This window comes from Colossoma macropomum, unplaced genomic scaffold, assembly GCF_904425465.1.
Source record: "Colossoma macropomum unplaced genomic scaffold, Colossoma_macropomum, whole genome shotgun sequence".
Classification (NCBI taxonomy): domain Eukaryota; kingdom Metazoa; phylum Chordata; class Actinopteri; order Characiformes; family Serrasalmidae; genus Colossoma; species Colossoma macropomum.
Window position 1 is genome coordinate 22,040,769 of NW_023494786.1, and position 130,568 is coordinate 22,171,336.

At 38.2% G+C, this 130,568-nt stretch overlaps 7 protein-coding genes across 13 annotated transcripts; 5 read left to right on the forward strand and 2 right to left on the reverse strand.

Annotated features, from left to right (window-relative positions):
- The first annotated feature begins 21,764 nt into the window (after window positions 1-21,764).
- On the forward strand, window positions 21,765-37,735 carry bag6 (BCL2 associated athanogene 6). Of its 2 annotated transcripts, none has more exons than XM_036563873.1 (25): window positions 21,765-21,943; window positions 22,801-22,890; window positions 23,059-23,176; window positions 23,744-23,982; window positions 24,516-24,587; window positions 24,684-24,806; window positions 25,008-25,204; window positions 26,243-26,372; window positions 27,289-27,492; window positions 28,096-28,315; window positions 28,449-28,514; window positions 28,741-29,063; window positions 29,166-29,250; window positions 29,350-29,726; window positions 29,938-30,211; window positions 30,738-30,907; window positions 31,039-31,092; window positions 31,206-31,308; window positions 31,691-31,815; window positions 31,915-32,049; window positions 33,624-33,677; window positions 33,854-34,018; window positions 34,211-34,318; window positions 34,685-34,831; window positions 36,912-37,735. In XM_036563873.1, exons 2-25 carry the CDS (start codon window positions 22,807-22,809, stop codon window positions 37,005-37,007), a joined length of 3,669 nt encoding a protein of 1,222 aa, XP_036419766.1. In that variant the 5' UTR covers window positions 21,765-21,943; window positions 22,801-22,806; the 3' UTR covers window positions 37,008-37,735. The 2 variants fall into 2 exon arrangements, with proteins under 2 accessions (XP_036419766.1, XP_036419773.1); XM_036563880.1 differs by having other exon boundaries at window positions 28,096-28,216; window positions 36,912-37,007.
- A 6,389-nt stretch (window positions 37,736-44,124) lies between these two features.
- On the forward strand, window positions 44,125-52,050 carry LOC118803388 (LINE-1 reverse transcriptase homolog). Of its 3 annotated transcripts, XM_036563888.1 has the most exons (4): window positions 44,125-44,361; window positions 44,596-44,697; window positions 48,093-49,274; window positions 49,360-52,050. In XM_036563888.1, the coding sequence occupies exons 3-4, from the start codon at window positions 48,272-48,274 to the stop codon at window positions 50,514-50,516; spliced, it is 2,160 nt and encodes a 719-aa protein (XP_036419781.1). In that variant the 5' UTR covers window positions 44,125-44,361; window positions 44,596-44,697; window positions 48,093-48,271; the 3' UTR covers window positions 50,517-52,050. The 3 variants fall into 3 exon arrangements, with proteins under 3 accessions (XP_036419781.1, XP_036419788.1, XP_036419794.1); XM_036563895.1 differs by lacking the exon at window positions 44,596-44,697; XM_036563901.1 differs by having other exon boundaries at window positions 44,125-44,697; window positions 48,093-52,050.
- A 3,111-nt stretch (window positions 52,051-55,161) lies between these two features.
- On the reverse strand, window positions 55,162-58,826 carry tspan13a (tetraspanin 13a). The gene is made up of 6 exons (XM_036563912.1): window positions 58,491-58,826; window positions 57,639-57,806; window positions 57,353-57,433; window positions 56,292-56,405; window positions 55,836-55,946; window positions 55,162-55,620 (listed from the first exon to the last, which is right to left on the reverse strand). The coding sequence occupies exons 1-6, from the start codon at window positions 58,551-58,553 to the stop codon at window positions 55,543-55,545; spliced, it is 615 nt and encodes a 204-aa protein (XP_036419805.1). The 5' UTR covers window positions 58,554-58,826; the 3' UTR covers window positions 55,162-55,542.
- Window positions 58,827-59,743: 917 nt separating this feature from the next.
- ankmy2a (ankyrin repeat and MYND domain containing 2a) lies at window positions 59,744-67,836 on the forward strand. Of its 2 annotated transcripts, none has more exons than XM_036563915.1 (10): window positions 59,744-59,914; window positions 60,595-60,659; window positions 61,742-61,880; window positions 62,078-62,176; window positions 62,319-62,479; window positions 62,722-62,936; window positions 64,498-64,633; window positions 64,819-64,947; window positions 66,096-66,225; window positions 66,389-67,836. In XM_036563915.1, exons 1-10 carry the CDS (start codon window positions 59,848-59,850, stop codon window positions 66,526-66,528), a joined length of 1,281 nt encoding a protein of 426 aa, XP_036419808.1. In that variant the 5' UTR covers window positions 59,744-59,847; the 3' UTR covers window positions 66,529-67,836. The 2 variants fall into 2 exon arrangements, with proteins under 2 accessions (XP_036419808.1, XP_036419809.1); XM_036563916.1 differs by having other exon boundaries at window positions 66,392-67,836.
- A 1,036-nt stretch (window positions 67,837-68,872) lies between these two features.
- Window positions 68,873-71,530, reverse strand: LOC118803433 (leucine-rich repeat-containing protein 72). 3 transcript variants are annotated; one of them, XM_036563925.1, is made up of 7 exons: window positions 71,422-71,530; window positions 71,259-71,326; window positions 71,032-71,101; window positions 70,745-70,826; window positions 69,562-69,675; window positions 69,356-69,418; window positions 68,873-69,265 (listed from the first exon to the last, which is right to left on the reverse strand). In XM_036563925.1, exons 1-7 carry the CDS (start codon window positions 71,437-71,439, stop codon window positions 69,081-69,083), a joined length of 600 nt encoding a protein of 199 aa, XP_036419818.1. In that variant the 5' UTR covers window positions 71,440-71,530; the 3' UTR covers window positions 68,873-69,080. The 3 variants fall into 3 exon arrangements, with proteins under 3 accessions (XP_036419818.1, XP_036419815.1, XP_036419824.1); XM_036563922.1 differs by having other exon boundaries at window positions 69,356-69,445; XM_036563931.1 differs by lacking the exon at window positions 69,356-69,418.
- Window positions 71,531-75,680: 4,150 nt separating this feature from the next.
- On the forward strand, window positions 75,681-77,923 carry sostdc1a (sclerostin domain containing 1a). Its single transcript, XM_036563953.1, has 2 exons — window positions 75,681-75,918; window positions 77,490-77,923. Exons 1-2 carry the CDS (start codon window positions 75,681-75,683, stop codon window positions 77,921-77,923), a joined length of 672 nt encoding a protein of 223 aa, XP_036419846.1.
- A 2,493-nt stretch (window positions 77,924-80,416) lies between these two features.
- Window positions 80,417-113,888, forward strand: crppa (CDP-L-ribitol pyrophosphorylase A). The gene is made up of 10 exons (XM_036563943.1): window positions 80,417-80,702; window positions 81,210-81,489; window positions 83,821-83,970; window positions 86,663-86,767; window positions 86,910-86,955; window positions 88,849-88,946; window positions 91,753-91,827; window positions 91,999-92,091; window positions 94,603-94,734; window positions 111,124-113,888. Exons 1-10 carry the CDS (start codon window positions 80,473-80,475, stop codon window positions 111,226-111,228), a joined length of 1,314 nt encoding a protein of 437 aa, XP_036419836.1. The 5' UTR covers window positions 80,417-80,472; the 3' UTR covers window positions 111,229-113,888.
- The last annotated feature ends 16,680 nt before the right edge of the window (window positions 113,889-130,568 follow it).

A 130,568-nucleotide genomic window follows, 5' to 3' on the forward strand; every position in this document is an offset into this window, starting at 1 on the left:
GAGCAGCAAGACTGGTGACTGAAGCCCAATCAATATGACTCACTCCTAGCTCTCACTTTCGCTCTCACTTTCTCCTGTCTACTAATAAAGCTTTGCATCCTAGATTGAGAGAAAGGGAAAAAAGGAAGGAGAAAATAGGAAGAGAGAGAGAAAGAGAGAGAGAGAGAGAGAGAGAGAGAGAGAGAGAGAGAGAGAGAAAGATAGAGAAACAGAACATAAGAAAGAAATGGCGAGAGCTCATCACAATGTTTTGACAATGCAAGTGTAAATTTTGACATGTCAATAAAGCAAATATTGAACTGAATTGAATTATGAGATAGAAAGAGAGAAACAGAGGGGTGGGGAGACAGAGAGAGAGAGAGAGAGAGAGAGATAAAGATAGACAAATAGACACATGTAGGGCTAGTGAGTTTGTTCACAGACTTCAAAGAAACAAAAATGGAGAGAGAAAATTATAAAAATAGAAAAGCACAGAAAAATTAAAACAAATTAAATAGAAAGAAAGAAAGAAATACGCTAATATTTCTTTAATATGCTAAAGTTATTTTATATTAAAGACAAAATATAAAAAAAGGCCATAACTTTTGCACAGGCCACATTTAATGTTTTATTTTTCCCAATGTGTTAAATTCAGCACATAAACAGTGAAATGTGTGGAAGTATGTAATTCAACCAGATGTGTACTTTGACCAAGGGTGCCCAAACTTTTGCATTTGACTGTAGCTTAAAGATTCTCAGTCTGCTCTGAGTGAGGCAGAAAGAGAGGGAAGGAGAAAGAGAGAGCGGGGAAGACTAAAGCTAGTGGGCCGGGGCAAGTGGGCCCCGCTGGGCGATAATCTGATCAGCGTTATGGAAACAATCACAATAATTCCCTTAAATTAGCCTGACGCGGCACCCCGCCAACCAGGAGATTGGAAAGTGATCGCACAGAGACCCATCCTAATAAGAGTGCTAACTACCCAGCCAGGGCAGAAAATTGGGTGCCTAACAGAGGAGGATTCCTTATTGGCAAACACACAATGCTCAAATTAGCCACTGTAAATACAGGGGGTGGTCTAACAGGGCCCCCCTGAAAGAGCTCCAAAAACTCATTGTCTTATTTGGCCTAATTCGAATTGTAGCAGAGATAATTTTGTGTAATGTGACACTTTTCATTCATTATACCCTTAACGAGAAAATTGCAACAAGCGCACTTTCTGAAAATTGTGACAAACGTTTTAAGCGCTCAATTGTACGCTTATGGAGTTAGCAGTAAATGAGTTCAAATCAGAAAAATAAATCACAGAAAAAAGTCCATCATCCGTCGGTAATTGGAGCCTCTCACAGTGATGTGTTGAAGGATTGTTCAAACTGTTCAACTTTAACGTGCCGCAGATTTGAGGCCTACTCCTCACTCATACAGCACAGTTCAAGTCTCAGACTGTTTGACATTTCCTGCTCTATAGTTTTTAATACAGTTTATTGGTGAGCAGACTTGAATTTATTATGGTGATTGCCAGTAAACACAGCTAATCGAGAGGTGAAGGAGAGGCTGATGTTTGATGTGATTATAATTATAAATGATGAGGATGGAGCAGACCGGAAGATTATGAGGATAATCTTGCAGCCCCACCTCTTCTTCTGGTAGCAGGCTAAATGTGCATCTTCACAAAGAAAGCTCCATGCTACCAGCTGGCAGATCAGCAATCGAGCTTAAATGTGTGGGGTATCCTTGTCGCATTTGGACCTAGGCCTCTTAGCCTGATTTGACAGCACCATAGTATCACCACTGTAATTTTCATTAGGCATGTCCAGCCTTAGCTGCACACCATAGCCGGCCAGTAATTTAGTGTTTACAATTCAGCCAAATGTGACGAGACCCGCCGTGTGCCATCAGTACGTGAGCTCTCTCGCTCCTGACTGGCAATGAAGGAGCGGGGGAGTGGGGGAGGAAAAAAAACATAATCCACTTTCTCTCGTCAAAGAGGCACACGCAGCCAGGATCTTTACACGGCCAAAACAAAAACAACTGCATGGGAGAGCGAAGACTAATTTAATAGGATTTAATTCAGAGAGATGGGGTGGCGAGGGGAGGGAGAAGGGAGGCAATTGAAGGCAGCACCTTTTCTATGTATGGCAGGAATACCTCACAATTATAGAAGGAGGGACACAATGACGCTGGTGATTACCTTTGAGGGCCACAAAACAAATCTGCCTTTTCGCAATCAAGGCCATGGTGTGTCTAATCAAATGAAGGCAAAAAGCAGTAATCCTGGCATTACAGAGGGAAAATGAACCGCTGCTGTCACCCATCCAGATCCACACAAGAAGACGAGGGGCATATGGAAAAAGCAGAGCTGCCTTGAGTGCGTATCTGTTTCCTGCCTGCCAAACCCATGCTGTTTTCTATTAACAAAATGTAAATAATGTTAAGTAATTAACATTAACAGTAATCTATAGCTTAGACTTTCACTGTGATCATTACACACTATATTAAAGGATGTAATGATCCTAGTCAATCTAAGATATATTAAAATCTGTAAACTACTACATGGATTCTTATGCTTTTTTTTATAATTTACAGATTATACATTTTGGGGTAATTCTGTGAATTATGTCCACATACTATGCCAAGGTAATTTCAATGACAACGCATAGAAATGTCTGACAGAAATTATCATTTTATAAGAGAATGAAATATTCTTAACTTTAATGTAGCAAATTAATTTTGGCCCATTTTTATTGGTCCATTCAGGTTTTGATATGACAATGGTAAAAAGGCCAACGTCTTGCTTACATTTTTCTTAGATTTTAGATTTTATTTTTTCCCCACTGAGGTCCACTTATGACATTTGTGTGGTTTTATATACCTGAAGTGATCTTAATTCACGTTTACATGACCATTGTTCAACATCTCTTTATCTCTTAGAACAGGGGTGTCCAATCTTATCCGCAAAGGGCCAGTGTAGCTGCAGGTTTTCAGTGCAACACAGCAGGAGCATATATGAACAGTTGTTTAAAGACTGAGACTGACTGATTAAACGAGTGGAATCAGGTGTGCTCTTTTTTGTTTGGCTTGAAAACCTGCACCCACACTGGCCCTTTGCGGACAAGATTGGACACCCCGCCTTAGAATCAACATCTTTCTACAGGCTCCCTAGTGGCAGAATGGAAACTGAGTCAGATATTTTGAATTAATATAATCAAATAAACATGCCCCCCCCGTGAATGTGTTATCAAATTAACTAGGACACTGTTGGCTCTCTGTGTGTGAAATATTGTGACTCTGTGTTGAACTGCTAGTGAGCAATGAGGGATGAAAGGGAAGAGGTGAGAACCCCTTCACACCTCTCCACAAATATCAAAAAATTGTACACAACTTCTACAAAAAAAAAAAAGAATAAAAACAATTTTATAAATGTTCTCTTGCTTGCTCATCTATGGTGAAAATCAAGCTAGCTTTTGGTTCTGTGCACCATACACAACTTGATCGAAACATATTCCTTCAACAGTATTGAAGAAAAAAATGCAAAGCGCAAAAATGGAGGGATCTCCAAGACATGCTTAAATTGCATTTTATGACTACTGTGAAAAAGGGCTAAACATGCTGATTTTGTTAGCGTTACATATGTAAATGATTTTCTGTTCTGATTGGTTGCCTTGTATAGTGCCTCATTCAGAAAGAAGCCTGGGTTGAAACATTCCTTATAGATTCAAAATGCATGGGCGGGGCTTCATTTCTGTAGGCTGAACAGGTGGATAAGCATAAATGCTGTTGTTTGTGATGTCGCAAAAACAATGAATTCCATACCGTAGTAACTATAAAGTTCTTATTTTTAGATGACATGGTCCCTTTAAGTCTCAAGCTGACATAAAACTCACAAGAGTGACTCTACAAGAAGACTTCCCTGCTTCTGGGTGGGCAGATAATGGGGGCTGTTTGGCTGTCTTTTCTTGTTGTGTATCAGCCATGTCTGATTCAGTAGCCTGAGCTGAGCTACAGAGGGCCAGATTAGGTCATCAGTTACCTGCAGTGCAACCATTCTGTCCCGCCACTAGCAGCCTGCTCAGGGAGTCGTTGGGTGTGATACGCAGCTAATATCTAACACGGGAAACACAACAGGCCCTAGCTGCCTCTGCCGGAGCATTTGTCTTTGTATGTGGGCCGCTTTGCGACATGCTCCCCACGCGGCGCGGGAGGAACCTATCCGGCAAATTCATTTTACCGTTATTATATTTTACTTCCTTGCCCACTTTTCATAGTGACACTTGCGTGAGAGAGCACTTTGCTAAGAGTTGGGAGCCTTCTCGCTGCAGTGCTGGACACAGACTTCACACATAGAGCCACCGGAGTGCGCCTCTGCAATGAACAAACAATATAGCACCAGCTCTAGAGGCTCAAAACCCTCTCTTTTTCCCTGCCTGGGAGGGCACATTGCTGTAGAACATGTGAATAATCAGAATCAAAGTGTTGCACAGCAAGATAGTTACTCTTGTAAACTCGTAGGCCTCATGTGCCGAGGATTCAGCAGAGGAAGCCAAGATCACAGCATTTGAATAATGCCAGTTGAAGGCACCTTCTTTTTTTTCATACCAGCGGAAGAGATTAAAATTCTGAAACGTGTAAACGTCTTTAAGAGGCTGGGGCTCAGTGATAAAGCATGACGTGCATCTCTGAGAGAGAGAGAGAGGGGCGTGCGAGGCGAGTGGAGAAGAAGAAACACACAGACTTTGGCAAATGTGGTCTCTTCAGGATCTTCTGGGCTGGGATATACCTTCACTTTGACTGCTCGCCTTTTTTCGGCAGCTGGTAAGCCTTCAATTAAATGACGGCTACCTTTTTCAAGTCGTTAATCCTCTTAGCATGGAGCCTACCCTTTGCCATGTGCAGTTTCAGTGCCTGGCAAGACAGTGTACAAACTCTGTGAGTAAGAGTTATACCACTCCGCCTCTTCTGGGGGGGTCAAAACGGAGCTTGATCCTGGATCCTGCGGCATCAGCCCCCACAAACAAACCCTCTCCTACCTTAGGACTCAATGACCTTGTGGTGACCTGACCAGGCAGTGTCATTATAAATGTCACAGTATATCATGACTACCATGTTATCATCGCAAACAGACTTCTCCTGGTCATTCTGTTCTGTAACAGACTAACAGAAACAGTGTGTCTGTTTTTGTCGTAATGAGGTTTTGTTAGTTCATGTGACGTGACATTCAGCTGCACATTTTCACTTGGTGCCACTCTTACCCTCTCAAAGCCATTTCAATGCCCCTCTGCTTCCACTCTAAAGGAAAAGAGGGCAACTTAAGACTAAATCTCGGCTTGCCTGATTGGGAGGTCCTCTACACTTTGCCTTCCCACCAAATTGCCCTACCAATTTGAACTCCTCTACAATTTAGCAAATCTGAGTGAGGAAAATTGCCATTGTTAAATATTTCATTTCCTTCAGTGTTCCAGTTGAAAATTTGGTTCCATTTCCATCTCAAATTCATTACATCCAAGGAAATGGGTGGGCCCGAGAAATTACATCCAAACTATATATATACATCTTGATGTTCTTGGACGTAATGGGCTTGCATCCATTTTGGTAAAGAGTGCTTGTAAGTACATGGAATAAGAAGAAGGAATTAGAAGTGAGCCCTCACCTTAACCCTTTTCTTTTTGAACTGAACCAAAGATGCCAGCTTTAGCCTGGGTTTTGGGGCAGGAAGGTCAGGGCCTTGTGGATTTGGTCTTGCCATGGTCTGAGTACAGCGCTCATCCATTTAGATATGAACTGCTATAGAGATATCATGAGGTTCATGTCAAAATTGCCTGCTATCCACTGTTATAAGGAGCGATCCAATCTCAAGCAGCAAGTCATTTGCTATGACAGTGGTCAAAGCACTGGACTTTTTTTTTCCTGCAAACTAAAAGGACCACATGTGTGGTCAGTATTCCGGGCATTGCCATCCTGATGCTGTAATAACATTCTGACAACCTCTATTGAAATGGTAGCCTGACTCCTGGTCCTTTGACTTCACAAATAAGCTCTGATTGCTAGCTCGCCCTGCTCCTGTCAAACTGCTGCACGATACTTGGCATGTCGTCCTAATGATTGGCCCTAGCGTTGCGCCGCCAAACAGGGTTGGCAAAAGAGGAGCTATGCAGACTAAATGACTGCAATATCAGTCTGGACAAAATGGGCCAAACTACATGGCAGGAGCGAGGGGAGGGGACAGGGCCGCTGCACGGGACATCTTTGTCACCTCCAGTCACGGAGAATGGAGGAGCTGACACACGCTATAATCAAACAGATTTACCTCCGCACACACACTGGCCGAAGGCTTTCAGCTTGTCGGCAGCTCGGAGCAGAAGGTGAGCGCACATACATACAGCCCGGGAACAATAACACCGGACATACACTGCAAACACTCCCATCTCAATGTCCAGCCTGAAGACAGTGAGAGTTGAAGAGGAGGGGGGAAGTGAACAAATGAGTGTAAATAACAGGGGGCAGTGACCCGTGCTGGGCGTGGGAGTGGACGAACAGGAGATGGAGATCTGGGTTTACTGACACTTTCCCAAACTCCCTTCCTTTCTGCATGGAGAGCCTATTGTTAGGTCATTGTTGGGGAAGTTCTCAGAAAATACAATTTCAGCTTCTTCACACTAACACTTTTGGTGCTTCTTGGATGGATGGTTTTTAAATGAGATGTTCAAGTATAAAGAACTTTTTTGAAGTTAAAAGAACCTCTACATGCAGTATGTGCAAAAGTCAGAGACCACCCTCAATTTCTAGTCAAAACGGATATGAATTGCAAGTCATTTTTCAGTGTCAGGAAAAAACAGAAAACTTATTTTAATAAAATTAGACAGAAGCCTCAAATACTAAATAAATCAACATTTTCAGTATTTAGTGTGTCTGCTCTTTGCCCTTATTACAGCATCCATTCTTTTCGAGAGCTTTCGTTTTTTGTTTTTTTTTTGTTTTTTTCTGAAAAATTTGCAGGGATATTTTTCCACACTTCCAAAGTTCAGTCTTGGAAGTTGGTTGCATTTTTTGCTTCTCACAATCCAAGTAATCCCAGACATAGTCAATAATGTCGAGGTCTGGACTCTGATGTGGACAGTCTATTACTCTGAGAAAACCAGCAGTTTCTTTGTTACTTTGCAGTTTTTTTTCTGTCTTTTTCCTTCTCTCAATACTGGCTTCATGACAGCTACACATCCTTTCAGACCCATAGCGTTGAGTTGTCTTCTCACAGTAGAAAGATGGACAAAAAAATGTGGATTCTGTCAGATCTGAAGCAAAAGTGGAGCTTGATTTTCTCCTCTCTCTCAAAGATCAAAGCTTTAGGTACCGCTTATCTGATGGTGGCAGTTTTGGTGGTCTACCAGATCTTGCACAGTTGTCCCATTTTTTGAACACCAGTTTTGGAAACTCCTGTTTTTCCCCTTATTTTCTTCTGACTTTACCCTTCCTTACGCAAGTGAATTACCTTACATCTAATCTCATTTCTCAGAAATATGTTTTCAGAAATAATAATTTGTTCTTAATGGCTGGTTTTACTAGAAATGAATTAAATGAGCGGTGGTCTCTGACTTTTGCACGGTACTGTAATGTAAAGATTCTATAACAATTATTTTCTTTTTTTTTCCCAGGACTGTACCTCCAATCAAAGAACCATTCACAAACCTACATTTTTAAGAATGCTGCTCTTCAAAGCTTCATCTGCAAAACATGTCATTTTCCTCCACACAAAGAGTTCAGTCATTGTTTTCTGAAAGCCATAGTCTAAGACAGGCTCATTAAAGTGAAAATTAAACATTGAAATTATGCTGGGAACAACATAACAATAATTTAAGAAAACTATGTTTGCTCTCCAGCTATGCAAGGAAGAAAAACAGAATGAAAATTGGTAATGGTGAATCACAGGAATAAAATAAGCCATTATCTGTCGATATCTCTGTTTCTCATTCGTGATGGCGAGTTGAACTAGGATACTCTGATTTAGTGGCCAATTTTATGGCTTCTTGAAAACCTTTTCAATCAAGCACATTATATTAAAACTGGGCAATAATTTCTTCAGCTTTACTGCAGACGCAATCCATATATCACACTCCAAACGAGTGAATGATTCATCCCAGAAACCATATTTTCAATCAAACACATTTTCACAAGGGCAAAGCCACTAATTGAATGACTCACCACCAACAGCTAGTGCCCTGCTAAGCCTGGTCTAAGTAGTTTGAGAGGCGTTTCCTTATTTGTCGTGTAAAATCATTTCTGTCTTCAGACAGGGTTTTAATTTGAAGTCATCATTCAGGTTGAGCAGCAGGAGGCTCGAGAATGACACACATGCAGAGTATCTACATAACCCAGTTACATGCATGAAGCTGCTATGTGCAAAACGTAGAGGACACCAGTTGTGTAGTTGCTACTACACTGTAGCATAATAATTAGGTTCAATTGGTGGTGGGTACTAATCTGTTTAATTGATTACCTGTATCTTATAGAGGTACCACTGCTCAGCTGGTATGTCCCATACTACCATACACACTGTTGAACTCATGAGAAATGCAAGCCTGTGTATAGACAGGGTCAGAAATGTCAAGAGGATAAATTATTAGGAATATTCAGTTGATTTGGTTCAAATGTGCTTGTCAAATGTACTGTGCTTTCAGCAATAGACACTGACACTAATGTAGACCAACAAAATGGTCAGATCTTTCATCTTTGAGAGAAAATCAAGTTCCACTCTTACTTCAGACCTGAAGAAAACACAGGTGTTTCTGTCCACCCTTCCACTGTGAGAAGACAACTCAACACTATGAGTCTGAAAGGATGTGTAGCTGTCAAGAAGCCCTTACCGAGAAAAGGAAACAGACAAACAAACAGAAGATTTGCAAATTAAACAAAGATGATGCTGGTGTTCTCACAACAATGGACTGACCAGACTGAGTCCAGACCTCAACATCATTGAATGTGTTTGGGATGACTTGGATTGTGAGAAGCAGAAAATGCAACCAACTTCTAAGACTGAACTTTGTGGAAAAATATTTCAGCAGATTTCTTTGAAAAACTAAAATCAAGTTTCCTGAAACTTACAACATATGTTTCGTAATAATAAATGACAAAAAATTAAGCAAAAATGTAAAGCATGTTTTTATATTTTTATAAAACAAGACTGTGTGCACAACAATAACCTTTCATCAAATTTAAATCATAATTAATAGCTCCTCTTCCATTTACAAACATTGATACTGTATTTACTGAAAGTTTAGAGTCCACATATAAGCTATGAGTAGTATTAGTAGCTACTAAGTATAAAAACATGCTTTAGTTATCACCAGTGATTACAATAACATATAAGAATTAAGGTTGCTCTACCACAGACTGCTGCAGCTCCTGAGCCAGCCACAATAAAACATGACGCTACTATTTACAATCTGTGCACGGCTGCACCAATTAGCAGCAATTAACACCAGGCATGGAGCACCTGCATCTCGTTTCTCAGTGAGCAGTGGGCCAAAGTCAGTTGGGCCCGTGGTGAGAAAGCCCCCCTCCCCACGTCTCTATGCTTCAGACCAGCAACACAAGGAGCACGAGCTGCAGACATGTTTACGTGTGTTTGAGTCCTTATCTACACACTGATGATCACTCTCCGCTTTGTCTGTAAATGCCACCCAAACCTGTAAGGAGGGGGAAGGTGGGGGACAGCCAGAGAAGAGAGCCAGAAGGAAGGGATGGGGTGAAGGAAAAGTGGAGAAGGGGAGGAGGACAGATGAAAGAAACAGCTGTATACAAATGACGAGCGTGCGTCGCTCGCCAGCACCCGCTGCTAGAGGTCCCAGTGCGGTCATCGAGCAGCTTCAAAGCGCCAGAGCCGGCCGCAATGCACAAAGAGCCTCAAACACTCTTCTCTCTCTCTCTCTAGACACCACCTCCTGCACACTGTGTCTCACTGTACTGTGGAGAGAAAGGAAGCTGTGCCAGAGGAACAGCAATAAGAATCTCACTATTTCTACCTTTCTGCAGGAAAATGCCTGCATAGTATGAGCTTGTGCTGTCATTTTTGGATGGGATGTTTTGGGATATTGAATGAGAATACAAAAAAGTGTCCTTTGCCATTTTGATGCTGGAGGTCTTGCTGAAATATGCCATTCAATTCAGGATAATTATCTCAGAAACCATCTTAGAAAACAAGACAAGGCCAAGGCACCTGTGCTGATTGCTATGATATACATGGGTATCTGTATAGGCTACAGACAAGCACATATAACCCACAAAGAACAGCTAACCTCACAGTCAACAAATGCAACTAGATCATCATTAGACAATGTTTTGAGACTGCATGAGATGCTAACATTTTACGTTATAAAATTTAATGCTGAAAGTTGAAAGATTGAATCGCCAACAGCTTTTTCTCTATTGATTTGCTTATGGAAGAAAACTACTACCATCAAATCACAAGGCTAGTTCAGTCTCTTTAATCTCATCGCAGAACATAAAATATGACCAGTATGTACAATATGTACGACTGAAGAAAGATTAACATGGAATTTAGTTAAATTTTGCTCCAGGTGGGCAAATTTTCTGCACAATTAAATCGTGTAAACAAAGTCAGTTAGAGTATTTTGATGTCGAAAGCTGCATTTTACAGAAACTTACCAACTTAGAATTGATCACAGTGTTCCTGTCACCAACCAGACCAAAGTAACTAATGCCTCCAAAAGCAGCCTCAAAGAAAGTCATGAGGAAATGGCTCCTAATATGCTGCCTTATGTCTGCAACATTGTTAAATGTAGTTTTGAGGTAAGGTTTTGGCTTAAAATTTATTTTTTATCCATTCTTGGTGGAGAGGTACATGCAGGGCAATGTAAGGTACCAAAATAAAACCTTTTTTTCAGATTTACCACATATAGCTTTACTGGTGGTTTTGGATAGTAAATAAAATGGCTATTTTTGGGTTGTAGACATTGTGACCCCTGGTTCCTATCATCAGCACTGTAAATAAATTGAGTCAGTAAGTTACTCTGAAATTAACCATTTCACAAAAAACAATCTGAATCATTTGTTTATATCTTAACCATTATATTACACATTTTGAAAAATCTGTGGAATTCCCATTTAAACTATGGGTTCCAACCCTGGTCCTGAAGCAAATTTTGGTGTTTTCCCCTTTAATACACCTGATACTATTAATTAGCTAACTAGCCAGCCCTTGTTAAGTTGAATCAGGTATGTTACAGCAGGAAAACACTACAAAACCACTGTAGAACCTTTAAAAATAAATGATTATTGGCTTCATTCACAAAATGGTTCTTTAAAGACCTTACATCCATTGGAAGGTTCTTTAGGCAACCAAAAGTGGTTCTTCAATGGCATCATGCTAAAGAACCCTTTTCAGCACCTTTTTATTTTTAAGAGTTTGTGTCCAGGATTGGGAAGCACTGGACTAAAGGCTAAAACAGGGGCTGCTAACCAGGGGAGCACTACCATGACAGGAGGAACTGTAGAGTGCTTGGCATAGACTGTGCCAGCATAAGTGGTTCTGGATCTAATGCCCTTACCTGAGATGAATAAGGGGTTGGGGGGCATTTACTAGGGAGGATGTGGGGTGTGGGTGTTGAGGGGTTGTCTGAGAGCTAAAGGGGGGTGCGGATGGTGCGGGTAAGAAGGGGGTGAGTGTTACCAGGAGAAGGAATCGCACCTTCACGACACCCCATAGTAATTACACACTCGAGTGGCTGGACTGTGGAGGAAATTGAAGGCCTGAGCAGGAGCCCAGCTGCCTCCCTCTCCCTCCCCATCAGCGTGCTCGTGATTGAGCCTGCTCACACACACACACCCCCATACACACACACACTTTCCCTCAATCCTCAGAGGAAATGCCGCTTTGTGTCCTGGTAATGAGATTCTCACACACCCAACCTTATTTACCATCCCAGACAGGAGAGCAGCAAGCAGACGAGAGCAGAGGAGGAGAAGAGAGGGAGTTATACACTGCACAACTTTACCGCTCAATTACAGAGCCACTAATCAAACCAGCAAGAGAAGTGTTCCTCTACAGTCTTATGTACAGTAATAGAAGCGATATATTGAATTCCATGAAACATTACAAAACACCTCATTCAAAATCCCAGTACGGATTTCCTAGTTAATACTGCAACAAAACTACAGTTCTACAACACTTTACAATGTTTTCTGTTAATTCAGGTACTAAGGGAGTCACTATAGGACTGTTTGAGCAAGTAATGATTTTCTAAATGTAGCTTTAATAAATAAGCTGTACTGAGTATTCAGTATTGAATTATTTGTCAAATAATTTCCAAACTGGAATTTCTGCCTATAACTGCAATAACTTTGCTACAATCCTATAACATACATGGAGTTATCAATGGACTGTTTCAGCAAGTCCCAATGTACAATGGGGTCCAAAGGTCTGAGACCACATCAAAAATATTGGGGCTTTTTTCATTTAAACCTAGAAATAAACAACAGAAAGTTTGAGAATTTTGAAGAAAAGTTAATGGACCAGTAAAAGGAAGGGGAAATATTCAAGATTCTGCTCTATTCCTGAGTCACTAGATAAAGTTAAGCAAATCTGACATTGACCATGTTAAGGCCTTTGTACAAAAAGGTGAGATTTATTCCTTCCACTGAGGCTCATGTTCACATGACTCTCAGCCAGCTCGAGCACACGCTGTAATTAAAGTCAGGGGACATATCAAATAATGAATTCTGAAATTCATGTAAACACTTCAAAGATTCTACTTTTCATTCAAATTGTGATGCTGATAATATAATTTGTAAAAAAAAATAAAACTCTCTACTACTTTAGAAAAGAAAGAAAAACAGATGCATTTATACGAGCAGTTGTACCCCACTGTAATGTACCATCCAGAAATGTCTGCCTACTTGAACGTCACTTCACCATGTTTACTGATAGTAAAGCTGATTCAGATGGAAAGAGTGATGAAAATTATTTATAAATGAAACACAGCTCATCTCTCTATAACATGAAGAAGCCTATTATAAGTGTCCTTAAAGCACCAGTGAGGAGTTTTTAGCTATGACTATATTTCTACACCATGCCACACTACAATGTTTTCTGTTAGTGAAGGTAATCGTGGGTTACACTGCCACATTGCACTGTTTCAGCAAGTCTTGATTTCAAATTGTTTATTGCATATTGCAATATTGCTTTAATAAATGAGGAACACCTTATAAGAGCTGTCCTCACTGAATCAGTAGGTTGTTGTTGTGGGTAGCACTATACTTACAGCATTTGCAGAGCATAGCCCGAAAACCTTGGGTCAGTGTTGTTGGGGCTTGCTGGATAGTGATATAAGTGCTAATGGGTAAATATCACCTGTGGTTGTATACGCTAAAGTCCTGGCAACTGAGCTTACCTTCACAGCAATTACTTTCATGTGTTGTAATTTAAATTCTACAATTTTTTCTCCATGTATTTTCCAGTCAAAAGGTATTCATTTTCCAGCATCAGGAAAAAAGAATAAGTTTGACAGACAATTACTGAGAAGCATCAACAACAAAATATACTTTTCAGCATTTAATATGTCCACCCTTATTTTTCTATTTTTCCAGGACACTTACTTTCAGATTTTCAAAGAAATCTAAAATTGGTATTTTTCCACACCTCTAAAATTCAGCTTAAGAAGTTGGTTGCACCTTCTGCTTCTCACAATCCAAAAATTTCCAAATACGTTAAACGAAGATGAGGTCTGGACTCAATTGTTCTGAGATTACCAGCAGCTTCTTTGTTTGATTTTCAAATTTTCTGCCTTTTTAATCCATTTCCTTTTCTTAGTAATGGGCCACTACACATCTTTTCAGACTTTGAGCATTGAGTTCTCTTCTCACAGTGAAAGAGCAAGAGTGGAGCTTGATTTTCTCTCAAAGATAAACACTTTAAGTACTGTTTATCTGATGGTGACAATTTTGGTTGTCTTCCAGGTCTTGCATGGTTGTTAGGGGTCCCACTTTCTCTATTATCATAACATTTAATAATTTTTTGAACAAGAGTTTTGGAAATTCCTGTTTTTTTCACTTATTTTATATTTAGACATTCCCCTGCCTTATGCAAATGGATATATCTAATCTACTCAGACAAATCTCCTGAAAAAATGAATAACTTGTACTCAATGTCCGTTTTGACTGGAAATTATGCAAATGAAGGGAGGTCTCTGACATTTGCACAGTACTGTGTTGTCTACTTTACTATACTGTTTAGCTGTAAAGCATGTCAACAACTGTGATTTCAATGATAGAAGTATGGTAAAATTACTGTAAATATATATTTACACTACTTTACTGGCAACTAAGCTGTTAGTAACTTGCCACAAATTCTACAGCAATTTGTGTGGAAAACAAATCATGTTATTGCTCTTTTAAGGGTAAAATGCATTTGTAATGGATGCATTTCTCTACAGTGGATACTGTAAAACAAAAGCAGAAAGCACAGCTACTTTAACGAGATGCTCTGGAGGCAACTCCACAGGCCTACCTGCCAACACCGGGGTGACCAGCAGGTTCTTTTTGACCACCTGAGTATGTGAGAAGATGTAGTGGGACATGCTGGCCTGGCCACCCTTACTCTCCCGACGCAGCGTGAACACGCACTTGTCACAGCGGCCTGGGAACGCACACAATTAAACACGTCAGCATGGGGTAACTGCCCTAGGCCAGCCGGGACACGGCTCAAAAAGCATCGCCCTCGACACGCTGCCCCTGGACGCCTCCTCACGTGTGGGTGTGTGTGTGTGCACGCACATTCAAGAAGGGCTGATGATTAAGAAGTTAGCCTGAGCAACATACAAAACAAAGCATGGCTGTGACCTCAATTTACACCGCACCACTGTAGCGCCACTCAATGTGCCACAAGCAAAGAGAGAGACTAGAGCCACACGAATCAACTCTGAATCCGCTCTATGCTTTGGATGTACTCCACTGTGTCAATGAATCGCTTCCTAGGCCTACAGAGAGAAGCTGAAACTGTCAGCAAGACTCCCAAGTTTAACCCCATATTTCTGCATTTCTAGACAAGACATTTACATTTATGGTGATATAACTCTGATTAAATGAGCCACAAGTGTGTCTAAGCAATCTAACACAAGTCTGTATGTCTGCTTGGCACCAACGCATGCCGTTATTTTTGTTTGTGACAGGCAGAGACAGAATTACCTCGATTATGTGCAAAAAGTCAATTAAATTAACTGTGAAAGGCTATTTATTTTGACCTGAGGATACATTTATTCCCCGTTCTTAGAAATTATAGGGAAAACATGCACAGCTCATGTGCTGGCAAGAGAACAAAGAAAGAGGCAGCACTTGCAGTTGGGCTTGGATCATACTGCCATCATGTGGTAAAATGAGGTACCACAGTGCTGCACTACTGAGTTGCCAACATCCAATGGGAATATTTAACCACTGAAGACCCCATTCAGACACCAACATAGAGACCCACACTTATATACAGCTAGTTACACACAGTAGTTATTTTATGTTTTTCATACAGTCCTGTGCAAAAGTCAGAGGCCACCTTTCATTTACTCAATTTCGAGTCAAAACTATGGAGCCCCCCGCTGGTGACACCCTGTATGAATAAAAATAATAACTTAGAAAGGCATGGGAACAAGATAATTAAGTTGTGGCCACGACTTTGTAAGGCATGAGAACGAGATCCTAATGCGTTGCCACAGCTTAGTAAAGCGTGGGAACGAGCTCTTAATGCGTGGATCTTTGTGCCCACACCCTACTGAGTCATGGCCACAACTTAATTATCTCATTCCCACACCTTACTAAGTCACTGCCACGCATTAGGATCTCTTTCCACACATTAATAAGGCATGGCCACGCATTATTCTTATTTATATGGGATGTCACCAATGGGGCTCCATACAAAATGGCCATCAAGTACAAGTTATTCTTTTTTCAGTGCCAGGGAAAAAAAGAAAACATACGTTTGATAAACATATATTTGACAGAAAGTTAGATAGACGCATCAACATTTAAACACTAAACTGATTTTCATTTATTTAAGTATTTAGTGTGTCCATGCTTTGTCTTTGTTACAGCTTCCATTCTTTTTGGGAGATTTTTTTTTTTTTAGTGTTTTAGAGGAATCTACAGGGATACACAATCCAAGTTATGCCAAACACATTCAGCAATGCTGAGGTCTGGACTGGTCAGTCTATGGCTCTGAGAACACCAGCAGCTTCTTTAACTGATTTGCAAATTTTCTTTTTTCTCTTTTTTTCAGATGACATCTTCACATCCTTTCAGACCCATAGCGTTGGTCTGAAAGGATGTCTACTCACAGTGGAAGGATGGACAGAAACACGTGTTCTAAAGCAACAGATATTTTCTCTATATCTCTTAATAACTCCAGTTTTGGAAACTCTTGCTTTTTTTACGTTTTTTTCCTTGTGCAGGTGGATTATCTTATATCTAATCTTCTCTGAAGTATCTCTTAAAAATGAATTAGTTAATAAATGAACAGTGGTCTCTGACTTTTGTACAGTGCTGTAGCTCTAATACATATATGTGCTACACATGCGTACAGTTGCTATTTACACCCCTGACAGTTTTGCAAAGTCTGCTGTGTACTCTAAAAATTGCTTTGGTCATATTTGGATAATTTAGTAAGTAATATATGTAATATTTCTCAATATAAGATTACTTTAATAATATTATAAAACGATTCATCCTATTTCTAGCCATTTTACATTTTAAATAATTATCTTATTGCAATTATTGTAATCATTCTGTTTCAAGTAATAATGCAGGAGGAAAATAAAATTATCTGCCAGTGTAGTAAGATAATATTACTTGATTATTTATGTTTAAACGTTTTAAAAAGTAAATACTAAATTATACTAAAGCATTTTCAAAATCATAAGAAACTGGTCAAGGTATGGAACAGCCATATGGTACAAAGGCACAGTACAACATCTGCCATTTACATCAAAAACAGGACTGGTTTCATCCCCAAGGTTGCTCCATTTTGAAGAAAACAGTGTGAAAATTATAGTAACATGGACAACAACAGAACTTCGAAGCTGGCCTTCTCAGTTTTGCTGTTGCCGTGGTTACTACTCTTCACCTTTGTAGGACAGCGTACAGCGCTGCAAAATATTTTCCAGCATAAACAAACAAATCCCACACCATCTAGCTCATTAACATAGAGCATGCAGGCATATAGAGAGTGAAAGTGCCTGGCTTGTAGAGGCTTGTTAACTGTGTACCTGCTGGCTGGAGAACTGGCGGACGATGTAGGTGAAGTTGTTGCCATAGCAGGCTCTCTCTCCTGATGGGCTGCTCTACTCCAGGAGGCAGCCACTCACACACAGGACGTCCTGCAGCTCTAGCATGGTCAACAGTATGTCCCACAGAGCCCTCAACAGCTTCCACATGTCCCTTACCTAAGAGCAAACAACAACAATAGCACACATACACATTCAGTCTGTCCCTTAAGAGTCTTTCAATTTTAATATTGGGACAATTCTAAGGACAAAGTAGTCTGTATTGCTCAGTATAAGAGTACTGTAAATCTGTATGTTATGTGTGGTAGCTGATTAGAAAATTGGCTGAGTGGACCATCAGAACATTTTATGCTTCCTTTATGCCCAAAAAGAGGGTGCATTTTTACTCTTTGCAAAAAGTGTCCTGTACAGAACTAAAAAAAAAAGGTTAGATAACTTGCAATAATAGCAAAACCCTTTTTGGTGCTATATAGAAACATTTTGAAAGGTTCTGTAGCCTCGTTATGCAGACCCGCTAATAGGATGGAAATCGATATTTTTAATCAATATAATCAAATAAAATATATATTTTTTTAAATAATACTGTTATCAGTGTTATCGGTGTCAGTACGACACCGTTGGCTCTCCATGTGTGAAATGTTGTGAATGTGTTGAGCTGCTAGTGAGCAATGAGGGTGCAATAGGGGAGGGGTGTGAACTTCTTGCAGTAAAACAATTCGCACCTCTCCACAAAAACGGCCGTGCCGAGACAAAACAGACAACTGCAGCTTTCTTGATATTTAAACACAATAAAAACACATAAATATTTACTTGCTTGCTGAATCCAGTTAGTTTCTGGGTTTGTAAATCAGACACATTTCCATCGAAATATAGACTCACTGGCAGTTAGGAACACCTCCTTGTTTTACACTCATTGTCCATTTTATCAGCTCCACTCCGACATATAAGTGCACTTTGTAGTTCTTTATTGACAGACTGTAGTCCATCTGTTCCTCTGCATACTTTGTTAGCTGTTCTTCACACCTCAGTGTCTCTGCTGGACTGAGAATCCACCAACTAGAGATATCCAGCCAGCAGTCTCAAAGGGGCAGCGCTCTGTGACCACTGATGAAGGACTAGAGGATGACAAAAACAAACTGAGCAGCAACAGATGAGCTACTGTCTCTGACTTTACATCTACAAAGTGGACCAACAAGGTAGGAGTGTCTAATATAGTGGACAATGAGCGGACAGTGTTTAAAAACTTCAGCAGCACTGCTGTGTCTGATCTACTCGTACCAGCGCAACACACACTAACACACCACCACCACGTCAGGGTCACTGCAGTGCTGAGAATGATCCACCACCTAAATGATACCTGCTCTGAGGTGGCCCTGTGGGTGTCCTGACCACTGAAGAACAGGGTAAAAGGGGGCTAACAAAGTATGCAGAGAAACAGATGGACCACAGTCTGTAACTGTAGAACTACAAAGTGCATCTATATTATGAGTGGAGCTGATAAAATGGACAATGAGTGTAAAACAAGAAGGTGTTTCTAATAAAGTGCTCGATGACTATATATTACATCAAAGTTTAAAGAAAAGTTGATCATTAATATTAATTATAATTAATCATTAGTTAAGTATTAATTAATAATAATTTTAGTTCAGCTGAGGGACCTCCTCCAAAACAGCTAGAGATTCCATTTTATGGTGTGAAAAGGGGTTAAAAAAAACATGTATGATAAATTGTGGAGAACCACACACAAAAACACACACACACACATCTTCCAAACCGCTTATCCTTCTAGGTCATGGGGGGTGCTAGAGCCTATCCCTGTGGTCACTGGGCGGAAGGCATTATGAAGAACCATTTATTCAAATATTTCTTTGAGTTGTCATGGTTGTATATATGACCACTACCTTTACTACAGAGCCCTCAAAGAACTACATTTAGTTTAGATGGCCTTCTAGATGCTTTTAGAGCCGCTCTGCAATCCTACGGATAAAAACCCATTTTTCACATTAGTTCGCTTGAATTTACCATGTTCATAAGAACTCTACTCTGTCCATAATTCACAACACTGCTAAAGTCAGTATTGCCTGTCACTATTCACATTATCTAAAAATAAGTTACCTTAAATGTGTTAAACCTAAAAAAATGTGTTGACATTTTCCGATTGTATTGCACTAATATCATCACTCAGCTCCTGGCAGTGATCGGAACCTAATGGCGCATTGAGACTGCACATAGCCATAAAGCAAACCCTCTTGCTTCTCTCAGGTTCTTCTGCCCAACCCAGCAGAAATGTCACTTATGAAACAGCACTCTGTGATATGGAAATGAGGTTTACTTCGCTCTGAGCATGTTAATGATGCTAATCCTGGGATTACTGGCACATTTTCAAGGTGCAATTACATCACCGAGTGTTGGGGATCACCATAATCAGAGATTCGGCATGGTACTTCAGTTTAATCCTGTCACATTCATTATCAGACCAGGTGGAGAACTGTCATCCAGGCTGCTGCAAAATGATGCTGAATTAGAAGGCTTTGTCTTTTAGAAAATGGATATAGATCAATGCAAAAGCATTTGTGGATTTCAGGAACTGTTTTAAAACTGTGGAGACCTGCATACTGCAGATGTTTTGAGATCCTGTACGTTGTGCTGTTTGTTATACTGCTTGGCGTTACTTGACCTAGGTGACATACTCTCACAGAGGTTTTCACATTGAGTCGTCAATTTACCAAGCACACTGACTATGTTCACAAAAAATCGCACATTTCTACAGGTTATGTCTCACATGGCTGCAGTGTGTATATAAATCAGATAGACCAGCGTTTCTAGCATCAGAATTCTACTAAATGTTGGAATAGCCAAAAATGTGGTGAATCTGAAAGTATCATGATAGTTGCTGCTCGCCATGCCATTTCTAGTGTCTGCCAAATAACCATTCTGAGATTTTCATGCACAACCATTTCTACTGCTTTTTACTCACTGACTGGCCAAATTGTTGATAGGCCTATTCTTGATAAGTGTATGGTTAGTTATGTTATGGTAACTAACCATAAGTGTATGGTTAGTTATGGGTCATCATTTTTTTCAATAATCAATTTGTCTTAGAGCACTTACCAGTGCTCATTTCTAACCAAAATACCACTGTTGGCTGGATATTTTGTTGACTGTAAAACACTTCTGGTTTCTTAACTTAAAAAAAAGTAATGCAATACCTTTGCAGCAATCAAATTTTGGGTTTGTTGAATGTCTATTAGTAAGCTACCAGAAGAAAAATCTGTCTTATGTTCAGCTAACTTATTTGAAGTTAAATGAACACAAAGTGTAATTGCAGCAAGCTGACTTATAAGGTAAGATACTAAAAATGTTTTACTGTACTTTATCATGCAGGTATTACCAGTGGTCAGTAGTAACTACTTCCATATACTCAGTTGCTTGTACTTGTGTAATTTTTGATAGATTTGTACTTTCCTGAGTCATCTTGATATTATTTGTATTGTATACAACTTATACGTATTTTTGAAAGAAAATGAAATGAAGTAAAAAGTAGATTTTAGTCATGTTTAGATATATTTGGTCTCTAATTTCTTTTTTATGTTTTATTTCATTATGACATGTTGATAACAAAATCTATGCTGCTTTGTGACTTCAGCATTTAGATCTTATGAAGAGAAGATGCTGATAGATGCTGAATGTACTAAAAGGTTCCACTGCAGTTCTACTCAGTAATTGTTTTTCGACTTGATACTTTTTGACCTGATATTGTACCTAGGTTTTTGGGTATTTTTATTTATTTATTTTTTGGAACAACACCCAGATAGCAGACACAGTTTTGGGCCAATTCTAGCATTCCTATGTGTTTGTTGGTTGACTACTGGCCAGATATTAGCCATGCGGGCCAGAACAGGGCCAGATGTCAGATAGCTTCAGCTACAGTTTTGCCTCGTTTCTATACTTGTGGGCCAATTCTGGAGTGAATGTTGTGGACCAGCAATGTAGTTGGACCAGATTTGGGCCAAATCCATTACTTCAATTCACTCTATAGAGTGTGGGCAAGATCGTGGGGAGGACCCAGCCATATACTGGGCCAGAAGAAACCCAAGGATGTGGCCCACAAGTGAGCCAAAGAAATGAGTATTTCACCAAACTAACAACAAATTTACGTATTAGGAATTAATTGAGGCAACTACTCGGTCACCTCTCGGTATTACGTTACTGTCGAGGAGAAAATGGTCCACAAACCATAACCTATAATATCTGGTCAGTGGTCCTATGGTGGTCCTCTGATGGATGGGATAGAGGGTGGTTGGCAAACTGTGCATACTGAGAGTAAGTTATAGCAACAGATAGGGTACAGTCAGTAACTGTATACTTACAAAGTGCACCTACACGTAGATGAACCTGATTAAACTGACAATAAGTGTAGAAATACCTTCTCGCAAAAACGGACTCAATGTTTAGCCGGCAAACAGAGAAGTGAGGGTTCCAGGAAATGGGCGTGTCTCCAGTAGAAACGTCAGGAGCCGAGAGTGCAGAACGGCTGTATGGCGTTTTCTATGTTAGCTCGGTAACGTAGCTAACGTTAGCCGGTTGCAGTCTGGTGGCTAACATTGCGGTTGTACCAGATGTTACTGAAGAAATTTGATTAGTTAAAGAGCAGAGGCGACACAACTAATATAAACAGGAATATAGTGTGAAGGTAGGAATCTGTTTGCTAACCATGCTAGCCAAGCGCTTCTTTGCTAGCCTCATGTTTGTTTTCATGCGTTGTTTCGAAAACGAGGCTAGCTAAGTTAGCTTAAGCTAAAGAACCCCGAGGCCATTTAAGTAATGGCAACGTTATTGTTGTTATGGCATGTAGGAGGCACTTCAGCCCATACTGTGTTTCAGTAATTGCGCCATGTAGCTTAGCTAGCTAGCTATACGGAATTGTAGGGTGGAATTGTTGTGGGTTAGCACTAACTCAGCGTTACTGCTTACGTTGCTTATGCGGTGAGATTAACTTAGATGGCTAAAATAGACACTGGGGCTCGCTGGCTTAAACCACTGTTTCTCATGAATGTTCCTGGAGGTCCTCCACACTGCACTTTTTAGTGTTTTACCTACTCCCAACACACCTGATCAAACTAACCAGCTCATTAACAGCCCATTATTGAGTTAAAGTAGCTGTGTCAAAGCATGAAAAGCACGAACATGTGTAGGACAGTGGGCCTCCAGGACCAGGGTTGTGGAACACTGGCTTAAACTGTACATACACAAGGGTTTGCTGGCTAACCTAACCAGCTTTTTAGAAGATAATCAGTGCCCGGCTAAGTGCGTGACTGACATCCAAGAGTGCAGCTGAGTGACTAGTAGGTGAAAACGTCGCGAAGCATCTGGAAATGTGTCAGTATGCATGCGTGGTTTCACTTTCAGAGAAGTGGGAAGTTGTAACCTTAGCTAGCGAACTAGATCGTACTTCTCAAGGAAGCAGTTTCCTTCATGCATGTTCATTATCTGTTTATGCCACTAACAACGGTTTATATGTGGTTCATATAGCTACATAATATCTTACAGGCTACCATGGAGGAGCAAGGAAATAGTGACATAGAAGTAACTGTCAAAACTCTGGACTCCCAGAGCAGAAGTTACACAGTAAGAGCACAGGTGAGTCAGTTCTTTAACCGTCTGTTGTCATAGTTGTGCTTTATTTGTTTTAGCATTTGATTTGGATGTGTATTTCATGTTCTTGTGGCTTCTTTGAAGTCTCCATGTATTTTCCAAGCTTGGCCCCCTTGTAATTTACTAAAATCACCTTCTCATATAACTCATTAGATGACCGTCAAAGAGTTCAAAGAGCATATATCACCATCAGTTGGAATACCTGTTGACAAACAGAGACTAATCTACCAAGGAAGAGTGCTCCAAGATGAGAAAACTCTGACAGAATACAGTGAGTTGGGTTTGATATTTGCATCGAAAGCATGTTTTAGAACTGGTTGTACAAAATGAGCTGTTACTCACTCTTTGAGGCATAGCCTAAAGTTGGAGTGTTAAAGATAGCAACAAGATCTCAGTGCATCTTGTTTTTTTTTTTCTTGTGGTTTTTTTGAGATGTTGCCTTTTAAGGACAAAAGTGTATGGTACAAATTCAATAAGAAATGATTGATTAGATTATATAACAAAATGTTTAAACTCTTTGTAACTCCCAAAATATAGCAGTGGGAAAAAAATGGATTCTGCAAAAAAAAAAGTTTGGTAAAATCTGTATGTACCGTTAATACTGGACTTGTATCTTGTTTTCAGCCAATGTTATGGATATACCAAACCCTTTAAGCAGCTTTCTCAGACATGCATTAATAACATGCACTAAACCTTTGTCAGGACATCTGTTTCATATATAAACATATTCATATAAAATTAGACTTTCTGTTTCCCTTTTGTACATGACTTTTTTTTGGTTCTGTTTTTCTTCCTCATTTTCCTGAATTCTTTTTCATTTCTGCTCTTGTGCTGGCAGATGTGAACGGTAAAGTCATCCACTTGGTGGAGCGAGCCCCACCTCAGACAACCCAGCCAGGATCAGGCTCAGGTGGAGTAGCTGGGACCTCAGGTGGCCCACAGGCAGGAAACACAAACTCCTCCCCAACCTCTCAGGGGATGCCTCATGGACCTACGCATGACCGTAATGCCAACAGCTATGTTATGCTTGGTACCCTTAATCTCCCAGTTAACATCATGGATCCCCAGCAAATTCAGGTGTGGACATTGCCTTCTTTGATAAAGAGTATCTACAATATTTTTGATTGAATAAGGTCATAATATCAGTTGGCATGATGATTTGCATTGTTATCCACCTTGTTGGACATGTACAAATATGAAGGCCCATATTTATCAAATATCTTAGAGTATAACAGGTGCTGATCTGGGGTAATTTTTTGCATATTACATAGCACTGAATGGGACCATATAGACTGATGAGTCCTGACCTTAGATCAGTGTGCTTATTCTGAGATGCTTGATAAATATGAGCCTTGGTGTTAGTTTCACTGTTTGTGACTTATGAATTGACATGCAGCAAATTAAATATTTGATAATATATATGCCAGAGTTTTTGCACATCATACTACGCCCACTAGAAATCACTGTCCTTATACAACCAAAATATGTCCATAGATCCATAGGTTGCTCAGAGACCTCCTGATGGTTTCTGCTTATCTAATCAGACATAATTAAAATGCAATGTCTTTACTGTTGACATTTTAATGGCTCTTGAATATATAATTCCTCAGATGTCTATCCAGCAAATGATGACGGGTCTGGGAGAGGGTGTCAGGAATGCACGAGTTGGCACCAGTACTGGGGTAGGAGTGTGTTCCAGCCGTTAAAAACCATAAGCCATGGACTATCTTTGTTCATATTATTACATGTAACATTATGAATGGTGTATCTTTCTCTAGACCAGTGGCTCGGCAAATGTACATGTTGATTTAGACCAGTCCCTACAGAGTGAGCCCAGACTGCGGCTGCTTTTGGCTGAGAATTTGCTCAGGGACACCATTGCCCTGATTCAGAGACTTGAGGTATTGAGAAGTTCTGAAATAAAATATCATATTGCCTTTAATGGATGCAGCAAAAGTTTATATTTTGTACTTTATTGTATCTGATTATTTGTAGACAATTTATGGGCTGTCCAGGGTTTTTTTTGAAAGAGGCTTGTTGCAGAAAGATGGCTCTCTTGACATCACATGCCCAAACTCACCCACCATCTCTCTCTTTTATAGGGTCAGCCTGCTGATGGCTCCTCACCTCATGAGGATTCTGCACCTCCTCCTTCTTCATCCACATCTACACCTTCTCCCTCTGTTCAGCCCATGGACACCTCCCCCCCTCCATCTAGCTCCCCTCCATCTAGCTCCCCTCCATCATCATCATCTGCCACTCAGACTGAGGGCACACCTCCTCCTCCTTCAGGTCCCAGGTAAGACCAGACACTATAATTACTTAAGCTGCAGTTTTAGCGCAAACTTCGGCTGAAGTGCGCAGTTTTTAGAAGTTATTTGAATGTCTTTTAGGTATAAGACTGATAGGTCTTAGTGTATAAGATTGCTAATTCTTAATTGTCCAAAAAATGTTTTTAGGCACAATTTTTTTTTCCCCTAGACAGTAGACCAGAGTTACACTTTTCATGTAACAAATGACCTTATCAGTTTACTTTGTTTCAGAATGAACTTTAACAGTCTTGCAAAAATAATGATCAAGCCAGAAAAAGAACAGTATATATGGGCAGACAGGGCAACACTGAAAAACAGTGACCAACAATGGTCTTTATGTTAGTGATTCCTGTGACCTGTGTTTAGTGTTTCTTTTATGGTCAGACCTCTTTAGTTATGTTACAGGAGCTTTGGAAAACTATGGTTGCTAATAAGTTAGTGTGAAACTCAATAGAAGCTCAGAATGGGTTACTTTAAAGCCTACAGGGTTACTGTTGTTGCACTAAAAAAATGTAATGTGCTTTTAAAATGTAAGATTCAGTACTGATGCTGCTACAGTAGGATGTGTTTTCTCCTCATCAAAGGTAACCACATAAATATTTAAATAAAGGCTCACTTTAAGATCCCAGTCTATGATGACATTAATGTGCTTTGTTTTATGAGCAATACTATTTGGAAGCTGTGAAGATTTTTTTTTTTTTATCTATGGTTTAAATGTTATGTATCCTGTACTGATGCCATTGTATGTTTTGGATTCATGACTAGCAGACCATGCTGTTATATGCCCATCAGATATAAAATCTGTGGGATGGAGAACCAAAACAAAAACCCTGAGATTGAGATTTCAGATCTTAGTTACACCTAGTCTAGAATTAAGACTCTGCTCACAGTTTAAAAAAAAAAAGATAGAAAAGAAACTCTTGGTCTGCTTTTTCTGTGAAACTTGTTAATTCAATTAAAGTTTTTAACCCAATACAAACCTGTTTATTAAATAATGGTATTTATGTATCCTGTATTTCCACCAGTCACCCCAGCCCTGCGGAGCTGGTAGAGATGTTAGCAGAGCTGAGGAGAGTAGAAGAGAGGCTGCAGCCTTTCATCCAAAGAGCCCACGCCATCCTAGAGGCAGCTACTACTGCTGACTACAACAATAACGTAAGCAGTACACAGATGTATTCTCCGGTTGCAAAGTGAAGTAGTACTGGTTTAAGTGTTTTTTATGTAGTAACACAGTTGAAGGAAAACTCAGCCCATTTTTCAAATTTTCTGCATAGTTCATTCATTGAGATGTAAATAAAGTTGTTCAGAGTGGTTTGAAGTGAATACATTGTAGAGAAACTTGTTGACTCGGATATCTTTTCAGAGGTGGTGATAGGAGGATCACAATGTCTCCAACACAGAAATGGCCATTTTATTTTTTATCCAGAATAACCAGTGAATACATGTCTTGAGTTTTATATGGAATGTTGATGATAAAATAGTGGTAAATCTGAAAAGAATACATTTTGTTTGGGTACAATTTTGTCTTATAGTGCCCTGCATGTACCTCTCTGCTATAAATGGATTTAAAAAAAAATACGTTGTAACCTAAAAGCTCATGTCAAAACTATCATAGGGCACCAGGCAGCATTTTCATAATCTTTTCAAGTTATAACTTTCTGTGATTTCAGAATTTAGCTTTTAGAGGCATTAAAATTTTTCACCGTCACTGTGAACAGTTCTGACTTTGTGAACTGTGAACAATTCTAGAGTTTCTCTAGAATCACTCTGAATAAATATGCTGACAATAACGTTACATTATGGAGAACTTAATTCCTCTTTAACACCCACTGTATGTGGTGTTTTTTTGAAAAAGTTGTATGAGGTAAATTTAGCGTACAATTTATTTATTTATTTTTTTGTCTTTTTGCAATATTCATCAATTCATCCTTTTCTGGGTTTAGTGCTATACTGTACAAACATCAGTTAATTATTTTAGTTCTTCTCCTGATATGTTGGTATTCTTGGTCTGTACCCCATGACTGTCTTACTCATTTCCTTAAGTAATTGGGGAAAAATGTTTTCCCTTCAGACACAGGAGAGAGAGGAGGATCAGCGTGTTTTAAACCTGGTTGGGGAGGCCCTTCGACTCTTAGGGAATGCTCTGGTTGCCCTGAGTGATTTGCGCTGTAACCTCTCAAGTGCTCCTCCCCGTCACTTGCATGTGATCCGGCCCATGTCTCACTACACTTCCTCTGTTCTGGCACCAGGTGGAGTGCATCACATGCCCGTACAGGTAATGAATTGCTTGTAGATTCAGGCAGTAATTTTATAAACAGGACGCATTCACTACTTTCCATTTTAATGCAATTATTGATGGAATATGTAGGTCTGTTTTTACCGAAGTTACTCTTCATTGACACACAGTGCTTGACTTTTTGAATTTCTGCATCTTTGTGATTGAATTTGTTCATTTTGAATGTGCTCATTTCAGTATGCACAATTCATACAAAAATGGAGAACTTACAACAGTTTCAAGTGGAATGCATATTTTTAATTTCCATTGCGCTTTGGAAGTGACTGGTCTCTAGGATCTCACTTGTCTCCTGGCATACAGGTCATGTCAGGTTGTCAGAGATTTCCAGGTTCAAAAGATTATAAATGTCACATTACAAGAGAAGAGGTTCAAAATTCATGTTTAATTATTTTCCAATGTTTAACAATGTTGTAACTGTCTATTAAATAATGTGATTTGGTTGTAAATGGAAAGATTGTCTGGTAAAGCTTGAAAGCTGTGATTTTCTTTTCTTTCTTTATTTCTTTCTTTATTTAGAATTAATTTAATAATTTAAAAATATATAACACTGCATAATCATTGTTTGATTATATGTTCTTACAGGTTAATCTGGGAACCACAGTGACAATGTCAGCCAATGGCAGACCAACAGCTGAGAGTCAGCCTCAACCTACTGGCCAGTCAGAGCAGCAAGGGCAAGGACAAACCCCCGCCCCACAGCCAGGTATGGCCAATCAGCAGATGGGACAGCCAGGGCCCAGGGTGATACGAATAAGCCATCAAACCATGGAGCCAGTGGTCATGATGCAGATTAACATTGATGGTGGGTTTTTGTGTGTGTGGGTTCGTGTGTGTGCATGTGCATGCGTGTGTGCTCACGCTTGCACATCCACGCGTGTGAGCACTTGTTAAGGAACATGTTAATGTTTAGATGTGCATCTCTTAATGCATTTCAGATGCTGGAAGCAATACTCAAAGCACAGCTACTGGACAACAGAATGCTGCTGGTACTGGACAGCCTGGTGAGGGTTAATTATTTTTATTAGCTTTAATATACTTTCTTCCTTAAAAACTCTTACTCTCAGGTGCGTCATTGGTCCTGAAAAGCATACTGTATCATAAGCTAGTATAACCTCCACATTGAGGGTTTGTTTACAAACAACAAAGCAGTTCTATGGTCTTCCTTTGACTCAATATTGCAATAGTGATGTCATTTGGATTGTGCATCATTGTGTTTTTCTCATCTAGGTGCATCTCCTACGGTTCAAATACCTGGTCTACCTCCAGAGTTCATGCAAGCCATTGTAAATCAAGTTACCCAGCAAGCCATGGCCATGGCAAATGCTGCCTCTGCTGGACAACAGGGACAACAGACCCCTAGCCCTGGTACAGGCTCTGCTAGTACAGGTCCTGCTGCCCCTCCAATGCCCCCTAACCCTCATCAGGCTAGGGTAGTATTCACACTGCCTTCTTTCGCCCACCGCATGGCAAACCCTTCCTTTACCACTAGAGGAACCACCATAAATCTGAGAGCTGCTGTTCCCCCAACAATGGGTCAACAGCCAAGCCCGGTTAGTACTTTAACCCTCATGTATGTTAAACATATTAGGAAGTTAGAACTACTCACGGACTGATACTTCAGCTATGTATATTTTTATATGTTTGTGTGAAAGGCTACACCCATGAATCCGGCTGCTCTTAACCAAATGATTAGTGGTCTGGTGGGGCAACTCTTGACAGGAGCATCTGGCCAGATGAGTATGTTTGCCAAATGTACAGTTCCGTTTTTAGGAAGAAATGCGAAAGAGCCACCCTTATTGTGATGAACCTAAACATTCCCTCTTTTTAATTTTACAGCCAGCCAAGCCGCTACCACCACCACCACCACCTCCTCCTCGTCCTCCCCCTCCTCTTATACGTTCTCATTCTCTACTTCATCGTCTTCTTCATCCTCCTCTTCCTCCTCAACCTTCACACCCACATCTGCTGCTGCCACCAGTGCCTCAGGACCTACACACTCCACCAGCACCACTGCGAGCTCTGCTCCCCAGCCTGATGCTGCCCCTACCCCTCCTCAAGGGGCTCCTCTTGGGGGTAACTTGGACCAGATTCTTGGCTCTCTCCTGGGGGGAGGGATTGCTGCTAATGGTCAGGCCTCTGGAGCGAGTCCCTCTGTATCTATGGCCATGCCAGGAATACCTGCCTTCATCCAGGGAGTCACTGACTTCATACAGGTCAGAAAGGAGCTCACTACTGAAGACATTTGCTTATTAGCCTGTTTGCTGGTTTTTGTTTCTTTATTGATTTTGCTAATGTACAAAGTAGCTTAAAATAGGCTGAGCTATATACCTAACCGTAATGTTGTAATGAGGTCATGTAGTGGTGAATGGTTAGATAATGCAGTCTGGCTTGTTTGAGGTAGTAATTGTACACCTCTTTCATCAGGCCTCTCAGCAAGCCCACTTTCAGCCGTCCACAGACCAACCAGCAGCTGCCTCCTCTACTCCACCGACTAATGAACCTCAATCAGACCCTGAGGCGGGCACAGCTGAAGAAGTCATGAACACTGAGCTCTTCACTGGGATAGTACAAGGCGTCCTCTCCACCATGATGGGCTCCTTAGGTGCCCCTCAGAATAATACAGAGAGCATTGCTCAATTTATCCAGAGACTCTCCCAGACCAGCAACATTTTCACCCCCAGCACTGGAGAGGCAATGGGTGAGATTTGATCTAAATTACATAACACATGTCAGGGTTTTTTTTCTTTTTTTTTCATCATTTGAAAATGGAAGTTTACTTTTATGTTGTGGTGATTGGTCCTTTTGTCATAAAATATAAACTTGGAAAAGCAAACTTTTATGTTACATTAGCGGATGTAGCTAAGCTAATGTAGCTACGTTAAGCTAATTCCTTCTCTTGTAAAGTTACCATTTCAATGATACAAAGTTGTCTTATGACAGAGATGCTATAGAATGGTGACTTGGTTATTGGTAATTGGATTTTATGCTACATTTATAGAATGAGGAAAGAGCACCAGCATTAAATGTCCTAATTAATTGCATTAAATTTGTCTTTCTGATGTAGAGGGTCATTTGATAGGACATTCCGTATTATGATCATACAGATCACACAACCGCATTGTATGTTAACTCTCTTGTTTCCTGCATCTTTCTGTTTGGTTCAATTCTATTCTAATTTTAAGTCACCTAGTTAGAAACTGAGTGATCTCTTTTTTTGTACATAGGTTTCTTCGGGGACCTGTTGACTCTTGTCTGTCAAAATTTCTCCATGGTGGACATGGTGCTGCTGCTTCATGGTCAGGCACAGCCACTGAGCCGCATTCAGCCCCAGCTGTCCCAGTTCTTCTCAGAACACTATCTGCAGGGTCGAGAGCCCACAGAGGACAACATCACAGTATGTCTCACAACTTTTTAATCCACACACATATCTTCAGAACAGTATCATAATCATTTCTGGGAAGATTTTAATTCAGTCCTTACTCTCTCCTTTTCTGTTGATCTTTTTCTCCTATTTTACTAAAAAAGGCAGCTGCTAATGACCTGATTGGAGAACTTGATGAATATATCACAGAGAGTTTTGTAAGTAGATCAAGTCATTTTCTCTGTTATTTTTAGTCTATTGTGTGGAATATTTATTGTGTGTTGTACATTATTTTTAATCTTAGTCTGTCTGTCTGTTATGACCTACTCAGTCAACAGTTACAGTTCGGGAAGAGATTGACATCACTCAGACAAACCGATCTTTTCTAAGACAGCAACTTACAGCCATCGCCACACACATTCTACACTGCACAGGTGTGTCCAGGAACATTTAATGTTTCTTTTTAGGCTGACCACTGTACTTTAAGCCATATTTGCTGATTTGCTTTGAAGATTCAAATGTAAAAACACTGAAATGTAAATTTCGCATTTCCTTACTCATATGTTTTAAAAATATATATTACAGGCTTTTTTTAACAGCTGCATAAAAGAAATCTGCAGGGTCATTGTCCTCTATAGACCTCTAAATAGTCTTCCACAGTACACAGCATTTTTAGCCACATCACTCTGAAGAGTTGTCAGTTTAGGTAACAGAGAGTAATAAGAATCTCTTATCAGGGATACTTGCCAAGTATGTATTCATGGATGCATAGTGCAATGTGTGTACTGTGATGGTTACATTTCTCTTTCTTTGTAGACCATACGTTTGGACCACGCTTGCTGCAGTTGTGTAACCGTGCTCTGTTTGAGTGTTTGGCTCTTAATCTTTACTGCCTGAGAGGAGAGCAGAGTGCCCTTACTGCAGTCATCAACAACCGCATAGTCCGTACTAAACCTGTGAAATCTCTCTCACACACTGTATTTCTTTTCTTTTAAAGTCAAGGTGTAATCACCCCTCTTCTGTTAACTCTTTTTCTTCAGAGGACCATGTCGGCAGAGGTGAACCCAAGTGTGGTCAACTGGTTGACCAGTATGATGACTATGCGACTGCAGGTCATTCTGGAGCACATCCCAGTTACAGAGGAACAAATCCTCCATTATGTTGTCCATGCTCGGGTAAGACTTGAATTATGAGATTGGTGCATACATGGATATCTGGATATATGACAGGTATAATAGTGTATATAGTTCTGTGCGAAGGTTTTAGACACCAGAGAAGAAATCTAAAAATAAATTTAATTTGACAATCAGTGTATATTTGCTCAGAAAAGAAACACAAGTATTAGAGTAAATATAAATAACATTAATACAAAAAGTAGTATTTTAATGTATGTCAGTTTTGTTCATTCAACCTAGGAATGTACAACTCTGCTGGAGGGCCAGTGTCCAGCACAGCTTGGTGAATTTTCTCCACTCACACACACCTGATTAAACTTGCCTGTTAATTGCCAGGTTTAGTGTGTGTTTTTGAGTAGGGAAACTTCCAAACTGTACTGGACACTGGCCCCTGCAGGACTGGAGTTGTGCACTGCTGACTTAACCATTTCCAAGCCTCTACTTGTGGCAGCCTGGTATTAATTGTAGTTATCATCCAGTACCTAGTTTGGTCAGTCAGTCTTTCATTAAATTAAATCAGGTGTGCTAATGGTGGAATTTAACAAATCCATGTAATTGCTTGGGACATTGAGAACAATTCTGGAACCAACCCTGTGTTTTTCTTACCAGCTCTATCAACTGCTTTTATGAATGCAAGAAATTTGTACTACTTTTTAATATGTTAATGTTTATTTGTATTTATCTAATTATATATAGTGTTTTTATTAGCAAAAAGACACTTTAGATGATCTACACCTTTCAACAGCACTGTTATTACTTTCACAAAGTCCTGTTGACTTTTTAAACTAGACACATATGCACAAATATGTTAAAATGATCATTTGTAAAAGACATCTCTTTTGAATGTTTCTTGGCTTGATGAGAGCAGAGATTTTTTTTCCTTGTTCAGACATGAAAGCGGTCATACTGATAAAAATACTTTTGGGTAATTTATTACGCTACTTTCTACACTGTTTTAAAACTTTGAATAAGAGCACCTGCGAAAAACCTAAATGTAATGTTTACAGACTCTTCTGTAGTTGTATTTAGTAGGCCCGGGTGATATTGAAAAATAATTATCACAATATTTTCTAGTTAGAAATAGGCCAGGGCGATTTAAAAAAAAAACAAAACAAAAAAAAAACATCCCGAAAAAGACAGATAAGCACAATCTGCTGCAGCTTTGACCTACTTTCTATTCTGCTTTTAGTTTATATGCTTTAAATATTTAAAATTACATATCAAATAATATAATACAAAATAACAACATCTTTTGAAAAATACTTCACCTGCCATTTTAGTAGACATTCCAGCAAACGTGTGCATTTATGGGCTTCTTCTGATGCAGACTTTTAGGGTGAATGTAGGACTCTCCCTACAGGATGTGCGACTACCATGTAAATGTGTATATGGTGCATTTGACTTGCAAAAACTAGCTACAAGGGAGGGTTTTGCATAATCTTATACTTCACTTGTACTGACTTGTACTTCAACATGAAAAATAAAAACAGCAGAATTGTTGAAAGACTGATCAGATAAATTATAACAAGGCTTGTATGTTTTGAACTAAATATATCAATGTAATTTCATGTCAGAATGAAGAGGCAAGAGAGGCCCCAGCACATGAGTCAGAACTTCAGTCTGTGGAGGTACATATATATTCCTGTATAATGTAGATGAATGATTAATGCTAATCTTGTTAAGTCTTTGTTTGCTTATTCATCTGTAATTTTTTGGATTATTTATTTGCACGTATTAGTGATAAACATTACGACTAATATACTATCTCAGCTACTTTTACATCTAAGCTCTTTCATATTTTCAGATGGATGATACACTCTCCCCTACTCCAGCTACCACGGCAGAGGAGGCCATGGCTACCTCTCAGGAAGCAGGGGCAGTTGGGGGCTTGGCTGATGAGACAGGAGGTGCAGTGGGCGGAGAGGGTCCTGCAGGGGAAGCTGAGGCCTGGGCAGCTGCTTTACCTCCTGTAAGCCTGTCTTTAGACGTTTTATTTATGCTGCCTACTTTATTTTTATTCTCTTTGTACAGTAGCTTGCAGTTGTCAACTACAGCTTCAAGTTTGTTTATGAGATAACTTTAGTAAAATTGTCATGTTTGTGAGGAAAAAATTACAAGAGAAATACAGGGTTAAAATATTGTTTTTGTTTACCCCTTGCAGGATTGGGTTCCCATCATCAGGCAAGATCTGCTTAGCCAGAGGAAGATGAAGGCTCAACCTCCTCTGTCTGATGCATATTTGCAAGGGATGCCTGCCAAGCGCAGAAAGGTAACAAGAGTGTTTTTCCTCCTCCCCATTTATATTGCCTTAAACATAGGCAGGTGGCACTGCACCTAACGAAAGAAAGTACTTTAGTTTGAAGTTACAGCCCTTTTTTTTGTTAAGGATACACTACTAGCCATGCTTGGATATTGTCTCTTTTAGGTTAGTGTTTACCATTCTGTGTTATTTATTAATTTATTATTTATTTATTTATTTTGGAAAAGACTTCTATCTATTTTTGTCTGTCTTGTCGATGAGTAACTTGTCGTGGTCAGTTGAATATTGTCTCCAAATCTGTTAAAAAACACCCTCTGTGGTTTTACTATATCAAACACTGTGAATTGTGTGTGTGTGTGTGTGTGTGTGAGACAGACAGCACAGAGTGAAGGCCCCAGACTCACTCTGTCTGAGGCAGTGAGCCAAGCTGCAAGGTCAGTTGGTGTCACACCTGTCACATCTTCCAGTGCCTTACAGGGTGACCTTGAGAGACCTGAACTTCAAGAAGCGTACACACAACAGGTACTGCATACAGCAAGAACTACTAATCATCAAATTAAAACAAATTCTTTCACAGTACTATGGAGTGCTGCCTTTTTTTGTAGAAAGTCAGTACATTTTCTAGACTGAGTTACACCTTTTGCTGCCTGCACACATTCTTGAAATTCATACCATCAGCGTTTCCCCTACAATAATATAGGTTATACTGTAATAACATAGTAGTAATAGACATCCATCGATACCAGTATGTGGTTGTAGTACTTCCCAATACCGAGTCTGATACCATACTTAGTAACCTACTTAGAATTAAGTAGTTATTTGTGTAAATGAGTGCAAAGTACTTTAGCAGTTAAATCATTCTAATTTATCTGATTTTAAATGATGTACATTAGCTAGCTCTGCTAACTTACCTCGGATGAAGTAGCTTTGCAGTGGAGAAGAATGGGTTTAATTCCATGTCTGAATAGCGCTTTTGTACAGCTATAAGTAAAGTATGTTTTTCTCTGTCAACAGCAGTCTTTGTAGTACAGTGAAAGGAGGAATTGCATCCAAGGAGCTCAATTTTTGTGTTCTTGAAGTCTTTTTGGCTAGTTGATCTGTACCTGAATGTCCTCTAAAGCTAGACATACACTGTAATTTTAGAAACAATTGGTGTCATTCACAATAACAATATCTTCCTAAGTTTTTATCTTGGGTTTGTCCTTGAGAAAGGTCCTAAAAAAAGGCTGTCAGATTCATGACGTTTTTAACCTGTAGAATTGTTTGTCCCTTGTGCTCTTGAGTGTGTGTGTGTGTGTGTGTGTGTGTGTGTGTGTGTGTGTGTGTGTGTAGGTTCTGTTCTTACCTAAGAACAAATAAGAGAACATTGGTGAAGGTCAGATTCATCTTAAACTGCCTAAGTGGGTTTTAAGAAAAAAATTCTTCTTAGGAACAGTTGTGAATGAAGCCCAATTTTCTATGATGACTTTCACTGTACGTTTGAATAGACCATCGTGTATCACGTATCTTGCTATTCCATTCATTCAAACATGGGGTAAAGTTGGCAGACGGACTTTGGGAGCAAATCTCGACTTTTTTGCCTCTATTTGGCTAGCTTATGTGCCTCCACCCGTACTGGGGTAGTGGCTGTATTTGTGTGTATTTAAAAAAGTGTGAAAATCACACAGTGTTTTCCAGGAGGAATGTTTAAGGTGACTGATGGCTTAAGGTCTGACTGTCATGGAGTCAGTAACGCTGCACTGGGCGAGCAGACCCTTGTTCACTGCCAGCTTGAGCCATTTGTTTGTATTAGCATGGTAGCGTACACTAGGCTTACATCACGTGATATCAGGTGGTATCGGATGTTAGTATTGGTGCATTTTTACAAGATTGAGTATGGGTAAATGAGCACCATTTAGGGCCAATACCCGGTACCAGTATCAGTATCTATGCATTTCTAGTAATAACTCCTGTGTTGTTGATCTATTTTCAAACTTAAAGAGAGACTAAATTCAGATCCCACGTGCAGCATGGTGCAGTGTGCGGCAGAGGGCAAGCTGGTATGAGCCAAGGGAGCAGCGCAGTCTTACTTAGTCCCAGTAGGCTTTAATTAAATAATTTTATTAACAATGCCACAACACTGGTAACTGTAAAGGCTCTACCATTTAGCCTGGAAAACTGCTTGTAATTATCTTGCCATAATGATGGAGCCCGAGCATTCACGCATTCAGAAAAAAATGGCTAAAACGTGTTTATAACTTACTTTATCGTATGAAATGTAGTCTTATGGTTACCTATAACTACTGATTTTTATCAATACAATAGAACATATTTATTTGCAGTCAAATTAAAGTATGACACTTACTTGTTATCAAAATAGATGTTCATTGAAGTTATCACTACACAAAATCTCATCATTTTAAACCAATCTAAATATACTCTATGGCATTTAGTTTTTGGACATGAAAGTTTTCTAACTCTTTCATTTCTGTGTATCTGTATATTCTTGTTACTGCTAAAAGTATTCTTAAGGCCTTAATGAACCAGTTATACAATATTAAGTGTTTGAGTGAGTGTCTGAAACATGCTGCTCTCCCTAATAATTTCTTGTTTCTTTTCTCAGGTGAAAAATGATATAAAGAAACGAGTAAAAGAGGATCCTGACTACAATTCTAGAAGGTTCCCCAACACACACAGAGCCTTCTCACCAGACTCTTAGTCTGCATACTTTTTGCACCTTAGCCCTAATTCCTGTTTGTGTGTTTTTTTTTTTTATTCTTTCAATTAAAACAAAATCAATTCATCAGATGATTTTATGCTGTCTTGAGGATTACCATATTCCCTATAATTAAATTATCATATGTAATTGCATTGTGGACTGTCCAATGGCACCCTTATATCCATCTTGCTTCTGTTGTTGAAAAGGACGCACAGCTAAACTCAGAAACAGGGCTTCATCCTAACAGTGGAAATAAAAGGAAGTGTCAGACCTGTAACACTCACATTCTAAATAAAAATCTGTAACTTTCAAAGCAAGTCATGACAAGTGTATGTCAAGTAATCCATCATGGCACAAAGCTTTATTGAAAATACTTGCTTTTCTTATGATTGTACATGATCTGAAGGATTCCCAGTTCACTCGCTATGTGTGATCCTCAGCTACTAATGCACTTCATGATGTGTATAAACAATTTCAATTAATATTTAATGAGAATATACATTATTAAATTAAATTGATATTTTAGTATAGCCTCCTCCTTAATTTCATCAATTGTTTAAAAGTAATGCTAGGGAAATCATTTAAATTATTACAAAAGTTACATTATTGTTAAAGTATTTTTCTTTCAAGGTCTTTTATTACTCTTCAGCCCACTGTATAATTAAGAGAGAACTTCGGTTTGGCATCATGAATGTAAAATGTCTAAAATTAAACAGCTTTGCAAAAAACAAGCACAATTTTTTTTTGTTGTTTTGTTTGTTTAACCAGTTAACACAACACTACAGAAAACGAAATTTGTAAAATGAAAGTGTAAAAGATTCTAGATGCAATTTTTCTTATGCCAATAAGAGCATTATTAATCCTTGCCCTGTAGTCCTCAAGACCATAATTTGCAAGTACATCTAATCATTGATTGTATAACAAATCTGTAATTAGCTCTGCACTATAGTTCAATCTATACCTAATAGCACAATGTATAGACATATAGAAACAGTTGGCTGCTACTTCATTAACACAATTGAAGTAATTTACATGTTGGACACACTAAGCCAACATCAGCCTCTGAACAACCACAGCAAAGCTGGTCATTGTTATCATGGTGATTATGGTGAACTATGATCAGCTTATTATAATCTCAGACTCTAAACAGACTGCAGTGGAAATGAAGAGCCGTAGAAGTGGCCTTGCATAGGAAGATATGTGTTCAGTGTCTCTAAAATACAAGCGTATAAAGAGTTTAATCCAGTTCAGTGTTTATTTGGATTAAATAGAATGGAACTGAATGCATTATTGTACAGCTACGCTACATGACAAAGTATGTGAACACCCTTCTAATTTGTCCCATCAGGCACTTAAAATCAACCACAGTCATACCATCTCCATAGAGAAACTGGCATTAGAACTGGCATTAGGTCCTAATGAAAAGCTCAGTGACTTTCAACATGGCACTGTCGTAAGTTGTGGTCTTAAAAGTTTGCCAAATTTCAGCCCTGCTTGTGCTGCCCTGGTCAACTGTAAATGCTGTTATTCCGAAATGGAAACGTCTAGGGATAGCAACAACTCGGCTACGAAGCTGTAGACCACACACGCTCACAGAACAGTACCACTGAGTGCTGAAGACTGCAGCATGTGAAAATTGTCTGTCCTTGGTTGAAAAACTACAGAATTCCAAGCGGCATCTGGAAGCAATGGCAGCAAATAAACTGTCGGGTTTTTCAGGGATTGTACTTCCATTCCAACAGTTCGGGAAAGGCAATTTGCTGTTTCAGATTCCATTAAGAAATGTTCTGATGTTGTGATACCCTGGTGGGTGGAGCTGGAAGGAGTATGGTGGGGGCAGTATCAGAGGGCAGAGATACTTCTTTATATCACTCACAAAGAAACAAAAACAATAGAACACTAGGCTGGAACATGTAGCTCTTCAGAACAGAGTCTGTTCCCCTGAGGTCATTTAAGCTGCATTCGTCTTCAGACCTTGGGTTTTTCTCTGCCGGCTCTGCCTACTATAGAAAAAAGAGCATATTAGTAGAGCGAAAGACAATTATACACAGGTGCACGTGCTTACCAACGAGCCCTCCGCCTCACAGGTAGCATCTGACCATGCTGCCACAGGCCGGTTGATTGTGGAAGAGCTGTGTCCAACCTTAATGGTGGGATATACAACATTTTAAACATTAATATAGCAGCAAATGACTATTTTCTATGTAAAGACAGAGTAATGGCATTCTGAACAGAGAATGACATGTAATTTCTGTTCTGTATATCACAGTCAGGTTTGATGGATCTGAAATCTCCAGGACCAGGATTGAGCACCCTTGTTCTAGTTCTTTCAGGTGGCAAACCAGTGAAGTTGTGTATAGATAGAACAGCTGAGAAATTGTTTTATTCTTGCAAAAACATTAGAGGGCCTATAGACTACCTCAACCAAAATCTGTCATTACTTTTTGCAAGTAATCTTTGGGCATCCTCATTTTAGTTTTGTGGGATAATCATTGCCTGCTGTATGTTGCACAACATTGCCACGAAATGTGGTGTACCACTTCCCCCTGAGCCATCACAACAAGAAGACACGTGTCCTGACACACGCTTGGGACCGGACAACAGACTTGCTCTATGGTTTACACCTACAGCTTTTAGATGAAGTATCATCAAATTGTATTAATTCCAAAAAAACAGCTTACCTTCTGATTCTGAGATAGGAGATCTAGGACATGAAACCACTGACACAAGGCTGAGGTCTGTGTCCAAATGCTTAGCTGATGGTACACCTGACAGTGCTGTCTCTCCAATAATGGCCCTTATGTCCTTGTCCAGCTCAGATAACTCTAAACAAGCCTCCTTTCCCCATTCAGTGGTTAGCGTCTCTCTTCTGTGTTTGGCAGTATTCCTATTTGGCCTCAGATTTGAGGCCAAACCACTTTTTTTTTTATCTCATCAGTTCTGCACCCTTTTCCCAATACAGTGTTCCCTGAACAAGTAATCCCAAGCATCTTTTTTGTGTTATTTTATATCCAGTGCTGACAATACAAAATATTACATATCGTTTGCTGTTCTCTTCCTGCAGCAGTACTTCCTCTTTAGAACTACAGAAGTTTTTTTTCTACATTTAGAGTCCGGTGATCCATCTTCTTTAGATTTTTTGTTTTGGTATTCTTCACTTCTCCCTTATCTTTGGTCTGTGCTTAGCTGTATGACACTGCAGTTCCATGTCCTTTTATGGGGTTTTATGGGGTTACATATGCTAATTAGGAACAACGGGCATGCGCTTTCAATTTATGAGGACAAACATATAAACATTTTAATTATGTAGCACTTTTCTGAGTCAGGCCCCAAAGTGCTTCACAACAGTAAGATAGGGTAAATAAAATAATAAAGCAATATAAAACAAATAACAAAACCAAAGGCAGCACAGTTTCATCCACAAACAACACAAACAGGGAACATCAGTTATGTCCTGCCTCAAAGGCTAAGGCATGCAGATATGTCTCAAGCCTTTTTTTAAATATCTCCTTAGACTCAGCAAATCTAATTTCTAAGGGCAGAGTATTCCAGAGCTTAGGAGCTTAGGAGGACAATGGGATCCATCATTATTAGAACAAAGGTGCAAACAATTCTGCGGTTTTAAAAACACATCATGAATCTGACGTAGACTTTCTCTTAGGAATTTTCTCAGAACAAATTTAAGAAAAAACTTAGGAAGACACTGGTGTTTGATGCCCATTCTTGTTACAGGTGCTTGATGTTTGAGGTGGTAGTATGTTTGTGATGCTTCTATCTGAAGATAAAAGTAAAATAAGAAAATCAAATTGTCTCTTTTTGTATTGTGATTTCTGTTTTAAAACATATGTTAAGTCGTTGTACTATCTTGATAATATAAATGTAAATTCAGAAGTAGATTTTAGATTAAATTGATTTTCATGGAATAATTAGTGTTTAAATTGTTCATTATTGTTTATTGTTGCTTATTGACAGTTAAACTGTTAAATTAAGTGGAAAAAATGTATTAGCTAGATATCTGTTACATCGGAGTAAAAGTCCCTAAATCTGGTATGGGTAAAAATCTGGAAGAAGACATGATCCAGTTCTCTAGCCATAAGCAGTTAAGTTTACTGTTTGAATATGCCAACAAGCTAATAAAGCTCGTCTGAGGCTCTCTGTCGTAGGGCTAAAAGCTGTACCACCAACAGGATTGCCAGTGTAATGGACATCTTGACTAATATAAGTAACGGTCACAATGTTAATAAAATGCAAGGTAGAGTAAATGAAGCTCGTGCCCAGGAAATAAGACAATACATAATAGTATTTCACTCAGATTTCACTCAATGGTTTGATTGATCTAATACATTAGAATACAGAAGATATAGCTCAACTGTGTCACTGGGATGTCTTGATATTACCGGTAGTCTGCATTCTTGATGTTCCCGATTGTTTATGCGGCAAAAGGTCATGATGATACATTTCCAGAGTAAGTGTTGTCCGAATTTCGGAACAACAAATGAAGCACAACCAAGGTAAGAAATATATTTAATAGATACTTAATATATAATTGTCCTTTCTGGCCACTGTGTGGCAGTAGGCTGTTCATTGAAATGAAAAGCATCTGTTCTAATCTTTATCACCTGATTCTTTCCTCAAATTGTATAGTATCCTGCTGTTTTCCCTCCAGAGCCTCCACCTGTCCTTATGTCAGCCAGCAAGACCCTCCACCTGTCCTTATGCCAGCCTGCACCAGTAAGAGCCTCCTCCTCCCCTCAAGCCTGGCTGCATCAGGGAGCAACTTTTATTCCAAATAAAAGTAGTCAGGTAAGGTTTTACTACTTTTTATTTTTAAAGCATAATGTGCATAAACACACAAAACTATAATCATCCTAAATCCTACAACAGTAGGCTGTTCATTCATCTTCCCATATGTTCTTATTTTTGCAGCATCTGATTACTTTGCCTAAAACTGTACAGCAAGAGCCTCCCATTATTATGTAGCCTGGAGGCTGTGGCGCAGCCCTTCTACAAAAAGGCAAATGAGGTAAATCTCAGTGCTACACGCTAGAATGTTTTACTGCACTCTTTATTAATCCTGCTTCTGGGGACCTCTTTGCTGCTTCAACATACCTGATCCAGCTCACCGAGTGCTTGATAATCAGTTGATTGGGTGAAATAGACATATTGCTACAGGGAACTGTTGAAACTGTTCAGGGCAGAGGGACTCCAGGAGCAGGATTTAAAAGCACTGTTTTACTGTGTGTCTCACAGTGTAGTTATGTATACATTCTAATGACTGAATGCCACATTAGTTTGTACTCATGAAACAGTGCAAATTTTCAGAACAGTGCTACAAATAACTTTTTGCTCTATGAGCCTAATTTTTTTTTTTTTTGCCTTATTAGGAACTATATTTTTGTTGTTGTAGTTATTATTATTATGCAGTTAATATTTCAGCTCATTCACTCTGTAAGCAGTCAAACTAGATCCCAAAAGGCCAAACTTTAACTATTCATACATTAAAAAAAGTTATGCATGGTTACATGGACTAATTTGAAATTTTTTTTTTTTTCATGGAAATTCATGATGTGGACATGCTTTAGATGAGTTGTTATAAAATTACCTCTTTGTCAAATATATCAAAGATCAAGTGGGGGAAGAAATCCTGTGGATCCTCAGGAAACCCCTCTCTAAATTGCATCACTGCGCAGGAGAGGATGACCACACACACATACTGACCTAAATGCCTCCTTTGATTGTGATGCTGATAATGCTAGAGAACGGCTAATGTAAGCCAGCTAGCTTATGTTGCAAAGGTTGGGTTCCCTTTTTTTCTGCATTATCTTTTAACATATCTCGGCCACCTCCCTATGCAAATGTACATAAAAGCTGAGAGCTATGTTCAGTGCCCACAGGAAGTCTGTTTGTTATAGTTTGATGTCAAAATAATGAAACCTGTGCAATGTTTAATAGATTTCCACTTAATTTGTTCAAAATTCAATATGTTTAAGAAATCATGACTTTTTTACTGAATGTTTATCTTACATATCAGATAATTAGAAGCTAGCTTTTAGGAACTTTTCTACCATTCTGACTCCTCTCTCAGTCGCTGCTGATCATTTTCTGATGCTAACTTTTTGGTGGCTTAAATCAGTGGCTCAAAGTGGTAAGGCTAAAGACATCCTGCCTGATCAGTAACACTTTCCCCCATTGAAGATGGGGATGGTGGTGAAGAAAAACCTTGTAAGACCTCTCAGTCATTCTTAGGGAGTTTCTCCTTGATTCTGATGCCATTGGCTTGCTCGTGGGGGCTTGGACCAGGATTTTTCTGTAAAGCTGCTTTGCGATGCCTGACTTGACCCACTTGAATACATTTTTTTTTTTTGTTCATAATTACCAAATTAAAAGACAGTGTGTCTCATTCACCAACTGTTCTTAAGAGATTTCATCTAAAAACCCACTTACACAGTTTTCATGAAGATTCTGCCATTCACCATTGTTTTCTTATTTGGGATTTGTTCTTAGGTAAGAACAGAATCTACACACACTCAAGAGCACGAAGGTGTGAACAATTCTGTGGTTTAACAACATGTAATGAATCTGACAGAGACTTTTTCTTAGGACTTTTCACAAGAACACATTTAAGAAAAAAGTTTGGAAGATGTTGGTGAATGAGGCCCAATTTTTTCCTTCTCCTGTAAAGTTATCATGAGAAAGGATTTTGTTCTTACAGCTGTGTTAGAAACACAAATATAATGCCTTATAATGCCAGATCGCCCGCACTTAAGTCACGCAATCTACTGGATAGTAGATGTCAGTCGTGCAATCTTTCTACACACCTCTTAAGACCACCTCCACAGATCATCACCTTTTCTTCTGCATCATCATTTATCCTGCTCTTCTTTTCTCTTTCTGTTTCTTTTTCTCTATCCATTCTCAGGGCCCTCAACATCATTTGACACCCACTTAACCAAAGCGAAAGTTCCTGTTCCTGCATGTTCCTTGTTGGCTTCCGTGACATGCTTAGGCTCGCAGCTTCTGAAACCACAACTTCATCTTCATAGAACTAAAAAGGGAAGTACTCCTGTGTTGTTAACGAGAAAGAAAGAAAAAAAGAGAAAAAGATAATAAGGGAGGTGTCTTCACACATGGACAAAACTCTTGTAGAAGGTTGGTGGGAGTGGCTTCATTATATATAGGGGTGGCAGGAATGTTTTTTTTCCTTACAATTTGAAGCTGGTGCTTCATGGGAGGAGGAAGCTGCAAATGTAAATCAATATTTGCATGTTCACTTTACTGGTTACATCAGATGCTCTGATGTACACTCTCGTATGGTGCTTTCATGGACTGTCATGTGGGTTCTCATGTTCTCAATGTAAGTAATGATTCTAGCCTTGATTATTGCAGAGAGGTTGAACAGTGTCATGGGGTACCTGCTAAATCAGGGGAAAATCAGACCACAACTATCTGTTCAAGACTGCATTAATACTTTTGTTAAAATCAGAGCAGACCAGCTTCCAGTGCTAGTTGTCTCAGTAAAAGTGGATCCTGGTGCAGTTAAATGGCCATACCTGTTTCATAGGTTAAAGACACTGAACTTGTCCGACAGGTTTAGATCTATGGTGAGATCCTTGGTGTTGTTTAGATGCTCTGATGTACACTCTCGTATGGTGCTTTCATGGACTGTCATGTGGGTTCTCATGTTCTCAATGTAAGTAATGATTTATTTATTGTTATTATTATTATTATTATTATTATTATTATTATTTTATATTATTTTTATTAATATTATTATTATCATTGCTCCTCTTTATCCCACAGACATCAGTTGTTTTTTTTTCCACTTGTAACTTAACATGGCTTTGAGCAAATCTTATTTGGATTTATACTTCAAGTTTTGAAAACAGGAGTACTTATATAGCAGATTTTGTTGTGCTTATGAACTTCTTGAATTTGATTTGAGCATTTCTTTCTAACATCACTGAAAACTATCCTTAGCATTTAGCAAAGTTTACAGTTTTGCACAGTATTAATTCCATTTAAGGAGGTTCCCTTCATCTGTTAGCGAGAATGAACGACAATTAAGGAACATCTTAAAGGAATGAAATAAAAGGTTTTAAATCATGTAAAGCGGGCAAAGTGTGTACATGCCATAGTTATGGATAGGCTGACAAATTTTGGCAGTACTAGTGTCATGGAACATGAAAAGTTTTCCCCATAAAGGGCTTCTCTTGTTATTTAAGGGACAGAAAACAGTGATGTAGTTTATTGTCTTTCTGCCATAAAAGATTTGTTGTGCTCAGTTATGTAAATACATGAGTGTAGTTTTCTTTTAAGAAACAACCAGGTTGTCTGAGAGTTTCAAGTTTATTTGTCATTTGCACAACATGTCAGAGCATTCATGCATTGAAATGTTTGTGGTGAGGCTCAGGTGATCACTCTACAGAAAGTAAACAAAGTAAAAATAAAAATACAAGAAAATACTGAAACTGAAATATATTAAATATACACAAACTATAGAGACAGGAGGGACAGGGGAAAGAGGTTGTCTCAGAAAGTTCCACCATAGGGGTATTAAAAGTTTTCAAAACAAACTGCTGCGGGATGGCTGCACTTTTCATGAAGGTTTTAGGCTGTGAAGGCTTTGCATGTACCAGTGGCAAAAAGAGAAGTTTCATTGTTACGTCATGCAAGATTTTATTTTTGCCCTTACCTATAACCCAAAAGATGACAAGATTTTGCTGTTTTTGGGGAGCACCCTCTCCCAAAACGTTTAATGGAAAAGGAGAATCAAGATGGCAACTGTCAACTGTGGTTGATAAGATCTTGAAGAGTGACCTCTTCCAGGAAACTACAAACCAAAGTACAGACAGCAGGAAGGAGCCTTTTCTACCACCCCTGTGTTTGCATCCCAATTAGCACAGGCAGCTTCACAGAAGCTTGCTTAGCTTACATTCACACATAAAAGGAAAGAAAACAGAAAGAGTCTTTGTGAGCTGAACTAAACTGAACTAAAAGCTGAACTAACCTGACCTCTGCAGAAGCATCCAATTACACCAAGTCTGGCTTAACAGACAGGAGCATTTGTCCAGTGTTGACGGAAGTCTCGCCCTACCCTTGTAGGGCCCCTATGAGAGAGCAGCTTTAGGCTGACATTCTCTAAGGGTTCAAAGAGGTGACAGTGCTTTTGCACAAATAAGAAGTCCTGATTAGGAATGAGCTGCGTAGTAACTTATCTCCTTGTGATTGGTTGAAATATCTAGCTATTGACTGTTCAATAGAGTGTTTCCCATGCCCAGGGCTTGGAATGGGGTCCGGGCCCCCAAACACATTAAACACGTCATCCTAGAGCTGTACAACTCATATAATATGTTTGAGGGGATCTTGGCCAGGCTAACTGAGCATAAGTAAGTTCTAGAGGGCATCCAGAGCTTCTGCATCGTCTCCATTTTCGCCATCAGAGTTGCGCTTCTCAGAGGCTGCTTGGATAGCAGCTGCATTAAACTTTCAACAAAGTTGTTTTTAGGTAAAGAGAGACATTAGCTGCAACTTGCTGATTGAGAGTAGCGTGTTTTAGAGCCATGCAGACAGCATAGAAAGGTTAGGAATCTATGGCTGCTATATAGGTACCACAGGTGGCTGGGCAGGCTTGCAACTGCAGGTACTCTAATGCCATGGGTGTGCTGAGAGCAGAAAAGCTAGGTCACAAGAAACTAATGCCAAATGAGGAAAAGTAGTGTCACTAGGTCCTATATGCCTGCAGATAGAGTGTGGCCTTCCTCGGCATTCAACACGCGCTCCTGTTTGTCACACCAGATTTGGTGCAATTGGCTGCTTCTACAGAGGTCAGGTATGGATGTCCCTCCATTAGGTGGATCTTGAACATAAAAGAGAAGTTTCTGAAACATACATGTTGTTATGTTTCAGCCATTGAGACATCTTGATACATCTATGACTAGCACACTGAGATGTTTTTAGAGATATATTAGTTTCCATACTAAAGACATCTCTTAAAGGACATCTCTTAAGACCATTCAATACATATTTTGAGATGGGTCACTCAAGAAAACCAGCAGGTGGCACTATACAATATTAAATGTCGCCCTTGTACCCTCCCAACAATAATGGAAGATAGCAAAAATGTTTCATTAAAACACATTCTATTAGCTTGGATGCTTAGAGTCTGATGGATAGTTTACTATGCTGTAACAGTTTGTTATAGTAACTAGAACTACCTAAATCTGTCTTAATGACTTCGTTCATGACAGCAGCAGACAGACTGTGTCAGAGTTATGAAATAAATTATCGAACGAAACAATAGAAAAACACAGGTGTATCAACGACTGCTCCTTTTCAGCACTGGCTGGCGATTTCATAGCATAGATTCTCAAACACCACTGCTATCATAATATGAGTCCTGTATAATTGTACTGTTTAAATAAAGTAGCTTGATTTACCTAAAAGAACTCTACTTATTATTATTAATAGTAGTAGTAGTAGTGGTAGTAATATGACTACAAATAAATAGTAGTAGTAGTAGTATGATAGAAAATCTGTGAAACTGACAATGTTAAGGCCTTTGTACAAAATGGTCAGTTTTTTTTAGTCCTATCTCTTCCGCTGAAGCTTGTGTTCAAATGACTCTCAGGTGGATTTATCTACTCATCAGAAACTTTTGCACAAATGTCTGGAATCCATGCCAGCTTGTTCCTGTTCTTAAGTTCTCATGTTCATGCTAATATTCATAGTTCTACTTTTCACTCAACTTGTTATGCTGATAATATCATTTGTAATGAAAAACATTGTTTTAAATTAAAAAGGAATATAAAACAGAAGCATTTCCACCAGTGATCTCAGACTTTTAGACTGTTAGATGTTGTAAATGTTAGTTAAAAGGATTTAATTCCACATAATGCCGTAATCTGTTTATGAAATAGATTTTAGTTGTTAGGTTGTTAGTACCCTTTTGTAAGGGTATAAGCTTTTATAAGCTTTTCTGGCAACTTTACTTTTAAGAATGTGAGTTAAATGTGAATTGCATGCAATTTATTCTATTGAAAAGGCCAATGTGACGCAGACATTAACTGTTCCTCTTTACCTTTGCAGCATTCTGGATCTTTCATCTGAAGTGGGCATGTTTTTCTATCAAGGGGTAAAATTGTAGTTGGTTGTATTACTGGGCTTATTTGAGATGGATGTCTGTGTGAAACTGTCTTCATAATTGTGACTTTTCGGTATGTTACAAAAACATTAGAGCTGACCAAGAAAACTAACAGATTCTCATCATGAATGGTGGTTCTAAGAAGAAGCAGATACTCACAGTCCTCTCATGGAACGTCAACGGATTTAGCCAGAAAAAATCAAGCGTCTTTAATCATTTAAACGTTCTACAGGCTGATGTGGTCTTTCTTCAGGAAACTCACATTGGTCCTAGTGCTAACTCTCCTTCAGGAAGTATTCAAATTCAAAGTCTAGAGCATGACTATGACTGGGCCGTGTATACAGTATTTAAAAGAAACTGTCGTGGAGTGGCCATACTGTTCAGAAAGGGCTTGGTGTGTGAAGGACTCAGAGTTGTCGGGGATGAAAAGGGAAGATACATGATTATCAGTTGCAGAATTCAGGAGCAGGAGTTTGTATTTGTTAATGTGTATAACCCAACAGACGAAAAGATCGATTTCAACAAGTTCAGAGAGTTTCTCATCCCAGCCTCTGAATCCCCTTACTTTATAATTGGAGGGGATTTTAACACCGTTATGGATGCTGAGTTTGACAAAACATCAAACAGTAGAAACAGAGGACACAGTGACCGTTTCAAAGGTCTTGTGAGTTTGCTGGACACCTTTAGTCTGGTGGATGTCTGGAGGTGGCTTTATCCTGAGAAAAAAAGCTTCACATTTTTTGATGGGAAAGGAAAATCAAGACTGGATTACTTTTTTCTACCAGTCAGAATTCTGAAAAGAGTGACTGCTTGCCAAATTCATGGAAGACCTGAGTACTCAGAAAGGGAAGGCTGTATTTCCGATCACGCTCCAATATCTGTTCAAATCCAAACTGACCATAGGTGGCAGTTTCGTTCTGGGCTCTTCAAGGATGAGGACATCATGGAGAGGCTTTCAAACATAATCAAAAACATCTCAGGGGGAATACAGGTCAAAAAAGAAGATTTGTGGCCAGCAGTGAAAGTCAGGGTCACTTGTGAGACATTGGCTTTAAATAAAAGTGGAGATGACTTGGCTGGGATTCAGATGTCTCAGGTTTCTAAGGAGCAACCAATGGAACAGGAATGTAGGTCATATTTGCTCTTCTGTTTTACTTAATCATAAAGCCATGTTTAATAAATTAACTTTTCTGTTTTCTTCCGATCTGGCAGGTTTGTTAAGTTCGGTGAACCACGTTCAGCTCCTACATTCACCAGATAGCTTGAGTGGTGCTTCAAATCTTGAGGAATATTTGGATTATTTACATGAAACAAAAATGTTCGAAGACATCAAGTTAACACTGAATGCAACACTAACTGAGCCAGTTTCAAAGAAAGAAATTCTTTCAGCAATACTTTCCTTACATAACTCTGAACATATGACACCGGATGGGCTACCAGTGTCATTCTATAAGCACTTTGCAAGTAAGATCACTGGCCTTCTTCAAGTGTTCTTCAATCAAGTCCTTGACCAACAGAGCATCTTTAAGTGTATATTTAATGAATCTTTCATTTCAGACACATTTTCAACTACAACATTGAATTTCAACAACACTGATCATACCTACAGCAGTAATGTCCAACACTACAGTCCAGTCTTCATATTTAATGTAGACTATAATATTCTAGCCTTGATTATTGCAGAGAGGTTGAACAGTGTCATGGGGTACCTGCTAAATCAGGGGAAAATCAGACCACAACTATCTGTTCAAGACTGCATTAATACTTTTGTTAAAATCAGAGCAGACCAGCTTCCAGTGCTAGTTGTCTCAGTAAAAGTGGATCCTGGTGCAGTTAAATGGCCATACCTGTTTCATAGGTTAAAGACACTGAACTTGTCCGACAGGTTTAGATCTATGGTGAGATCCTTGGTGTTGGCGGAAGGCGTGACATCTGATCCTCCAGCACGTGGACTGAAAGTGGGATGCCCGCTGACTCCTTTATTGATAAGCATCTGTCTGCTTCCTCTTATCCACTCGATTAATGAAGAGACGAGGCTTCAGGGAGTCAGAATTAGGGGAGAGCACATAAAAACAGTCCTGGACAAAGACAGAGCTATAATATTCCTCTCATACACAAATGAAGGTTTGGATGTTTTCGATGCACTGCTCAAAGATTTCATGAAAAATTCAGGGTTTGTGATTGATGGCAGGTTCTCTGAGGTATTCATAACAGGACATTCATGCTTTAGTTTCAAGAAAGAGATCTTACAGTCTTTCAATAGAACGCTGAAGGGATTTTGGTACAAAGGCATCCTTGTAGGATCGGAGGATCCCGGCCTTGTTCAGATAGCAAGACATCAATGTCAGTGTAACACTGTTATGAGTTGATAACATTCTTAAGAACTGATCTTAGAACAATAACAACACTGAAAAAATATAATGATCCATTTAGATTAAACAAACCTTAAATAATGCATTTTCAGGTTTTACTGCAAAAAGAAATGAAAAACAGTTCATCATAATGCTAAGAGCAAAGCTGCTATAGTTCTTGATGACAATTTGAATCACAATGAATCACAAAATACATATAAAGGCAGCCTCAGGCAGTCTGCAAAAAAGACATTACACATAGACATAGGTCATGACAAACACTATGAAAAGCCAGATGCGTTCTGTATCAATCAGCGCCCTCTGCTGGTTACAATACATTTCACTTTGACTGTACTATGTAATCTGCTTCAGTACAGGCTACAATTATTATACACAGTCTCCAAGTATGAAGATAACTTTTAGGTAGATTAGATGGGAACTGCATTCAAAGTTTACATTTTTTGATGAACATGGAGAGCGAATGTATTTCAGTCTTAATAGTAAATAGTCTGTTAAAACTGTTCAACACCATTAAGAGTGCATTTGGTAATACTGTATATATACTGTAGTAAAATGTGGTTTTGGGTGCAGTTAGCTTCAAGTCTGGAATTTGTAGAAAATTGTGTTACAGCTCTGGCCTAAGTATAAAAAATCTTTTGTTGGATCTTAATGAAATAGCATGTTGCTTATTTAACCTTTGGCAGCAATTATTAACAGGTGAAGTCCAGTGCTCACTATAAAATTTGAAATGTCTGGGTGTAGTTGCCGTGTAAGTTGCTTTGTAAGATGTAGTGAGTGCGCGGGTTCTGTATACGTGCTTCCTATTCTAAAGCACGAAAGACATATTGAGTACAATACAGAACGTGTTGAGTTGCTGGTGATATTTGCCAAGTTAATGGCAACTTCAATTAGCAAGGCCATCATAGAATACTTCAGAGACATGCCATTACATCAGGATTACAATTTATTGAGCAGACCTTCATCCTTAAGCCAGACAGCAGAACCTCAAATGTACCCACAGACTAGCTTATGCAGGCACAACATGATGGGCAACTCAAACTAATGATCTGAACAGTCTCCAGACTGGTATGGGCCTTGATAGAAGGGTCAAAGTTTAAAGAATTCAAGATTCAAGGGTGTTTTTGAGCACTTTGATACTCCATATATTTTGTGCTGTATAATGTTTTCATTTTCAATTATGTTATTAATTATCCATTATTCAAATTATGCTCTCTTGAATTGTACTGAAAATCTGCAATAGCAAGAGTTAATTCATGAATTACTAATGTAAAAAACTCAGAATAAACTGGACAAAAATATTGTACAGTTTAGGGTACATGGAGCAAACGGAACTCTCGGGATACATTTATAGGTGAATATTAAAGTAAACGGTGTTCTTTATATTTAAGAAATGTATGATATGTTGCTTTACTTTTTCATTCTCATATTACTGTTTTGTCAACTGTAATACATGTACACTGATTAAAAACATTCTGCTAAAGAATTACCAAAAAAAAAAAAACAGTTATTGATAAACAGGAGCTAAGAATTTTGCACTTACGCAATTAGAAGAATTAATTTGTATGAACTCATTCAGTGGGTGGAACTGCTAGGTACACTTTGAAAAAAAAAATTTGTCCATTTATGTGGTCACAAGCAATTTTACTGATTTTATTCACTTAAATACATTCTATAAATAAAACAATGCAAAGCAGATTTTTTTTTTTTTTGATAAATAAAAGCAACATTTTATATCGTTTCAAACCTCAACAACACTTCAGATCAACTCCTGCCTTTTTCTGCTTTCTGCACTACTATGATTCCACTGTTATACCTCCTCTGAAGACCAGAGGTGGGACTAGAGAAGACTAAACTTGTACTAAAGTTGAAGTACTGCTACTTCTAAAACATAATTTTCCAAAAAAACAACTTGAGTTGAAGTACAAAGGTATTATTATTAAATTATTATTATTATTAAATTATTATTAAAGTTATATTATTTATTTGTTAAAATGGAAAGAAGTAGCATTACTGGGTCAGGAGAAAAAGAAACACATTAAAACATGATGTGCCTGGTCTGCTCCAAGCCGCCCAATAAAGCCTGAAATAATAATTTAAAAGTTGTGATATCAGGTCAGATTTCACTGACGTTTTTCCAACCATGTCACATATCTTTACATACTATGTACCCGGGTTTTAAAAAGGAGGTCTAGCTCGATGTTTAAGTCTCAAATAAACAAAATCAACTTTATTCTACATTGTACAGTATCATACATCATACAATATAGTACTATGCTGGTAGATACTATAACATTATATATTAAACACTATACAACAGTAGATAGGCTGTTCACTTACACCCTGGGACGACACGTCCTTCACCAAGTTTTGATTTAGTTCTGTCTGAAACCTCTTTCAATAAACTCTGTGAAGCGTTTCGAAGCAGAAAATATTCCTCCACATATTGTGTGCAATTACACATTTCCACCAGAGAGGGCTTCAAATCCCCAAATCTTACACTGTATAATTTTAAGCACTGAGCAGAACTGAAGCAGAACCTCTAAGTACATACAAAATCTATCAGCATAGGGATTGAAGTTTATTAGACAATATTCTTTTTGATACTCTAAAATAAAATGATACACCTTAAAAGTCAGAGGTCTGACCAATTGAAAAGCAAATGAAATCACACACAAACACGAAATTAGTGATTAGTGATTAATGATTGATTGTAACTGAGTAAAGAGTACTTATGCTCAGATACATTTTCTAACAGATATACCTGAGTTTAGGTAAAATTATTATCATTAAAATATTTAGAGAAGTGCAAACTCATCAAAATTTCACTTGAGTATATTTACCTGAGTAAATGTAACTAGTTACTACTAAAGACAGGCGCAACTCAGAGGTGTAGCCGAGGGGTGGCCAGGGGTCACTCTAGCACCCTAGTTATGGAAAGTAAACTCCCAATCATCAGTCAGCCATCATCAATAGAGCACAAATTACACTTTATGAAAATCAGCCATCAGGGTAGTTACCCATCATTTATAAAGTGATTTGTTGTATTTAATAGTTAGTGAATTGCTGTGGTTGGCTAATTTTCTAAGCAAACACGTGAGTAAATGTGTGTTGGGTCCTTCAGCAGAGCTTCTGTGAGCTATATGATGAAGTAGGCTGTGCAATGGTAAGATAAGTTAACTACCAAAAATTAGTTAGCTATAGTCATGATTACTTTTGACAGTTGAACACATGCATAGCTTTCTTCATACAGTGCTGTCTGTCTAGCCTTCTAATCATAACACCCAGGTATAACCTCTAGCGAGGGCAGTCTCAGTGAATAACTTTTATGGCCTGTTTATGTGTAATGCTTTTATTAAAGTTAATGTTGTGCACTGAACAAAAGTGATGCATTTAATTTACTTGATTCAAATGCATCACTTCCTCATGCATGACTGAAATACATTACATCAACACAGTTTCAGTTTACTTTCAGCAATACTTGTATAATGAAGCAATATTTTATTCAAAATGGAAATGATGGACAGATTTAGTTATGTATGAAGAAACAACAGTGCATCACTTTTGCATCATTTTAATACAGCAACACTATTTTTTTTTTCTTGCAGTGTGCCACCCCATTCTAAAAGCTCTAGCTACGCCCCTGATGCAACTTGTGCAGCATAGCAGGCATACTGCAGTGAGTCAACACATTTCTAACAAAGGTAGTGCCAATGTATGTGTATCATAACTCAGAACCAGTACAGATATCAGAGCTGGCCTGTATAATCAGACAGGTATTAGATGCCAGGTGTACTTAATTCTAATAGCTGTACCTATTAAAATGTCCCCTGAATCAACTAGAAGAAAAAACAGTCTACTGAAGGTATTTATGAGATATTCGTTTCCTCTTTCACCTCCATAATAAACAGCTAACAGTGCTGCAAATGTTGAGTAACCATGTCTGTTTATCTGGCTGAGTATGAAAGGAGGACTATGGATACAACAGAATCCAAACAAATGACGTAGCAGTTCCTGTTCACATCCTGGTCTGCCTTCACGTCAACGGTGACTGTGTGGCTCTGTGCTCATAGTCGCATACAAAAGTTTAGGTGCCCCTGGACTAATCACGTTTTGTTGTTTTTCTAGCTGAAACTAAGATAACACATCCTGTACAGAAAACACACTTCTGCACACACACAATTTAATACACAGATACTGTTTATTTGCTTAAACATATTGGAAAAAAAGGAAATATAAAATGTGGCCTGTGCAAAAGTTATGACACATTTTATATTTTATGCTTTATTTTTTTTCCAAGACATTAAACGCAGCAAATAAATAGAAATTGTGCACTTAAATGCCATTTTTAAGTTTGTTCTCTATAGAGGATGCATTATTTTCACTTGTCAACAAAACATGTCATTTCACAAGGGGTATTCAACCTTTTGTATGCGACTGTCTATGAACTAATGAACCACATTCAGTGAAGTGGGAGGTTGGGAAGGAAATGAGTAGTTTCCACTTACAATTCTCACAAAGGAATTAAGAAACAAAAGGTTTTAAAGATTTTGCGTACACAAAAAAGCCCCATCTTGATTTTCCATTTCTATGTGGATTTAGCTCACAAAAGAATGAGGAACAAAATAAAAGACGTGTAGACATGTTGTTTTCTTGTATGACTGTATGAGAAAGGCTCAAGACATCTTTCAGATCATTATGGATGAAACATTAAGGTCAGTGGCACATAAATTGCCAATCACTATGTCATTTCATACTGTACTTTCAACTTTTGAAAATGGGATCATGATCACAGCATTATTTAATTGTGACACAGCTGTTGCAATAAAGTAAAGAAAGAACATTCAATAACAATTAATCATGTGACATTTGAAAAAGTATTTTTCAGTTAAAACATCATTCATGCCTTTCCCTGCAGTCATTATGGATTAAATTTATAATGCAATCTAATGCAGTTAGCAGATGATATAGAATGTAAAAGTGCAACATAAGACTAAAGGAAGTATAATGGAAAAATTTCTTGAAACTAGTTGCTGAATTGGCCGGCACCTGACCGAGGATCCTTTTGATTCCTGTATCTGTACGTCAGCCAAACACCCAGAATCTAAAATGACATAAAAAGAAATAAACAATAAGCAAAAAGACAGAACACAAAAAAGTTGGATGTATGATGACCAGGAGTTCAGCCCAGAGATCTCTATCTCTAAATCACACTTGATTGAGGAGTAGCCTTATTTTTCCTCAGTAATGACAGGTAAACTTACATCCTTTGTTTAAAGGGTCATGCATGCATGTTGACTGAGAAGAGACCTCACCCACCTCTGTGAAACTGAAGAACAAACTCATTCCTCCAACAAAGTGCAGTGCGTCATCAGCATAGGCCTGAATTTTGACTGAGCATGGTTCACAGCTTGTTTCTCTGAAACAGTCCTGTAGTTCAGAAAGGCAAATTATGTTGAAGTACTATGGTGACTACAGCTGTAAACACTTCATGATGAATGGACCAATGGCAATAAAAATGACTTATAAAATCATTTAACATTAAAGTTACAAATGTATTTTTCTATCTCATATAAAGGTATCATTTCAGAGATAAAAGGTTTTGTTAGGACAGCAACACTATGTTCTACAAATAGCACATTTGTTTTTACATAAAATAACATTCTGAACTCAAATTGAAAAACAGGAAAAAAGACAGTTGAAATGTTTCAAGTACAACTCTGCACATGAGATAGCAGAGGGTTCTTCTAGTTTGGAAAATGAGGTTACACCTACAGCTTCACATGTTTCACTGTAGTTGACGTTGGAGAAGTCACAGCAGTTCAGAGTTCTCTCTAGATCCTTCTGCATAGACTCAGACTTGTTCCATCCAATCTCCAGAAGCAGATTCTGCAGGGGGAGAGACCTCGTCAGGAGTTGGATTAATGTAGTACTGTTATTTAATGGCAACACTTGTGCCATATGTTATATGTTAAGGCCATATGTACATCTCCATTTCTCATACCTGTACACTGTTAGAAATAAAGGTTCTGTGCAGGTACAGTTTTCGTTCATCAAGGTACAAACAATGTAAATGTGCCCTCAAAGGTACAACAGTGGCTTTAAGGTCCAATTGTTTACCTTAAATAAGTTTTTCCCGGTGAAAAGTACTTATTTGTACCTTTTTTATAACCTAGTGTTTTAAAACAGAACAATTAATAAAAAGCCCGGAGACGAGACGGGGGGTGTGGAGAAAATATTATTTCAATGGATTAAAGTACAATTATGTTCCCTGACTAAAGGTACTGAGATGTAGCCTTGAGGGTACCACCCCAGTGACAGTTTAAAACTTTTTTTATAATTAATAATTACTCCATCATTTTGCATAGTTTTCAATGTAGTTACTAAATATTAAGCCTTAGGATGTGGACATACGAAGCATCTTAAGGGGTTAATTTTAAGAAGAATGTCAAACTGCTATTTACTTACTCCTCTGAGAAAATATGTTCTGCTAATACTTCCCCGTGAGAATAATTAATATTATATCAGGTGGTACAAAACCAGTTGCAGTCACTCTGTTCCATCTAATTACAAAACAAAATTCCTAGATTTGTAAAGGAATTTACTTTTACATTCTAATCATTCACATATCTGTTCAATATCATTATCGTTTGATTGATTCAGCACCTGGACAGCCTAACTGTTGCTCCCACCTTTCGCTTTAGCATTAGATTTTTTTTAGACCAAAAGGACCCCAGAAAGAGAAGAACAGCAGCTATCTAACTTCAGTTCCTTTGCTGATATGGGCTGGACATACTAAGACGTTCCTAGTATGGTTTTGTACTCATTTGTCTTACCTGTTGTTCCTTATTGATGGCCAGGCATGCACATGACACTGAGAACTGCACAATGAACACCATGAAGAGGATGACCATGTACTGAACAGGACACAGTTAAGGATCTTCTACCATATAAAAGTCATTTATATATGAATTTTGTCAACAGAAAGACTATAGACATATATGTAGTTGGTTAACAAGGGAGAGCTACAACAAGATCAGTATCAGTGTATCTCCTGAGATAAAGATGATATTGAAGGTAAATCACATCCCTTTTGAAGAAATAGTTCATTCTAAAGGATACAAAGAACAAGAGGACTTGATGATGCTTTAGAGCTCCACACAGACCCACAATTGCCACGATGAAGAGAAAGAAACCAACTCCAATGACGGCGGCTATCACTTGGAAACTCGAGACCAGGCCAAACCACTTACCCCAGGCTGCCACCGCAATCATGAGCAGACTCACCAGCTGAACAGTTTTAGAGATAGGTTACTCATTAGTGTATAGCTTTAATCTGATAAGGCTTACATTCCACAAGTAATGATGAAAGTAATCGGTGTAGTGATTTCAATATAGTATCAAAACTGAAAAAAGTTTGTACTGTAATTTAAAACTATATCAACTACATATTAGGCTCTTTCAAGTCTCTCATTTTCTATTTTTTTGGTGATCAAACTATAGTCATCTGAGTGCTTCCTGGCTATTTTTGTATTGTTTTATAAGATCACTATTTTGCATAATGACATGCTTCTTGTAAAAATCTTTTATTTTGATTTTTTCTTTTGTGTTTCCTAAAAATTAAGACCTTTTAACACATAAAATATTAAAAATTGAATTGAATTTTAACCTTAGAATCAGATATTATATCAAACCTCAAGGTATGTGTAACGTTACACTCTTATTATTATTATTATTATTATTATTATTATTATTATTATTATTCTCTTTAGTGACCACGAATGTGTAGGTAAAATAAATCACAAAACTACTTTTAAAAATATATCTACAATGGCAACCCACCAAACTACATGCCTTCTATAAAAAACTGTTAAAGCGCGAGACGCGGGGCAGCTCCCAGAGAACTGGAGGCCCAGATGAAGAGCTGTCTTTATAATGACTGGAAAAGGCAGACTGTTCTGCTTCTTTACTTACCGCGTAAAGAATGTTCAGCGCGCAAAGCGCATTTTTAGAGCAAACGAATCCTCCACAGCCCATTCTGAGCGATCAATTACTGAATCACATGAAGTTCCTCTGGCAGACACCTCCGGCCTAATGAAGGGAGAGTAAGTACAGCTAGAGCGGCCACTCTTCCTCACAGCTCCTGCTCAGTGAGCAGGTACAGTCTGGTCTCTGTACTTCCTTCAGGATCGAGCAGATCAGAGACACGTTCAACAGGAAAACGGCGCAGCTGACTATAGACGTGTAATAATAAAGCGAAGTCCTACACCAGATCACCACGGTTTTATCTGAGCGTTCAGAGTTCAGCGTGTTATCTCAACGTTGGACATCATTAAATCCTGTTGAACCGGACTCTGGATCACGCGAGCTTCCAGTTGATACCACTGCATAAACAAATAATGTGTTCCATATAATCCAAGTATTCCTTAGGACTTATTTGTAATTAAATAACATTATTATTATTATTATTATTATTATTATTATTATTATTATTATTATTTATTTATTATTATTATGCCCATTTTTAAGGGAATAGATTGCCATCGTGTGGCGGAACCACAGACTGTTTTGCTAAATGCCTCCTTAAGAGGAAGCCGAACTTAGGACCTAATGCACAAAGTACCAGACTTATAATAACAACAACAACAACAACAACAACAACAACAACAATAATAATAGGTATGGTCTATATTATTATAATAATAATAATAATAATAATAATTATTATTATTATTATTATATTATTATTATTATTAGGCTATTCTTTAAGTGTCAGACTGTGTCTGTGGGCAGAACGCCATATGTGGTTTTTCATGTACGTTGGGCTATAGCAATCCAAGGCAAGAGAGAGGGAGTGTGGGTGTGTGTGTGTGCGTGTGTGTCGTATGTTTTGAAAATGCTGCTAGGAAAGTGAAAAAGTAGCGTCGATAAATCCGTGTTGAAGAGTCTGGGATGAATCTTCTAGACCTCAGTGGCCTGTACCACTACGGCAAAGTTCACTTTTGAAAGTACATTAAGGCACCATATACAAACGGTGCAATCGCGTTTACATCGCACATATACATTGAATTTACTTATTTAAATAGAAAAAAAAAACAAAAAGCTGTGATAAGTAATTTACAGAATAAGATCGTTAAACAGCACACCCCTTTAATGTGCAGATGGTACAGTCTTGACTAAACCCCTGCATGCTGCGGCGCTGCTCCGCTCCTTCGTACAGTCTGGTACTTTATGTATTAGGTGTAAGGAGTTGCGGCTTGAGGTGGCCTTTAACAAAACTGTATTGATTTTTGCCAGTTTCAGATACGGATTTATCTATATTTAGCTGATAATGTCTGCTCCAAAGAAAGGAGATCTGTCCGACACTGAAAAGGAGTTATTCGTGGTTATTGCTGCAGGTAATACCAGCTAACGGTTAGCGGAGTTAGCTAGCTACCTAGGTTAACTACTTTACGCTTTTGACAGTGTTAAATTGTATGCATGCCGGCACTTCGGTCAGGTTTCACTTGGCTTTAGTAACTGCGATAGTTCCCTGAATGATGAAACATTTTAGCTGAGCTGTTTCTAACTTACTTTGTAACAAACTAATCAGCTGCTGGATAAAGAGTTAATGTTAGCTAGCTGGCTAGCCTGTTAGCAACCTGTCAGTGACAGACCTTTGATTTACTTAGCAAAGGAAAGTTAGCTAAGCTGGCTAGTTTTGTTTAGCTAGCTAACTGACATAAATAAAGTAACGGTTCTTGTTAGGATTTTCCCGTTCTACCTTAAATGGTGCAGCCTGATGCACCAGAGTGTAACTGCTGCACTATTTAAGGTGGAACGGGAAAAAATCGTACAATCAAATGACTTCAGCTTCGTAATTAGGCAGGGGTCAAGCAGAAATTACTGTCTGGTTTGCCAGACATTCTCATTAATGGATGTGTTTCCGTGTGGTAGTGTTAATACTGCATTATTGTCATAACTTGCTAGTTTAGGTAGTTAGCTAGCTAGCTGGGTAACCTGTTAATTCCAGTGAGCCTGCAGTGTAATGCAAGTTGTAATTACAACTGAGGTGTATAACGCTTCATGTCATTTGCAGGTAATGTGCAGGAAGCATCACGGTTGCTTGGCTCCAAAGATGTCAGGGTCAACTGCCTGGATGAGGTGAGTAGTTGTAAACAACTAGCTGAGCTTACACCATTTGCTCTTAAAATATTTTCGTATTACAATCTTTGACCAGTAAGCTGCTGAGGTAATTCTCCACTGATAAGCAGGTTTATTTTGGAACAATTAAATAGCCCCCTATTCATTTACTGGAGGAGAAGATTATTGCATCTGCTAACAGTGACCTGCCAAGATCAGATGTCAGGGACACTTGGCTTCCAAAGCAGCTGTAGCCTTAACTGATATTGGCTGGTTAGTCTCTGTTTGTGTCAGTTTCTTGCCAGGACTGTCTGTTTTGGGCAGTGCTAGTTTAAGTAAAATAAAGTGTTTAATCTACTTATATAATTACAGTTATTTATGCTCACTGCCTTTGTTTGTTTCCAAAACAGTATTGTTGTCTTAAGACAGCAATTAAAATGTACAGCACCAAGCAGAAGTTAGAGACCACCGTTCATTTATTATTTTTTTTATGAGCATCAGGAAAAGCAGGGAGTATAATAACCGAAAATTACTCAGGACCCTCAACAACTTAATGTAATATCAACATTTTCAGTATTTAGTGTGTCCGCCCTCTGCCTTTATTACAGTTTCCAGTCTTGTTGATAGACTTGACTCTCTCCCTCCCCATTTATTTCATTTTCTCAGTAATGATTTCTTGACAGTTACACATCCTTTCGGACTCACAGTGTTGAGTTGTCTTCTTACAGTGGAGGGATGGACAGAAACGTCTGTTGATTTTTTCAGATCTAAAGCAAGAGTGGAGCTTAATTTTCTCCTCTCCCAAAAATTTACTGTTTGTAGATCTTGCACGTTTGTTAGTAATCCCATTTTCTCTATACATTTTTATATTTTTTTTTCTTTTAATCATTTTTTGAACTCTATCTCTATTTCCTGAAAAATTAATAACATACTTTTAAAAACTAGTTGTTTTTTATCTTATGCAAGTGGTGTCTTATTTATGGTCTCTTCTTAGAAATATCTCCTCCCACCCAAAAATGTGTTCTCTGACCTTTGTACAGTGCTACATTTTTTAATTGATTCACTTCATGCTAATCTGACTTTCGTTTGCGTTTTCACCACAGTATGGCATGACGCCCCTCATGCATGCTGCATATAAGGGCAAAGCAGACATGTGTAAGCTGCTATTGCAGCATGGAGCAGATGTCAACTGCAATGAGCATGAACATGGCTACACTGCTCTCATGTTTGCCGGTCTCTCAGGTATGTTTTACAGTCACTGTGTGGAAATTCTCATTTACCTTTAGGATTCTAATCTGCAATATAGGTGATGTTATAGAAGTCTAAGGGTGCATCATGGTGCTTTTTAATTTGCTTATTTGAATCAAAACTTCTAACGTACTACTATCATAGCCATTTGAAAACACTGCTTGATAATGCACTGTTTTTTTGTTCTGAAGGAAAGACAGATATCACCTGGATGATGTTGGATGCTGGAGCAGAAACAGATGTGGTGAACTCAGTGGGCAGAACAGCAGCACAAATGGCTGCTTTTGTGGGTAAGAAGACAATGATGAAAATATTTTTATTTTGAATCTCAATATGATGTTGTGCAAGAGTTTATATTGATGTATTTAATGTTATTATATGTAAACATAAAGGGACTACATGAATAACAGTTTTTATATGTTTTCTCATTAGGACAGCATGACTGTGTCACCGTTATCAATAATTTTTTCTCCCGGAAGAGGCTTGACTACTATACGAAACCCCAGGGCTTAGAAAAGGAGCCAAAACTGCCCCCTAAGCTAGCAGGACCATTGCATAAAATCATCATGAGTACTAATCTCAACCCTGTCAAGGTAGCTGTCGATTCAGTCTTCATGTATTCCCTGCTGTGACTCCACTCTTGATGTCTTTGTCATTCGGTAAAATTTCGGGAAAATAATTGATGTTTTTTTTTGCATACATTATTAGTGCATTTGTTATTGTACTTTTGCATTGCTTGTTCTATTTGTGAGTAGTAAAAGTTAGTACGTTCTTTGTATTGGCATTAACACCAGAATCAGTTACATTCTTCTCACAAACGTGCTGTCTCTTGCAGATGGTGATGCTGGTCAAGGAGAACCCGCTACTTGTAGATGCAGAGGCTCTAGATAAGTGTCGAAAGGTGATGGAGCTGATCTGTGAGAGGTGTGTGAAGCAGCAGGACATGAATGAGGTTCTGGCCATGAAGATGCACTATATCAGCTGTTTGCTGCAGAAATGTAGCGCCTTCATCAAAGACCGTGAGGATAAATTGGATGGCCTTACCAAGAGGTACGGGGATTTCTGTGGTATCACCTGACTTTCAACCATGGCATGTACTGTTGAGTGTGAAAGTAACCCTCAGAATTCTCATATAAGACATATATGAGCTATGTAAGAGTTAATTCAGCAATAAGTGTTCATTTAAAAAACTAGATATTACGGTATGTAGAGTAAGTTCTGTGATTTCTGGTCAGGGCCTGTATTGACATCTATGCTCTGACACCTATATTAAGGATCAAATAATATGCATGCTGGTCTAGATTTATAATTGTGCCTGTAACCAAAATATGAAAGTGTGATAGTAGATCAGCAGTAATCCTCCTCTGAGATGCTTTGTGAAAACCAGTGCTGAGTCTTGAGCCTCTCCCAATATACTAACGAGGTCATCACAGGTTTTATGTAATTCTTAATCATTTTTCTTAGCCGTGTGCCTCATTAATTCTGATTTTTTACTTTTATCTCCCTTGTTTGTTGATGACTGGTTGATGGCTTTGCTCTTGGATTTGATCCTGCCAGTGAAATTACTTATTATTACCTGATTCCAATACATTTGATTTTTAAAATAACAAACATGATGCATTTTGTTAATTAGTAAATTTTAGGGTAGAGTTAAATTTGACTGAAAATTGATTGATAGGTAATATCTCTAACACGGCTAATTTTGGGAACAAAAAAAAACCTGATAGTGCTAAGAGCCATTTGGCAGCCGAAAAAAAAGCTGGCTCTTGTGTGATTAGAGCATATTGATCTGACTCCCTTCACTACAAAGTACGTTTCCTGTGTTCCTGACTAAGTTTCAGCTTCAGGAAACCCCTGCTGCAGCTGACGGTTTACAATTGCAATTTACAACTTTCTCTGTTAACCTAGGTTTAGATACTCAAGCTATGGTGAATCCCCATGTGTGTCAGCCAATCACATGAAACATGGAGGAGTCCAATGGCTGCTTTTCAGGAACAAGAAATCATTACATGTAAATGTGTAGAAAGTAAAGCAATTTTAAGCAACATTGTCACTGCTGTCACTTTGTTAACGCTGATGCTGTGTTATAATAATTGCAGTTCACATTCATGTTTGATTTCTTTGCTGAAAAGTGTTTTTTTTCCTTACATAATTGTCTGTTTGGCCCAAACATCACAAAGGGGGGGTTAAGTGATTGACTTCTTTTAGTGTGTTAATTACATGTGTACAGTAAAACAGTGTAATAGCTAACGACTTGAAAACAATTTGACAAGGACCAGATGGTACACCTCCACTAGAAGACTGCCCATGATTGGTCAGAAGCTCAGCACTGATTGGTCTAAGTGCTGGACCAATCGTAATCCTGAACCGAGCCTGTCCCAGAGCGAGTGAGGTGTGCAGCATAATTTGCCATGGTGATGCATCCCAGTACAACATGATCGTCTGTTGTTCAACAGAAAATCCACTGTTACATTAAACTAAGTTTAAAATTAAAGTTTAAAAAAAGCTGGCTAAGCCAGATAACTTGGTTTGTGTGACAGGTCCTTGATCTCCCTAGTTAAGATCCTTTGAGGCTTTTTTTCACATTTATGTTTTTTTTCCCCCCTCACAGTCTTCTAAAAGGTAGAGAGACTGACGGCTTCCCAGTGTTCCAGGAGAAATTTATTCGGGAATGCATCCGGAAATTTCCTTACTGTGATGCTACTTTGCTTCAGCAGCTTGTCCGAAGTATAGCTCCTGTTGAGATAGTGAGTAATGCTTAATTCTGCTTCTTTTGCTTAATGAAGAGATGACTTTCCTTATTATAAGCAATCCCAGAACCCATTCTCTCTGCCCCTGCATCTACTTAGTAGTTCATAGTCATCTGTATAGATACGGGTGATTGAAATCTAGTGGCAAAAAAATTATATATATATATGTGTTCTTCCCTTAGGGTAATGACCCCACAGCTTTGTCAGTGCTTACCCAGGCCATCACAGGGCAGGTGGGCTTCATGGATGCAGAATTCTGCACCACCTGTGGGGAGAAGGGAGCAGAAAAGAAGTGCTCCATCTGCAAAATGGTAACAGTTTTTTTAATCTCTGATTAACCATCCTTAAAGTAAGGGTGAGCTATATGATACTCATATTGTGATAAATTGTGAACAACAACAACTGGTGTATAGTAACTGCATAGTCACACGTAGAGCTGCAACAACTAATCGTCATTATCGGTAACGTTGGCAATAATGGGGCAGTCATGGGCTGGAGGTTAGGGAACCAGCCTTGTGACCTGAAGGTCGCCGGTTTGATCCCCTAAGCCAACAGTACGTGATTGAAGTGCCCTTGAGCAAGGCAACTAACCCCCAACTGCTCTCCTGGTGCTGTGGATAAGGCTGCCCACCACTCCAGACAAGTGTGCTCACTGCCCCCTAGTGTGTGTTCACTAGTGTGTATGTGGTGTTTTACTGCATGGATGGGTAAAATGCGGATAAATTTCCCCGTTGTGGGACTAATAAGGGTCACTTAATCTTAATCTTAATAAAAAATTGTTGGCATTGAATCATGTTATCAGTTAGTTGACTTGATTCATGTCACATGATTAAAAAAAAAGAAAATAAAGATAGCATAGACTGCAGTACAGGGTTGTGCATGACCCAAAAATTCTAGAATATGAAAACACCTAAAGGTCCACTGAAACGACAGTTTCCTGTATGATATGTAAATACGAGCTCAGCTAAATCTGTTTCAGTTTAGCAGGCAGAATAAGCAGTGCTGGCTGAAGGAATAAGCTGCATTTTGAAATTGTTTGTCTACACTGCATGGCTAAACTATATGGTCACCAGAGTTACTTCAAACTAACTGTAATGCACACAGACTAGCTTGGTTGTTTTAGATTTTTCTCCAGGTTTTAGCCTCCTGTCCACACAAAAAAAACAGCTTTTTTTTTAAAAAAAAAAAAACCAAACTATTTTCTGTATTTGATTGTGAAAGATAAAAACATACATTTCAAAAACCGACATCACACGTTACTGCTTTTTTTATTTAAAAAATTTTAAAAATGTTAATAGTACTACAGAATTTTGCCAGTTTCAAGTGTTTGCAAACAATGTATTGTTATTTATATCATGTATAATGACGACAATGTCTTTAAGTAACATGCAGCATCGCCCACCCTTACCCTGTAGGCAGCTGTAGGTTGTCACTAACAGGTGACTGTTTATGTTCTCAGGTGATCTATTGTAACCAAGACTGCCAGAAGCTTCACTGGTTTACCCATAAGAAGGTCTGCAAGAAAATGCAGGAGCAGAGGCAGAAGCATGAGGCTGAATCAGCCAAGCGACTAGAGAAACAGGCCAAAGGTATTCTCAGCCTGCGGTTTTTCATATGCTGCTTTGATTTAACCACTTCACAAGATGAAAACAAACCTCTCTGCTCTTACTTCAAATTATGTAGAGCATATAATTCCAGCACTCTTGTTGGCTAGTATGTTGATGTCTTAATTTGTGCTGTTTTTCCCCCCAGAAGCTGAAGAGAATAAAGCATTGGAAGAGACGACCAACACCATGGAAAATCTCTCTGTTCAGAAGGACCAAGTTACCAGCACGTCAGATATCCAAATAGAAAGTGTTAGCTCAGAGCCCGTTCCAGTAAATGCAGACTGATTATACAGAGACACAACATTATCCCAGCTTCTTTCCCAAAATCATCATTATCAAAGACCTGCCTCAGCTAGACCGTTTTGATCTGTTCATCATCCAGTATCTGAGGTGGCCTTCAGAATGTTTGTCAGAGAAGGGCTCCATGGAGTATGAGATCAAGCGGAAAAGCCAACAAAGCTTTGTGACACAGAGGCACATTGTGAAGGGTTTCCGTCCACATCTAACACATTGTACTGTATTGTTTTGTTCTTTTTAAGTTGTGTATGTGATAATGTGTATGGAAACATGTAGATTTAGTATAGAGAGAATATATTTATGATAGTTGGTTTACGTAAAGTTGGTTTGTAATATATTGCTTAAAGACACTGAAGCCAATGCCTTAAAACATGTCAGGTTAATAGTGGAAGAGGATTAAAAAAGAAATGTATAAGCATTTCTGTAGCGATTCTGAAACACATTACTTTCTTGCAGTAATACTCCATCTCACAGTTGCAGTAATGCAGATGGAACCTCAAGAAATTCACAAGTCTTCATTAGGTTACTTCTGCAGTCATATTAAAGAGTTAAAAGTAGCAAAAGAGCTTCACAGTGCTCAGTAGAATAATGGGAAGGAAAGTAACAAACAAACATGAGTAATGAAAAACACTGCAATGTTTTAACATTTATTACAGATTGGGGGTGCCTGTAAGAGGTGCAGGAAATGTAACGCTTACCTGAATTTGAAAGTGAGGATGCTGGCAGCAGTTGGGCTCCACTCCTCCAGGGGGCTCTGTTGAGTTGTTCTCATACAGCACCAGTCGATAATAGAGAATTGCATGATGAATCTGCACTCAGAAGGGTCCGCTATCTTGTCAGATGGGCAACTGAAAACGGCAAACAGTTCCACACTACACTGCCCTCAAGTTTCTTTACATCTGTCACATTTTGGGCAGTTTAAACTTGTCCTCATTCCTTTCCATTTACTCACATTGTACAGGTCTTTCTGGAGCCATGTGGACCTGAAATCAGTGGCACATGACTTATTAGTTATATAAAGAAGTGGTCCCTCCAACTTGAAACCCAAATTATCTTATCTTGCATTGCCAACACAAACACAGCGAAACACCTGGCTCGTCTTAAGTTCAGCAGTGATTTGATCTATATGTAATACAGTGTGAGTTAGTATGAGGCAAATAGAAGCCTGTAAAATGTGTCAGCTATAAAGTAAAGCATTATTTTAGGCCAGAGAGCATCCTTTGTTTATTTCATTTTTAGTCAAAACAGCCATGAAGTTATATCTACCAGCGTCAGAAAAAAAAGGAGCAAACATTTGACAGAAAATTACACAGATGCTGCCACAACTAAATATAACATGGAAAATTTCAGTATCTAGTGTGACCACACCTTCCATTTGTTTTGGAAAACTTATTTTCAGTTTTTCAAAGAAATCTGCAGGGATATTTTTCCACACCTTCAAAGTTCAGTCTTAGAGTTTGGTCGAATCTTCTGCTTCTCACAATCCAGGTAATCCCAAACACATTCAGTGATGTTGGTGGTCAGTCCGTTGTTTTGAGAACACCAGCAGCTTCTTTGATCTGCATTTTTTTTCTCTTTTGTTATTCATGACAGCTACACATCCTTTCATACTCATAGCATGGAGTTGTCTTCTCACAGTGGAAGGATGGACAGAAACACCTATGGATTTTTTGAGGTCTAAAGCAAGAGTGGAGCTTGATTTTCTCCTCTCTCTGAAAGATAAAAGCTTTTAATACTGTTTATGTGATAATGACAGTTTTGATGGTCTACCAGGCGTTACCTCTGTACTTGTACTTAATGGTTGTTTTGACAGGAAATTAAATAAATAAAAGGTGGTCTGATTTCCAGAGTACTGTGTAAAAAAAAGAAAATGTGTAAAGCTATTTTTCTGGGTGACAGTCATTTATTAAAAAAAAGTAACATTAGAATTAAACAAACAGTAGATCGTGATTTATAAGTGTGAGAGAGTTTATGGAACTATTTCTGAAACTCAGTTTCAGTATCTAGTATTTACAGTTACCATCCAACACATGCTTCAGCTAATTAATCCTACATTAAATTAAATCAGGTGTGCTGCTGATGAAATTTTGTGGAATTTAACAAATCCATAAAATGAGTGATGTAGCGAGAAGTCGAGAAGCAGACTTGTGCTCTTGTAAATACATTCTTTTTACCAAGATATTAATAATTACTAACTTCAAAAACAACAAAAAGTCTTTTTTTACTGTTCAGGTTTGTATTTATTCTGATGTTATATAGTGTTTTGTACTGGTAAAAACACAAATACTGCCTAGATAAATAGTTTTAAACAATTTAAAAACCAGCTGCTCTTTACATTGTGTCAAAATTTCATGATGAATGCAGCAATAGATATGCTAAAAATTACTTGGAAAAACTTCCATTCTTCAACTTCCGTCTTGTTTCACTAACTTCCATTCAAAGTTAAAAGCATTTGGTCCTTCTCCTGTAAAGTTACCATTTTGGAGATACAAAGTTCACGTCATGCACAGACTCCATTTGTCTGAAGTCCTAGTGTGTATTTAAATCCATAAGATGTTCTCTATTCTTTCAGAAACATTACATCTCAGTTTTAATGTGTCCTGAGTCATTTTCCTTCCTGCAGGGCATGTTAGTGCCCGTCTGCCAAAAGCCAGTGTGTCCAGTATCCTCTGTCTCTCAGGACTGAAGAGCCGGAAGGCATGAGTCCTCTCCGCCTGCATCACTTCTGTCAATCAGTAACATAAAACCTGAATATTCTACCTCACATTTGTGAAGAACCAACCACATTCTACAGTAGAGATTAGTTTACAGATACCTTTCCTGTCCAATATTTGCACAGATGGCAAGTGATGGATCACGTATTGTCGGTATTCAGGATCTTGCGTAAAGGGATTCAGGAAAAAATCTGGAATATCATATGCCTAACTTCATATGCATCATTTTTCATCTTACATAGATTTTACAAACTACTGCTCACTAATAGGTCGTGGGTCATATTGAAAGAATTCCTTCTTTACTTACTGACAGTTTGCAGGCAATGCATGTTCCTCAGCTCAGCCACCATCTCCTCCAGGTCCTTCAGCTGGTTATTGTGAAGCAACAGCACTCTCAGGCAGGTCAGGTGTCTCAAGGACCCTGTGTGTGTGTACATGTGTGAGAGGAGTGACACAGACAGGTAAGACGTCTGTAGATTGAACACACATGGCTTTTCTTACAGCTGCACTGTGTAAATGAAAAATGAAAGAAGTAGTAGTGGAGTTAGTAGAACTCAGAGCAGTAAGACTGGATTCGCCAGGAGTTTTTTAGACCATGTCGTTATGGGTTGACTGCACATTTACGCTCCAAATCCCCAAACAAAACTTTCAAGTGCAATTCCACTGACCTTTTCTACATAGTTCAATTGGTGAGATGTAAAGTCATTCTGAGTAGTTCTATGTGAAATGCATTGTAAAGAAACTTTACAAATATAGCCATTTTATTTATTATCCAAAATGACCTATAAATGTACACGTAGTTTTACATATGATGTTCATAATGTTAAATAGTGGTAAATCTGAAAAAAAAGCTTTTTGGGGTACTATTTTGTTTTACCTCTCCACCATGAATGGATTGTAAAAAAATGGCTTTACACCAAAAGCTTTTCTCAAAAACCATTATAAAACAGTTTCAGGCTTCAGGCAGTGTATACGCAACCATTATGTGTCATAACTACTTGTGAGGTAGCTTTATATAGACATCAAATGCATCAGATGTCTGGTTCCTATCACCATCACAGTGAAAAATTCTGACTCAGTAAGTTTCTCTAGAACAAAGCATTTCACATCAGACCACTCTGAATGACTGTTTAAACTTTAACGACTGAATTGTGAAAAATGTTTTAAAATTCAGTGGAATTCCCCTTTAAAACAGCTAATGGGTTTACCATGGATGATCTGGAGCTCGTTTAGGCGTTTGCACACATCACTGAACCAAGCCACACTGGCATAAATCAAAATGACACTGAACCAGAGCCAGCAGAGAGAACTCTCACTGATCTGCTGTTGAAAACTTTTAGTCTGGGTGAAAAAATTGAAGCTAATGGAAATTTTCTCTTTTTTTTCTTCCAAAGAGAGATGTCACAGCAAGGAAAATTTGACTAAACACAGGGTGCAGTGGTAGCTTAAACGTAACACAGACATGTTATTATTGTTGTACCTAAAAATACCTGAGATTGAGGTGATTTCATTGTTCTGGAGGTACAGCTCTGCTAGGCAGCAGTTAAACATGTTGCCATGGACATCCTTTATCTGCAAAGTCATAAATCAGTATTTCCTTTTAGGAAAAGTAATGATTGACTTCTTTATACAATAAAGACGAAGCAATGTGACAATGTTTTTTCGGCTAAGATGAAAATAGATATGAACTCTGAAATCTGAAAAAAAGGAAAATTGGCATCTAATTTTATAAATAAGATCCTATAACTGATATATTTCAGACTGTCAAGAATTTTACCCTGTTGTTGTTAAGCCAAACATATCTCAGCTGGCTGAATCTGGACAAATCAGGCACAGTTGAGAGACCCCTGCAAACACAACAGCCCATATCAGTATTAAATTACACAAGCCACTTTAATCACATTAGTCGTGTTCATTGAATAACGTATGAGCATGATAGTAAATATTTTTGAACAAAAGAATACAAACAAAACTTTCTGCGTTATACTTTCAGTGTAGCATTACCGTTTTGCAAGGTAAAGTTCACCGATGTGGACTTCTTTTGAAGGGATGTGCAGAGGGGCCTCATTTCCCTGCAAAAGACAAATATCAGCTTTTTGAGACAAAGTTTTAAGCAAAAATATTGATGCAGTAGATAAAATCTGCTGTTGAGGTTAAGTTTTGATACCTTTCTGCACACCTCCATGTCTCACACGAGCAGCCTGTTGCCAAGAAACACACTGTGTTTGTTTGAGAACAAAGCAGGTCTTTAATGTGCTCACAATGGGAGCTGCTCCTAGAGTGTGTGAGAAGCTAAACTAAACACACCCATAAAAGAGTAGAGTAGCACAATAACTAGTTTGCGATACTTCAGACAGGATTACTGTAGTCTGCACTGGAAGTAACCTGCTGAACCGTCATGGCCACAAGAGGGCGCACATTTCCCTCAAATATTAGCTTGTTGGTCATTGACAGGCCCTCTGTGGTTGCACCACCTAATAGTGAAGATGCTACTATGGTAGTATAGTAGAGGTCTATTGTATTCCAATCAACAGAAGAGTGTGGGGGCTGTAATTAGTTATATTAGTTGTCTGTTAGAAAAGTACTTAAGAGATGGATTTGTTCACTACTAAATGTTTTCAACTGATAATACCTTTCCACACTCTTAAAAAAGATGGGGCTTCAAAGGTTCTTTGGTAAAGAAACTGGTTCTATATAGAACCCTGGACACTCAAAGAACCCTTTACATGATTAAAGGATTCTTTGCTTCATGAAAGCGTTCTCTGGGTTGATGGAAAAGATGCATACATATGCTATATATACATGATTCTGTATAGAATTTTTTTTTAAAAGGGTTCTTCTATTGTTACAGGCTTGACGCTGTTACAATAGAAGAATACTTTGGGGTGCTATATAGAACCATTTTCAAAAAGGTTCTATATAGAACCCTCTACAGCACATTCTTCATCAATCTGAAGAACCCCTTCATGATGCAAGGAACCCTTTAATTATGCAAATCATTCTTCAAGTGTTCATGGTTCTACATAGAACCATATTCTTTACCAAAGAACCCCTGTAGCACCAGCTCTTGAAGCTCTTTTTTAAGTGCTTCTTTGATACTCAAGTGCAATATTTTATAGTTTTACAATACACTACACTCATGTACACTATTCACATAAAAATTGAAATGAAAAGGAAATAATTTTTCCTCAGTTCCATTTTACTCATTCATCTTTAGTTCCTAATTCATTCGTTTTATTCTGTTGTGCACTGCTTTGCTGTTGTTCACATCTCTCCCATTTGAGCTTTAGCATTTTACATTACACTAAAAGGATCCCAAAATAGAGACGAATAGCTCCTCACAAACTTCATATTGAATGCTGGATTAAGAAGTTTACTTCTACTTGATTCATTTCACTAAAGTAACAATACTCCATTACATCATTATGATTCTAGCCTTTTCTACCTATATTATTTACTGTTTTTTACCAGCTATTATTGTTATTACAGAAATAACATCTTCATCACTTTGAAAAACTACAAAAAAAGTACAGCACATCACAAAATACAGAATGACCCCCCCTTGAAACTTGGCCTATGGCCTTTTTGTCTTTGTTCTCAGGATTTAGTCTTTTTAAGCTTTACCTGCACCTGGTTTTAAAGCATTGTGAGAATGAAAAATTATAATTGCACAAGAAGCCATGGATCTCATACATTGTATTTATTTGTTTTGGTTTGTGTTTCTCTCATTAAATGGTAAAGATTTCACTACTTTACACACAAAGTTGTCAACAGTTTCTTTTGTCACAATCAAAGCATTAAGATTTGGCCCATGGGACATCAGTCAATCAGTCAATCAATCAAACAGTCAATCAATCAAACAATCAATCAATCAAACAATCAATCAATCAATAATAACATCTCTTAAAGTGTTACATTGCAAGGGGGTGTAACGAGAATTGGGTGTAGTGAACAAGGATGTGAAGTATTTTTTTTGCGGTGGCCAGAGCATGTTTTTACACTTCTTTTACGCTTCACTATGCTGATGATAAAATGTGCCTCGCTGAATCAGAAAACTGCACCTGAAAGCTGAAGAATCCAAATCAAGCTGAGTTCATGTCTGTGTAGTTCAGCCAGGAAAGCATGCTCAAACTGATGATACATCGTGTTATTCATCAAACAATACACATTCTTCATGAATGACAGTGTGCACTTCATGCCAAGTCACAGGCCCCAGTCTTAGAGGAATAGTTCACCAAAAAATTTAACTGACACAATTTTTCCGCTTACCTCACACGTAGCTGATCAGCTGTTTGGAGTGCAAAATGTACTTCTTCAGTTTTGCAGAAGGGCAGGGTTGTGAATGTAATAGAAGTCTGTGTCACCCAAAAAGAATCATAGACTTTCAAGAACATAGACTTTCATTACATTTTAGCTACATTTTATTGCACTTTCATTGCACAAGAAACAAATTTTAGATAATACAAATGACTTACCTGATCGACTACATTAGAGGTGAAGAGAATATTGTGTACAGTTGATTTTTCAACATTCCTTTAAAGCTGCACTGTGTAAGTTTAGGGGATTTGGACCTCTCTGGTGAAAATGTGTAATTGCATGCAACATGCAGAAGAACGAATCACCTACTTAGTATGAAGTAGTTGTTAGTGTAAATGAGTGCAATGTACCTCAACAGTTAAATTGTTAAAATCTAGCTGATTTTAAATGACATGCATTAGCTAGGTATGTTACATTAGTTACCTTGGATCGAGTAGTGGTGCAGTGGAGAAGAGTGCATTTCAACAACAGCCTCTGTAACACCTTGACAGGAGGAATCACATCTGAGGCGAAACCGAAGAGCTCACTTCTGGAGTTTAACATCTTGCTGAAGTCTTTTGATTGGCTGGTTGAGCTGCAGTGGAATGTCTAAAGCCAGATATTCACTGTGTGACTTTAGAAATCTTGTTCTTCGGTGTTTAGCACTGTACGTTTGAATAGACCCTCGTGTACAAAGCCTACAATTTATATACTCACAGTGTACGAAAACACTCGTCCATGCTACATGAAACGCAGCCCCTACAGATAGCTCAGTCCATGGACAATTTCCAATAAAGCTGTTTTATTTAAAATAGTATGTTGTGCACCGACATGCTGAGAAACAGAGCAACAGCAGCTCAACTAACTACACTGTGCACTGATATATACACGGTAGGACAATATGGTCTTATTTTACAAAGACAGTTTTAAAAATGCACCATATTAATTTTTATATGTCAAAATTGTCTTGAGCCAAACAGAGTAAAGTCGCCATATATGGGCTTTGGTAGCAAATGTTGACTTTTTTGCCTCTGTTTTGCTAGCCTCTGTGCTCCACCTGTATTGGGGAAACAGTCGTGATTGTGTGTGTTTAAAAATCACACAGTGCATTCCTGGTGGGAATATGCCAAGGAGAAATGTTTAAAGTGACTACCAACTTGTGTGAGCAGACCCTCCTTTACTTCCAGCTTGAGTCGTTTGTTCATTAGCACAGCAGCAGATTCTCTGCTTACGTCACGCGGTATCAGGTGGCACATAATCGAGCCAAGTGTTAACGCATCCATAAGAAGAACATTTTGTAATATCGGTTGGGATTCAGCCGAGTGGATGAATCTGATGATTCCAAGTGTGTTGAAAGAGTATTTAAAGAGAACTCAGTCAAAACTTGGTGAAGGATGTGTCCATACTGTAGCGTGTTTTTTTCTCCTGACTCAGTAATTCTAGTTCTTTCAATTTTAACAAAAAAATCTTTTGGGGTGGTGAAAGGTGAAACATGACATTACAGTGCATGTTGATGTAATCAGAATTGCAGATGTTTGAGAGGTACGCAAGTCATTCCATTCAGATGGAAAACAAGTATTTTGGTTTTCAATGATGTGATGAAAAACATTTAATGTAACCAGGGACATGAACTAACATGGTAAAAGGTCATTTGTGACCTCAGGCTGACTTTAACTTTACAAATAAAACTGGCCAATTTCGCACTGTGGTAAAAGCAAGACCAAGCATACTGGACACTGAGATGCTCTTCATTAGATTTACATTATAGGCTACATTGGACAATATAATGTGTTGTATTAGATCCTGTATATGCTGAGCATTAAAATCAGTTCAGGTCTCTTAGCACTCCGAGTCTAATCTGCTTCAGTTCTTTCTGGTGAACATTTCTGCCGCTGTTGACGTCACTCGGATCCCCCAAGCGCGCTGTCTGTTTACTCGGAGCGCGTAAGGTCCAGCGGTTGGCTGGGCGTGGTGCTGTACGCGCGAATCTTCCGTTCACCTGAGCCTTTGCCTCAGACTCGGGAGGGGTATATAACTGCCCGGTTAGAGGGAGGAGGTATATAAGTGTCCAGACAGCTGGATCTGACACAGTCTGAGTCCAGTCCGGCGCACACGCTCCTCCACGCAGTCATGCGCGCGCGCTCCGAGCCCTGCAGCCTCGTGCTGCTGCTGTGCGTCCTGATGCGGAGCGCCGCGCCTCTCAGCAACCACAACACGGAGCTGCGCCACACCACACAAACCACACAGACCAGCCGCAGCGAGCACAGCGAGCACAGCACCGAGCCGGACACCGCGGGGGCAGCCGCGCTCAACCGCGCGCGCAGCGCAGGAAGGGGACTGGAGAACGCGGGAGCGCGCGGGAGCGGCGGTGAGTGGACGAGCGCGCGCTTAGGGGGTGGTATTGAAAAAAGTAAGGGTAGGTAGATGAGGGCAGATAAAGAGAATGGAAAAGGAAGGGAGGGAAATGAATGAATGACAGGAAAGGAAGAAAGAAAGAAAGCAGGAAAGAACCGGAAGGAAGAAAATGACTGAATGATAAGTAAGAAAGAATGAATGGAAGGAAGAAATAAAGGAGGAAAGGAAGGATGGAAGGGAAATAAATGAATAACTGGAATGGAAGAACTAAATAAATAAATAAGATGAATGGAGAAAATAGTGTAGTGTAATCTAAAATTAGATTATGGTTCAAAACAGAAAAAAAAGAAAAAAGAAATGAAGGAAAGAAGGAAGAAGCAAAGTCAGAAAGGAGGCATAAGGAAAATATTTAATGGTTTAATTAGATTAATGGGGTTAGAAACAGAAATGAAAGTAAGTAAGAAAGAAAGAAAGAAAAAGATGAAAATTGATATATATATATATGTAGATGTTGTTTAGTAGCTCAATAAAAATAAACCACGCATCTGTCACATATCACATAAACTACTTTTTCCACATTGTCATAGTTTGTCAGTACTGTCAGCTATAAGGTGACTTTTACTCAATGAGTTGCTGCAATGGTGAATGAGCCGATATGCATTACACAGTCCTTTGGCACACACCCATGTTGAGCGGCAGAGATGAGAGAGCTTGGTGGACAATGTGTGCTGAGTGAATCCTGTCAGGCTGGGTGAATGGCGCTGCGGCTCAGTTGCTCAGGAAGTCTCCGGTCAGGGCTGCGCTTGTCTTGAACTCCTGCTACCTGAAGCGGGGCAAAAGAAAAGCTCCTGCGCTCGTCCATTCATCGCAGCCTGTCATGGAGAAGGGGGCTCATTGTTGCTGAGGTGTGTGTGTTGCCCAGTGAAAGGGGCTTGGCTTGGGTTGCACCGTCAAGAGGTGTAGCCCCAAGGCAGAACAATGCTCATAGTATTAGCAGCTGCGCCAGCCTAATCCAACAATAAGAGCTTCTGAGTTGACATCCGTTAGGGCACTAAACCATTTCCACTATGCCAGAAAGGGGCATGCAGGTCGGATACCCCACCTAAAAGGCCAATAGTTGAAAATTAAAATAAATGCACCTCTTAACAAGAAATGTTCCTAAATGATGTGTGTTTACTTCTAAGAAAATTCTTTAATTTGTATAGACCTTTATTTGGAGGGTCTTTCAGCTTTAAAAAAGGTTACTGACTCTCAGAGTGGTTCTCAAACTAGTTCTCGGGGGCCCCAAGATGGTCCACATTTTTGCTCTAGCTCTATAACCCTTATAGTGGTTCTCAAAACAGCCCTGAGGACCAGTTTGCACTAGGGAACCAAGAGTGGTTCTTCTCGCTCTAAAGAACCCTTTCTGGTATCTTTAAAAGAGAAGTATGAACACTTCAATCAGTACTAAAACTGCTGTGCCATGTGTGTGTCAGTAACATTCCAGAGCAAATGAGAAGCTGTAGTATTGCCATATTTAAAACAATGTCATGGTTTCCAAATACATTTTCTAAAGAGGGCTTTCTGCTGACTTTTTCATTTCAGATCGAGGCCCGGTGGGCTGCAGGGAGCTGCGCTCTACTAAGTACATCTCTGATGGCCAGTGCACCAGCATCAGCCCCATTAAAGAGCTGGTATGTGCAGGGGAATGCCTCCCGGCCCAGATGCTGCCTAACTGGATAGGAGGACACGGCAGGAAGTTCTGGAACCGGAGGGGCAACTCCAACCAAGACTGGCGCTGTGTCAATGATAAGAGCCGGACCCAGCGCATCCAGCTGCAGTGTCAGGACGGCAGCACCAGGACCTATAAGATCACGGTGGTGACTGGCTGCAAGTGCAAGCGCTACTTGAGGCAGCACAATGAATCGGGAAACAAGTCTGAGAGCATTTCTCAACCACAGCCAATCCACAAGCCCAAGACCAAGCGGAAGCATGGGAATAGCAAGGCAAATGGGAACTGGCCTGAGCTGGAATCCTGAGACTGAACGAGGCAGTGGATTACCTCTAAAGGAAGAACTGCACAATGGACTGTTAAAAGAGCAGTGGAAAGGAACTGATGGTGTCTTTGAGGATGGACAGGTTGACAATCTATGGCTATTACCCCTGAAGTGAGTGAGACTTCAGACCAAGCTTGGCCTCCAGTGATCACTGCTCATGACTCGTATGCAAACCCACAATGACTACATGCCAGAATTTGGCATTTGAATATATCTAAAATATTCCTCTGATCCTATGACTGTCTCTCTATGAGAAATCATATCACTGGCTATAGTATGTAGTAGTATGTATGGAATGCCAGATAAAGCTGAATTATCTCAAGTTTGAGAAGGATATAGCTATGTGTAAATACAGTCTGTGTAAATAAACAGTATATGCATTCATATGTAATTACCTGTGTTGCAAGGTATTTACCTTTTTCAAATGTGCTATTATCAAGTATATATTGATATAATATATTTTGCATTGATGTTTTCTACACGTTTCAACTATTCCTACATATACATGTTTTAATTTTATGCAGGCATTGATAATTATGTGGTATTGCACTAATCTATGACAATAATGTTCATATTCACTTTTTTTAGTGTGAAAGTATTAAATTGCAATAATTCAAATACACTGAATGCTCTGTCTATCATTCCTTCCCCCATGCTTTCACTGTTGGCCCGTGACAAACATTTGCACACACTCAGTATGCAACAGTCTGCCAACATTATATATAGTTTTCTGTGAAACAAATATAAACAGCAATAACTTGACTGTGAAGGCACAATTTTATATCTTTTTTTCATTTTGTATACATTAGATAAAAAATAAATCAAAATAATAAAAAATACCAGGGCACTAATATGCATTTGCTAGAGGTTTAGTACAGGACTAAAGACAAAAAAAGAAAGAATATAAGAGCAACAAGAAAAGAATTAACTTTTTATAATTAAGAGTATTGAAATTACCAGAGCTTTGTTTTGTTTCATTATTATTTTATGTTTTATGATAAACTATACTTCATGGATAATCGTGATGTTTTTAAGCCGTTATCCTTGAACCTTAAAGGCCCTTGGTGCACACTCCAGTCTCTCACTTTCACAACTACATAAATGACATTTTATAGTAGTTATTAAATCATTTATAGAAATTACTAACTAATTAGTAAATTACTGACTAATAAGTCTTTATTATTCCTTATACATTTGTGTTTAACCATTAACGTCACATTTAACAAGAAAGAAATTACCAGTTTTGCTCCAATCACGCTGCTGGAGAAAAAAAGACACAGCTTAGACCAACGCGAACTCCATGCTGGTCTAAACTGGAGTGGTGCTGGTTTAGCTGGTCACCAAGCATGGTCGTGACCAGCATATCAGTATCCAAAACACAACATATTCTGGTGTATGATGTTTTTTCAGCAAGGCACACAATAAGCAATTGGCTAATTTATTATTTTAATTTTGGCTGGTCAGTGCTGCGCTTTTATATAATGTGAGGCAGGTAAGTGGTAATGTAGTGCATTTAAACGCTTGGATGCTGCTGCTACGCCTGTCTGTATCAAAAACGCAAAAGCTGAGTGTGCTAAGTTCCCTCTTTCTTTCAGTGTAGCTCTTTATATGATTCATGTCATTTAACGACAATTTGGTCCATTAAAGATTTCACGTGTTCATTAAGCTCACAGAGTGCTTCCTTCGAATTGTAAAAATGCTGAAAAAAAAATCGACCAAAAATATCGTCCATCAATTTGGCTGTGAAGAAATTGGAATCGGACATAAACATTCACGATCGGTGCATCCCTATGATAGCAGTATCAGTTAGTAAGTCTAGGGTTCAAGGGGTTAAATGGTTATAAGCGTGCAGAATAAATCTTCGGTCTGCATCACAGAAAAACAACTATTCAAGAAAAAAACATCAGTCATACTTTCCTAAACAAACGTGGGGGTTGTGGGTTCTACTAAACTAAGCACTGTCAACACTGTCAAAGCTAATAGGCCACCTTTTGAACATGCACTGTTCAAAAAACCTAGCAGAAAACCTCTGTAGGGATCTGGTGTGTCCACTTAATAATCCCTTTCAGATGACAGCTGCCTCCCAAATTATGCAACTTGCAGCTTTAAAACTTAAGTAATAAGTAAAAATAAGTAAACTTAACTTCAAATTTTGAGTTCACTGAGCTGAATCAGTTAACAAATGTAAAACATAATTATTCTTCTGTTAACTTAATATTAGAGGTTGAGTAAACTCAAAATTTCAAGTTAACCCGGTTCACTTGTTTTTTTTTAAGTTTATAAGCGGCTTATTTTTTACAGTCTAAGTTACTGGGGCAGCATTTTCTCCTCTCTGGTTTCTGCAGCGCTGCTGCTTTGCTCCTTAGCCTCTCCGTGCTAATGCTGAAGGAAGCTAAGCTGGCGCCGGGTTCTCACCTGCGACAGTAATGCAAAACCAGAGCAAAGTATTGGTGATATTTCGGTCTTAAAACATCACGGTAGACGTGTCAGAGTAGCATAATAAACGAAAGGAGCGTTCTAGCTGCGAAAATATGGAAAGCGTGAGCACCGCGTCCGACAGGCCTTGTGATCCCCGGTGTCTTCTGAAATCCGAAGCCGGAGTCAACGAGGGAAATATGGGCCAAGGCGCGGTGGACTTTCCGGTAGCTGTAGTCCTTCCAGCCGCTGGCTCTGGGGAAAGGATGGGCTTATCCACACCGAAACAGTTCTGCACCTTCCTCAACAGACCTCTAATCAGCTACACCATTGAAACTTTTGATAGGTAAGTCAGGCTGAAATGTTTTAATAATTCAGCTTCCAGCTCTGGCAGTTTCCCTTTCATCTGAAATCTTAGTGGGCGGGCAGCACACCTGAGTTCATATGGAGTAGGTCCATGTCTCATGTAGGTTATGAATCTGGATGAAATTTTTTTTTTTTTAAAGAAGCTACTAATGTCAATGTCTCCCAAATTAATACATCAGATTCCGTGGTGTACGTGTTATTATGTCTCGTTTAGTTGATCATAAGTGTTTTAGAATCTGACTTTAGGTCCAGAAGAAGCCATAAGTGCCTGTCATAAAGCACTTTGGTTTGCTAATCCACTATAAAGCAGGCTATAAATTCACAAGGAACACCAAAACCATGTGTGTTGGATGACTATGTGGGAGTCAAACGAAATCATTCATCATCTGCTGTTATCCTGACACATCAATTGATGGCCAGGCTTTAGGACTAACCCTGACTATAGACCAGACAAAACTACCTGTGTCTTATTGTTTTCTTCCTGCAGAATTCCATGGATCGAGACCATTGTGGTCGTGGTTGCTAAGGAGAGCCATGACCAAATGCTCCACATCATTCACAGATTTCATCACATAAAAGTAAAGGTGGTTGAAGGGGGAGCTACAAGACATAGGTCCATTTTCAGTGGCCTGCAAGCCTTCAGTGAGAGCGCGGAGGGTCCGTCATCACTCCCCAGACCAAAGGTGGTCATTATCCATGATGCTGTGCGGCCATTTGTGGAGGAAGACTTTCTGCTCAAAATTACCTTGGCTGCCAAAGAGCAAGGGGTTAGTGTGTTCTGCTTTTCAAGCCAAGTTCACTTTACCACAGCCCATCATTTACATCATTTGCTGTGGAACGGTATTGGTACATACATAGTAGAGCAGTTCCACTCATTTCTGTTCTGTTTTTGTTTTCCTTAGTAGTACTTTGATACAGTTTGTTCAGTTGTTGATGAAGCAAGCTAAAATTCATTGTTAAAGGCTATGCTTCATTGAAACTCCTTTGTAATCTATACTAGGCTTAATACGTATCAAATTTGTGTGTGCTGTTGCTGAGTGAGACATTCACACCGTGACTATCCATGCAACTGGCTGTGACCACACTGTTTGTTAGTGGAATCTCTCAGTGCTGGCTTTTAATCAGAGGACACAATTATGTGGCTTTGTTTCATTGCCACAAAAATGTTGAAACTGTGTAGGTGTTTGTGTCATAGTTTATCACAATTCTAAAATAGGAATTTGACACAGAGCTTGTTGGGATGAATGTTTATGCTGAATGGTCCTTACTGGAACAAGCCATAGTCCCACTGGTATTGTGTCAAATTTATGAGGTGAGTAAGAGTTTACCGTCCAGTTCCAGAAAAGGGAAGTATTATTACAGGTCACTAGACTCTCTTAGTGTCTGGTTGTGAGAGTGTAACTCGAGGTACTGGCTTGTCTACTTCAGTTTTAGTGTCTCTTAGCCAGTTGCCAGCTGGCCTTCATTATCTCTCTGTTACTCCTGATTGTAAAGGAATGTCTGTTTGTAGAGGCAGCCATTAAACCTTGCATAGCTTGAACAGTATATATATCACACAAAGCTTACTGTTTACTCACTCTTTATGCTAATCAAATAACATTCAGTAAAATACAGGGAGCTCAGCATCCTTCTTGAATGGTTTATTGTACAGTGGGTTTAGGAGGGACTGTGCTTCCATCAGTTTTTCAAAAATTCTGCATAACTTCACAGAGATGTAAACAAAGTCATTCAGAGTGGTTTTATGTGAAATGGCGCATTGTAAAGAAACATATCAACTCTTTGCAGTGGTGATAACATTAACAAGGGATAGGAACAACACAGATCTATCCATTGATTTAAAGTCCAAAATGATAAATAAACAAATCAGCTGAGCTTTTATATTAGTGCTGTAATATAAAAACACGTTTATTTGGGTTTTTTGCCTTATGATGTCCTGCGTGTACATATCCACCAGGACGGATTTACAAAAAAAACAATTTTAGTCCAAAACCTCATCCCAAAACTATCATAAAACAATGTTTCTGGCATGATGCAGTGTATTTAATATTTCATGTAAAAGCTTTGAGGCATTAAACACTTCAGACATCTGGTTTCTATCACAACCTTACAATTCTGACTTTGGTTTGTTTAGAATGGTTTCACATCAAATCACTGATTGACTTTTTTTTTCCATTAAATTATGGAGAATCTTTGAAAAATCTGTGCAGTTAAGTCTTGGGTTGTAGCTTTTTCACATCTACCTGGTGCGAACCTGTCTAACATTTTCTTGACAGGTGTGAACACTCCACCCGTTTTCAGTTGAGCACCAAACAAATGAACTGTGGTCTGCCTGAAATCGTTTGTCTCAGTTCACTTCTAAATGAACCCTGGTTCCGTTTGCTGCTGGTAGGAACATGTTTTTGTGATGATCCACACCAAACAAGGGAATTCAACATCAGAGCACTGTTTTCTGCTTCGTCAGCACTGTACTGTTCTCATAGTTTGACTGTACAGACGTTTGACAGGTGCTCGTATTCTCCTTGCCGCAGGGGCTGCTGCTATTTAGTCAGACAACCAAAACATAATAACGAGACAGTATATTTAATTTTAACACATGGATCATGAAACATATTGCATCAGGGACCTTATAGGTTAGATTCAAACTGACAAACCAATCATAAAAGAGCAGACAGCAAGTAAGTTTTGTTATTATTGTCTGATTATGATACACATAGAAGATAAACGTCTCTTTTTTTGATGCAAAGTAGGAGTTTTGCCGAATGTGTGGCAAGTGTAAAAGTAGCAGAGAGCTTACATTCCTGCAAAATTTCTGACCAATGAACAAGAATTCGTGTGTAATTTTGCTGCAAACAAACCGAATAAAAAAAGATACAATGTCACAAAAACCCAAACTCTGGTTCAGACTTTAGCAAACAAACTAGGTATGAAAACAGGCTCTTTTAAGAAAGTTGCAGAAATAAAATATGTTTTTTCTTGTGCAGGAAGAAGCCGTGACTTCCTCTGTAGTCCATGTTTAAAAGTATCTCCAATAGTGTTAAAATTTTCCATTGTGCTGTTTGAACCTGAGAATGAATAAAGCATGTAGACTCTTTTGTCAGGCTTCAGGAGCCATCCGTCCTCTGGTGTCTACGGTGATTGCCACTACCTCAGAAGGCTACTTGGACCATTCTCTGGAGAGAACGAAATACAGAGCCAGTGAAATGCCTCAGGGCTTTCTCTATGACATCATCTATCAGGCCTACCAACGGGTAAGGAAAGTGTATCTGTCATTAATGTTCCATGAAATGTGTACTGCATCTGCACACCCCATCATTAATGACCTGCTGTCACCATACCCATGTGGCAGATGTTTTTAAGGATCTCTTGATTTACCTGCTAACATTCCTTTTCAGTACTGTTTTCATCATCTTTAAACTATAATGTATGTCTTTAGATTGAGAATCATTAACAGCTCTCTGTATAAAAGGGCCTTCAGTAATGTTCTCTTGGACTAGCATGTTGCTTTTGTTCACAGTTGCTGAAGATTACTGGAACTTGCAGGCTCCTTTGCTGGTGAAATTGTGTGTTCAATAGTCAGGTTTCCATCCAGCTCTAGAATTAAATCCAAATATCTGAAATGTCACAAACAGTATGCAAATTAGCCTGCATTTCCATCACCTCTGTACAAGAGAATGAACCCTTTGTACCACGTTCATAAAAACACTTCTGAAAAGTAAAGACCATGTTTACAGATAAATCCTTAATGTCAAACGACTTCTTGTTGCTCTCTAGTTTAATTTTATGCCTGTATATCACCCATAGGCAAATGTAATGGCCCTGGACATGTCTGATAATCAGCTGCAGGCGTTTTAGGTCTGTTTATTGTCTAATCAGAGTTACATTTTTCTTTGATGAAGTACATTTTAATTTCTTTGTCAGTAAACTGATACACTGCTGCCTTTTGTTATGGGGTGGGGGAAAAATGTGAGCAGCCATGTGACTTCATTATTTATTCTGCAGTTGTGTTTCATAATCATAATTTACCAACTTTCTGTAGCCCCGTGTAGATTATCTGCACACCCTCTAATTGTTAACAACATAACATTGTTCTAGTGTTTGCTTGCAATTGGCATTGCCGCTCCAGTTCTAAAATAAATAAGCAAAATTTGGACTCTTAACATTTCTGGACTGTTTGACTACATGTGGGGTAAGTGGAAAATGGTGTAACCTAGATTTTTTGCCTTACCATTCCTTTAGAGTTAGGAACAATTGTAGTATCTAAATAAAATGTTTATGTAGTCTAAATAAGATGTTTATTTTTATCCAGGCGTGTAGCATCAAGTAAACATACAGATTTTTTTGCAATTTCTTTACTAATTCCTTTCAACATTAGCTGTTTCAGGTAAGTCTTGATGGAAACCTAGCTATTGATTTTGGACCATATTTCTCTGGCATAAAATCTCTCAAAATCTGTGAAATTTTTTTCAGTCAGCTCATTCTCAAAAAACATTAGTCCTGGTTGTTTTTGTGCTTAAGCTCACTTATCTTTGCATATATTTGATAGTACACCTAAGAAGGAGAAGGAAACTGCACAATAGGTATAGAAAACCAAAACTAAAAGGCCTTTTTCTGTAGATATATTTTATATTTTTACCAGTATTAAAAGTTCATGCATCATTTCCTGCACTCACTTTGGTGCTAAATTATCTAGATTTTTGTGCTCAAGGACTTGAACCATGACATCATGTGTTCTCAGGTTAGAGTATTTAAACAAGAAAAGGAAAACAGGCGGATATGAGCTAGACTTTCAGCCTTTTTTCATCGCTGGCACATTGAGCATATGCATTTACTGCACGATGTATTGTCTTTGGCTCTGTGGTAGAACATTAAGAGTCTTCTTGGTAAGCCATGATTGTCATATTGCATTTTAAATGAGAATGAAAGTCTGCAGATAACTGCCCTAGCATAGAGGCGTTGTCAGATGGCTAGCTCTGTCTGTCGAGGCATGCACTCGGGTGATATCCGACACTCTGACACTTTAGCACTGCTGGGCCTTTTTTCATTCATCTTCTGCAGTGAAATCCTTTTAAGAGTGAATATATAGCTCACTGCTTTTCAATCCAGAAGCTGTAGATCTTCCAGCAAATGACATGAGGTAGTTCAGACATCATTTCTACTTCATTTTAGCTGCATTTGCGACTTCGAGGTTGTAGGTTATTGCGGTTTCTCTTTAAATTTCAAAAAGAGCCTTCAACAGACTGTTCCATTGTGGCCAAAGGCCATGTGTCGGAGCTTTTGCTGAGGTGCTTTCTGTTTGAGTGATGTATTCACAGTGTGACATCCTTTGAGGCTGATGGAGCTGCGGTAGAGGAAAAATAGACACCCAACCCCCGGTGTGGTATACTTTAGTGAAAGCAAAAATGCCAAAGGTTAAATGACTGCAGGACCCAGAATGTTTTTTTCCACTAATTTGCCTTGAAATCAGTGATCCCTGTGAAGGAACCTCGCTCTTATGCTGGAGATAAAATATGGCCGTGCATATTGCCTTCATGATATCTCAGGTGGCATGATTTAAACCCTGTAATATAAGTGCTGTCTCAGAGCTGTGAGCTAACAGTTCAGATTTAGAGCATTTACTGGTGTCCTAAGATTCCTTTTGGGGAGGAAAAAAGACAGTGACTCAAATGGCAATAAGGGAAAACCAAATGATTGACACTGAATGGTTTAAAAACTAACATGGTAAATGGAATAAAAAGACCTCTGGGTGAATGGGTTTATCCTGTCTAGTTTCCAATTTCATTTTGAATGGACATTCAATCTGTGTGCATATTTACCTTCCTCCTCTTGTGGTCCTCTTTGGCTGTCCACAGTAAATAAGTAAATAGGCCCACTTCAGTATTTACTAAACATGCACAAATGGGACTGTGCTTGTTTCTGTTATGTCTTGATTTCTCTCCACAGTGTAGCGAGTTTGACTTTGAGTTTGGCACGGAATGCCTGCACTTGGCCCTGCAGTACAGCGGCACCAATGCCAAGCTCATTGAGGGACCACCGACACTGTGGAAAGTAAGAGATGATGCTTTCACTTTACTGAATCTCCATGGATTTAAAGTAATCTTTTCTTATTTACAGAATTGTTATGAGCATTAAGTGGACATTTATAATTTTAAATTCTTTTGTTTGTTTTGCTTCTGTTGCTCCTGTATAGGTGACATATAAACGAGATTTGGCTGCAGCAGAGTGTGTTATCAAAGGTATTTCTTTTTGAATTACATTACAATTTTTTTAAGGTGCTTAAAGTACAATTTGGGATTAAAATTTAGTTTTAAAAACACACTGGCAGTAAGTATTGTTAAACTTTGTAGCAAGCAGACAATGACAAATGATGATTCAGGCATAGCGTTACATTAAAAGAAAAACTACATAGAGCATACAATACACCAACAGTACTGTGCAAAAGACAGAGACCACCCTTCATTTATTTAATTTCCACGCAAAATAACCATTAAGTTCTTTATTAATTTTTTATGATACATTATGAGGAGATTAGATAAAATAATCCACTCTCATAAGGAAGGGTAATGTCAAAAGGAAATAAGTGAAACAACGGTAGTTTCCAAAAGTGGAGTTCAAAAAAATGATTAAAAGATATAGAGAAAATGGGACTTCCAACAGCCATGCAAGACCTGATAGACTACCAAAACTGAATACAAGCTTTTTTTCTTGAGAGATGGGAGAAGATCAGGCTCTGCTCTTCCACAGTTATCTGCATCCATCTTTCAACTGTGAGAAGAGAACTCAAGGCTGTGGATCTGCTACCAAGAAAAGGGAATGGACTAAAGAAAAGAAAAAGAAGAAAATTTGCAAAGCTAACAAAAAAGCTGCTGGTGTTTTCTGAGCAATGGACTGACCACCCCAGAGTCCTGACCTTAACATCACTAAATGTGTTGATAACTTGGATTGTGAGAAGCAGAAAATGCAATCAAGTTCTAAGACTAAGAACTTTGGAGGTGTAAAAAAAAATCCCAGAAGATTTCTGAAAGCAAATCTCTTGAAGAGAAAGGAAGCTGTAATAAATGCAAAGCGTGAACACACTAAATACTGAAAATTGTAATATTATATTTAATTTTTAATTTTCTTTAAAATGCAAGTTTACCACTTTTTTCCCTGATGGTGAAAAATGAGTAACTTTAACTGAATGGCTGTTTTGACTGGAAATTAAATGAAGGGTAGACTTTTTGTGAAAAATTGATAGATAAACAACGATGGTCCCTACAAACAGCCCACTTGATTCTGTTCAGTCCAAATCAGTATTGGAACTGCTGTGATAAATGACTTTTTCAAAAGGAATTGTAAATGCACCTCGTGTGCTTATTCTTCAGGAAGTCGGTGATATTTTACTGGAAAATCTCAGCAGTACCTTTGTTAGGCCCAAGATTATGAGGCGCTGTGTTTTTTATCACTGTTATATGATGGTTTAATTGTGTGTGCATATTTATGTGATTGTGTGGATTGATGCATTAAGGAAAATTTCCATTCTGTCAGTTGCTCTCCTGGCTGTTCTGCCTGGGTATTACTCTGTGCTTGGAGGGCAGCCCTGTAACATAATGCCAAACTAAGTTTAGAGTGGAAAAACAACAAATTCTTTTAAGACCCCATCCATGGAGTGCTCAGCTTAAGCTCACGGTTAATGGCTTTCTCAGGTCAGCCTTTATGATGTTGGATCTTTGTCTGCATTTAATCTTTTTGGAGTGAAGCAGTGCATCTATAGTTATGGTAAGCAAAAGATTTGGTTGAAACAGTCCTGTTAATTATTTATCTGATCATCAACAGATTAAATTCTGACTCTTCAATATGAAGTGTTGTTGAGTTTTAAAAACCTTCCAGAAATTTACTTTATATTCTTGTTTATTCTTTATTTGCAGCCTGTGAAGAATATTTCTTCATTGCAACTATTGATGCAGTTACTTGGTGTACATTTCTGAGTGAAGTAATGAGGTGTAAAATAAGTGAAGGGTTTAGTGATTCACCTTCTAAAATCAACAAACTGCTTTGCTAAAACATTAAATCACATGTTTTTTTGTCCAAAATTCATTCGCAGGTGTGTTGAGTGAAAGACTCTTCTGTTCTTTATTATCTATTTCCAGAGACTCTCTCGTTGTCAGCATGCCTCATCTCAGGAACCATGGCAGAGACCATTGAGCTGGCCAGCAAGCTCCAGAAAGACTTGGCAGCTCACAGCATGGTAGGTAATGAGAATGATTTTCATAATAAGTCATGAGATGATGATTATTGCCGTAATGTCTTTTGGAATCGGCACAACTTCACCTCTCTGCTTAGCAAAAAATAGTCTCTGCTTGGGTGGGCTTGGTGTGTCAGACGTTCCGAGCTGAATGTCTACTTGGGTAAGCTTGGGATCCCCCCCTCCCCCCTCAAAAAATACACACATGCCACAAACTCTCTTCTTATCCCCATGCTCTCACCTGCACCGCATGAAGAGTTGCAGATGGGGAGTCGCTGTGGCAGTGCTTGCAGACGTAATGCTGAAATGGATATGACGACCTGCAAAACTGTGACCGCCCTGCCATTTGTTTCCTTTTAATCCTGGAGCCGGCCCAACTCATCTCAGGTCCCCACACTGTGGTCCTGGCTGTGGTTACCCTGGACGTCTCAGAAGATCCATCCTTTGAAGGCAGGCATTGACAAAGGGCAATATGACGTGCCTCAGCATGGTCCTACATGCTGAAAGTCCATCCTCCTTTGTAGCTGTGCCAAGTTCTAAATCATACAGTGCCAAGTGCATGTCCTCTTTTTAGTAGTATTGCGAGCTTGGAGACACCACAAGTCCGTCTTCACCTGTTGTGACTGATTGTCCCCAGAAGTGAGGTGTCATTCAGGTGGCAGTTTGCGTGTTATCCTCCTTGTGTGCTTACATGTGACCTGATGCAGCCCTGCAGGACTCCAGGGAGATGAAAGAAAAGGAAGAAATGGTAGATGAGGGGCTAAGTTTGTAACCAAAGCCATGTGCAAATCCAATCCACATTAGTGGTCATACTCTCGCTGATACAGGACATCCATGATACAAACCAGTTCCACAAGTGCAGGTGGTGTAGTTGGCTCTGGGTATGTATTGTTTTTTGCCACAGAGAGCTGAGCTAAGGGAAGAGATAACGGCAGTCCTTTTAGCAAGATCTGATAATGTGAAACTGCATCTAGAGAAATGCACAGTAGCCGTTGAAAGGGACTGTTTTTGACATTTCATGTAATGATTCAGGGCAAATGAAGATTCTCTACATTCTAACCCAGTGGACTAAATCCAATTGATGTATCCATGCTCCACCCACAAATACTTTTACTCATAGTGACTGTTACTGGGTTGGACAAGCTTTATAGAACATTGGCAAAAATCCCATCAACCTAATGAGAAATTGGAGTGCACAAGTCATTTTTTGTGAAAATACTATGTTACTAATGTCATATGATTTTTATTTGTTATGTATATGAAATGTTCACACTTTTATGTTGAATATACATTAGAGCAAAGCGAAAGTTTATATTTTATTTATAGTTTATCTTAAATCAGCGTTGATGGAAGACGGAGCAGAAATAAGCAGCAATTTTTTTCATCAGACGAACAATAGAAACCAAAATCTTGCAAAAACTTTAATGTACAAACCTGAAGTTGGCTTCTTAATCAAATTTGTGTTCTGCCTGAAAAAGGTGCAACTTCATAGGAGAAGACAAAAATCTTCTTTACTTTTAATGTAAGTTAATGTAAGGAGATTTTATTTCAGGCAGTTTTGGAGCATTTTTGTTGTCCATTCAACATGATATTGTCACACAATGTGAAGAGCAGCTGGTGTACTCAAATGATGTAGAAAAATAAAAAAAAATTGAGGCACTGCTTTTTTGGACAGTGTTGATATGAAGCTGGGGCGGAAAAAAGTTCCCGTCTAAGCCTTGTGCTTGTTTTAATAGTTTAATGTGTTAATTGTTCAAATAGAGTGAGCACTGTTTCTTTTTTTTTTTACCACCACGAGGAAAATGGTAAGTTAGCCTGGTAAGTTTCTCCATTAAGACTTAGCTTGTTTGAAGCGTATGGAGACGAGCTAGCATACTGACAAATTCATCGTTGTGGTTTCCAGTCTGCTTAGTTTCAGTTACCTACACCAACACAGCTCGGAAGTGGACCCACACATTTGTGGGTTGAGCTTGGAAAGATCAGTTGTGATAATCCCACGTAAAACTATCGTTATAGATCATCTATTCGTAATCAAAAATATGACTTTTTCTGGGACATTCGAGAGGAGTATTTGTCTAAAAAGCCTCTCTAGAGTTTTATATTCCATTGTTTGTATAGTTGATTGAGTGGATATAAAACGGATGTATTAAGCAGCCCTGTAATTGTTACCAGTGTTTCTGATGGTAGTGTCATTTATTGAGGGCAAACAGCAGGCCTTATGTCCATTCACTTAGTATTTTATGATAAAAGCTGTAACAGCTCATGTTCAGTCCATAATTAAGACATTTCATACCCAACCCTGTTTAGATCAGCTCGAGACATTTATTCTCACAGTGCTACACTCCAGGTTTCAATGTTTTTGTTTTATTTGAAACCATGGTTGGTTACCTTTCAGAAACATTAAAGTACCCACATGTGTTTCCTGTAACTGTTTCATATTTCCTGTTTATTCTGTTCTTTCACCATTGATGTTGGTCAAGTTTGTGCCAATCACAGATCACACTTGTTTATTTCTGTTTATTTTATCTCTGTGTGAGAGGTTTGATTCGATTAGATTCAGACAAGGTACTGAGTAATATTTTGTTTATGTTGAAGTAAAGTGTAAGAAAGATTGTATTCATGATTCATATGCTGAGCATGTGTTCATAGGCAAAGAGCATACATTTTAAAATACTCTTTTGAGTCGCATTTAACAATGTGATTTACAATTGAAGACTGATAATTGCCTATTAGGAACTGAGTTATTGTCAATTTAACATTACATGACTGTCTTTTGGTTACTGAATACTTATTGTTTTGTGTTTTGCAGACATTGGATCTCCATCCATTTGTAAAGGGAAATAATGAGTTGCTGTCAAAGACCAGGAACTTCATCCAGATATCTGTATGTATATTACACTTTGTACTATATGCAAAGTTTATAAAGACTGCACACAGGTTATTGTGTTAGCTGAAAAAAAATCGTTAGTCATTAGACTTCTGAATTAATGTTGCAACTAAGAGCGAAGCCTGTTGTCAGACACATATGTTTTATTGTGATGTGCTCTATTTATAGGCTAGCAGGGAAAGTTTATCTGAAATCGCAGAAATGGTCAAGGTTTTGGAGGAGATGAACCATGCCCTTTTGTATCCAGTGGTAATTATATGGGTAGGTGTATATTTGTCATGTTGGCTTTGTCTGTGCCAATAATTACTAAACACAATAAATTAATTTAATTAATCTGTTTAAACAGGGTTTAAACAGTTTGTTGTCATTTATGTATTTGATTTTATACAGTACTGTGCAAAAATCAAAAGCATGGAAAAGCATATGTGGCATATTGTGATGTAGTTTATCACGATAAGACCTACTATTAAATACATATTCTTCTTATATTTTTAAGAAGATATTTCTGAGGAGATTACATATAATATAATCATAAGGAAGGAGTGAGTAATAAAGAAAAAAAAACTGAGAGCAAGATTTTGGGTGGACAAACTGAAATGTTTGTTAATTTGCTGTGTTTAACAGAAAATTACATGTTTTCAGCTTTTTTCTTGATGCAGAAAAATGGATAACTTATACTCAATGGCCGTTTTGACTGGAAGTTAAAAAAATAAAGAGTCTCTGACTTTTGCGTTGTACTGTATATAACTGTTTCTTTTGCTTATCTTAATCTTAGCATGCTAGCCAGTAAAATGCATGCAGTGCTGTGAGATTTTGTATTGTTAAAGGCATTTGAATGAGAAGAGTATGTATGGATACAGGTTTTTGGGGATGAGAAAGACCAAAATATTTTCTTGTAAATAAAGTATGGATGGATTTGCTGATAGAGCTATCACGTATGGACCTCTCTCACATAACTGTATTGCTCAATTGACCATTAAATCCCTGTAAACACTGTTGGAGCTGTTTACTAAAACTAGACTAACTATGCTTATATTGAAATTCCACAACTTAAAATTACTTTTTATATTACATTATACCTTCAACAAAAATACTAAAAATGCATGACCGCTAATCCATGATGGACATGTACTGAAGGTAATTGTAACTTCTGACTGAACTTTTTATCCCGTTCGGAGCCAAATGGCAGCAGCAGGAGTAGGAAAAACCTTGGACAGTCTGCATGTTGGTCCTTTTCCAGGTTGTCTACCGCAAAACAGATCTGTCTTAATCATGGGAAATGTCATCCCAGTGCGACTTGATTAAACCCTCAGCATGATTTGTGAAAGGAATCCTAGCTTCTCAAACATATTTTGAAAACACAACACTCCTTTGCTTGTGATCATAAGGCTCAGCGCCAGTGCAGCCAGTGCTTCAGAAAGGAAGTGTCTGCATTCCCATTATAGCTTTATCTAAAACACCAGGTGGAGGTGAGCCCATCGTTTTCTTTCACTATGATGGCACCTAGTTATCATCACATGAAACCCGTATGCTTAAGATAAGGTCCATACCTATATTACAATTCTGTTTTTGGTTATAACGCAAAGTTACCTGTACCTTTTAAGGTAATATATCTTTAATCCTCCAGCTAGTGCTTGCCGATTATTGCATTCCACTTTATGGTAAGGCATGTTAAACAAGCTTTCTTTGCAAAGTCACGTTGCTTAAAGAGCTCATATCTTACTTTTTTCTTGTATTTTATTTTTTTCCCTGATGTCCACTTAGGACATTTAAATGTTTTTTATGTACAAAAAACAGTCATTTTTACTTGAACATTTTCCAAACTCTCGTCATCTCTTTGAGTTAAGCAGAATGCATATGTTACTGTGCCTTTAAGACTGATGTGTGTAAATTAGCTCTGTTCTGATTGACTGCCCTGCATTGTATCCCATTTATAAAGCCCATCTGGACTGAAACGTACAGCTTCAGCTTGAATGGGCGGGGCTAAACTGCAGTAGGCTAAATAGGCAGATACATTTGTAAATGTATTGGTTTTCATCACATCACAAAAACAAACAGGATGTTTTTGCATCTTAGTTTTCATATGTGGATAGTATCTGTTTACAAAGTACATCAGACTCTTTTAATTTTTTAATAAAAAAATGAGAAACTTCTGTTTTCCATTGCATGGGCCTTAGCGGTTAGTTTCATGGTAATGGCAAGAACACACTTAATAATACTTTTGTGTCATTTGAAGTTTTTCCGTTCATAAGATTCAGGTTTAATTTGTTGTTTGTCAACTTTTGTTATAATGTGTCATCTTTCATCATTTCTCAGTACAACATGAGCTTTCTGAGGAATGTGCTCTGAACTCATGGAAAATGAAATGGTAGTTATTTCACAGTGTGCTCATAGTCAGCCTATGTCAACATCGTGCATTTTGTTCAAAATGGAGTTGCAGTGAAAACTCCAGTGTTCTTAATTGCCTACTTTGAAGTTTTTTTTGCCGTTTACACAAGCACCAAGTTTCTGAATAAACAGAGAATACTGCAAGATGGATTATGTTCTAGACACAGCAGCAGCTAATTTGAATTTTGTGTCAGTGGAAATACGTGCTAACATGCATCTTTTCACGCCCAACACCTGGAACTAACTGTCTTGTTGAATTACCAGATACTAAATGTCTTTTTAACAATGCAGGCTTTGTGTTTATTATTCCACGTATGAGTATTTATGGCGTGGTGGTCTCTTTTGTTGAGAGATGTTTTATGCTTCTCTTTTGTATGTTGATAGGTTCATTTATACATGTCAGAAGAGCCATCCCTTAGACAAAAGCCTGATGAGCTGAGTTCCATCATGGACCTCTCCACGAAAGCCAAACAGAGGAATGTGTTACTCTACGGTATTGAGGTTATTCACTCAAAGGTAGGTCTCCAGATGTTATTAATTAAATGTAAATGATCACGAGTTGAATTATTTATACTACACTTACATATTAAAGCACTCAAAACATGAGAAATGATCCGAATGTTCTTACATTGCTGGACTTTTAGCAGTACTTTTAAAGATTAAATGGCCGTGCTGTTATGCATGGGAATGTTCATATCACAAAACAGCTGGGAGCTGTTGGAGATTACCTAGGTGTCTTTTGACAGAGCCCGAGTCGGCCAGAATGTAAGTCTATGAACCACAGAGCTTATATGGTTTCCCAATTAGTAAGCCATTCTGCTGCATGTGTCTTACACTGACGTCAAAGCATTGTGTAATTAAAAACGCTGCACCCTACATTCGTCATCCGGAGGCCCGAGAGGTTCCCCTTCCACATGTGAGTTTGATTCGCCTCCTTGTAGCATGACCCTTCTTCACGATACAGAGCATTCCAGAGTTCAGGGTCGTGTCATCTGAAGCGATATTGTAATTCGGCTCTTCCAGCTGCAATCTCTTTTAGGCAAGGGAGTGGACGGAGATGATGTGTGTTCAGCATGATAAAATGCTTATCATTATGAGATAGCGAAAGTGTATAAATCATTCTTGTGGACCCAGCGATAATGAGTATAATTCCTCCCAGATGCTTCTTATTCATATTTTTCAAAAGAACTGCCAAGACACTTTTGTGAGCTCCGACCTCATGTCCAGCTAGGTCCGTATTTAATTTACGGTTTCATAATTTGGAGGCCATGAGTCTTTATCCTGGATGTATTATTATACACCACATTTATTTGTGAAGCAGTGCACTGAGTGTTGTTGCTGTGACTCACTGTTGTAAACTGTGCTCTGAAATGATTATGACAAGCATAGAGGTTATGAAATGGCAGGCAGCAAGACAGTTGAAGAATGTTTCAGTGGAACCGTTAAAAGACAGCTTTTAAGCCAAATGTTTACATGGTGAGTTCTCCAGTCCTGTAGAAGGATTGTTGTTTTAAAAACACTGGTATTTGATAAAGATCAGTAAACATTTTATTGTAAATACAGTTTCAAATGTCTTATTAAAACATCTTGCTTTTTTAATCTGGGACTTCCTTGTTTTTCACCGTTTCCTATTAGTAAAATGAAGCTTCTGTCATGTCCCTATTTCCTTCAAGGCCAAGATATGTTTGCTATTGCCTCTAGCTGCTGATGTATTTCATTATCCCACTGCTTTTTCAACAAATTCTGCTCGGCGAGTTGTATATAATTTGACAGATTCACTCAGCACTTCAGTGGGTCTCTTTCTGCTAAACCTAAAGGGACCTCATTGTGCTGTGAGGGAAGGTCTCATAACAGATTTTGCTCAAGATTTATAATTGAATTCAACTTGTCCTGCCACCCTCCTGGCCTTCATCTATAATCAGTGATCATTGTATGGTAGGAAACGCCATATTAAGTCTTGTTTGGCCCCTCCATGTACAATATGGGGTCCTAAATGTTTTTTTTTTTTTGGCTTGGACCACAGTTCTTGGAAAAATCTATTATCAGCATAGAACCATTGCTTTCTGTGAAGATTCTTTAAGACTTCGCATTTGCATATCTTATTAACAGAAATGATTCTTTAAAGGTGAATTCTACCTTTTCAAACTTTCTGTATGATTTATTAACCCAATTCTAAAAACGTTGGGACAGCAGGTAAAATGCTAATAAAAACAGAAAGCTATAATTTGTAAATTCACTTTGACCTGTATTTGAATGAAAACAGTACAAAGATGTGATTATTAATGTTTTACCTTGTCAACTTCATTGTTTTTTGTGAATATGCTCTCATTATGAAATTGTTGCCTACAGTATGTTCCAAAAAAGTTTGGACAGGGCCAATTAAAAACAGTTTAAAACCTCTCTAACAGGTGATGCAATCATGCTTGGGAATAAAAAGAGCATTAAGGAAATGTCTAGTCTTCTGTGAGCAAGGATGTGTCAGTGTCCCCCACTTTCGACAAAAATGCATCAGCAAAAAATCGAACCACTTCAGAATAAGGTTCCCCAGTGAGGGATTACAGAGATTTTAGGAATTTCACCCTGTGCAATGCATAATAACATCAAAAGATTCAGGGAATCCAGAGAAATCTCTGTGTGTAAAGAGCAAGGACAAAAATCACTGAATGGCCATGCCCTTCAAACGCTCAGACAGCACTGCAAAAAACTGGCTTGCTTCTGTGATGGATATTACCACATGGGCTCAGGAATACTTTTGACAAACAGTTGTCAATAAAATTCCATTCATTATTGCATCTACAAATGCAAGTTAAGACTGTATTTTGCACAGTGGAAATCATATGTCAACAGCATACAGAAGCATTGCCGACTTTTCTGGACTCAAACTCATCTGAAATAGACTGATACGCAATAAAACATGTATTGTAGTTTGACGAGTCAGTTTCTTCAGATCTTTTATGGAAATAATGGATGCTGTGATCTCTGGGCCAAGAAGAAAAAGACCATCCAGATTGTTACCAGCGTAAAGTTCAAACGACTGCATCTGTCATGGTATGGGGAGTATTAGTGAGTAACTTAGACATCTGTGAAAGCACCAATAATACTGAACCTATTTTAAAGCAACATATCGCTGTTGTCAGAAGAAAACCTTGTATCTCCAAAATGATGACTTTACAGGAGAAGGAAAAAACCTACTTTACTTTTTTTTACTTTTAAGTCAATGGAACCAGACATTTTTCCAAGTCATTTTGGGCCATTTCCTTTGGTCCATTCTTCATGAAATTTACACAATGTAAAGAGCAACAGGCATTTTCAAATTATGTTAACTAAAAACCTTAGCATGACAACGCCAAAAAAACATTCTGCATGTGTTACAATAGCGAGAGTGTGGGTGCTGGATTTACCTGCCTGTCTCCCATTGAAAACGTGTGGCACATTATTAAGCTCAAAATATGAAAACAAAGGCTCTGTTCGCTTACACAGCTAGAGACTTATATAACAGAAGATTGGCAAAACATGTTTTTAAAACTGAACCAGTTTGTCTTCAGTCTCCAAACAGTTATTAAGTCTTATGGAAGGAAAGATGATGTAACACATTGGTACACATGCTCCTGTCCCAACTTTTTGGAACCTGTTGCAAGCAGTAAATTTGGAATGAAATTTACTAAAAATCAATAAAGGTAAAACATAAAATATTGTGTTTGTATCATTTTCAGTTAAAATAGGTCAAACAGAACCTATTTTACTAATCATTACTTTTTTTTAATTATCATTTCACATACTGTCTAAACTTTTTTGGAGTTGGGCTTGTAATGGTTAAAATGTAAACAAAATCATTCACAGAGTTTTGATGTGAAGTGGTGCACAGAGGCGGATGATTGTGGGGCTGCAGGTAAAAGACAGGAATGGGGCCCCCTGGATGGACCTCACTCTATAGCAGATAATGTTGCTTGTTTTAAGGAGTAATGTATGAAATAAACAGAATTATCTGCCAGTATAATGAGATCATGTGGTACAAAGTAATCCAGAAATAATGAAATGAGTAATGAGAATACTTCTTCCAGGAAGTAAAAAGTAACATAATCCTATTACATGTTGAGAGAAGTTCTTAGTAACTTGTAATGTTTTAGTTTTTGAGTTAGTTGGGAGTTTAGATTTTGCATTTCTCTGCTGAACTTGTATGGCTTTATTTGATTTTCCTTCTCAACACCCAGAAATTACAAGGAAGAACCTCCTCTTCATAATGTAGATTATCACTTAAATGCCTTGTTCATACCAGTCTGTCAGTTGTGTCATCACGACCGGGGGTGGGGCTGCACTGAAATCACTAAAAATGATAACAAAATGGCAAAAAACAGCTGTTTTTAAAATGTGTACTTATGTTTAGGAATAAGTTATTTAACATCAACACGTACAATATCTAATTTGTACTTTCATGGGGCCCTTGGCTCATGGTGCATTCAAGAGAAACTGTATTACAAAAGTGGAGATAGGAACCAGAGTCTTGTGCAGATATAGCCATTTTATTCACTATCCAAAACAAGGAGTGATCCTACATGTCTGTTAAGTTTTCATATTTATTGTTAATAATGGTAAAATAGTGGTAAATACAAAAAAAATATTAATTGTACCTCTCCACCCTGGATGTATTAAAATTTTTTAGTCCAAAACATAATCAAAAATTGATTGTAAAAATAATGTCTCAGACAGCATATTCATAACCATTTGCTATAATAGTTTCAGTGGAGTTGCTTTCAGAGGCATTAAACTCCTAAAACGGCTGGTTCCCAGTTCTGACTCTGTACGTTTCACTAGAATGGCACATTTTATATCAAACCACACAATTTTCTGAAAATTAGAGAATTCCCCTTTAATGATCCGCCCATTGAGAGGTTCTTTAAGGCCAGAGTACTTCGATGGGGCAAACACAAACAAACACGAACATTCTGAAGTTGGCAGTTGTCTTGTTCAGCCGAAGAGCTACCAAGTAAAACATTCTAGCACCTTTAAACAATCTAACAGGAGTATGGCACACCAGCCAAAGTTTCTGTTTGTTTGTGTTTGTCTGGTTGGCGTACTCTGGCTTTTTGGGAACCAGAAGTGGTTTTCCTGTGACATCACTCCAAAGAACCATTTGTTTTTAAGAGTGTCAAGCTTGTATTGTTTTATTTTACCGTTAAAGTGTGCACCTCAGTTTTCATGGAAATCTTATGAAATTGTACTGACTACAAACACACACTTAACATCAAAGTCTGAAATCTGTTATTAAGACGATTGGATGGTGTGAGTAAGACGATTTTGACCCTATCAATGTTTCCAACAGTGACAGGAAGTGTCACCGGATCCCTGTTGCGCTGGGCCTCGGTGACCTGTCACTCGCTGAAAAGGCTTGTCACGATGATATATGGACCCACTAATCCCTTCAGTGAGAGCCCTGCTGTTTACCCTCCCTCCGCTTCCTTCTCCTCAAAGAGCCTGGCCAAGGAATCCTAAACCTGAGAGGAGATTAGCTGCTCCTTAAAAAAGAGAAAGAAAAAGAGAGAATAAGGGAGACTCTAGAGAGCCATTCTCTTACCTGCTCAGATCCACCACTGAATGGCAGGTTGTGAAATAGGACACTTGGAAAGTGGAGTCTTTTCACAGGAATTTGGCGCATCCTGAGTTCTATATTGCATTCTCCCATTCTCCCAAGATCCTTTAGGTAGTCTCTACTGTAACCTTCATCCTTTGTATAAGAGAGCTACACTATATAGCCTGCATTTTGTGAATTCCTGCAAAACCTATTCTATTCTACACGTGCATACACCCCACCCCCCACACAGTACTGTGCAAAGTACTGTTTATCTGGTCAGTAAGTGTTTATTTGCTCAGAAAAACACTAATAATAGAATACACACAAATAACAATGTTAAGTTAAATGAATAACATGAACAGTAGTGATTATACAAATATCAGTTTGTCCTTTTAACCATTTTCAAACCTCTCCTCACGGTTGCCCAGTATTATTTGTAGTTATCATCCAGTACATGGTTTGGCTCAATCAATGCTCCATTATGTTAAATCCAGAGTGCTGGTGATGGAATTGAACAAATCCATGTAATGGGGCATCCAAGAGACATCTGGAAAATTGTTCTTCAAACTATCTCAGAAGATAGCAACTGCTTTTTTGAAAATAAGAAATTCTTGTTACTTTTTACAGTATTTATATTTACTGGTGTTTATTGTAATATTACATGGCATTTTTACAGGCAAAACAATATCACTGCCAAGATAAATGGTTTAAACAATGTATTTATAGCATTGAGTGGTCTTCTCACAGTGGAAGGATGGACAAAAACACCCGTGTATTTTTTCAGGTGTGAAGCAAGAGTGGAGCTTAATTTTTTTTTCGGTCGCGCTAAGATGAAAGCTTTAATTACAGTTTATCTGCCGACAACTGTTTTAGTGGTATACCAGGTCTTGTAGTCCCATTAGGAGTCAATTTTTTCTACGTCATCTGATTATTGTAGTGTTTAAACTCCTACTTTTCCACTTATCTACTGAAAAATTAATAACTTGTGTCTTAGGAGAACAACAAAAGTTTTAGCTTCTGACTGGTGCTATTACACTTTTGAAGGGCTGCAGTGAGTAATGTTTGTTTATTTGAGCTTGAGCAAAAAAGTCATTTAAATTTAAGACAAGTCTATGTACGCCAGTGCCAGAATATAAAGAGCATATGTGTCTAAGAAAACAAAACAAGCACATTTTATCACGTTGGTCAATGAAACACGTTCCGTATCACTTACATCAATCAAACGGAAAATACACATGGTTTCTCCTCAAGGCATACTTGTGGGACACTCTTTTCTGCCTTAGATAGTTAGAGCATAATTGATCTGATTTACAGTCAAGTGGCCATCATTCATACCCAAAATATTTCCACTCTGTACCTATGCCTAGTTGTTGCACGTTTGTTTTCCATTAAGTGGAAAAGCCAGATAAGTCTCTCTAAAGGGTTGATACATCTACGCTGACAGTTCCAGAATCAGCCTACTGTTCCCTGATGTATTAATGTAGTGTTAGAGGGAAAAGCCACAGGAGATCACAGGAGACTGTGGCGACTCATGCTGGATATCACGAGCGATCTTTTTACGCCTGGAGTGCTCCAGATGTGTGCTGGCATGTGCGAATGTGAGCAGGCAGGGGAAAAATGTAACTCACTGGACCGCTGTTTACCCAGCTTTGATTTAGCAGATTACACAAAAACCATGGATGGGCTCTCCGAGCAACTTTCACAAATACTCGTGCTTAGGCTCATTGTGAGACAACATTCCGACCTGGAACAATCACAAACAAAAGATAAGTTCTTATGGAAGACATGAATACTTACCAGGTCCTCTGAATTGGTTTGTAAACATTTAATCAGCAAAAGAACACTGTGGTGCACTTTGTACGTGCAGCCTACGTTCTAGGAGCACTTGTTTTAAATTTGTGCCGACCACCCACTGTCATGCGCCAAACATCCAGTTGCTGGTAATCTTGTATTAAGTTTTCAGCATCTAGCATGAGGCTTGGCATAGGGTCTTCAGAACAGGCTTCACCTTCATCAGTCTACCTGCTCTGTATCTCTTTGTTCAATGCTGGTATTTTTTATTGTTTTAATATTTATTTTAAGGTAATAGTTTTGTTGCTAACACAATTATCTGTGTGGTTTTACACTGTTCATTACTTACTTTAAATTACAGTAAGATTGTACCCTTTTGCAGAATATTCTGACATCTAAAATGAAGTTGCTTTATGATATCTAATAGAGGTTTCTGGGGTTTTTTTTTGTTTGTTTTTTGTTTTTTTTTCTATCATATTAAAATACTCTCCTGCCAGGTTCCTGGGTGAGCAGTTTTGTCAAAACCAGGTTTGACTGCCTTTATGACCGCACTACTCTACTCTAGTAAAACAGTACGAAAGTAGAGCTATGGAACAAAGGGCAGTGTTGTCTTGGCTGTTTTGCTTAATCTGGCCACATAAATAATCAGTACTATTTTCATAGGAAGTTTAATCGGAATCTAGCCTTAGAACCTTGTTTAAGTAAAAGAAAAGCAAAGAGTAGAGTAGAGTAGTGCGGCCATCAAGTGCACTTCATTCAGGTTACAGTTGCTATATTATGTTTTAAATATCTAATCCTATTACATGTAATCGAGTAGTTGATTGCTCTTCAAACCTGTGCCTGTTCATAAGTTTGTAATCACTTGTCATATTCATAATCAGTGCTTTGTTATACAATAATAACTTTTACAATGCAGACTAAAATACTATAAGCCAAACACCGGAAAGGTGTTTTAAGATGTTTTATTCAAGTTTTGTTGTTTTTTATGTTTTTGTTTGTTTGTCTGTTTTTATGTTGTCAGAAACTTCAAAGGGTTATTAAATGATAAATATTCTGTGATGATATGTTGTTAGTAATTTCTTAGTAAGTTCCCTTAAGATTTGGTCACTATATTTAAAATATAATGCATTCTGGATGTGAGTTTAGTATAACTTTATTCTTAGTGTTTTATAGCATACTTTTTAATAGTCATTGTGGAGTCATATACAAATATATTCTATAGTCATATTCCATATATAATAGAATCAATTTATACATGTATCTTCAACAAACAGGTTTTATATCATTGACAAACGTGATTCCAAACTGTTGAATGGTGATTCAGTACTGGAGCTTTTTTGTTTGTTCTTATTAAACTTTAGTTGCCAAAGATTGTGTTACGTATCGTATATCGTGAAAACGTCTTGAAGTACTGTGATCCTATGCTTTTGTGTTATTGCCAACCCATAATTCCAAACTTTCAAACTGTGGTGTATGTTGTAAATATATCCGGTAGTTTAATTCATTAGTACGGTCTCCGATCAAGGTGCAAACAGAGTTGTAACAGATTTGCTATAATTCATTGGGCTGCTGTTTACCAAGCTTTGACCTGGGCTCTCAAACAACTCATCTGATTTTTGAATCTATTAGTTCACCATGTGTTAGGTATGTACTTTCCATTTCGACCTTATTGTAGTATTTTGGAGTATTCATTTAGAGTATTACGCATTGACCATCTCCACGTTCCCACACGTTCACTTCCGCTTGCCTGTTAATCACAGTTGTTTAGTCTAGGTTGCAGGCTTGTTTTGACAGCCGTGTAAAATGTGAACTCTGTCACCAGTTTTTTTGTCTAAGGCTGTGATAAAATACCTAACAGTTTTTCTTCCTGAGTTGAGGTGCTCTGCTGCTGCATGGTGAGCTGTGAGGGATGCTTTTTGGTGCTATTTGAAAAGTTTAGTCACTTAAGGAAATAATATACATGACCCTGTTTGACCGCTAATGTGCCGTGTGTATATATGTCATGTATGTTGCCAGTGGTTCATTGAGGGTGTAATAACTACGGAAGTTTTGTTTCTCCATGAGGGCTTTGGGATGTCATAACACATATTTCCACCGTCCCTTCAGCCCAGCAAATGTAAGAGAGCGTTGTAGTCATTATTGTTTGTAAGTGTGTCTGTCGCCAAGTTGTACAAACACAGTAATCACTCACTTGTTCAAATAGAAACGCATTCACTCGTAAGGCAACAAAAGCTTCCTGTATTTTCTTAGCTCCGGTGCAGTGTGTGTCTGATTATGACTAAGGAGCTCTAGGTAAAAAAGAAGAGGATATGGACCCAGACAGCGCAGACAGGGCATTGTGGAATCCTGTTTAGTTAGACGTGGCGAACTCTATAGATAGCCATGTTCTATTCAAGCACAAGGCGGAAATTTGCCTTATCACGTTTTTTTTCTTGCTTTACCTAGTTTATCTGAGCTGCTCATGAATCAACATTGTGGAGTGCAGGGCTTGAATAGAAATGTGAAAGTGCTGGTGAGTTTGAGAAGCGCACACAAAAAAAAGTCAAACAATCCAGGATCTTTTTATATGAGGTGAGAGTGATTAGGGATGACAGGGTCATCATAAGTACAGGTATATATTTAGGCGCAGGTCCACACAAGTATTATTCTTTGAAAAAAATAAAAAAAAGAGAATAAAGTTATTTTTTAAAAAAAGGGAAATTAGGCTATTAATTAAGTGAATATACAGTGTGGTTATATATATATATATATATATATATATATATATAATATATATATATATATATATATATATGCTTTTCTTTTACTTAAACAAGGTTCTAAGGCTAGATTCCGATTAAACTTCCTATGAAAATAGTACTGATTATTTATGTGGCCAGATTAAGCAAAACAACCAAGACAACACTGCCCTTTGTTCCATAGCTCTACTTTCATACTGTTTTACTAGAGTAGAGTAGTGCGGTCATAAAGGCAGTCAAACCTAGTTTTGACAAAACAACGTTACTTCACTCAGACATCAAAGATTGCCTGTTAATCTGCATGTTAACCTTACTGCTGGGATAGTGAGACAGATTTGAGCCCATCTATAAGGAAAGTACCCTCTTAAATAAGTGGCACTACACCAAGGACTGCAGTGGGGTTTAGGCCCATATCAAATCTCTAGAGCTGCCAGTAAATGGGCTTGAAATCTCTGTCATGGTCGTACCCTCCAGCTACTGCCCACTGAATGGGTTGGAGATGGGGTGGGGGCAGTCTGTACCCAGCACTATCATAATACCCTAAAAGCAATACACTGTCAGAGCAAGAAACGTAATACTGGTTAGCCAGAGACATGACTGCTTTTAAGTCTATTGTGGCTCCTGTTCTCATGATATAGTGCAGTGGTGTTGGGAGAAGTGCAATGAGAAGTTGTTTTGTAATTTTTCTTGCAGGTCACATACAGTCATGAGTTTAGCTTCTAGACATCACCTGTTTACCTATGGCTGATGTAAATAGTGATTATCCTTTTAGTAGTAGTGAGTTGTTTTTGAGGCTTGCATGAGGTTGTGTCTTGGTAACAGTGCAGTATATTCAATTGTATCGCAGTGTGTTATACTGTATTGTTGTATTGTGACCAGCATTTTAGCTTGTAGCTAGTGTGTCAGTTTGGCACAAATGTGTTAGCTTGTAGAGAGCTAGATCTGGACATTATAAAGCGTAGCTTTCGTTTCAAATGCTATACTTTTAGATGTTTAATTCTCAAATGAAATGAAAATGGAAACATTAACATACGGCACATTTTTTTCACCAATGCTTATTTTTACTGTGTTGAAAAATGTATCATATCAAGACACAATTGTATAGTATTGAATTACATTTTAAAATATTACGAATCATTACACCCATATCCACCAATAAACTACCTTCTTGTGGTACACTCCTATATTTAAAAGTGCTGAATGGTTTGTTTGGAGCAGTGCCATAGAACAACCACTTTTCAGTAGATGGCTCTTTGAAGGAATGCTCTGCTGCTTTTCAACCTAATCTCTATCTGCCACATCCTTCCTTGTACTTAGTAAAAGAATAGAAAACCTGTTCACTCAAAACACACTTACAATAGAAGCCAATGGGCAGGTGCTGAAGCAGGTACCCAGTGTCTTCTTTTATGTGTCTTTTAAGTTAGCCTGTTTTTGTTGAAATTGCTGTCCATGGTAATCGAGTGATACCAATGCTGCAGGTAGAGATTAAGTTGAGAAATGCTTTAAGGAACCACCCATTGAAAGGTCTTCTTTGATATCGCTCGAAAGAACCCTTGTGGTACCTTTATTTTTTAAGTGTTGTTAGAGGCCGTCACTCAGTCACACTTGTGATCCAGTCATAAGTGATTTATATAGATTCGGATTTGGAATATATGAGCTGGTGGTGAGCTCACTAAGTAGCGTCTCTCTCTTATTGATCTGGCGCCTGCGCTTGATATTAATGTTCTTCTCCCATCTTTCCAGTGTAGCTGGTCTTAGGAGGTTGAAGGCCATTACAGCAGTGAAGCTGGCAGAGATTTAGGGAAAAAGAACAGCAGAGAAGCTGGGCAACTGGCTGCAGAGAGGCTGATTTAACGTGACTGAGTGGTGCAAATTGTCACTGTTAAGTTCCTAATTGCTGAGGCTCCGTCTTCAAAGTAAGCGTTGGTGCGAGACGGTGGTGGGTCGCTCCGTGCTGATGGAAAGGTTGATTGCAGCTGTGGAATTTTCAAGGACAGTTAGAAAAGGGCTGCTCACTGTGTGGTCTGTTGGCATCACCGGAGTCCTCTTTTCTTCTCTGATTTTTCCTTTGTCAAAGAAATCTAGTCTCCACTGCATTTTTTTAGTAATGAGTGTACAATGCCACATAAATCAAAGTATGTATATCGTAATCCCCTACGCAATAGATATGTCAATGAGCTTGTGTTTATCAGACCAATCACTTATCTCAGTCCCTTCACTCATAAACCTTTCATCCTCTGTTGGCCTGAAAGCCTGAAAGAGCTACAGCCAAATTTTGCTTTTTACAATTACTCAGAATTGACTGACCTTTTTACAATCACACTAGTAATATAAACATAATAATAATAATAAATGGAAAAGCAATAATGTACAGTCCAAATAATAACCAAATATCCAGTAACCATCAAATTATTCTGATTTAAATAGTTTATGTTAAGCCATAACTTTGTCATTCAGTTGCCACTATCCAGAAAGTAGTCAAGGATAACACACAAATCTATTTTATGTCTTTCTATTCTGAGAAAATGAGATGAGTCATAAGTACTGCAATTGATCCAGAGTGGTGACCAAGTTATCTTCAGATGTGATGTCCATTTACAGAATATTTGCGGTCAGTGGAGATATTAAAAAGACGGGAGACAAATATCTGAAGGGACCTGTTCAGTGAATACTCTTTATTAAGGAAGCTTTGATGTATTGAAGTATTTTGTAATGTGTAATGAGCAGGAAGCAACTGCATAGGCTTGGAGCTACATGGAGCACAACTGAATGTTTTATCCATCTCATAAGCCTGGAAAAGACACTGAGAATCAGTGGAAAAGTTACGAACGACAAAGTCATTGCTTCTGATTAGATGGATACTTTAAGAGAAGTCAGAATTCCAAGTGTTGAATTTCCTCTTTCTTTTTAAGTATGAGCCATAACAATAGTCCAAAATAGAGATCATTAGCCAAGCCTCTCTCACTCCCCCTGGCCTGCTGTCAGTTCAGGGTGGAAATATGGCGGAGTGGGAGAGAAAGTGTGTTCTTCACACATCACTTCTTCTCCACCCAGCTCTGACTGATTTACAATGCGCTGAGTGCTCAGTGCTGGACCACTTCAGATCGGAGTGTGTTTAGCCACTAGCATGCCTCTCTGACCTCTCTGTGGTTCAGGTTCACTTTTGAGGAAACCAGTGCAAAGAGAAGAACGAGGAAAGAACTCACAAGAAAACCAGTGTGAAAATATGATTTTTTTTTTTTTTATTATTTGCCTGAAAGTATTGTTAGATTGTGTTCATTGTAAAAAATACATCTTTTAGTTGTAGAGTTGCACAAAGTTCAGTAGTTTTTCAGGACTGAAGTTTGGCATACTGTTCTCTACATTCCCAATATCCTAAATTTCAGTACTTTCACTTATTTTTTTCAATAAGCTTGTACCAAGTTGACATTTGACTTTGCTCAAAAAAAAGTTTTGTATAGATTAAAAAACATTCAGTCCACCTGCTATTCAGACAGAAGAACTGTATTTTTTCACAATACAAAGAACCCTTTTAGCCTGCAAATGATTCATGAGTGTTCATGGTTCCATTGTCTTTACTAAAGAACCCTTGAAAAACCACCTTTTTTAAGAGTGTGGTAACTTTCAAAGGTCAAAATATTACTATTTGTACTTTTAGTTAATAAATTGTTTTGGACATGTTGAACCTAATCTGAACAATCTTGACAATTTTGGATTTGGTTCAGGAAACTAGCACTTTCTCTGACTTTTTCGTATGATGTATGATTTATATTCCACTGTCAGTATTCTACAGTGGATATTTCAGTATACATAGACGTTTACATAGACTTTAAATCTTTGATCCTCCTTGGTGATCTTTCACTGGCTTTCATGACTTGTCTTCTTTTTTTTTAATTTGTGTTTTTCCAGTGTTGATGTCGTGTCACCCCAATAACAGAACTAACCACATGAACATTGTTGTGTTTAGTTGTGGTTACACTTTTTTAGCATTATAGACAAGGCTGAAAACATTACTGTGCAAAGTATTTTCCACTGACCTCAGTAACACTTGGGTGGCTTTCTCCTGTTTTGTTTTTGATTCCCTGACTTAAATGCCCTATTCACATATTGCAGAGCAAATTGCAACAAATTCTTTTGATAGTTTTATGTATGTATATCTTACTTCCATACAAACACACCCAGATCAAATGGAGGGACTCTATAGGGAGTTGAGGGTTAACAGGCTTTAAAAACAACTGTGCCTGTTGACTGCTCACAGATGTATTGGCTTCAGACCATCTTTTTTGGTCATATGCTTCTTACCATTAATTTAATAAGAGGAATAGTGACTTTGTCACATCCTTAAGAAAAACAGGAAACCTCTTTTAATCATTTCCATTTCAGGGTTAAATGTAAATTTTAAAAATGTACTGCAGTTCATGGGAAGTGCTTGGTTTAGGCATATTTTCAGATCATATTCAGATGTGCTTACAGAAAGTATTTATTTAAAAAGTGAGTGGTGATTCCTCTCCAGCCATTTTAAAAGACTGCAGAGAGAAATAAGATGTGTCTTTTAAGTCATATAGTCTGATATAGATGTGTTTGTTAGTCACATAGTGCTGTCACAATTGCTCAAGTAAACCTGTTTATTTAATTAAAAATTCTTAGTTGACAATTTGTATGATGATAATGCATAAATTTAAATAAGAGAGACATAGGAGAGAAAAAAAGAAAAACTGAGCCTGATAAACTGACCCATTTATATGCATTTTTTGACATAGTGTTTTTAAATTGTTTAAATGTTGTCATGGTTTGTTAAGTCCATTAAGTTTCAATACTTGACTTTCTTTGACTTGAATTATTCAAATATTTGCTCAAATAATCATTAAATTACTGGATTACTAATATAATCAGTTGTAACAATCATACATTTCACTCTCAGCACATCCTTTCTACATCCCTAGTCACTACTTTATAAATGAGATGTTCTAGATTGTAGCATTAGGTCTGGGCAGTTATTATGAAAACCATGACCAAACCACCAACTTTAAAACCAATAAAGCTGTCAGGGTGTGGTCAGTAGCCCATAGGAGGCCAGTAGTGCTGTGCTTTAAAAGGATATTCTACCAGTTTTTCAAAATTTGTTCATAATTAATGTAAACAAAGTCATTCAGAACGGTTTGATGTGAAGTTAACCATTCTAGAGAAACTTACTTAGTCAATAGTGTTCACAGCAAGGGTGACAAGAGCCAAATGTCCAAAGTATGTAAAAACTACATGCAGAGCAAAATATTACCCAATGATTTTCCACTGTTTTACCATTATGAACATAACATATAAAAATTAAAGGTCACATGCAGGTTCACTGGTCATTTTGGATAAATAAAATGGCTGTATTTGTGTTGTAGACACCATGACTCCTGGTCTCTATCACCACTACTGTAAAGATGAGTCAGTTCAGTTTCCCTGCAGTTGTTGTTCATCCCTTCTCTCCTTTTTCTCCTACTATATTTAATGCTGTTTTCTCCTGTTGCTTTTATTTGTGTGTTATTTTATCACTTGTGTTGAAAAGCATCCTTGAGTCTATGAATGGCATTCTACATTTTATAAGGAGTGTTTCAGCATGATCTGCTTTTTGAATAAATCAGAAGACAGACGAGCCAATCAGAACAGATATCATTTACATATATCAGTCTTACGGACACAATAACAAAGGCAGCCTGATTAATTCCAAAGGACAATGTAAAAATGAGTCATAAGTGGAGTTTAGAATAAAAAAGAAAATGCAAAAAAAATGCAGGATATGGGCCATTTAACTTTAATGTGCGCTATACGTCATTAAATAAAGATATTTTTACAACCCAGTTAGTATATAATGTTAGGAGTCAATGCTTTTGTTTTAATATTGAAATATAAGTATCAGAAGTGGGATTTCTATCATGAGTCGCCAAAGCGTCATGCAACTGGAATTTATTTAAAATAAACCCTGACAGTATGATACAGTTTATTCCTGAGTGGAAGTGACTTGAAAGTAGTATGTCTGTTGAGTTCAAATGAACCTGAACAGGGAAAGTATTTTATGTGGAAACTCCTAATATCATATCCAAATGGATGTTCCATTCGATTTCTACGTTTTTCTTTTATTTCCACACACTAAAACAATTCAGGTGACAAATTAGAAGCTGAGAGACTTGGACGGACTTTATTTGTAAGATGCCCATTAGCAGCTGGTGCAAGGCACTAAAAGCTCTATAACTGGCCATTAAAAACATACATGCCACAGAAAAAGAGGCTAGACAAAAGACACAAACGAAACACGAAACCAGAAGTCCACAACAGGAGGGCAGGCATTTTAAAGAAAGTGGAGCATGACTGACTAAACGAATAAAAGCTCTTTGGTGTCTAGTGTGCGGTTTCTTCTTTGCTGCCTAATATCACGGCCTGTAAACTGTAAAGAATGCTGAGGAAGTATCAAATGAGACATCTTTTCCATGAAGGGCCTAAAACACTGTAGACACTGATCTTTCTCTGATGCTGTTTAGGCTAAATATCAAACATCTGTGTTGTTGAAATGAACTGGGCCAGATTATATAATAAACTTGATTATGGATCACTTGTTTTATTTGAACTGCTTTCTCACAGTGATTGGGGTGGTTCCTGTTGACTCCTTCAGGCATTCTCTAAGCTTGTGTGGTTATCTGAATCATGTCTCTGTGTTTTTTTTCTGTGTTTTGTACCTCTGTGCCTGAGTTTAACGTCTTAGTTAAAGGATCAACCTTCACAGAAATTTTCAAGTAAAAAGCTGACATAATGTGTGTATTGTTTCAGATTCCTGAGCTGTGGGAGAGATCTGTAGAGAGACTGTCAGAGATCACAACAGCTCTCATCAGAGACAGAAACCCTGCATTAACTGGACAATTGCTACATGCCTGAGATAAACACATACAGACACACATTACGCATCAGTCATTCACTAAACCTGCTCTACTCTTTATCGAAACACCATACATTATCAAGCTCTCATACACTAAGATAAGTTGTTTAATAAAAAGTTTGGTTGTATGTTTAAAATTACCACAAGATTGTATCCTATAGCCACTACATGGAAGTTAGGCTGGAGTTTAATCCTTTCAACTTTAGCCTAATCGTTTTATTATTAACTGTAAAGGAATGATTCGGTGAAAAACAAACCTTTTCCACCTTTCCTAGATGTCGGCGATCAGCCAACTTTTGCTTCTTTAGTTTAGTGCTGGATCTACAAGACTAACGTTGCTAAAAATCATTAAGTCAATAGTCACCCAAATTCCCAAAACATTCCCAAAACTTCTCTCAAACCACATCCAGGTCTTCGGTAAGGTCCCGCAGACTTGTCAGTGTGGTTTAGAACACAGCATGACTTACTGTTAATGGTAGGTGTTGTGCCAACTCCCCTTCATGTGCATGTATGTTATACAGGCATGTGGACACTACAGATAATGTGATTTCTGTTGTTTCTTTTTATACAATAACCGTTAGTCTTTCAATTTTTAAAGCAAAGATATGTTCATATATTAGAACAACGGAATATAATGTAGGGAGTTTGCCACAATGCTGCCTAAAGTGGGTGCCTGCTGCATTCATGAAAACTTTGTTTACTTGTATAGCTTGTATAAGTTGTTCAGTGTTTTAAACCACATCATCAGTCTGTGTGACTTTAATGAAGACCTGGATGTGGTTTGAGTGGGTTGAGAGAAGTTTTAGGGATCAGTTTATGGAAAGGTCTGGATGACTTTTGTCCTCTAGTGTTTGTTAGTAATGTTAGCCTCATAGTTCCAGCGCTAACTAAAGAAGCAAAGTTTGGACACCAAACATGTCTTGGCTGATTGTCCACATCTAGGATTAGTGGAAAAATGTGTAAATTGTTTGTTTGTTTGTTTTTTGTTTTTTGGTGAACCATTCCTTTAAGGCTTATTGTGCAGTAACTGCTATGAAACTGCTTGTACGTTATGTAGCTAGGGAAGTCTAGTCCCATCAACAGGTCCATAGTCATTAAGGGATTAAACAGTGACTCACTGGTGACTCACTATTAAAACATTGTTCATAAGTGGTCATGCGCCCTAGATATATCACACTTGGTCTAAATCATGTTTTATGGTTTATGTATTATTCTTTGTATTTTCCTTATAGCAACTGCAGAGTTCAGGCTGAAAGCATTAAAGACCCAGTGTTTCTAAGCAAATATTGCCCTCTTGTGGAATAGCATGAGAAATGTATCCCTCTTTGGCACATCACACTATCACCACTAGGGGCAGTATGGGCATATCTTTCTATCAGGAATCTGGAGGAAGTCTATGTTTTGTAACAGTTCTTAGACAGAAAGAGTCTAAAGAAAAAGAAGAAGAACAACAAAAATGGTGCATGTTTTGCTCAGACTTTAAGATCACAATGAAAATGAAATATTTTAGTGAAAAAGTGTGACTGTAGTTTGAATTGAGTGTACACTATCTTCATCATCATCTTTGTGACTAACTTCAGGCACAAACTCACTACTCTAATAACCCGTTATAATCATTCTGGAATTTTTTCTGTGTTGTTGTTTTCTTGTGAAATTTAGTCACTGCTTTTCAGAGACCCTTTTTTGCTTTAATATATAACATTTTTATTTTGTATACTTTAGTTTTAGTTTTGACAGTCAAAGTACACTACCCAGATTTGTAGCCTTTTATATGCTGTAAGTACCATTTCTATGTGTTCTTTTGTTTTGAGCAGTTGTGCGTTAGTGGTGAATCAAATGCCTGTTTACTATGCAATGTACACATTTTTTTTACTGTTTTTATACTGCTTCCCTTAACTTTAATGATAGTGATTATTCATTTAGTTTTCATTTTGGTGTGCTTTATGGTCGAACTCACTCATGACAATTTATAACAGTTTTTGACAGGATCATTTATACAGGATTACTTCTAATGGAGTGAATACAATTAAAAACATGTTTGACAAAATTACACATGCAGTATTACTTGAATTGTTATAATGGGGAGAATATAATACACTACTCTTAATACTGTCGACGCAAAAAAAAAAACTTTGACCACATTACTGTAACAAAGATTCTGTTCTCAGGTGCGTTTAGTTTTCAGTATGATGTTATTTCATAGCAGACACTGCTATGCTAATGCTTCTTTGGGACAAACAGCAGCTTTCCAATTTGTTTGGCGGTTAGGCTTAACACTAGCCAGACCAGAGGGATCCTGCTGACCACATTTCATAAACTGGGCTGTTTTTATAGCGTTACCCTGGCCTGAGGAAAACAGGGCCTCGGACGAGCCCCTAAATTTGTGTCTGCACTCTGGGGCCAGGCTGGCCTCTCGCTCCTCCTGAGCCAACCGCTGATTGCTAATTGATTATGGCCTTGGGTTTCCCGTCGGCTGAGCCAGAGTGTGAGGTAATTATGGAGGGTGGCAGGAGAGCAAGAGCGTATTCTAACCCCCCCCCCATCACTTGAGCTAGCCATGGAAAAGAACAGTGCATCGAGCAAGCAGAACCCAACAGAAATAATCAGGAGCCTGAACTCATCTTTTAGTTTTCTTTGAGTGACGTCTACACCTTTGGCAAGAAATGATGGAAAAAAAAAAAAATTAAATAATGTTTTTTTTTCTGCAAAGCAAGACTGTATGCACAACAGTATATTTTCATCAAATTCAAATCATAATAGCATATCCTCTTCTACTTACAAACACAATTGAAAGGTTAGAATCTGCAAATATATAATATCAAATATAGAGAGGCAATCAATATCAGCGGGAATCAGTGTTGGGCCGATATCAACAGCGAATGCTGAATTGGACATCAGAGGGAGAAAAGAATGAATACAATGCAATCTTGTAACAAGTCTGTCCTGAAATAGCTTGTGCTCACTTTGCCATATGTTGTTAGCTATGTATTTGTTCTTGTGGGCTAGTAGAGTGTTTCAGTTTAAGCATTAGCTCATTTTAAAGCTAGCAAGTGAACATATCACACTAAATCCTGGCATCATTACACTGGCTTCCAGTGTCTTTCAGGATGGTTTAAAGTACTGCTAAAAGCAGTAAATGGATTAGCACCATCATGCATCATGGACTGTCTGTCTCTACAAACACTGAATCATTCTTTAGGATCCAGCCCTGCAGACCTGTTTAATGTATCACAAGTCAACAAGAAAAGATGTGATGAGGCAGTTTTTTGTTTGTATGCATCCAGAAAAATGTAACAGACAGACAACATTAGAACATAATTTTAAGAAGCAGTGAAAGACATAATTTTTACAAACTTTATTTTTTGTAAATTTACTACTATTATTTCTATCATTATTGTTGCTGATTTTACTTTTATTACTATATTTCTTTTTATTCTTGTGTTTCTTATATTTATGTTATTTTACCATACTTTTGCTGCTATTATGTGTTTGTATGATTTTATTTTTATATCTTTTTTTATTGCCTCTTTTTTTGGTTTTTAACCCTCTGTGAAGCACATTTTATGTATTTGTATTTGTGTATCTTATGCATAGTATGTGTAAAGGGTACCATAAAAATAAAGCTTATCATAAGCTTATTAGTAGTATTTAAAGAGACAATATAAAACCTTTATTATTATTGGCTAATTTCAGCAACGGTATCAGTATAGGTATTAGAAAAATAAGCAGTATCTCTAATCAAATTAAAACATGCTTTTTGTTATTACTGGTGAGAACTATGACTTCTAACGGTTAATGTGCTCTGTTTTCTATCAAAGGCCCTGAACAGCTGTAGCTATGGAAGCTAAAGAAAACAGCTCTCAACTTTAGTGCTAAAACTTATTAATGTGCTGTGTTGCCCTCCCCTCACTTATTTCATTCAGTCTTCCTATGGGCATTGTTTTAATTTGTTCCACATTTTCATGTGGCATATACATATGTGAAGTGAGGTTTTTTTTCTTCTTCTTCTTCCCTTGTTCTTGAGAATCAGCAGGGTACAGGCTCGGTGAAAGACAAGAACGGCTCTCAGTGTGAAGCCACCGCTCATGATTGAGATGGATTAACCACTTCTCAGGCGCTCTGGATCATATGCCTCTGAAGCTTCTTGGTAAAACGCACACAGAAAATCTCTCTGCTAATTCTGATAACACAACACAACAAGTAAAATAAATAGATGTATGAAGACCAGTTTTTGTTTGCATAATAGCATAACGGTACCCAGTCATTATACACAAAGGCACTAGGGCAGATTCGGAGGGACGGAGGGGGCATGTCCTTTCCACTTCGATATCATGAGAGATAATTTTGGGGGTTGTGCGGCGGTTGTTGTATGTAGCTGAGTTGTCGGTTATCAATTATTATATAAAACGGCTGTCAGTTACAGTTTAGAACTCTTATTAAACCCAAAATAGTTTGTTGTTTTGTTTAGTTATAGTTTGTAATGACAGAAGGAAGAAGGTTTAACCTGTCCTAGAATCATTTTCAACACTTCTTTCCTGTGCTGTGATCATTTGTTGACTAATGCCATGACTGTTACAGGTAATAGTACTTCTTTTTTCCTTGATTATCCATATTTATCATTATTGGGATACTTTGCAAGAATGTTTATAACAACTTGCAGATTAACTTTCATGACACAATAGAGAAAACAAAATTGAATCGCTATACTTTTTTAATATTGACATATACTGCATTAGATATCAGTGTGATAACTACAATTGAAGGTGTACTTTGTTCATACGGTTTTACATTTTAACTGTTGTAAGTATGTTGTAACCCCCCCTCCTAAATTTGCTCAAACGCAAACGACTGCTGATTAGCTGAGACTCACCAATGGCTCACATGAACGGAGTGAATATCCACTGATGCTTTTCTCTTTAAGCCATTCAGTAGATTTCCCTGCATTGACACTCTTTAATGAAACACAGTCACCTGCTATGTTTTCAAAATGCAGTACTGAGTCAAAATCACATCGAGGCGATCTGATTCCCATGTTCTCCTGTTCTCCCAGCTGTGAGAGTTTGTGGGAAATTCACTGTGATAGCTGCTAATTGAGAACAGCTGTGATTCAAACTCTGAAGTGCTTGAGATATTTATTCATGAGAGCAGCTTCAGTCATTTTCTGATGTTCGCGTTGCAGCATGTAAAATGCATGGTGCAGTCAAGATGGAGTTCAGCTGAGGGTTCTGCTCCCCCTGGAGTTGTGCATTTCACATTCAGCAGTTTAACTCAGTTTGTGTTCTGCACTTCCTTTGAATTCCTCTGGTTCCCACCTGCTTAGAATTATAGCACAGGTCCAGCAGAGGGAGAAAAGACAGGAATAATAGAGTGTATGGAATGTATACACCTAATGTGTCTGCGTATGTATGTCTGGGACATGTTTGTTATTTATTTAATACAGGTGCATTTTCATAAATATTATCTTTTTTGCATTCCATATGTATGAAAAGTAAAAAGGTTGAGTAGAGCATGAGTGGAATGAGGGGGTGTATGTGAGATGGCCTCAGCAGAACATGACTGATGCTGAGTGCCTGGCGGCCTCCCACTGTCCTGCAGAAATGATTTATGACTGCAGATCACTCACACTCACCGTGGCCTCCGTGTAGAATCTGCAGAGACACCACTCACAGTACACCGTATTCTCTTCTGCACAGTCTCGGCACAAATGCACAAGCCACAAATTTCATATTATCAAAGTTTACTCTTTATATATTTTTAATGTAATTTATGTAATTAGTTAGACAACATTAGTAAAACATTAGTAATACCATTTGTCTTTCATACAACTTCCATTCTTTTATAAGAGACTTGCTTTCAGTTTTTCTGCAGGGATTTTTTTTCCACACCTACAAAGTTCAGTAACATTGGTTGCATTTCCTGTTTCTCACAATCCAAGCAATCCCAAATACATTCAGTGATGTTGAGGTCTTTGTGTTTGATAAATACATCTTGATCTTCACAGCAGTTTGACTGGGGCCATTATCTTGCTGTAGAATAAATTTCTTCCCAAACATTCCTCAAACGTTTTCCAGAAGATATTGCATGATGAGTTGTTTGTACTTGTCAGCGTTCATGATGCCTTCCGATTAAAAACAAATCCAATCATCAACTCCAGACTTCTTCCAAAGATCTCACATTCTCACAAAAAACCTTACTCCACATCTCAGATGACCAGTTTTTTGTGTTCTAGTGCATCATTTTTTGGTATTGGCTTCTTGACAGCTACACATCCTTTCAGACCCATAACACAGTTGTCTTTTTCAGATCTGAAGTGAGAGTGGAGCCAGAATTTTTTTTTTTTAACTTATTTTTCCTTGACTTATACTGTCCTTATGCAAGCGTATTATCTTACATTTGGGCCTGTATTTACAAAGTGAATCAAAGTACGTGTGCTGATCTTGGAAGGAAATTTGAAGGCAGCTGAGGTGCGTTTGAGTAATTGCTTGTGTGAATGTTGGCGTCTCTTTGAAGGGTAACAATGTCAGTGAAACATTTGGAAACAGCTTTTGTTGGGAAGAATTGGCTGTAACTTATTGGTTTTAAGATTGGAAGGATGGAGGAGTTAAACTGGCAGTAGAAGTGGACATATTAAATGCTAATAGACTCAATGTTAAACTCCGTGTTGGAGGCTTTGGTGTAATTTTCTGTAAAATATGTTTCCTGCTTTTTTTTTTGTCACTGGAAAATGAATAACTTGTACTTAAAGGCCATTGTGACTGGAAAATGAACACAACAAAGAGGTGGTCTCTGACTTTAGTGTGATGTGTTCATGTTGATAGTGTTTCTGTATAACTGTTGAATGAATATGGGTGACTCAGCTGCTGAAACTGAAAACATTTTCCAGTATTGACACTTTCATACAACAAACTTCTCAAGATGTGATAATAACTGTGTTGTCAGTTTGTAAATATAGACCTCAATTACACAAGGCAGTATTGTACTGGTTTCATGTCACCACGGACTTTAAGGCCCATTGCCAAGCCAATATTTGACAGTTTCTGCTGTTCATGAGAGAAAATCAGCTTAAGGAGATAGAAAGTACAAAACTTTAAACAATTATAATCCAATTGTAATAATATAAATAATTATAACATTTAAAAGACATGGCGTTGACAGTGCATACTGATTTATGAAACAAATAATTCTATGCCAAAAATATTCAGCTATTATTATTTTGCTTTGCCTCAGTTTACCTGCACTTGACTGATCCTCCAAGAGCACTGGGCTTTCAAATTGGCCATTCTGGCCTTGACCTGGCCATCAGGGCTCCGTGCCCTGCCTGACCATAGCGCTGCATGCCTCTCCTCTTGGGCAAGCGTTACTCACTGCGCCATAAATCCTGGTGAGGACTGCCGACTTCACAGAAGCGGTTGTGTCAGCACACCATTGGGTGTAACAGAATCCCATCTGACCGCCATTTAGGTCATTTCCTCCCTTTAAGACCCCATATTACAGCTCTAAAGGTAGGGTTTGCCCAGAGTGGAGCCCTGCGCAAAATGGAGAATCTGGGTAATCTAATTAGAGGCCGAGGATGGAGGCCCACAGGGCCCGAGGCTGGGGTGAAGTGGGGAAACGCAAGCCCAGAAACTATGCACCGCAGGCTGCAATGTGGTAATGTCTGAGGGGCTAATTCTTCCGCAGGACACAAAGCAGGACCCTCGTTGGCTCTGGGGACGACGGCCACTTCCCCCTACCCTGATGAGAGAGAGAGAGAGGCAGAGAGATGGAGGGGTAAAAAAGAGAGAGACAGGCATGATTTATGCCCTGTGATTGAGACACAAAAATAAATGCAGGCTCTTAGAGAGGAAAACACAAGCCATAAAACAAAGTACGAGCTCAGACGTTTTCTCTCTCGCAACCTCAAATGATTGCAGTCCCTCTCCATCATGTCAAAGCCAATCCTTTTGGGTTTTGTCACAAGGGCTTTTATGATGGCATCTTAAGTGAAGAGGGCATTGTTTCCCTTTAACTCCAGTTTGCCTGGGATGGAATAATTACAGATGTGGAGAACTCTTCACTTTTATCAGAACTGCAGTAATAGTAAGAGAAACCTCATTTAAACAGTGACGGTTTCCATCATTCTTCATTAAGCTGCAGTGCACTATTAGATGATCCTGCAAGTGCACCTCATGTGGCTCCGTGTGGATGACAGGCAGAGTTCAGCTGGAGCAATCAGAGAAGGGTCCATCAGTCTTTAGATAAACATGGCGGATGGGCGTGCTACAGCCCATTTAGCGAGAAACTAACACATCGTGGGGTGTTTGATCAGCATTATTTATATGACTCACCACAAGTGTGGCATTGGGAGTTTCCCAGGCTTTCATGTGCTGGCAAGCTTTTAAAACACACACGTCCACAGTGAGACACACACTCAGCATTCTGCGCTCTCGCTTCAAGGTGTTTATTTATCGTGAGAGAAGCGTAATGATGTCCTGATTACACATTAACAGATCTGACATCGTTTTTGGTTGCTTGAAATGACTAATGTGGCAGTGTGAAAGAGTTTGCAAATGATTCCACCACTTAAATTGCACCTTGAAAAATAGAATGTTAAGTTTAAAGACTGATCCATGGATGCTGTTCCATGTTTTGCATGTACCATTTTCGTCCATCTTGAGTTGAAGAAGGGGGCTGACTTTCAGCTTTAATTTTAAGGGGACCTTACATCCAGATCAGGTGAATGGTGTAGGAATTCCAACCATTTTCATACATAACCCTGCCCATTTTTAGGGGCTTGGACAATGTCCAGGTTCCATAGCCAGGTATTATTCACTCATTATTTCACTTAGGAGTAGCAGATAAAATGTCTAGAGTTGATTTAAAATTACATTCAGACTCTGTTGCTATTAACTTTTAATATGATGTCCAAAGAGCAGTCACTGCTCTCTAATGAAGCAAGCCATCAGTAGGCTGAAAAAAAAAAAAATCAAAATAAGCCCACCAGAAAGACAGCAGAAACATTAGGTTTGGCCAAATCAACTATTTGTTACGTTCTTAAAAAAGAAAGAACACACTAGTGAGCTTAGAAACACCAAAAGGCCCAGAAGACCACATAAAACAACTGTGGTAGATGACAAGGAAATTCTTTCCCTGGTGAAGAAAAGCCCCTTCACAACAGTTGGCCAGATCAAGGACACCCTCCAGGAGGTAGGCGTATCTGTGTCAAAGTTAACAATCAAGAGAAGACTTCACTAAATGCAGAGGGTTTACCACAACATGTAAACTATTGGTAAAAACAGGAAGACTAGATTAGAGTTTGCCAAAAAAACAACATCTAAAAAATCCTGCACAGTTCTGGAACAACATATCATGAACAGATGAGACAAAGATCAAGTTGAAGAAAAGAAGAAACTGCTCATGATCCAAAGCATAGCAACACATCTGTAAAGCATGGTGGAGGTAGTGTTTTTATTGATGATATGATTGCTGACAAAAGCAGCAGGATGAATTCTGAAGTGTATAGGGCTATATTACCTGCTCAGGTTTATGCTTTGACATTTTCACAAAGCTCATGCCAGCATTTGTAATAAAAGAGAATTATAAGTACCAAATTCACAGAAAATTGACAACAGCATTTTTTAATTTGTTTTCATCTTTGGATGTTTAGAAAACAATTTGCTTTAAGTGACAGACATACTTTTAAATGTTCCTAGTTACATCTTTGACCGCAACTGGTGCATGATAATGAACTGAATGCTTGAAGCAGTGGCGCAGAGCAACAGTTGCTAAGCAGGGCTGAGGAAAATAAGGCAGATCTTGGCAGAGAGTGTAATGATTATCCTTGCCTCATCTGATTTGGTAGGTCTATGATCAACCTGTGGCTATGCCCCTGCAGTAATATAAAAAATGTAATAAACTCTGTAGAGCACTGCCTGTTTTGTCGGCCAGTACCGGATTGGATGATACTGTGGCCAGATTCACACAGTTGCACTGAATTTGATTCACTAATCTCCCTAGGCTGAAGTTAGCTTCTTATTCAAATATCCAGTTAACCTTAAAGTTAAATAGTGCAGCAGTTGAACACAAGCGCTTGTATCTGAACATGATTGCTGCATAATTTAAGGTGTAACAGGAAATGAAAACTTCAGCTTCATCTAATCTCTATCCACTCTATGAGTCTCAGCAAACCAGGGCCATATCGCTTGAGGTGGGGGTGCTGGTTACATCCCTTAATTTCTACAAATATACACTTGGATGTAACATTTATAGTTGTGTTTATATGAAAGAATTTGTGTTTCTTTAATTATTTAAGTAATGACACTGTTGCGCCCCGTCACTGGCTTGGGCTGCTGGGGGAGCATGGGAGGTGTGGCCATGCAAAGCAGCCACATGTGGAGGCTCTCAAGGGGCCACACTTGTGGTAGAAGAGACATTTAATGTTCATTGTTGCTGTTGTGTGATTGTTATTAGCATAGATGCTGTTCTGTGCTGGGCTGTGGGGTCTGTCACCAGATTATATATATATATATATATATATATATATATATATATATATTGTGTGTGTGTGTGTGTGTGTATGTACACCGATTAGGCATAACATGCTGTGCCTGATCCACTCAGACCAGCACAACACATGCTAACACACCACCACCACGTCAGTGTTACTGCAGTGCTGAGAATGATCCACCACCCAAATAGTACCTGCTGTGTGAGGGTCCATGGGGGTCCTGACCACTGAAGAACAGGGTAAAAGGGGGCTAACAAAGTATGCAGAGAAACAGATGGACTACAGTCTGTAATTGTAGAACTACAAAGTGCACCTATATAGTAAGTGGAGCAGATTAAATGGACAATGAGCGTAGAAACAAGGAGGTAGTCATAATGTTATGCCTGATCGGTGTATATATATATATATATATATGCTCAATTTGTGCTGTTGCCCTCCATCAGGCATATTTTTGGGGTGGTAAACCAGCAAACCCAGCTGTGACACCGCTGTGCCTGATTGGCTTCTACCGGTGGCACAAACACTTCAGCACCACTACCACGTCACTGTTACTAGCTATGGCCCACTACTCAAATAATGTCTGGCAAACAGCTGTTCTGTGGTCAGAAATTGACCAATAATGAATTAGGTAGAGGATGGTTGACAAATTGTGGATGACAACAGATGGACTACAGTCTGTAATTGTACACCTATATAGTGGACCTAAAGTGGTCAGTGCATTTCTCATAAAGTGTATAAACTAATGTGGGTATTCGTCAGTGAAGCCTATAGTTTCAGACTGTAATAACAGGCCTGTAATGAGAGAGTCTTTAATAAGCCAGCTTTGGGCATTGCTTTAGATACTGTTTGATTGTAGGAGTAAAGTTAAGCAGCCTTGATCAGTCTCAATTACAGCAATTATTCTGTAAAGGAGTCTGGAAACAATCTGAACCTGGAACAGACTGGAATTGAATCTGATTAGTGTTCACAACTGAAGCAGTCAAGGTCAGAACAACAGTGTTAGGTAGTGTTTAGTGTGATTTTTGCCCTATTGTCTTTAATGACTACTGTGCAGCCATGGGTAGAGTAGATTCACTCATATTCAAGCAAACTTGAAATTATTTCACTTTGGTGAAAAAATGACTGAGGCAAAAGTAACTTCCCAAAATAACTTGAGTAGAAGTAAAAGTAGCAGCTCAAAATACTACTCAGGTACTGAGTAGAACTGAAGCAGAACTTCTTAGTACATCCAGCATCTGTCAGCATGGAAGTGAAGACAGTTAAGCTCTATTCTTCTCTGATTGACTCTCTCTTATAACATCACATGTACAGCAGTACAGACACTGTCAACAAAATACCATCATGGAATTAAATACAAAAAAGAATTAGTAGCTAAATTACAAAGATATACCTACTCAACCAATGTGTAACTATTCTCTCTCTCTCTCTCTCTCTCTATATGTATATATATATATATATATATATAATATAATATAATATAATATTAAATAATATTTTGGCAGCAACTGTGCAATATTGACCAAGAAAGTGTCAAAACCATCTTATATTTTCATTCTTCACAGTAGTGCCTCCTGTACCATAATGCAGCTTTACACCTTCTTAGCTTCCTCTCAAGCAGCTTGGTGGAGGAGATATTTCAGAAAAATATTTTTTAGCTTAAAATGTTTATTTTGGAAATGAATTCATAAATCAATTTCAGTGTTTATATTTGTTTTAGAAACACAGATGCCACAGATCTTTCCATAATTTAATAATTAAATGTATAATTATGCATACATTTGATGTGATGTATGTATGATTAAACAGTCATTCAGAGTGGTTTACTGTGACATGCTCAGTTCTTGAGAAACTTACAGAGTCAGATGTGTTCACAGTGGTGGTGATAGCAACCAGACGTCTGAAGAGTTTAGAGTATGTCTGTGAGAAAGTTAGTACATGAAATGGTTATGAATTTGCTGCCAGATGCCTGAAACATTGATTTATGATAGTTTTGAGATAAAGTTTTGGCAAAAAGTGTATTTACTAAAGTGTATTTTATCATCTCATTTATAGTGGAGAGGTACATGCAGGGTGTTGCAAGACAAAGTAGTGTCCAAAGAAAACTTTTCTTTTTCTTCTTAATTTTATCATTATCAACGTTACGCATAAAACTCAGAAGCTATGTGTAGGTCCTTTTGTCATTTTGGATAGTAAATCAAATGGCTATATTTGCATTATAGACATTGTGACCCCTGGTTCCGTTCACCATCACCACCACTGTAAAGAAATCTGAATCAGTAAGTTTCTCTGCAGTGCACCATTTCACATTAAACCACTCTGAATGACTGTTTACATCTCACCAATTGAAGCATGCAGAAATTTTGAAAAATCACTGGAATTCCCCTTAAAGCATAAGCTGTTTTTTTTTAAATAAAAATATATTTAAGAGTTGAAAACTCTGGAAATGAGTACTAGTATATAGAACTAGTATGAGAAAGTATAAATCCATCAAAATGTTACTTAAATACATGACACAGAGTACATGTAACTAGTTACAACCCACTTCTACAGCTCTGCCAAGATGTTTCTGAGAAATCACGACAATGGAATGAGTGGCTTGAATTTGGATTTCTTTCTGTCTTTTTCTCACAAACAAACACGCACACAAACAAACACGCTTACGGCCGTACACTTGGACACATGCGGAACTGAAGCTGATGAGGTGAAGCACTCTTAACCTCTTCTGCATTCTCCATTTGCCCCCTAGCTGGAGCTGGCAGAGGCTTGAGGGGACTTTCATGCAGACACCAACGCATTTCAATATCCTTCCATTGTCCTGAGGCTGCGTCATGGCCTGAGCATGTGGCTGGAGGTGGGATGAGGATGGAGCTGGCTACTGGTCCAGGCCTGATTAGGGCCTGATGGGATTGTTGTGTAGGGAAATGCTCCAGAGCCCCGCTTCCCACTGTAAGAGAGGGAAAGGCCGGCATAACGACTCCCCTGGGCAATATGTGTGTGTATGTGCATGTGTGTTTGACCCCAGCCAGAGAAAAATGCAAGGGTCACTGAGTTCTGTTGGCTTGGATCTAAATTTGACTGACAGCACACGAGGCGAAACCAACCATTTTAGCTTGGCTCATTCCTCGCAAACCATTACACTTCCATTTGATGGAGGTTATTTTTGTTTCACATGCCAGATACGTATACAGAGCTACTGGATCATCAGTCGACATGCATACTACACTTCTGTTATATTGAACTGTGTTGTTTTTTAATTCACCAGAGGTTGATTTAAATTGTAAAATTCAACATCAGATTTTACACGAGTGATAAAAACTTTATTAGCATTTGAAAGTAACAATGTGGTGAAACATTATAGTTCTAGTGTTGAGACTCGTACTGTATGACACACTGTTATCTGTTTTTAAGGACTGCTGTGCAAACCTATACTCTAGTAAAAGCACTGTTGCTAATGTAAAATAATTCTAAATAATTATAATATCAGATTTTCAGTATTTATTGTGTCCACGCTTTACCTTTATTACAGTTTCCAATCTTTTTGGGACACTTGCTTTTGGTTTTACATTTTCTGCTTCTCACAATCCAAGTAATCTTAAATACATTCAGTGATGTTGAGGGGTGGTCAGGTCAGTTTGACTTGCAAGTTTTCCTTCTTTTCTCAGTAATGGCTTCTTGGCAGCTACACATCCTTTCAGACTCATAGTGTTGAGCGGGCCTCTCACAGTGGAAGGATGCACAGAAACACCTGTGGATTTTTTCTAATCTGAAGCAAGAGTGGAGCTTGATTTAATCCTCAAATATGACAGCACTCTTTCTCATTTAATATTTTTTTTATGATTTTAATAATTTTTTCAATCTCTAGTTTTAGAAAATTCACGTTTTTCACTTTTTTCCTTTCACTTTCTCCTTCCTTATGCAAGTAGGTTATCTTATTCTCTCTTAAATATCCTCTGAAAAATGAATGTCTTGTACGTAATGACCATTTTGACTGGAAAATAAAAAAATGTTGGGTGGTCTCTGACTTTTGCACAGCACTGTGCCTTTCCAAACAACAACTTGAGAAGAAATACAACATGCAGCTATTTAAATGCTGAATAGAACCACATTGGAACTTCTTCCAGCATGTATCAGCTTCCAGCCTCTATAAAAATCAAGCTACAGCTTCAAGATGGCTGCTATAGCAGTGTTTAGCTCTGCAACATACTTTCTCCTCTTTCCATATGTTATCAGGATCCACAGGAGTGTGTCTGTTTGAGATTGCTTAACAACTGAATATTCCATTACTTGTTAGCAACATTAAGATAATAACAGTAGTTAAAAAAGCAATCGTCAGACACCAAATATGTCTTGGTTGGCCAACTATATTTATGGTAAAGGCAAAATTGTGCATATAAAATTGAGTGTTGCTTTAATTTGCATATGCAAGCCACACCGGTTAAATCTGCTATTGTTTCTGTATGCCATCCACATAAGCCTGCTCACTGCAAACCTACAGCAGTTAGAGATTACAAATAAAGGCAGGGGCATTGCTAGGCCAGTTTTTAAATGTTATTTAGCCCACCCTTCCCAAATAAATGTACATTACTAGTTCAAATCACCTGTAGTTTGTTCTCATTCATTTTTCAGCTGCATCATTGTGTTATTATTGACCCCCTAGTATGAGCTTAGCCCCCCTATTCATGAACCCCTAGTGACACCCCTGAATAAAGATGATTTTCAGACTATTTAACAGTCCATCATTGTTTTCCTATAGATAAAAGTCAAGTTTACAGCTTTGCTAAGTAATTTGTACAGTGTTACATTTTGTAAATATCTGAAAGCAGCTGAGTTTTGCTATTATTATCTAATTGATCTAAGTGCATCAGAGTGACTTACTGACTTTTGCATTTCGTTTCAAAATATTCATAAACTTTTAACTTTCATAGAGTAATGCAATGTAAAATGAACTCAGTGACTGCAGTGGGTTGTGCACCAGTAGGGGTCACCAAATGCATTCAGAGCAAATTACCAAACTATTAAATTGCTGAGCATAGCAATCAACACATTTAATATTAGTTCACTGGCTATGATTAGGCCATTTACAGCATAATGACCAGTCAGAGGCTATAATTTTTCAGGTTTTGTACATGTTGATTAATAACAGAGTCACCAAATATGTTCTTTAAATTTATTTATTTCTTCACAGTTTACCTTGCTGGTGTCAGTATCAGTGTGTAATATAATGACAGATGAAAAACTAATTTGATGAGCAAAGCAGCTCAGAACTCTGTCATGCATTAAAGTATTGGGATTCATATCAAATCAAAGCAATTTGGTTTTATTTCCTCAGAACTGAGTGACGTGTGGACTTCATGAATGAAGCGTACATTTGGAGTGGCGCCTACAGAAAGTCAGAGCTTATGCGGCTGTTTTTTCTGATGAAGTTCTACCTCCACATTGAGAATCCATTAGTCTGCTCTTGGAAGGAACGTCCCCCCCAGTAGTGCAGTGGGAGACCTCCGGGCCTTGCACTAAGGGACTTGGCCTGCGCCATAGGCACCAAAAGAGAGAAGGAAGCCATTAAATCATAAAAAGTTGACTTCACTTTTCAAAATGATTGGCCTTATTGAAACAGTATGGTGAATTGCGAATAGGGGGCTGGTGGGGGGGGGGATAAAAAAGACTCAGTTGGTGATGCAGTTGGCTATTACTGTATCCATGCAGCAACAGTAAAAGGCGTTTGCGGGTGAAAGGAATTAGCCGATTTGTGTGACAGACAGCATAAAAAAATGCTGCAATTGCACTCAAAAGCTTTTATGATTTAGTCACAAACTGTAGTCAACACAATGGATGGACAGGCCTATTTTTTAAGTATCCACACTGTGAGGCAAAACAGGATGAAGGCGTGCAAACTACACCAGCCAATTAGTCTCAGAGGACATGCGTTTAATGCCACAGTGAACACGTGGAATCTGAGGCTGGGGCTGCTGGGTTTTGTAGTCCCAATTACAGTACATTTGAGTGGTGTTTGTGGTGAGCCAGTGCTATTGAGTATGTGGTGTGTATAGAATACATCTCGGTTCAGTCTCCGTTGAACTCTCTATGTTTAGAGAGTATGTTTAATATAATTTTATCTATCTATCTATCTATCTATCTATCTATCTGTCTATACGGCTGTCTGTCTGTCTGTCTGTCTGTCTATACACAGTAAACTCTTCTATATCCTGCCCATCAAAGTTTGGGGACTAGCTTTTTAAAATGTTTTAATATAAATGAGCATGTTTTGTATATAATAACTTAACGTCTGATTATAATTACTCAACATAGTAAAGATCGACCATTGTTCCTTTGTTTTTGTTTTTTTTTAATAAGCAATATCACATGTATAAATATGTGTGACACTATCTGTGACAGTACTTTGTAGGGAATAACCAAAGGCAAAGTCTACACATTCTGTCCCTTTGTTTTGATGTCCATGCTCAATCCTTACAGGTGTTATAGATCCAAAGAGTTTCAATAAGTGCTTTTTTTTACAATATATTGGAACATGTAAAATCAAAACCTGCTCTTAATATAGAGTAAGATACTTTAATGAAGCAAAATAAACCCAAACCATGAGAAAATAACTGTTTTATGCTACCTAAACCTTTGCAGGTATTGTTTCTCACTCTTAAGAAACCATGAAAATCAGACATTACTTTACTTTTAACAGGGGGCTGGTAAATTGCTGCTATATTGTCATGATTTAAAAGCCTCCATTGTTACAGTACTTAAATTATCCTGCTAGTTATATTGATTCTTCACTGGAGCTTAAAAAAAATAACAAAAGACGAGTACAGTCTTGATTTGATCAATTATAGTTAGCAATGCGTAGTTAGAGAATGTGCTATATGAGTAATGTCCTATGATCAAAAGCTCTACATGGCATTAAAAGAAAATGCAACAAATTATTAAGAGCTCAGATATTAATGTCTAGCATACTGTAAGGAATTCGAGAGTATCTGTAATATTTATTTGTATTGTAAATATGGGCACTTTTTTAAATCATAAGTCTTATTGAAAGTCAGAAAGACAAAAGAAGTCAGTAAAGGAATATTTACATATGAGAAAATAAACATTTCATTGTTTGTATTGAGCACTTTCATCATTTTATGCAGTAGTATGTCTGTCAGGTCTAAATCTTGAATCTTTTCATAATTTGCAAATACCAGCTGCCCTTTACATGGTGTGAACATTTCATACTGAATGGTTTTTACATTAACTTCCATTATAAGTTAAGAATTTTTTTTTTCCTTTTCCTGAAAACTTGCCATTTTGGAGAGTTTTGTTATGACCTCAGTGATTTGTAATGTATAATCAAAATGAGTCTCAGCCAAAAACAAATTAAGATGAATATCTAGAGGTTTAAAAAACATGCAGATCATAAAATAGAAAATAATAATACAATTATAATCTCTGCTAATGTATTCATATATTGGTGTGGCATTTACAGACGAAGGTAAAGATTTAAAGTCAGTTACTGAGCTACATGTAAAAACGCTGAATAGGTTTGCAAAAATGATGTAAACAGCTATTCTGTTTTTACTGTTGTAGTGTAGAATGGGGCAGAACATTTGACATCTGGAAAATGGGCATCAAATTGTTTAGTCGCAGTATAAAAAGCAATTTTTATATGTACATTATTACAAATCCCTAATAATAACAGCTACATGTTTACTGTTATAATCCATCAGATCTTCATCCGCAGTGTGGTTGTCAGATCAAGTCTGGATGACATAAAAGAGTTTGAGCTTAACTGATGTGGTGATGCTATTTTTATGATTAAAACAAGACAGGATCAGGATAGCTCATCACTTTTCAAAGCGTTTTGACAAAGTGATCACAAGTCACTTGTGAGTCTCAGTTGGAGCGCAATAATGAATGATCTCAAGCCACATTTGACAGACTGTGATCATGTGTTACATAATACAAAGTTTGTAAATTATTCAGACTCGCCAAAGAATTTCATATATATATAGAAATTATCTTTTGTTTTACAGGCTGTATTACACATTAGAAGAGGATTAATATATCTGACTGCAGACTGATATTCACCCTGTGATAGTCCATAAATTGAATATACTGCTATTGTGCTGTACTGATTATGAATCAGTAGTTCATAAACTCACTGTGACATAATGCAAGTCTAAAATGTGATGTAGGTCTTAAAAGCCTCCACAGGAAATTTTACAAGTGAGTAAGCACAATTCACTCACAATTAGTTTTATTTGTTGCAGTCTTAAAATGTGCCACTTCAAAAGGGTGCTATAATGCTTTTATTATGATGTAGGTATTTAAACATGAAGGCTAGCGACAATAGTTAATAGTAGCATAATGAAAGATAGTGGCTTGCGTATTGTGATTATGTGGAAACTTTCATCATCAATATCCATATGTGATGAAGAGCCGCATCTATTTGTAGAGTGAAAGCAGACAGTGAGGTTTATTTGCTATAGTGTTACTTCTTTTCAGTGAAGATCAGTGAAGGAACATCAGCGTTCAGCGCCCTCTCTTCACTAAGCCTGCTTTCCATTTCATCCTCCGTTATTGAGTGCCTTGCAAAAGTTGACATGACAGTGAACTACGCTGTGCTGTGTTAACTTAGCACGCACAGAACACACAATACCCCCTTTTTTAAATGATCTAATTATCCTTTCAAGACAAAGCGTAATATGCACTTCATTTCTAATGCTAGCTTTTCCAGACATGCTCATGCCCTAAAGTCAAAGCTATATACATTTGTTTTGATTTATTGGTGATGAATCAAAGTTCTTCTTTATGTCTGTTTTTACATATACTTAAGTCTGTGTGCAGTTCATGTGCTCAGTGCCAGAC

Bases quoted from the DNA above. Each gene is read 5' to 3' on its own strand.
- bag6 (XM_036563873.1), top strand. From the start codon at position 22,807: ATGGAGGAGCAAGGAAATAGTGACATAGAAGTAACTGTCAAAACTCTG. The intron at 26,373-27,288 runs GTAAGCAGTACA...TTTTCCCTTCAG, and splicing joins CTGCTGACTACAACAATAAC to ACACAGGAGAGAGAGGAGGA. The intron at 28,316-28,448 runs GTGGGTTTTTGT...AATGCATTTCAG, and splicing joins GATGCAGATTAACATTGATG to ATGCTGGAAGCAATACTCAA.
- LOC118803388 (XM_036563888.1), top strand. From the start codon at position 48,272: ATGAATGGTGGTTCTAAGAAGAAGCAGATACTCACAGTCCTCTCATGG. The intron at 49,275-49,359 runs GTAGGTCATATT...CCGATCTGGCAG, and splicing joins GCAACCAATGGAACAGGAAT to GTTTGTTAAGTTCGGTGAAC.
- tspan13a (XM_036563912.1), bottom strand. From the start codon at position 58,553: ATGGGCTGTGGAGGATTCGTTTGCTCTAAAAATGCGCTTTGCGCGCTG. The intron at 57,807-58,490 runs GTAAGTAAAGAA...AAAACTGTTCAG, and splicing joins CGCTGAACATTCTTTACGCG to CTGGTGAGTCTGCTCATGAT. The intron at 57,434-57,638 runs GTATCCTTTAGA...TGTCCTGTTCAG, and splicing joins ATCAAGTCCTCTTGTTCTTT to TACATGGTCATCCTCTTCAT.
- ankmy2a (XM_036563915.1), top strand. From the start codon at position 59,848: ATGTCTGCTCCAAAGAAAGGAGATCTGTCCGACACTGAAAAGGAGTTA. The intron at 62,177-62,318 runs GTAAGAAGACAA...TTTTCTCATTAG, and splicing joins ACAAATGGCTGCTTTTGTGG to GACAGCATGACTGTGTCACC. The intron at 66,226-66,388 runs GTATTCTCAGCC...TTTTCCCCCCAG, and splicing joins ACTAGAGAAACAGGCCAAAG to AAGCTGAAGAGAATAAAGCA.
- LOC118803433 (XM_036563922.1), bottom strand. The intron at 71,102-71,258 runs GTAATGCTACAC...TTGTGTTTGCAG, and splicing joins GAACTTTACCTTGCAAAACG to GGGTCTCTCAACTGTGCCTG. The intron at 69,446-69,561 runs GTAAGTAAAGAA...ATGATATTCCAG, and splicing joins GCATTGCCTGCAAACTGTCA to ATTTTTTCCTGAATCCCTTT.
- sostdc1a (XM_036563953.1), top strand. From the start codon at position 75,681: ATGCGCGCGCGCTCCGAGCCCTGCAGCCTCGTGCTGCTGCTGTGCGTC. The intron at 75,919-77,489 runs GTGAGTGGACGA...TTTTCATTTCAG, and splicing joins GGGAGCGCGCGGGAGCGGCG to ATCGAGGCCCGGTGGGCTGC.
- crppa (XM_036563943.1), top strand. From the start codon at position 80,473: ATGGAAAGCGTGAGCACCGCGTCCGACAGGCCTTGTGATCCCCGGTGT. The intron at 81,490-83,820 runs GTTAGTGTGTTC...CTCTTTTGTCAG, and splicing joins TGGCTGCCAAAGAGCAAGGG to GCTTCAGGAGCCATCCGTCC. The intron at 88,947-91,752 runs GTAGGTAATGAG...TGTGTTTTGCAG, and splicing joins ACTTGGCAGCTCACAGCATG to ACATTGGATCTCCATCCATT.